Source organism: Chelonia mydas, chromosome 1 (genome assembly GCF_015237465.2).
Source record: "Chelonia mydas isolate rCheMyd1 chromosome 1, rCheMyd1.pri.v2, whole genome shotgun sequence".
NCBI lineage: Eukaryota > Metazoa > Chordata > Testudines > Cheloniidae > Chelonia > Chelonia mydas.
This window is the reverse complement of record NC_057849.1, coordinates 189827214-189929737: the sequence shown is the minus strand read 5'-3', so window position 1 is coordinate 189929737 and position 102524 is coordinate 189827214. Positions and strand designations below refer to the sequence as shown.

At 42.1% G+C, this 102524-nt stretch overlaps 2 protein-coding genes, 1 non-coding gene and 1 gene segment (V, D, J or C); 3 read left to right on the top strand and 1 right to left on the bottom strand.

Moving 5' to 3' along the window:
* The first annotated feature begins 300 nt into the window (after positions 1-300).
* On the top strand, positions 301-21489 carry LOC114018955 (tyrosine-protein phosphatase non-receptor type substrate 1). Of its 3 annotated transcripts, none has more exons than XM_043538526.1 (6): positions 301-850; positions 14870-14954; positions 16151-16513; positions 17073-17384; positions 18471-18566; positions 20531-21489. In XM_043538526.1, the coding sequence occupies exons 2-6, from the start codon at positions 14870-14872 to the stop codon at positions 20659-20661; spliced, it is 987 nt and encodes a 328-aa protein (XP_043394461.1). In that variant the 5' UTR covers positions 301-850; the 3' UTR covers positions 20662-21489. The 3 variants fall into 3 exon arrangements, with proteins under 3 accessions (XP_043394461.1, XP_037763572.1, XP_043394460.1); XM_037907644.2 differs by lacking the exon at positions 301-850 and adding an exon at positions 3444-3811; XM_043538525.1 differs by lacking the exon at positions 301-850 and adding an exon at positions 3567-4074.
* Positions 21490-35346: 13857 nt separating this feature from the next.
* On the top strand, positions 35347-42783 carry LOC119566968. The segment is given in 3 exon segments: positions 35347-36006; positions 41206-41568; positions 42122-42783. Coding segments are annotated over 3 exon segments (915 nt in total).
* Positions 42784-53302: 10519 nt separating this feature from the next.
* Positions 53303-93409, bottom strand: CD47 (CD47 molecule). 4 transcript variants are annotated; one of them, XM_037907610.2, is made up of 11 exons: positions 93139-93305; positions 85321-85671; positions 76242-76331; positions 75153-75251; positions 66623-66715; positions 65985-66083; positions 63200-63292; positions 61120-61148; positions 59393-59417; positions 58692-58719; positions 53303-55350 (listed from the first exon to the last, which is right to left on the bottom strand). In XM_037907610.2, the coding sequence occupies exons 1-10, from the start codon at positions 93182-93184 to the stop codon at positions 58694-58696; spliced, it is 951 nt and encodes a 316-aa protein (XP_037763538.1). In that variant the 5' UTR covers positions 93185-93305; the 3' UTR covers positions 53303-55350; positions 58692-58693. The 4 variants fall into 4 exon arrangements, with proteins under 4 accessions (XP_037763538.1, XP_037763542.1, XP_037763551.1 ...); XM_037907614.2 differs by lacking the exon at positions 58692-58719 and having other exon boundaries at positions 93139-93400; XM_037907623.2 differs by lacking the exons at positions 58692-58719; positions 59393-59417 and having other exon boundaries at positions 93139-93343.
* On the top strand, positions 71598-71670 carry TRNAV-AAC. Its single transcript has one exon. It is a non-coding gene; the product is annotated as a tRNA-Val (tRNA).
* Positions 93410-102524: the final 9115 nt, after the last annotated feature.

The following is a 102524-nucleotide window of genomic DNA, read 5'->3' as shown; positions in this document are numbered from 1 at the left end:
AGAAGAAAGGGAAAGAACAATGGTTCCTTTCAATCCTTCCACAAGAAGTGCTTGGGTAAGCCTCTGGCCTAAACTCTTGAAGGGGTTCAATATTTGGAGAGAACTAGAAAAGACAATATTATGCAACTCCATTTTAGGTGTCATTTTCAGTACTTTTTGTGGCTAGAAGTGTCAAAAGACTTGTAGCTAATTTTCTGAGCTTTACTTGTGGTGAACTATTTTGGACAGTGAGCTCTCTGGAAACTGGTTATTCTGTGGTTGGGTGTGCAATGGGTTTGCGTTCTGCTAAGAGGCTATCACTCCCCATACAAAGGACATGTGCTTTGCTTTGAAATCAACGGCATTTTTTATTGTGCAAAAAACTTAACAAGAACCTTTCACTTAGAAAGATGCCACAGATGTAGTTTGTCTCATTCTTATTTTTACCTGCTGGAAGAAGAGTGAGGCTTAGACTTGTGAATGTTCAGCCCCTCTGAAGTTTTTGTTTCTCTACAGCATCTTTCCCCTGAAAACAGCCTTATGACTTGCAGGGCTCCGAGTCAAAAGCAGCACCCCAATATAATGGAAGAGTTTTGACCTGATCGAGACTATCTCCTGTTTGGCCCTCATGCAGGAATTTGGGAAAAGTCTGGTGGCGAGATGATTCCTTGTGTATTGATCTTGCTGCCACAAGAGGCATAGAGATCAGTTCACTTGCTGCAGAGTTTGCTTGAGATGAAAAAGAACGTGGGGATCTAATAAGTAACTTGCTTGGTATGTAACAAAGGCGGGCCCTGAGTGATGTTTATAATTGTAGCTCTAAAACTTCTTGGACTGAACTAAGCCATCTCCTCCACAGTGAAGAGCTGAGGTAAGTGGTGTCCCTGAAGTATTATTTGGTTTGAAAAATTCTTGAAGAGCCTCCCAGTAGGATTTGTGGTGGCAAACAGCCTAATTAGTTTTAGGATAGAGCTTGATAAATTTATGAATGGGATACTGTGATGGAGGTGAGGTTGGGTTCGGTGGCCCAGGGATTCCCTTTTAGTCCTATGTCTTCTGTTCCTAAATCTCATGCTTCAGGGCTTCAGACAGTCACCTGTAGGGGTCAGGACAGAGTTCTTTTCCCTCCTGATGTATTCAGGATTAATTTTTTTTTGCCCTTCCTCAGAAGCATCAGAGATGGAAACAGCTGGAGATGGGACATAGCACTGGTGGGCCAGTGCTCTGATGTAGTACAAAGAATTCTCTTTCTCAGGTGCTTGGCTGGTGGGTCTTGCTCACATGCTCAGAGTTGAACTGATCAGTGTTTTCAGGATCAGGAAGGAATTTTTCCCCAGGTCAGATTGGCAGGAAATTTGGGGTGCTCATTTTTTCTTTTACCTTCCTCTGCAGGATGGGGTGCATATGGCTTGCTAGGATCATCTGAGTATATCTCACCAAATCAATTCCCTGCCATTGCATGGGCCTCGGGCACTGGCACATCTCGGTCACTCCTTTTCTCTGCAATAGTTTACTGTCTTGGGGGCTGTATTACTTTTGTTTAATCCAGGTTATTGGGCTCAAAGCGGGTAACTGGGCGGCAGAATTTAGAGGCCTGTGATGTGCAGGAGGTCAGTCTAGAAGACTGGTGGTCCCTTCTGGCTTGAAACTCTGTGACTCTAGATGAATGGGAATCAGTGAGTTTCTACCAAATTTCAAACCTTGTTTTACATTGGATCCACTCCTTTCCTATGTTGGGTCTAGCACATTGTTTTTCAAACTGCAGGTCATGACCCAGTACTGGGTCGCAGAATGTAAGGAACTGGGTCACGGCAGCTCTGGTCAGCACTGCCGACCGGGCTGTTAAAAGTCCCACCGGCAGTGCTGTCCGGCTAAGGCAGATTAGTCCCTACCTGTTCTGACACTGCGCTGCACCCCGGAAGTGGCCAGCCGGTCCGGCTCCTACATGGGGGGGCACGGGGCTCCACACGCTGCCAACGGGAGCTGGAGGGGGCGGTGCCTGTGGGCGAGAGCCACGCGGAGCCGCTTGCTCACCTCCGCCTAGAAGCCGGACCTGCTGCTGGCCGCTTCCAGGGCGCAGCGCGGTCCGCGGTGCCAGGACAGGCAGGAAGCCTACCTTAGCCCCCCCGCTGTGCCGCTGACCGGGAGCCGCCCGAGGTAAGCCTGTGCCCCAACCCCGCGCCCCAGTCCCCTGTCCCAGCCATGAGCCCCTCCCGCAACATGGAGCCCATTCTTGCACCCCAAACCCCTCATCTCCGGCCCCAGCCCAGAGCCCTGACCCCCTCCTGCACCCCAACCCTCTTCCCCAGTTCTGAGCCCCTCCCACACCCCAAAGCCCACATTCCCAGCTCCGTTGAGTCATGGGCATTGACAATTTTCTTCAGCTGGGTCACCAGAAAAAAGTTTGAAAACCACTGGTCTAACAGATCCCCAAGAGGGTACAGTTTCATCAGAAATGTGTGCACCAGGTTCCCTAACTTTGTGCCATGTTCCCCTGACCCATATTGATGCTGGCTGCAGCAAAGGCCATTTGGTACTCCGTGACTCCCTTAGGATGTGGAACTGCTAAACAGGTGGCTGGCTACATGTGCAAGTGCAAACATTAGCAGTTAGGGGGCTACCGGGATTTGGGACACCGCTAGAGAGTTTTTCCCCTTATACTGCAACAAAGGTTGTTGCTAGATGTGACAGATGAAATCCTGCTCTCGCTTATTTCAGATGACAGGGCCTGAATCTGCTCCCATTGAAATCAAAGGCAAAATTTCTTTTGAAGGAAGTTTCCCATCTAAAGGGAAACAGTGCCACTTTCCTCAGGCCAGGCTTCTCAGTGGTGTATATTATACAGCAGTATTCTGTGGGCGGACATCACACAACTCATTTTTAGTCACCCCTGAGTGTTAAACTTACAGTCCTTTCTCTTGCTGTGCATAGATCTAGGTATTGTGAGACTCGAATTTGTCATTTAAACTTTCCTTCCACCCCACAGTTGTTCAGCAAGGATATATTCCGGTCTCATTCAATACGAGATAATGTATTCTGTGCACCCAGCGTGTACTTTACACAGTCCGCATTCAGTTGTCTGGAGAATACTTATGAAACTTAATTTGGTCTCTTACAAAACAAACACATAAATGCCAAACATGAGATTCAGATATGGGTTAACTATGGATTGAACATTCAGCTCATATTTCCGAAGTGCAGAACTGTAATTCCTTCTTGGCCAAATCTACCCTGTGAAATCCACATTCAGAGACAGGGAGGATTTGCAAAGTAATGAAATGTATAAATATTCACCCAAATTCAGAAGTGACATGCAAAAGTCTCCTGGCTGGCTGAAGTCCTCATTCAAAATTCTTCAGAGGTATATGAGTAATATTGTGATCTGGGGGGGTTGCATGGAACAGATGAGTAACGCGGCTTGAAATTAAATCTTTGGAATGAAACCATTTGTACAATCATATCTTAAAATATTGAGTTTCTATTATGATTTAGCTGCCTTGAAAACGCTGGTACTGTAAAGATGAAAGCAACAGTACATCTAAATCAGGAAGTTACATATTCAGGATTCAACTTTGCAACAAGGCAAGGCTCATTCTTGTTTAATACAGTCATGCGCTAGCCGCATAGGGCTCATCGGCAGGAGCTCTGCTCCCTACCGCTCTTATTCTTAGGACAATGTCAGGAATTCCAGCTCCTCTATTCCAGGTTCTGCTATATTGTAGATGTCAAAAGGTTCTAAAGGCAGGAGACCTCAAAATGCGCGATGAAAAGCTCACGATCTCAGTCATTAAACCACGGATGAGCTGAAAATAACACCCAGTTGCAAGAAAAGGTAAGTTTGCAGTCACTCATCTGTCTAATGGGGTAATTGACTCCCGGCTTGAACGGGCTGTACTTTACTTGGCTGGTGTGTCAAGTTCATTAGCAAGCCAGTGCAATTTCGACAAGAATGCTCTAGTGACTGAAAATTCATGATGGAGGACAACAGGGAATGAATACGGTGGAAATGGTACGGAGGCGTTTTCTTGCTGTGACTTTGTGCTTGGACGATAACATTAATGCTGAATCTGAATTTGGATGTGAACTATTAAGAGGGTAAGTTAGAAATCTGAATCCTGAAGTCTAACTTTAGCAGCATTTTGATCCACATTTGTTAACTGCCAGGTCCACCCAGCTCTGGTTACAATTAATTTTGGAACAAAGAGAAGTGAATGTTAAAGAGAAAAGGGAAACAAAGAAAAAGCCAAGCAGCAGGAGCAATTAGATGAAGTCCATCTGTGGCTCATAACTGAGTGAGTTAGTTCTTCATTCTCCTTCGGATTATTCATCTAGCCAGCATATTCATCTAAGTGTCACAGGTTTGGAGACAGGCTGGCAGTGACCTGTTCACTTTTCAAATTCACTAACTTCATTTTTCTTCATGTCTATGCCAGTCCATTATAACCAACTGAAAAAGTTATTTGGTTGCTAAAAGGACTGAAGGATAGTCTTTCTGTTAAAGTTTAATACAAACACCCAACATATGTGTCTACAGCCGATGAGACCCGGGGTCTGTGCTTGGGTGGCTAGCCCTTCACATGTGGCTGTACTGTCATTTTAAGTGACCTGGCTCAGGAATGTCTACATACCTCTGACTGCTGTGTAAACATACACCTAGTTACCAGCGTGAAGAAAATTGTATAATGTCTTTGGGCCAGAGCCTCAGGTTGTATAAATCAGCACGGCTCCATTGAGCTCAACGGGACTGCCCTGCTACACAGCCGCTGAGAAGCTGAAACTTTTATTCCCACAAGTTTCAGGTGTGTGGTTTTTGAGAGAGAATATTTTAAAAAGAAATTTCCTGTTGTCTGTGTCAAACTCGATTAACCAAACCAGAGAAGAAAAAGATATGGCAGATAATTTTGAAGCTTTAAATCCATACGCAGTTTGGGTATCCTTTGCTTTACTATTAGTATGAACAGGTATTCCCATTCTTGGAAGTAATAGAATCTCTTACAATGGGGACTACCCACACGTAAGTGTGATACTAATAGTAAAATAGATTTTGTAAAAAACCCGCTAAAGGCTCCCAGAGGATTGTAAAAATGTTCATAGGGTTAAACAAGGTAAGACTCGATCCTGCACATTGTGACTAACTCTCTGAGCGGTCTCATGAACTTCAATTGGATTACTCACAATGCACAAAGTTAAGCAGGTGCTGAAGTCTTCAAAGGATCAGGACCTTAATGCACATTACCATTTGCTGTGGTATTGTGAGATGATAAATGGTGCAATTCAGGGCCACACAAAGACAACTTTAACAATACTAGATTTTAAAATATTAGCTTTGTACCCTGTATGCAGAGCGGTTGTAGCTGTGTTGGTCCCAGGGTATTAGAGAGACAAGGTGGGCAAAGTAATATCTTTTATCAGACACATAGACTTTAAGATCAGATGGGACCACTGTGATCATCTATTCTGACTTCCTGCGCATTGCAGGCCACAGAACCTCACCCATCCACTCCTATAACAGACCAACAACCTTCTGTTGTTGAGCAAGACAAACTAGAGATCACCTCGCCCACATTGTGTCTCTCAGCTTTGTATCTTTACAACAATTGGGAGGGGTCTTCTTCTTAGAATCTTTCTTTACTTAACTTTTATCTGGTTGGTTTACCTCTGTTTGTCACAGTCACAATAGGAGCACAAGACACGCATCCATCAGACCATGCTAGTTCTCAAGGAATAGGAGATAATCTGTATTAAAATTGATTTGCAAAGAAAAAGAAATTGTGGGGAAGATTCCCCCTCTACCTCCCACAAATTTTTCTTACGTTAGAAATTCAGATCTTTCCCACCCTGATTTCCTGGAGCATTCTAAGGATAGCGGTGTAAATGCCAGTCCCTGAGCTTACAAACCAAAGACAAGATGTAACTGGGGGTAGTGAAACAAATGAGTGGGTTGGTTGAGGGTGGGTGCAGACTAGAAGATGGAGTAACAGTCATAGGATGTTTTAGCATAAATGAGAGTTGTGTGCACAATTAATAAGCCAAACAGTAACAGTCATCACAACTTAACACCCACCTAAACTGTGAACTTTAGCAATTTGTATTTCTGAGTAATTGAATCTTATTTACATATGTTTCAATCATTAAAAATTCAGTACCCTACGTGCTTTCAATTAAGGGCAGAGAGAACTCAGTCTTCATCTGAAACCCTAAAATTTGCTAGAGGACTTTTTGTTGAAGATCGATGAGACACCTGATATTTTTCTTATTTTTTTTTAAACCCGCCAGGCATCATGAAGAAGAAAAGATACAACCTCCTTTTTGTTCTTTCTGGCAGGTCACCCTTAAGTTACTACCTAAAGTCTCATGGACAATAAGACATTCATTAAGTTACAATATGCTGTTGCACATAAAATAGTCTTTTCCCCCATTTTACTTTCTCGAAAACTTGGCACACAGGCAACTTGGATACTCATCTTGGGACCAGAAGTGATCAAGCAATGTAATCAAGTCTAGTGTTTTTCAGCATAGGTACAAAATATCCTCCTGGCAGTTAACTAAGTATATGCTAAATTATTTATACAACCAACTGCATTCCAAAGTATATATGTCATTAATTATCAAATTTGGGATCTTGTAGAAAGGTTTGTGTGTTTGATTTACAATCACTTGATTAAGGGTGGTAGTTTAGCATGTAATACTGCAAAGTAACTATCCAAAATGAACTCAAGTTGTGTAAAGATTAATTTTAAGGGCTATGTTGATATAAGTGGCTGAGAAGGTCCCAAAAGTTGTTACCAGGATAACTTGTAGTATACATATTAGGAAGTTGAAAAATAGGGGTGCTAAATTAAACTGTACTGGAGTTGGAATATATAAGGTGGTCAGAGAACTCAAATCTGCTTGTCATATTTCAAGGCAAAAGCCATTCTGTCAGTCTTTTAAAAAGAAATGCATTTTCTACCCTATTGGAGAAACAGTGTTGTGTGTTCTGGAATCAGGAAAGCTTCAGCTAGGAATGAAAAGAGGAACATCAAATTTAGGATGAAGTCCTTTTTTAAAGCATTTTACTTTCATAATTGCTTCCTCCTGCTAAATTGAGAACTATATGCTTCTGCGGCTGAATTATGGATGTGAACACTTCTGTTTTGACTGAGAAAATAAATCAACATTGTCATAAACATACAGCTAAGGGTAGCATAAAATCCCTCCTTTACCTGTAAAGGGTTAAGAAGCTCAGATAACCTGGTTGGCACCTGACCAAGAGGACCAATAAGGGGAGAAGATACTTTCAAATCTGTGGGGGAAGGTTTTTGTGTGTGCTCTCTCTCTCTTTTTTTTTTCTCTCCTGGACAGCGAGGAACCAGGGCAGGGAAAATACATCTCCTAAAGCCATACCTGAACTAAGCATATAAGATTACAAATTGTAAGCAATAGGAAGGAAATGCGTTAGATTATCTTTTGTTTTAGCTTGTGAATTTTCCCTAGGCTAAGAGGGAGGTTTATTCCTGGGTTTTTTTTGTAACTTTAAAGTTTTGCCTAGAGGGGAATCCTCTGTGTTTTGAATCTGATTACCCTGTAAAAGTACCTTCCATCCTGATTTTACAGAGGTGCTGCTTTTACTTTTTCTTTATAATAAAGTTCTGCTTTTAAGAACCTGATTGGTTTTTAGTGTCTAAAAACCCAACGGGCTGGTCTGTGCTCACCTTGTTTACTGTCAAGCCTCCCCAGAAAGGGGGTGAAAGGGCTTGGGGGGATATTTTGGGGAAACAGGAACTCCAAGTGGTTCTTTTCCTAAATCTTTGTCTAACTCACTTGGTGATACTGTTCCAAAGACAAGGAAGAATTTGTGCCTTGGGGAAGTTTTTAACCTAAGCTTGTAGAGATAAGCTTAGGGGGTCTTTCATGTGGGTCCCCACATCTGTACCCTAGAGTTCAAAGTGGGGAGGGAACCCTGACAAACCTCAAAAACTGAAGCAATAGCATTTGTTAACCTTTTGGCCACATTGCAAAACCAATGCTTTTCTGCGGTCATGTAAGGAAAGGGGGGAGCTGAAGAGCTACAGCATTGATGGATTATGGTGGTTGTTATTTTTGTTCCTGAGGGGACTAGCTTTACTGTTGCCTATATGACAGTTATGTGCATGACAAGTCTTTAAATTATTGTGTGAAGTATTGAATTTTTTTGTAAAGCACTTGGAGCCGCAGAAGTGTACCGGGGGAAAAAAGTGTAGTCAGAAGTATTTTCTCTCTGTGTGTTCTATATAAGTCTAGTATCTGCTAATATTAAAGGAGGAAAAAGCATGTGGTCTTCATAGTTCTAAGGTTTGTTTTACAGAGGTAAAATGTGTTTGTGCAGATGTTTAATAAAGGCTTTTTCCTCATACCAAGTAAGTAAACTATCCGTGCTTCCATAACACTGGGTATGTCACTTTACCTCCATTGACACACAGAAATATGAGTTTTGACAGCTTGTCTAAACATGTCATTGTTTAAATTTAAGGCTTAAGCTATATCCATGCATAATATAAAAATAACAGGACCTCCTACTACCATGAGATTACACACACACACACACACACACACACACACACAATTTGATGCTGCACCAAGCACTGCTCCATGCAGCAAAGAACTGTCAGGGAGCTGGGAATTGTTGGTGCCCTGTTTGCTTCAGACAGGCTCCTTCCATGCACCCTCTCCTAGAGCTGGCAATAGGAATTGGTATAGGAGCTGATTAGGCTATCTCTACACCAGCTGAGGACTCTCCACAAAAGAGGAATCGTCATCGGGGAAGATCTATCAAGTTTCCATCCCTTTTGCACCGTCAGAGGACATAGCCCAGGGGAGAGAACCTGTCCCAGTGTATTTTATTGATCAACTAGTGAGGAAAAATACTTTGACAGAGCTTCGCTTTATCAGTGTTACACAATGTTGTTAGTGTGAACCAGTGGAGTTAAGGCCCAGTCTGCACTAAATCTTTTCCAAGGTTGTCAACTAGACTTGGATCCCTGGTGAAGAAGCCTTAATCGAAGGATTAGGGATAGGTTTGTTGCATGAAATCCTGACCCCATCAGAGTCAATGGGGAGTTTTGCCATTAACTTTAATAACACCAGGATTTCACCCATTAACTTTGAGAAAATTTTTCTTTTGCAGAGTCTCTTTTCCTCCAGTCTCGAGCACAGGAGATATTTTCTTCCCGTGACTAAATTAGAGTTTACTTTGATAGATGTCTTGTTTCTCCCTCCCCATCCCCTTAATAACCATGCTCAGATTCAAATGCCCCCTGGTATGTCTCCATGACAGCTGCCAGCTTGGCCACATGCTGTAGACCTCCAGAGCTAAAAGCATGAGCTGCCAGAGCTTGAGCTAAAGAGCCAAGGTTCTTCACTGGGCCTGTAACAACTCATCTCCTCTGTAGAATGGTGCAGATGGCCACCTGGAGCACATGTGCATAAGCAGGAGTCACTTCAGTTTGTTGTTGTTATAATTCTTATTTATTTGTATTGTGCTAGCATCTAGAGGCTCCAGTCGGGCATCATAGCCTTGTTGCCATAATGTCAGTTGGGCATAACAAATTTGGCAAGCATAAAATGGATGCATCAAATTTAGGTACTAATCCTGCAAGCACTCAGTGGGGGTGAGTGACATTACTCTGATGAAGAGTCCTGTTAAAGTCAAAGGGACTATTTATGTGGGTCAAATTACTCATGTATCTGTTTCCTCTTAGAGAAAATTCAGGGTAACATAATCTGCTATTACAGAATTAAATAAGATCTGCAAATGGAAGCCTTCTGGGTGTATTTAATACTATGAGACCTGAAAAGCTTTTGATTTGGTCAATGATATATATTTCATCACTTATCAATGTAGTTACCTCCTTTATTGAACATTAGTACCTTTTTATTCTCTATTGCACCAGCCAACCAAAGTGGTTTGAGGGATTGTCTACACACAGAGTTGCAACAGGTTAACTTAAGAAGTGATTTCAAACTGGTTTAGTTAAACTGGTACAATAGGCTGTACAGACACACTTATTTTGGTTAAACCCATCTTTAGTTTGTTTCAATTATGTCAGTTAGAAACAGGCTTAAGCTAAACTGAAATAAAAAGATTGTGTGTCAGATAGTGCGTCTCAACCTTAACCGCAGCAGAGTTGCTGCTCCATGAGAATAAGCCATTCTGAAACCAAACCAAACACGAGTGGTGTACCTGTCTGTCTAAACCGGTGCAAGTTTGTATGAACACAGCTCCACAGCCTCTCAATGGAAGCTTTCTAACAGCATTCCAGTTATCCCATGGTCTCATAGATCATTAATTATGTTGTCCACAGAAAAACTTACCAGGATTATAATAAAACTTACACCTATCATTTAGATACATGACTCCTTTCAATCAGAGAGATGAACAATATCTGCAATATGCAGAAGCATGCACACTCTGCTCCTTATTAGAGCTATTAACAAAATCTACCATTATCTCATGTCATTTTAATGTATTATATCAGTTTGTTGAGCACTTTTTGGAAATACTTGCTACCCAAACATACGAACTTTTGCTTACTTTCATAAAGTTCATTTTAAAGAAAAATAAGGCAGAATGGGTCACACACAGGCCCAGATCCTGCCATCGGTTTCACACAGGAAGGCCCCTCTCTCTGCACAGAGCTGACACATTTCATCTGAGCTCCACAGGTGTGCAGGAGTTCACCTCAGCAAGCTCACTGCAATACCAGGGCCTTAGTTAAAACAAGCAGTAAGTTCAGTTGAGCTTGTCCAAACCATTAGGACAGCTGCCCCCCACCAGTAGAGGTACTGAGGGAAGCTGTGTCTGACATCTACTGTCAAGCACAGCTGAAAATTGTAATGTAGGGCCCTGCATATAATGTATGCCATCGTATTGTTCGCTCTGCTTGTGTCGTTATAACCCCTTCCTCCACCTGTGCTTATCCTGTCTATTCAGAGTGTAAGCTGTTCAGGGCAGGGACTATCTACTGCTCTGTTTGTGTAGTGCCTAGCACAATAGGCCCCACTTGTGGCTGGCCCTTAGGCACTGCTGTAATAAACACGGTTAATAGTATTGTATAAGCCACTTTTCAGAAGAATTTCTCACTCACTATATGTTATTTGCCTTCCTGTTTTTGAAGTCGTATTTGGGTCACATTTCCAAGGCTTTCTTCATAATCACAAGGGCAAGAAATGGACTTCTTTTAAAACAAAATTTAAATGAAAACAGAGAGTCCCTCGTCCTTGGGAGCTGGGACTTTCAGTAAAAGGTAATAATCTGTCATTTTTCACCACAAACTTCCTCAGCGCTCTAGATGTGGATTCAAATAGAGAAAATGGTGGGATTCACTAAGGTATTTAGGTGGCTGATGCCTAAATACCTTTGTGAATTCCACCCAATGTATTATCATAAAGAGCCCTCGATATATTATCTTATACATAAATGGCTGAATGAGAATTTTTTTATTGAAAAAAATCTTTCAATTATTGAATTTTTCACAGATAGTTTGCATTTTGTTCAAAACTTTCTACTTAAAACAAAACTGAAAAAAAGAATTGCCCGTTGGCTCTGCTATACATGTTTTGTGTGTTTTCACACATGCCCCTACCCAGTTATTGGTTTCTTCATTGCTAATTGTGATTGATTGTATATAACTAACCAGACCAATCTTTTCATTTTTGAAAATTTTCATTTGCTTGAAGATAAATAAGTTTAAGGCTACCCTAGACTGGTGTTTCTCAACCTTTTGGATACCAGGGACTGGCTTGCTGCCTTCCTAAACTGTGTCAGGGAGATCTCCGGGAGCAGCACCAGTCAACAGCCCGGTCATTGAGAAATACTGCTTAGACCGGGGTGGGAAAAATTTTTGGCCTGAGGGCCACATCAGGAAATGGAAATTGTATGGCAGGCCATGAAGACTCACAAAATTGGGGTTGGGGTGCGGGAGGGGGTGAGGGCTCTGGTTAGGGTGTGGACTCTGGGGCGGGGCTGGGGATGAGGCGTTTGGGGTATAGGAGGGTGCTCTGGGCTGGGATCGAGGGGTTTGGAGAGTGGGATCAGGGCTGGGGCAGACATAATGTCTGACATTATGTATGTGAGAAAAATCAAACCAGTTACACCCACCACCCAAATGCTCTTTCCACGGCCTGTCTTAATGAAATCCTCCTCCGTACTGGGCTCTAATTGGTGTTTTAAAGTAGCTAAGACTTTTTTTTAATTTACTTTTGACTGTAGCTAGTGATTGACAAGCACAATTACATTATTTTCCTCCTTGTGAAGGGAGAGGAAGTAAAACAGATGTTTGGGGTGTATAATCGAGGCACTCTCTTTTGAACTATGTCCATCTGTATGAGGAAGAATACTTAAATATCTCCTTAATTTCTTCCTTGCAACCTGACACTCACCTAGGAAAAATTATTACTGAACCAACCATTTCAAAATGGATCCTATGGTTTGGCTTCTATGACCATACCTAGGTGCCTAATGAAGTGGCTGGATTTCCAAAAGTGCTGAGCGTGCCCTGGCTGCTTTGACACCCAGCAGTGTCCATTTAGGCTTTTTGAAAGTCTTGGGGCCTAAAGTAACAGGCAGGAGGAACTAAAAAAACATGCTCAAAACTCTGTGAAAGCATCTCCCAGAGACAAATGCCAAATCCCCCCAAATAAGATTTCCAGATAAGGGTGAATATAAATGAAGTGCAAAATAAGGAGAGCCCCACAAAGCTCACCCAAGCCTGTTCCAAATAAACAGATGTAATCTAGGGCTACCATGTTATGGGGGGAACCCCCAGGGAGAAGAGGAAAAAATCATGGAATAGAGGAGGGTAAAATATGCCCTGTAAGCCCAACGTCATATGGACCAAATGAAAAAGACTGTATTACTTTGTCTTTTGCTCTATATGCAACAAATGTAGTATGAAGGGAGCACATGGGTGTAGTGGGGTCCAGGCTCCAGCAATATTCAGGGCCCGGGGGCCCAGCTCCACCAATGTTCGGGGCTGCGGGTCTCTCCCCCAGGCCTGCCTGCCGCCCCCAAGCATCCCTGCCTGCACTCCACTCTGCCAGCTCCTGGTGTCAACTGCCACCGCAGAGTCCTAGAGCCCCCCAACCACTAATGCCAGGGCAGGCTGACCCTGACTCTGCCCTTCTGCCTCAGATGGAAGGACTCTTCCCTTTTCCAGCGGGACCCTCCACCAGCACAGTGCCCTCCCACCTGCAGTCACCAGTCCTGCTCCACGCTTGGCAAGGGGCAGCCCCATCCCTCACCCCCAGTGAGGGCCAGCACAGCAGCAGGGGAGGAAGCACACATATGATGGCAGCCCCCTGCCTCACCCACCACATGGGAGGCGAGGGGGCTTCCTGGACCTGAGAGGGACCCTAGGAGCACATGCAGTGACAGTGGTGCGAGGTGAGTGTGCTGCTGGGGGGCAGAGAGGCTCCCTCCCCCAGAGCTCGCTGCTGCCGGTGGGGAGAGGGCTGGGGAAGTCCTCCTCTCTTGCCCCAGCCCTGGGGCAGCCTGTCTGCACCCCAAACTTCTCATCCCCGGCCCCACCCCAGAGCCTGTACCCCCAGCCAGAGCCTGCACCCCCCCATATCCCAACCCTCTACCTGAGCCCTGAGCCCACTCCTGCACCATGAACCCCTCATCCCCACCCCAACCCTCTGCCCGAGCCCCTCCCACACCCCTCATCATCAGCCCCACCCCAGAGCACTCACAGTTTTACATTATTTTAAAAAATATGTATCCGTTTACAAGGCAGGTGGGGTGGGGGGTCAGGACTTGGACCTGTTCTGGGCACCACCAAAAATTATACAACCCTGCGGTGGGGTCCAATTAACCATGTTTATTAAACATATGCAACAGGCAAGGCCTAACTACATACACACAGTGCTACTCTGGCAGGGCTCTGGTGGCTTCTGAAGCACAGGGGGCAGAGAGGGCCACTGGAGTGCTCACACATTACATAAAGAGCTATTACTCAATTCCTATACACTAGGCTATATGGCTGCTCAGAGGCTGCCTATCATATTCCTGCTCCTTTGCTAAGTGGCAGCAAATTCCAGGGCTTTATATGTCAGACCAGAAATCAATGATGCAGAGTCAGGTAGTTTCTTAGTGTAATTTGTTTTTGTATAAAGTATACGCAAGTCTCTTCGTTGAACCCATCTGAAGATGACTGCCTTGGTAGTACAAAGCAGCTGTCATGGGCTCCTGTCTCTGTGACGCCCCAGAATCTCAGAACTTAAACACGCTGTTCTCTGTCCCTCCCTTAAGCCCTGGGTCTTCTATCTAGGAAGCTTCCTAATCAGCACTCCTCACCAAGGATCACATGGCCTTGACGAGTAGCCTGGCTTTTGTGCAGCTGGTCTGCAACCCAAAGGGACCTCGGAAGTGGGGAACTTCCCCATCAGAGATACACACAGTCCCCTTAACATCTGTCTGGATTCAGTTGCCTTGTGGCATTTTTAACTCTTTCTGTGGGGAGTGTCATCCTAGGTCCTTGTGTGCCTCAGTGATGCATGATGACAGAACCTCTTGCCATGTCAATATCTGAATATTAGCAGGTGGAGATTGGTGTTTGACCAGTTGTTCTAATATTCATTTCTATGTTAATCATTCCTTTCTAGGGTCTTAATAATGATGGCCTCCTGCTGGCTTGGCTGTGCAAAGATCAGCATGCAAATTGCTCAGCTCCACCAAAATCCTCTACACTTGTTATTCTTTATATTTATTATGTTATTCTTTATATTACCGACTTAACTTTGAAATTTCCTTGGAACTTGCCCTGTGGCCTCTGAAATACTAACATGTCTGAGATCCAAAGAGATGCTTTTAATGATGATAAAGACTAGCACCTTACAGGCAGGCGCTGGTTAACTCAACAGTGTTTTGCAGATGCTGCCCACGGAACTTCAGCTGCCCAGAAGAGAGACTAAATTACTGGTGCTTCTAATATTCATATTTCGTCTTTGGCACTCAGGTAGGCACACAGATTTGTAGTTCTGTTCAATATCCTTGTTCCAAGAGCTGTGTGTGTTCTCCCTGGGATGGTGGTTGGGGTGAGGTAGGGGCATATCTTCTCCTATATTTATTATAAAAATGAAGGGCCAAATAGATCCCTGGATTTATCCCCACTGACTTCAGTGGAGTTTGATTGAGAATGAAATTGGCCATCTAGACAGAACTCTGTTGTCACCTCAATATTTTGAAAACACTCCTGCCTCTTTCCAACCGGCTTATTTTAAAGCACTAAGGATTCCATTATTTTCCTGTGTGGAATTGGTTATGATGTGAACCCTTCAGAAATGTCAGTGCTCTTATTGTTGACTCTATTTCTCTGAAGAGGTGAATCATTGAAAGCTGCTGTTACTCAGTTTCTTCACTGATTAATGCTGAAACCAAACTGTTCTGATTTTCCTTCACCCTTTTCCACTCCATCTACCGAAGCTCAAATAAGGGATAAAAACTCAAAATAAGAGACTTGAAAAAATTATAAATGCAGGAAGTTCCAAGTGAAGGAAAAATAACTTCTTTAATATAGCTTCTGTTTCAGGTATTCTCACTTTTCATACTTTACAGCAATAAAATCAAGATGTAGAGTATGAAATTTGGGCCGAGTTTTGCAGGTAGTTACCTGACTGTAAATACAGAGTAACTCCTCTAAAGTCAGTGGAGTTACTCTGGATTCATTCCAAAAGAACTGAGATCAGAATTTGGTTTTTGTGTGCCTAAAGCAAAACTAAGGGACAGCTGAAAGGTATGTCCCTAACCTCAGATGTCTGCTACCTGATCTTACAGTATAGAGGTATAGAAATAATCCACAGCCACTTACAGTATTCACGAGCAGATTTAAACCCAGGCATGTAAGGGGCTTCTATCCACTTATAAAAGAACAATCATTTGCCTCATAAAGGTGAAGTAGATTTGCCAAAAATGACTCTAATAAATCCAACTTAAGTTGCAAAACTATTTATGAACACTCTTAGTATAATAAAGGGTTAACATTTTCCCCAGATCCGCAGGCATAATCCTAAATGAAGACCTCCATTCCTGTAATGGAGCCCACATGTGGCCTAACCTCCCTCCCCACTCATCTCTATTTACAGAATGTGAAGAAGCTGTCTTATTCTTTAATATACGTGTAACTTACCTGTTCCATTTTCCTTTCCCATTTAGGGTCAATGATCCAAACCACACCCATTGCACTGAGTCCAAAGATGGTCTCAGCATTACAGGGTGAAACAGTGAGAGCAGTCTGTGCACAGAACATTGAAGAAACGGAAGGGTTGGCTATAACTCTGAGAAGACACAGCAGCTCTGCTGAGCTGTGTTACATACAGCTTGGAAATTTCACCATTTGGAGCAGAAATTGCACAGACCGTATAAACCTAGAATATAATAAGCCAACAAAAGAGGGCTATGTTGTTATGGAGAGAGTCTCTGTCAAAGATTCTGGTGTTTACAGCTGCACCTTGGACAAGACAATCCCTCCTCCTGTGAGAACGCTGAGCCAGTCTCACATTTGCCTCACAGTGTCAGGTGAGCCAGGACTTCTCCGTGTTCCACATATCCTAAACGCTGCAGTGCTCTGATATGTGGGTGAAAGGACGGGTTGAAATGCTTGTGTGACGTTCACTGCTGTGGAGTGTGGGCTGCTTTGTGATGACTAAGCTCTGTAGTGACAATCTGAGCCAGTATGGTTACTGGGCTGGCTTTCCATTTATCATAGTCCTTGTGGGCGTGCATCACAGGCTCCCTCAGCTCCTGTTTAACAGGTAACACCTCGTTCCCTGGTGCGCCCCATGAACACAGACACCAGTTCTGTGCACATGACCTATTTCCCCCACCCCTGAGACTGAGCTGCTCTCGCTGGTATGGCAGAGCAGTTCAGGGCTGTTGAGGAGGAAGAGGTGGCAGAGCTCTGACCCTTGAGCCACACCACGGGACCCCAGTTGAATGGCTTCACAGGGGACCCCCTGATTTATGGAACCCAGCCCTGGGCTATCCCGCAATTCACAGTGACCGGTAACACCTATGGGGCATTGTACAGGTAAAGAGTTACAGGGAGCAGTGACTAGCCGCCTTCCCTCTCTTTCAGCTCTTCCAGTGGTTGAGGTTTCTTTGGCCTCTTCTTCACCCATTGACAAGGAGACCACGTTAACTTGCAGTGCTTGGGACTTCTATCCTGGAGACATCCAGCTCTCCTGGAATAAGGACAGCCAGTTGTTCACTAACTCAACAAGGAATGACTCTCTGTTCCACAATAGCAACGGGTCTTATTCCTATAGAAGTAACCTTGTTGTTTCCAAAGACGACTGGAATAAATTTGCCCAGTTTTCCTGCCAAGTGAATCACTCTACACTGAAAATGCCTGTTGTGAAAAACCTCACCCTGACCCAGTCTGGTAAAGGTAAATGTGTACTGTGCATTTTCAGGTTGTTTAGTAGCACTGGCTATTCAAGATGTTCATCAATGTTTGTGTTAGGAAACGTATTAGGATTCGTTTGTACACAGTGAAATAAGCCCTTTATTTTTATTGTTTACTCTGAGTGTGCTGAAGTTGACACTTGTTGGGAGAGCTCACAGAGATGGAGTAATAAGACCAAGGCCCACATATATAAAGATACTTCCACATTATGGTGCTCTGCCTTGCAACAAATAACTGATTTAGGAGCCTAACTCTCAATTTCAAAAGGGATATAGGCATTTAGGAGCCAAGATTCCATTGACAGTCTATGGGATTCACAGCCAAACGCAATTTAAGTTTTAGGACAATACTCTGCCTCTAAATAGCAACATCTTTTAGTTGTTTAAGTTGCTATTATTTGTAAATGAATAGAAGCTGGGTCTCCTGAATCCTACTCCAATGCTTTCTCCAGCAGGCCCTTGTGAAATTAAGGTCCTCAGTGTTTATCATTAGTGATCCGACTTTTTGTAAAGAGTAGCAATGATAACATTTAACTGGGTAATTACTAAATCTGATTGAAAAATTTTAGCTAAAAAGTTTTCTTGATCAAATATGAGATTTTGTCCTAATGAAAATGTGTTTGCAGGAAAATGTCAATTTCAGTAAAATTTTCCAATTTTTTGAAGGGGAAAATTCTAAATCAAATGTTTTAAATTGACTTTTTGCAATGTCAACACTTTCAATGTTTCAAAACAAAATATTCTTGTTTTGATCCAAAATTTCAAAACATTTTGTTTCAACATCATGGAATCTATTTTTTTCTGAACTTTTGTTCCCCTAGAATTTCTGATATTTTGATTTTCATCCCAATTGAGGATGAAAACAAACATCAAATTATCAGAATTTCTCACAGGACAGAAATTTCTTTTCCCTACCAACTCTAGCAAATACATCCTGCCTTCCTAAATTCCCCTTGTAATTTTCTTCAAAAAAGTAGTGTTTGTTTCCTGAGGTGGAACATCGATGTGCACTCTTGAATAGCTTCTGAGCTTCCTATTGTGTAATTTACCTGAGTTTTGTTTTCTAAAGCATCTTCAGATTACAACCTGTACTGGATCCCTGTCCCACTGTTTGGTCTCTTAGCAATATTGGCAGCAATAGTTGTGGCAAAGTCTGTGAAATTAAGTGAGTATTCCGTTGTTTGTTTAGTCTTTTTTATTTACAGTTAATGTGATATACGCTGATTAATTCTAACACCATACAGGTGGCACCGTTGCCTTCTGTTTGAGGGAATCAAAACTACTTTAGTGTTTGTGGTTATGTTGCCTTCTAATGACTTGAGGCCTACCAAGTTGATGTAAGCCTTAATACTGATGCAAAGTCTTGCTTAACTCAAGTGATAGATATCTGTGTATTTAGAGCTGAAGAACTGAAATAGAAAGAAGGTAAAAAATAAATAAAGATAATATCATTTTTTGTTAGAATGGTGGTTATTGGTAGTCCTTGGTGCTCTCCTGCTCTGATGGACTGAATTATCACTTTTTCACTTCAGCAGTCGGCTGCCTGCTAAATACCGGAAATACCATTTCCGCAAACGTCCCCTAAAGGCTTCCAAAGCCAACAGGCTGCTGTAGAGCTTTAAGCTGGGAAAAGCTTGGTTATTATGAAACTAATGATGGTAATACCAAAATTTAAAGAAACATATATAATATACAGGGAATGAGGTGGATAATGGGATATAGAGAACCTTTCACCTCTAGGTCACCAGTCTCAATTCATCCTTGGCCCAAAGTGACCCAGAGTTTTTTCCAACTGGAAGGTGACCTGTGTGAAATGAGTTGTTGGTCTCAGTTCAGTTCCCAGTGGGTAAGTGTTCAGATAATAAAAATGAGAAGTACTTGTGACACCTTAGAGACTAACAAATTTAGTTGGGCATAAGTTTTCGTGGGCTAAAACCCACTTCATCGGATGCATGCAGTGGAAAATACAGTAGGAAGGTATATATACACAGAGTACATGAAACAATGGGTATTGCCATACCAACTCTAACGAGACCAACACTTTAATTGATTGGTCTTGTTACAGTTGGTATGGCAACACCCATTTTTTCATGTTCTCTGTGTATATATACCTTCCTACTGTATTTTCCACTGCATGCATCTGATGAAGTGGGTTTTAGCCCATGAAAACTTTTGCCCAAATAAATTTGTTAGTCTCTAAGGTGCCACAAGTACACCTTGTTTTTTTTTGTTTGTTTGTTTTTGCTGATACAGACTAACATGGCTACCACTCTGAAACCTGTTCAGATAATGAAAATCTTCCCTACAGTTGGTCTAATTGATACCTTTGTTATCAGTCTGAGCAGAGAGGCCAAGGTCTGAGTAAGCATGGAGACTCAATTACCCTTTCCCTGCAAGGTCGGCATGGAGGTTCATTGACAGGCTAGTGTAGAGAAGTTTGCACTGCTGCTGTCCCTGTTGTCTGGCTGAACAAGGGACTTCATGCCTAGGGCTGCCAGCCTTGCACATTTCATCATCGCTAAATTTGGGTGCTGATTTTAAAAGAAAAAATTGACAATGTACCCACGATATGCTATACAATCACAGCACACATCATGTGTTAGTGCAATAGCTTTCCCAGCTGTGTGTCACTTATGCATTATAAAGACATACACGTGCACAGTGGGTGGAATACCAATTGATGTTGAATAAAACAGTCCCCACAAAAGTGCTTGACACAAAAAGACATCTTCTGCTGGGGGCGAAATACGAGCTTTAGTTCCACCTAATAGGGGGACTTAATTGTAGAGTTAAGGTTTTGCTTCGCATTAACATTAGTGAGTGATGAAATTATACAACCTTATAAAAATAAAACTGTGTTCCTATCCCAATAAGAGGATGTGTATTATTCCTCTGTGCAAAAAGCTACTGTATGCATTGTGTTTTATGAAATATACTCTCTCTTGTGAGCAAATATAACCCAACATTAACACAAATGTATCACTGTTCTGGATAAATTAGAATATAATTTGTTAAAATACCAGTGACACTTAGATCAATAATCAGTTCCACATTCCAAAACTGTGTTTTATGTGTATAAAATGTGCTGTCTCTTTTGGAGCTAAGCCCAGTATTATCTACCTGTTTTAGGATTCAAGTCCACATCACAGAGCTCCACAGGAAGGGGATTGCCAGAGACAGCTGAGACACATCCTCCGCAAGAAAGCCAGAGTGATACAACCTATTCATTGCTTACTCATTATCCAGGATCTGCTTTATGAGCTGCTGTCAAGTGTAGGACGTGGGCTCTGAAATATAGAAGAAGACAATATTGCATTCCACTGCAGTCTTCAGTGTTGGATGTGCCTATCGGATTATTACAGACAGGCGCGTCTAGAGAAACAAATAATGACTTGCTCCTGGTAATACTGAAACCTAGAGCTGTTAAAAAAATGGAATAAAAGCAGGGGCAGAGCAGTTTGCTGGACACTTGTTGGAATTCTCAGAGATAAGACAGTATTATGAAACAAGAAGACAGGCATGTAATCTGGCACATAAAGGGAATTAAAACACCCAGAGGATTTTTTAAAAGGTGCCCAATCTGAGTGCCAGGTTACTGTGTGCCTTGGGGAGATGATGCACTTGTCTGGTGGTGGAGCATTATGGGCATGACCATGAGGTTAGGTAATTGTATGCATCCAGCAGGACTTGATACTCTTCCTCTTGAGTCAGTATTGAACCAATATTCCATCAGAACAGTAAGGGGATGTTTTTGTTCAAGGTTCTGCTTTTCAGTTGTCATGTTTAACTTAGGTACCAATCACTTTTGATCATTACTTACCAAATACATCATATGTAAGATAATGAGTGTTCTGGCTATATTCCTGTGTAACAGCAGTCTGTTGAAAATTCCCCATCTAGTTTAATTCAGATACAGCATGATGCATGCTGTCACACATCTGCCATATTCCACCACAGAGGTGGAGGCATTTCAGTAGCTGGCAAAGTGATCCTGCATGCAGTATGTAGTTTGCAAACCGCTTTGTGAGGTGCTTGGGAAGCTTTTTGGATGAAAGAAACGCTAAATAAATGCAACGTTTTATCACTGAGTGAAACAACCCTGCACTGATTGTCTTTACCAATGTTACACAAATCCGTACTCTCACCATATCTGAGTGTATTACTCTTTGCTTCCTCAGCTATAGGCACTTTATGAAAGACACTGATGATCTAAGTTGTTGACTTTCATAGAAAAAACTATCACCATGCAGCAATAAGAATAGCTGTATTTTTTTACTATATTCTTACTAATCCTCAGTTCCCTGTGTTTTTACCCAGGACACTGGAGTATATTAATGCATTGAAATGACAATGTCTGACATTTCTAAACGTGAGATCAAAATGGAGGTGCTATTGGGAAGAAAATGGTGTTGAGGGTGAGGGCTTTCTGTTAAGTGTGCTCGCTTGTCCATAGTTTTGTTCTCATGTGTCAATTGTATACTAGTTTAAAAATCATTAAAGATATTTAACAATGAAAGATAGCTAGAAGGATGGATAGGGAGCCTAGATAGCTGTTTGTGTCAGACCCAATTATTTCAATTTTGTTTTTAGTAGGTTTTCCAAAGACCACTACAGCTGAAGTATTAATTCAGGTATGAGAAAGAAAAAATGGAAAGAGGGTGAAAAGAGCTAATCAAAAGTGAGGGGTTTTTGTAGGCAAATTGTTAGCTGCTCATAAGGTTCTGAATTAACAATAGAGCTGGGTCAAATTTTGAAAGCTTTCTTTTAAACCATAATGGATGGGATTTTAACAGCTGACTTGACATCCACTCCTGTTACTTATAATGGGATTTAGGTATCTATGTCCCTCGGGCAGCTTCAAAAATCTCAGCTTTAATATTGTTTTCAAATGAAAGCTTAGAGCTTGGCCCTGCAAATACTTACCATCAAACATAGTTCTTATCTCTGTGTTTAGTTCCATTGGTGTCAGTTGATTTAACACCAGGGTAACTAAGATCAGAATCGGGTCCCAGAGAAATAACACAAGGAACACTATTGACTGTATTGTTAATTTTCAGCTATAACTCCATTAAAAAACACCCTCCTTTTTTCGACTTATTTGGCACTGTCGCTGAAATTTCAATGTACCACAGAATTCAGAATCAACTGCACTACACAAACCATGGGCCCAAGCACACAGTTTAGATCCAGCAGCGTACATGGTGGGGGGGGCCCTTAATTAAGCATAATTTCATGAAGCCAATGAATTGTCTTAGATGTAGTGACTCTCAAGCAGCCAGGGCTGGATTGGAACCAACCAGCACTCTAGTGGGGAAAGTGTGTTCGTAATAGCAATTTTTTATGCCATCCATTTCCCCTGAGTTTCTCTTTCTTTACAATCAGGAGGCACAGAATACATTCAGTTGGCAAGCTATTCAGTAAAGAAACATTTCTAACTTACTTAGAGATCAAAACTAATTCTAACTGGCCCACTATCCCATGGTACCAGTGCTTTCAAGTTCAGCATTATGTTTCTCAACTTTCTAGAAACAGAAAGCTAACTTTAATGGGAGTCATAGGGATTGGTCAATTAGGAAATACACAAATAAAAAAAACCCCTAATCTATATCCATCTTTGCAGACAACTTCCCTAACAAAAGGATGTCCATATATAAGGCACTGGGGAAAGGACCAGGGTAGACAAATTACCCCCAGAGGAATGGGGTTTGATCTGGAAAACAGAACCATCAACCTCAGTCTATAACCTAAAAAAAGAAAAATTCTTTAAGATTCTGTTTCAATGGTAGCTCACACCAGTCAGGTTAAAAAAAAAAAAAAAAGATTGAATGGGGGGAAATAGTGGAGAAATTGCAGTGAAAAAGGAAATTTTATGCATGTTTGGTGGACGGGTCCAGTCACTAGAGAATACTGGGATACAGTTCATGACCAAATATAATTTATTGGATATTTATTACCAAATGACCCTTTGCTAATCTTCTTGGGGCTTCTTGGTAGAAATGTCACACAAAAGGAGGTGAAGAATTGATCTCTCGGCTGTTAGTAGTTGCTCAGCTAATGACAGCTTTTCATAGGAAAAAGAAAAAATAGTCCAGCCAGAGAGGAATGGTTCTAAAGTATATTGGACGTGGTTGTTACGAAAGGGTTAATGCACCAAATCTGTACTCGGCAAAATACCCAGATGACAAATAGATACTTAGGTATTTGGTTACCATTTATTTAATATTCGGACAAAATACGCTCATCTGTTTAAAACAAAAAATCAACACATCTGTCCAATTTTTTTTATATTAACATGTGATAGACATATCTGGACTGTTTAAATACGGGTAATCAGAGATTTCACTCAATTTAATAAAATCACTAGAAATGACATGTCATTGACATTGTAATGATGCTCATGCTGTAGTAATACCCTGTTAAACAGAGAGATCTGATTACTATATTCCTGTAAAATGTGTCTCTAACCAAAAACTCACTGTTGTAATGACTATCATTTTGTTTCTGATATTTACATGGCAAGGGTTTGTAAGCCTGCCAATACTTCCTAAATATAAAAGTTTAAAAAAAAAAAAAAATCAAGGGGCTCAGAGTTCAGCCTTGGCCAGTCTGCACAAGGACAGTCATCTCTTTCCCTGACAAAGGTGACTTAAAGACAAAACAAGACAGAGTCTTGTGGGGACCACAAGATCTAGTGATGTGTACCTCAATTTCTTGTTTCACATTTGAGAGCAGAGCTCACCCCATGCAGAGGACCATGCACTCCTTAAGTACTTGAGGAGGGAGAAGGACTTTTGGATTGGACCTCAGCACAATGGTAAAATTCATTGCAAAGCGGCAGCAAACAGGTGAGGGGAGGAGTCATTGCTGGAGGTCTCATAAGGCCAGACTGAATATTTATTCCCTGAAAGGTTGAGTGCAAGATTCCATACCAGTAATAAGGGTGACCTGTTATTTCTTAAATATGTTGATCTACCTGCCCCCAAAAGGAACATATTTTTGTGTCTCAAATGGCAGCACTATGTCAGCGAAACCTTACATGACCCTTACATGTCGGAAGCTGTTAACCTGCAACAATGTTCTGTACATGATACTTATAAAACATAAGGTTAAAAAGTGTTGACAATGCCCCTTCGCTTGTAATCTGTGTGATGTACCTGCCCCCGGGTTTCTAGGAGGGCTGGCCAAAAAGATTCTGCTAAAAATATTTATGACAAAACACTGGGTTTTTGGCAACATGAAAATTTTTGTGAAAACCCCAAACTTTTCAGGCAAAAACTCAAACTGTTTTGGGCATTTTCTGATTTGTTCATTTTTTCACAGGGTGTGCAGGGCAATGGGGAATCAGGCCCTCCGTCTTTTTTCAGACTGTATCTGCAAACCTATCTTTTCATGCCTGTCAAGAACTGAAAGGGAAGGACACAGCCCAGTCTGCTTGGAGTGGGTCTTCTGGTTCATGGTTTGTATTAAGAATCATGTTTGTGGTGTTTCCTCAACATAATGTAGCATTGTTTTCTCTCTGTTATTAAAAGGCTTTTGCTTAAAAAAAAAAATCTTTTAATTGCTCTTTCCCTCTGCTATTTATCATATTATTCCTTAGCTCTGTAGGTCTGCTATTTAATTCTGAAGCATACTTTTATTGGCAAGACCATAACCAGTGTTGGGCTCTGATCTTGTAATAGGATCTGTGCGGGTGGTCTCGCACCCCTGCACAAAGTCCCATTGAGATTAATGGGGTGCCTCACAGGCATGACGGGCCACCCATGAGAGTTGGATTGAGGAATCAGAGGCCTTAAATTGTCTTGTAGCCTCACACTGTACATCAAGGAGGTTTATTGTATCATTACTGTCAAGAACAAGATGCATTATGTTACAATCTGTAGAATAAGTGAAGTTCTTGAGCCTAAAAATTACAGTAATTTCACACCGGAAGAATGAATATTGGGCATGGGAAGATCTCGGCTTATGCACAGGGGCTACTCAGATGTTAGAGAGTTGATGTTAACCACAGGTGGTGGTGTTGTGTTGGTATTTTGCAGAGCATTTGCTATTCTCTCTCTCTCTCTCTCTCTCTCTCTCCCTCTCTCTCTCTCTGTCAGATCTATCTCTTTGGTCAATGTCTCGGTCACAGGGCTCACTACATCTCTGTACCTTCTCTGGGCTCTCTGAGCCTACCCCTTGAGGCCTCAAGCCTCATGCTTTACCTTGCCTGGGCTGGAGTCTCACAATTCTCCCGCTCCTTAGAAGAGGCCCTGAGCTACGGCACCAGGCCCAACAGATTTCTGCCACCCGAGGTTCTTCCCTTTGGGAGTCTGTGACCAGTGCTGAATGCAGTAACCAGGCAGCCTTCTCAACCCCAAATATTGTTTAATTTTAAGAGTGGGAACAAAGCTTTTGGAGAAAAAAGATTTAAAAAACAACAGTCAATCTACACATATCTATCTTACCTAAAGGTTTACCATCCCTTGATGGCTATGTAGGCAGATCTACCTTCTTCAGACAGGCTTCAGAGTCTCATTTTGGTTCCCGCAAACAACTCCCCCTCCACTCCCTCGAGAGTGTGTTCCTTTTTAAACCTGCCAGGGTTCTTTTGATCTTCTTTGTTCTCAGGCTTTTTCTCATCCTGGCATTGTTTCTTAACAGCCCTCAAGTGTTTGAGGGGAGGCTTATCTTGAGTCATGTTTTCCTTTTCCGCTTGTTTTTCCTGTCAGCCACCTATTACACTAAACCAATATTTTCATACCACAAACATCCCAGTAACCAGGTCAACGTACACTATCCATAGATATTTCAGCACAGCTCCACAGCCATCACCTTGTGTCAACTCTGCACTCTTTATATTTTTGGAGGTAATCGTTGACAGACGTCTATTTCACAGAAATAACGAGGAGTCCTTGTGGCACCTTAGAGACTAACAAATTTATTTGGGCATAAGCTTTCGTGGGTTAGAATATGCCCAAATAAATTTGTTACTCTCTAAGGTGCCACAAGGACTCCTCGTTTTTTTTGCTGATACAGACTAACATGGCTACCCCTCTGAAACCTGTCTATTTCACAGACACTGCACTTGGAGGACAATGTTATCGGTAAGCATTTCAACTTCCGCCTTTTTACAGCACATTGAAGACCAGCTGGAGACTCCATACTCCTACCCAAGCCAGTATGAATATGCCATGAGGTGATGTGTTTCTTAGGGCTTGTCTATAAAGAAATTGCACTGGTTTAACTAAATGTGGCATGTTAAACTCATGAGACTTTGTGTGTGAATACTCCTATTTTGCTTTAAACCTAGCTTATCAGTTTAGCTTGCGCTTATGGCCTTATCTACATGACCAAGTTGCACAGGTTTAACTAAAGGTGTGATTTTTAAACGGATTTAGTTAAACAGGTGCAAACCCCTGTGTGGACATTCTTATTTTGGTTTAATAATATCTTAGCTTAAATCGATTAGGAATCCCTTTAAATTAAATCACAATAAGTCATTCTTAAACTGAAATCAGTGTCTACACTGGGGTTTATTCTGGTTTAATTAAAATTAGTTGAAAAATTGATTATAGGTTTAACCAGTCACATAGAGTTAGACGAGGCCATAAATTACACGTGCAAGCTAAACCCATGTAAGCCAGGTTTAGTAGCATCTACACAGCAAGTTGCAACAGTTTAACTAAACCAGTTTAATGTCACACCTCTATTAAACTGGTGCAACTTTGTAGACCAAGCCATAGAAAGAGCTAATGGGCCAATTCCTGTCTTCGTACCTCATGACATGCCATTGACTTCAACAAAGTTGCAGCAGACTGAGACCAGTTCTGGAGTTTCATGATAAGAGCTGTATTGTGGCACCTACGTGTGATTCACACATCTCAAATACACAAAGCACTTTAAACCAAAATTGGTGCTATATTGCTCATTTGCTCAAATTATGTGAATTAGGTGGGAACCCTCCCAAGTGTTTGGTGTGGATTTCAGGAAGCTTGCTGTACAGCAGGAGGGGAGGTGCCAACAATTATCTATCAGCAGGAAACCAGGATCCAGTGACAGCTTTCTATGCATAACAAGAAAGCTAAAAGAAAAGGAGTACTTGTGGCACCTCAGAGACTAACAAATATAATTGAGCATAAGCTTTCGTGAGCTACAGCTCACTTCATCGGATGCATGCAGTGGAAAATACAGTGGGGAGATTTTATATACACAGAACATGAAACAATGGGTGTTACCATACACACTGTAACAAGAGTGATCAGGTAAGGTGAGCTATTACCAGCAGGAGAGAAAAAAAAACCTTTTGTAGTGATAATCAAGGTGGGCCATTTCCAGCAGTTGACAAGAATGTGTGAGGAACAGTGGGGGGAAATACATGTGGAAATAGTTTTACTTTGTGTAATGACACATCAACTCCCAGTCTTTATTCAAGCCTAATGTAATGGTGTCCAGTTTGCAAATTAATTCCAATTCAGCAATCTCTTGTTGGAGTCTGTTTTTGAAGTTTTCTTGTTGAAGAATTGCGACTTTTAAGTCTGTAATCGAGTGACCAGAGAGATTGAAGTGTTCGCCGACCGGTTTTTGAATGTTATAATTCTTGACGTCTGTTTTGTTCCATTTATTCTTTTACGCAGAGACTGTCCAGTTTGGCCAATGTACATGGCAGAGGGGCATTGCTGGCACACGATGGCATATATCACATTTGTAGATGTGCAGATGAACGAGCCTCTGATAGTGTGGCTGATGTGATTAGGCCCTATATGGTGTCCCCTGAATAGATATGTGGACACAGTTGGCAACGGGCTTTGTTGCAAGGATAGGTTCCTGGGTTAGTGTTTTTGTTGTGTGGTTGCTGGTGAGTATTTGCTTCAGGTTGGGGGGATGTCTGTAAGCAAGGACTGGCCTGTCTCCCAAGATCTGTGAGAGTGATGGGTCGTCCTTCAGGATAGGTTGTAGATCTCTGATGATGCGCTGGAGAGGTTTTAGTTGGGGGCTGAAGGTGATGGCTAGTGGCGTTCTGTTATTTTCTTTGTTGGGCCTGTCCTGTAGTAGGTAACTTCTGGGTACTCTTCTGGCTCTGTCAATCTGTTTCTTCACTTCAGCAGGTGGGTATTGTAGTTGTAAGAATGCTTGACAGAGATATTGTAGGTGTTTGTCTCTGTCTGAGGGGTTGGAGCAAATGCGGTTGTATCGTAGAGCTTGGCTGTAGACGATGGATCGTGTGGTGTGGTCTGGATGAAAGCTGGAGGCATGTAGGTAAATATAGTGGACAGTAGGTTTCTGGTTTAGGGTGGTGTTTATGTGACCATGTTTATTAGCACTGTAGTGTCTAGGAAGTGGATCTCTTGTGTGGACTGGTCCAGGCTGAGGTTGATGTTGGGATGGAAATTGTTGAACTCATGGTGGAATTCCTCAAGGGCTTCTTTTCCATGGGTCCGGATGATGAAGATGTCATCAATGTAGCGCAAGTAGAGTAGGGGCATTAGGGGACAAGAGCTGAGGAAGCGTTGTTCTAAGTCAGCCATAAAAATGTTGGCATACTGTGGGGCCATGCGGGTACCCATAGCAGTGCCGCTGATCTGAAGGCATACATTGTCCCCAAATGTGAAATAGTTATGGGTGAGGACAAAGTCACAAAGTTCAGCCACCAGGATTGCCATGACATTATTGGGGATACTGTTCCTGACGGCTTGTAGTCCATCTTTGTGTGGAATGTTGGTGTAGAGGGCTTCTACATCCACAGTGGCCAGGATGGTGTTTTCAGGAAGATCACCGATGGATTGTAGTTTCCTCAGGAAGTCAGTGGTGTCTCGAAGATAGCTGGGAGTGCTGGTAGCGTAGGGCCTGAGGAGGGAGTCTACATAGCCAGACAATCCTGCTGTCAGAGTGCCAATGCCTGAGATGATGGGGCGTCCAGGATTTCCAGGTTTATGGATCTTGGGTAGCAGATAGAATACCCCTGCTCAGGGTTCTAGGGGTGTGTCTGTGCAGATTTGTTCTTGTGCTTTTTCAGGGAGTTTCTTGAGCAGATGGTGTCGTTTCTTTTGGTAACCCTCAGTGGAATCAGAGGGGAATGGCTGACAGCATTTCTGCTAGCAGCAGTTAGTTACTGATTTCATGAGAAAAGGTTTCGCTGAAGTTAGCAGCACCATGCTGTTCCCTCTCAAATTCTAAATGCTGCTTTAAAATGGTTGTTTTGTGGCAACCCGCTTTCTGTCCCTGCTAGAAACTATTACTTTGACATGTACATGGGAGCTCCCGCACTGGGAAGAGAGACGGCCGGTTTAGCCCTAACTGCATGATGTCTAATGTGGCTATTGAAACATCTACCCCTTATTTAGGTTGTAAGCTCTTTGGGTCTTTTTTTTCCCTGTGTTTGTACAATGCCTGGTCCATGACTGTGGCTCCTAGGTGCAGAGCCGTCCCTTGGGTTCAGTGAATCAGGGCGACCGCCCCAGGCCCCACGCTTTGGGAGGCCCTGCACTTCGATAAAATCGTGAGGGGGGAGGCGGGTGGGTGAGCAGGGTGAGGAGGCAAATGGGGAGGCAAGCGGAAGGTGGGCAGGGGGATGAGGAGGAGCCCCCCTACCAGAACCTCCCCTCCCCCAAGCACCTCCTGCCCGCTGGCAGGCCCGCCGATGAGCACCTCTCCCTCCCTCTCAGAGCCTACCATGGATCAGATGTTTTGTGGCATCAGGAGGCGCTGGCAGGGAGGGGAGAGGAGCGAGGGAGCAGAACTGGGCTAGGAGGAGGTGTGGCGGGAAGGGGAGGAGTGGGGGTAGGAAGAAGCGGGGTGGGGCCTTGGGGGAAGGGGTGGAGTGGGGGTGGGGCCTAGGCGGAGCCGGAGGGGGAGCCCCCCCCGGCAGATTAGAAACTTGGCGCTTCTGTCCCGGGGCCCCACATCCCCCTAGGGACAGCCCTGCGTAGGTGTTAAGATAATGCAAATTTAAATAATATTACTGACCTCAACGAAAACCAAGGAACTCAGTACTGGAACTTCAGCATAATTCTGATCCAGATGTCAATTTAATGGCTCAGGTTCATTTCTACTAAACACTGATCATTCCATATTTCAGGTTGTTGAAGGGACACAGTGAAAGGTTAGAAAGGCCCCAAATTTGACCAGCTTTGTTATTCCTGTTTTGTTGTTGTGTGATTTTAAATGTATCTTTATTAAAATCATTGAAATAATATCAAAGAAGTTTCTTTCCAAGGACAAATTGCAGGAGTCAAATAATACTTCCAATAAAGAGACATTATATAGAGGGGAATACATGACAATCCCTGCTCAGGAGAGACAACAAAAGAGGTTTATGCTTTGAATTTTATGTGGGAGAGGATGAGGAGTGTTATCACTATTTTGTTTATTAAAAAACGTTTCCATCTGATTTCCTGTTAAGAAAAAGATTCGTATTAATCAGAGACAAGAGACAACCCAGCTCTCAAGAGAAACCCTACAAAAACAAACCTGTATTCAGGCAAGAGGAAAAGAAAAATTTGCGGAGGGAAAAAGTTTGTTTCCAGGCTTTTAAGGGGCTATTCTAAGCAGGCGAGATAATCTACCTCAATATGAGGAGAAATATTTTAAATTAATAACCCTTTTGATACACTGAGATCCTTCCCTGTGGATTCTCAGATAGGATGGGCAGCTTCAATAAAACTGTCATTAAGAGAACAAGGATATAGGAGGGAGAAGATAGTCTTGTGATAGTTGCCTTTTTTAGTTATACAGTCATATTCAAATGCAAAATCCCTCCTTGCTCTCCTTCCTGCAGTTTGCTTTGTTCATATTCATGTGTTAGTATACTGGTCATAACCAGTGGCTCATACTATAAACCACAAACTATGTCATTAACTTAGTCAGGAACCTGGTTCTTCTTCCTGTAGACTCTCTAATGTGCAAATATCTTTAAGGTGCTCACTCTTTGTTGCATTTTGGGAACTTTTTTCTTGTTAAATTTTGTTTTTACAGTTTAAAGGGAAAGAAACCCCAGTTTGTCTATTATTTGTTTGCTGAATTTTTTGACTGATGAATGGATGGAAGGGCAAAATACAATGGAAAATCATCCATGAAATAAAATCTAATTAATAGAATGAAAGCTTGAAACACAAAAAACAGCTGTCACCAGAGAGTCTGGAGGCCGTAGAAGCCAAGACACCAATTATTTGGGGGACCTACTGTGTAAGGAAATTAAATTGTGGTGCTTTTTCTATGCTAAATTTGTAATAGGTGTTGGTCATGATATTGGAAAACCACACAAACTAGAGAGTTTGATGAAGCTTGTATCGTAAATGTTTGCTTTCATCCTGGACCATCAAAGTTTTTGAAGTTATTTTCTTTTAGATGTTCAGGCAGCGAGAGGTTTTAAAAGGCCTCAAAATATAGCCTTGATCCCAAATTGCAATTTGTAATGTGTGGGCCTTTTTCCATCCATGACTCCACTGGGACTCTGCACGAGCACATGGGTTTGCCCTAGTGATCCTGATGAAGGATCAGGGTTCATACGCACATCTGAGCAACCCTATTAATGTCATCAGTCTATTCAGTCCATACACAGCAGATTAAAGGTGAGAATTCTATTAACCCTGTTTTGGTGTAGCCGGTTTTCAATACACTTTCTCTGTTTGAAATCCCCACTCCCCAGTACACATACACAACACACACTTTCTCTCTTCTGGTATAATCACCTTCTAGTTTAAACGCAGCTATGTGCGACCACTTGAAAAGTGACACGCCCGGTTGATGTGAATGGCTTGATGAACTCCTGCGGGAAGAGTTCATTTGGAGAATCTAATAAAAAATGGAACTGGCTGCATTTCTGAGTGTTCCACAGCATCTTGCCTTCTACACTGCAAGACCGTGGGTGGGTGAGCTTTTTCCTAGGTGAATTTATGTAGTTGTAAGTCTCTAGAGCACCGTCCTACAGCCGTGCAAAAGTGCTGAATGTTTTGTATGAAAATGTTCAGGATTTTGATTTTGGTGATTTTTGTGCTCCCCTAAAATGTCATTCTTTTCTTGAAATTCAGGGAAACAACTCTTTTCAAATTGCAAACGATAGCTTTCAGCTTTTTGAAGCAAAGCCGCCTGCTCTTCACCAAAAATCAAATTTCACTCAAAAGGTAAAATTCACAATTGTTGAATTTTTTCATTAAAATAGCACGATTTTCATTGTTGTAATAAATGGGGGGGAACCCTCAAATTCTGTGTGGTTTTCATTTTGTTGCCAATATTTCAGAAAGTTCTAATTACCTTGAGTGAAACTTTAAAAAAAAAAAAAAAAAAAAAGAGCAAGAGCACCTCAGACGAATCTGGTAGCTCATTTCCATCATGTTGAACGGGGCGCTTTAACTTCCCTTCACATTCACCTCATTGATTTTGTGTTAGACACAAGCTATTGGTGATACAGCAAATGGCATGTTTACTGCTGAGGTCTAGCCTATATTAGAAAGGGTTTGCCAGTATAGCTCTACCTCCTAATGAAAGCACAGCTTATACTAGCAAAAGTGCTTTTGCCTGAGTAGTTAAAACCCCTTTCCCAAACAAAATAAGCTACACCATCAAAAGGACTTTTTGCTGGTATAACAGCATCTACAATTAGGGCTTCTGCCAGCATATCTGGTCAGAGTTATGTGATTTTTTTCCTATTCCTAACAAACATAACTATGCTTTGAAACATTTTAAGTGTAGATTCAGCCTTAGTCAGCACTGAACCAACGCCCATGTCACATCAGCAGTAGCTTTGCTCAGATAAGCCTGGTCTACAGTTAAAAGCTCTATTGGTAAAAGCAGTGACTTGCTGGTGTCTCAACTATACCAGCAAATCCTTTCTAGGGTAGACAAGACCTAAGAACCATTGAGTTTGGCCTGATGTTAACACAATGTTAAAGCTGAGATCTGAATTGACAGGACAGTCAAAGCTATCACTCCTACAGGAATTGTAACACAGCCACATTGCACATACACGTTGAAAAAGAAGAGTTATTACCTCAAGCACTCTGTAGCCAGCTCTACCCTGGGAGATGTCTGCGTTTACAAGGAGCCCTACTGAAGATTCACTTTGTTGTTCAAGCATGTGAAACAATGCATAAATCAGTGGGGCTCCCCCCCAGTGCAGGCCTGATTGCAGAATGAGACCCAGAGACAGTAGCAGAAAGTGCAACGTATGTGCAGAGGGAATGGAAATCAGAACTTTAAATTTCATACATTTGTGTAGGTCTAAAACTCAGTCATGAATTTCTATTAAACATGATCTGCAAAGGGGAAAATAGATTTCTGACTTTTTCTTTATGAAGTAGAAAGAAGGCCTAACAAGGTGTTTTGGGGGTTGTACTGGGGATTTTATTTTTTTTGTTTTTCTTGTAGGGGAGTTTCTACTTGTTTGGGGTTTTTTAACCTTAGAGAAATAGCAGGAATATCAAGTCTTTTCTTTTCCTGTTTTGCTGGAGGTTTCCCTTAAAGGTCTCAGAGAAGTGAATTAGGATTTTTCTGAGACCTAGTCTACACTAAAAATGTAGGTCGACCTAGCTATCGCACTCCAGGGTGAGAAGTTCACCCTCCCACCCCCGCGCATTGCAGCTGTGCAACCTAACTCCCCGTGTAGGTGTGGCTAGGTTGATGCAAGAATGCTTCAGTCACCATAACTAGTGCCACTCAGGGTGGTACATTGCACACATGATGGAAAAAATCCTTCTTTTGCTATAGGTGCTACAGCGGCATAGCTATGGCCTCAGCCTTTAATTGAAGGTACTGTAGTGTTGAATTATTAATAAGAACTTTTATGTTAATTGTTAGACATCCATGTTAAGTAGCTGTTAGCACAAAATAAAGGGCCTGATTCTTCACTACATTACTGCAGTTTTACACTGGTTTAACGCCCCTGAAGCTTTGTCTACACATACAATTTGTATCACTTTAACTATCATACCCACATAAAGTGGTACAATCTTTTGTGGGCATTATAGTGTGCCACCTCTAAATGTACTTATACCAGTACAGTATATATCTGTGCACAAAGTGGAACAAACGATACCTGTATAAAGCACCTTTATACCAGTGTAACTGCATTCACACTAGGAGTTGTGCAATATAATTATACTGGTAAAAAAAAACACCCCAGACCCTGAAGAGACTACTTATACTTACTGGTACACACACTCAGAGGTGAATCAGGCCCAAAGAGTTTTAATAATTGACTAAAGATAACTTTCTTTCTCATTTAACTAGGTTTCACTTGCTTGGTGTCTGTGATGTCATAACCCTACCAGTTCTCCAGTCATCCAGAGAGTTCCATGAAAAACAGGGTAGCCAGCACCTGAATTTCTAATGTAAAAAAAGGCAAGAAAAAATTAAAACAAAACAAGAGCTTGTGGCTGGAATTTTTCACAGCACACTAAGGGAGTTAGGCAACTGACTCTCAATGAGATTCAGCAGTCACTGAGCTCTGAACTCGCTTAGGTACCTTTGGAAATCTCAGTATGCAACCCTAAACTACCAGTGAAATTAATTTCATTTAATACATTGAAATAACATTTTAATTTAAAGTGAAACTACCTCTTCCAAATTTTAATGAAAATTATAATTGAAATAAAGGCTAAATTTCTGCTTAAATAGATGGTCCAAGTGGTTAGTGCTCTTGGGAGGCCCCTGGGTTCAAGTCCCTGCTCTGTCACAGATTTCCTGTGTGGCCTTGGGCAAGTCACTTAGTGTCTCTGGGCCAAATATGCAAAGGTCTTTAGACTCTCAAAGATGCAGCTAGGCACTTACTGGGATTTTAAAAAGTACCAAGGGACTTAACTCTCATTGCCTAAGCACTTTTGGAAATGCCTGTTGATACCTATCTTCCTCTTCAGGTGACTAAATGCCTTTAAAAATCTGGACTTCTGTGCCTCAGTTTCCCAGCTGTAAAATGGGGATGATAATAAATGAAAACTCCACAGGAGTGTTGAGAGGCTAAATACATTTAAGATGGTGAGGCACTCAGATGCTATGGGGATGGGGGGGGCATATAAGTACCTACGATACCTACTTAGGACATCAGCTAAAGTGTTATTTTTACACAAGCAAAGATCTGTGGAATCACAGAAAGGCCTTGTCCTCATTAGGGAGCTGTAACAAAAAATCTCAACCAAATCAGCTATAGGTACAATTAGTATGGTGATAAACATGCTGGAAGCCACCAGAGCCCAGCTTACTAATGCTATCACTGGTGCAACTGAATCAGTGGGAGTGTCCGTGGAAATTGCAGACAAGGCCACTTGGCAAATTCTGCTCTGAGTTACACTGGTGTGACTTCAGCTGAGTTACACTGAATTTACACCAATGTAACTGGCAGCAGAGTTTGTCCCCAGAAGAATGGTTCTAATGCTTGGTATTGTCATAGCCAATAACCCACATTCCCCTCAAGCTCAATCTTGACTAGACAGTGATGTTTGTGCTTTTTCTTTCTGTGTCACTACTCGGACTGTCAAGTATTTGTGAAAATGAAGAGTTGGGAAGAGGGTTTATGGAAGGAGATTATCAAGCACCGTAAAATGCTACTTTGTGTCTGTTTTACAGAAGCAGGCCCTGGCAATGCAGTTTCACAACAAAGATGATATTATGCTTCATGTACTTGCTTTGGATATCAGGTAAATATGCAGGGTTTATTCCAGTTCATTTCTCCTCAGTGTACAGAAATGGAATTTCTTCAGCTTAATTAATGAATTTCATCTTAATAAAAAGTATTGGAGTATTGGTTGATCATAGGATGACTATGAGCCGCCAATGTGATACGGCCGTGAAAAAAGCTAATACGGTCTTGAGATGCATCAGGAGAGGTATTTCCAGTAGGGATAAGGAGGTTTTAGTACCGTTATACAAGGCACTGGTGAGACCTCACCTGGAATACTGTGTGCAGTTCTGGTCTCCCATGTTTAAGAAGGATGAATTCAAACTGGAACAGGTACAGAGAAGGGCTACTAGGATGATCCGAGGAATGGAAAACTTGTCTTATGAAAGGAGACTCAAGGAGCTTGGCTTGTTTAGCCTAACTAAAAGAAGGTTGAGGGGAGCTATGATTGCTCTCTATAAATATATCAGAGGGATAAATACCGGAGAGGGAGAGGAATTATTTAAGCTCAGTACCAATGTGGACACAAGAACAAATGGATATACACTGGCCGCCAGGAAATTTAGACTAGAAATTAGATGAAGGTTTCTAACCATCAGAGGAGTGAAGTTTTGGAATAGCCTTCCAAGAGAAGCAGTGGGGGCAAAAGATCTATCTGGCTTTAAGATTAAACTCAATAAGTTTATGGAGAAGATGGTATGATGGGATAACATGGTTTTGGTAATTAAATATTCATGGTAAATAGGCCCAATGGCCTGTGATGGGATATTAGATGGGGTGGGATCTGAGTTACCCAGGAAAGCATTTTCTGTAGTATCTGGCTGATGAATCTTGCCCATATGCTCAGGGTTTAGCTGATCGCCATATTTGGGGTCAGGAAGGAATTTTCCTCCAAGGCAGATTGGAAGAGGCCCTGGAGGTTTTTTGCCTTCCTCTGTAGCATGGGGCACGGGTCACTTGCTGGAGGATTCTCTGCTCCTTGAAGTCTTTAAATTAGGATTTGAGGACTTCAATAGCACAGATATAGGTGTGAGGTTTTTTGCAGGAGTGGTGGGTGAAATTCTGTGGCCTGCATTGTGCAGGAGGTCAGACTAGATGATCATAATGGTCCCTTCTGACCTAAATATCTATGAATCTATAATAAAAATACATCCATCCACTGCACTAGGTGCATGTACTCCTAACGCCCTAACCTATAGTCTGATTAGCAGTTTTGCTTATATAGGGCAGCGTCCCTTGAAATAGTCTGTGAGCCCTCTAGTGGTACTCACTGTGTTATACGTTCTAGCAGCCACCAGAAATCAGTCATAGCAGCAGTATGTAGGTAACTGGTCCTTTCATGTGTGCGTGTAGTTCTTAAGCATGGTTATTTATCACCCAGCTGTGCCTGTGTGGTTTCTTCATATTAATTTTTTTGTGTGTAGAACAAAAACCACAACAACTGTGAATTCAAGAAAGGTAGAAATGTGTGTCTGGAAAGGGAATAAGAGTCAAATGGAAGGAGATTTGGGGGGTATTCAAAGGTTCTTGAGTTTTTGTTGGAACAGCCTATCTTAAACTGTTATTTTAAGCAAGTTGGATTAAAAAGACACAGCAATTTTGAAGCAAATTTTTTTTGAGTATCTTCTTGAAAGCAATTGACTCAAACGTACTGCTCTATTTACCATGGTGTGGTGGTTTTTGTTGTTGGTTTTTTTTGAGGAAATGGTAGCATAAGAGCAAAGTGCTTCCGTTCAAGTGACTCATTCTAAATGACGACAGGTTTCAGAGTAGCAGCCGTGTTAGTCTGTATTCGCAAAAAGAAAAGGAGTACTTGTGGCACCTTAGAGACTAGCCAATTTATTTGTTAGTCTCTAAGGTGCCACAAGTCCTCCTTTTCTTCATTCTAAATACACTTCCATAGTAATTCGTGGAAACAAAGCATAGCTAAACTAACTGAGAGGTAATTAACCACAAAGAAAAGCAAGGGACCCTAGTATGAACAACATTGAAATACATTCTATATTGCTCTTTTATGAGCTTATCTGCTTTAGTACTGATAAGCAGATACAATCCATGTGCATGACTTGGAGGGCTGGGAAACTGTCCACTTGTTTCAGCTCATTCAAGAAAATTGTCTCCTCAAGGAAGAGAGGTTCTCACTCTTATAAGACTATGGCCAAGATTAATTGAATTGTAATTTGCACCAGCCTGCTCCTCAGGGCAGCATGACCCTGTATTCCTGGAAATGGGAAATTTCCTTGTTTTTAGGGCCAATGTCCATATCAGTTTTACAAAGGGAGTGTTTTGTCTCTGTTTTTGTGAGCCCCGCAGATAGGGACCATGTGTTTGCTGAGCTGTTACAAAACCCAAAAGACTGACCTAGGCACAGGTATGTCCTTGGGAAACACCACTCATTGGGCCATCACAGGTTGGCACCCTACCTGCCCCAACCCTATCAGACTTCCTAGTGAGCTCTTCCCCCCTCCCCATCCCATCTGCATGAGTACTCAAGTCAGTCTTCCTACACACAGTCAAATCCACATGGAGGGAGAAGGACAGGCAGGCAACCATTTTTTTCCCCCTCTTTCATGAACCTCAGCTGCCAAAGCCTTACTGTGTCTCACCTCTCTGACCCCTACCAAAATGGTCTTCCTCTCCGGTCTTAGCGTGACAGAAAGTTTTGCTTGCAGCATGAGGCCCAAAAATTACAAAACACTTCCTCAAAATTTGACAAGCATCTTTTTTGCAGATCTCTTCAAATGTCTTCTAGGTAGAGATGAGCAATGAGGCTGTATTTTGGCTTTGCCAAAAAAAAACCTCAGACCAGCGGAGACTTGGATCCATATTCTTCATCATCCAAAGCCTCAGGAGAGCTCAGGTGAAAAGTTCTTGTCGTGGCCTATCTCTACTTAGTTGCCATTTACTCTGTTGGGCAACTAAGTCTATGAACACACTAACGTGACATCCAAACGTTTTTCCTTTATGATCTCATTCCCACTTTCATGAGTCAGGCCCCCACCCAAAATCATGAGATTTTAAAAATAACATTTCTATCTTTTTATTTGTCTTCTGCCATTAGCCAGCCTACTGGCTTTTAGGGGTCATATTTTCAAGTGTTTCTCCACAACCCTATGGGAAGAAACTTTGTTTTTTAATAAAAACCAAGAATCTCACATAATCGCGTGACTCCAGGAGCTGGGGCTTTAGGAAAATATATCAAATACTATGAAACTTCTGAGAAAATTGTGAGAGTTGACAACGCTGCAGTTCCAGCACTTTTTATTTTTCTCAGACCAGCAACCACCAGTTTCTTACACTCTGCTTTACATTCCTTGGGAATGAGGGCAAGCAATAGCCTTTCTCTGAAGAGAGAGGAAAGCACATTTAATGTTTCACAATACGAGTACATGCATCTAGATAAGGTCAGATTTGACAGTGGATAAACAGACAAATAAAAGTTTAAATAGTACATTACACCACAGCTTGTCTTGATAAACAGAAGTAAGTTAGCACTGCATTCCGCAGGCAAGAAAAGACAAGACATGATATAGAGGAAGTGATTTTGCCTATTAAAATCATGACCAAACTGTAATTTCTCACTATTGCCAACCTCAAGCTTTCAAACATCACAGGTCAGACACCAAACAGTCATGGGATTATTTTAAAAATACAGGATTTTTTTAAAAAACAATACATTTGGGGGTGGGGGGTTGTTTGTCTTTTGGGGGGGTTGCCTTCTGGTTTCTGAGCCATTAAGCTGCACTGTGGCTATTAGGCTGCACTTTTTCAAGCTTTTCTCCACAACCATGAGGGCTAGAACTCATTTTTTTTAAAAAAAAATGAAAGCCGAAAGTCTCAAGAAATCTCTTGCTTCCAGCCATTAGTGTTTTTTTTTTTTTTCTTTTTAAAGCCCCTAATATCAGGAGAGTTGACAACATTGAATTCGCTCTTCTGTAGTGCTTTGCAGCTCTATTCTTGCTTTTCTTAACAATTTAACTGACGGTTCAATCCATTTTATAGTCTTAAAATTTGCCGATCTTTTCATTTGACTTATCATTATATATTATTTGATGGTGATTACAGGTATGCTCGGAACTACACAGAAAACACAAAGACCAAATCTTGGTGCTGTTCTGCCAGGAAACAGGAGGAGATAATGCTGAGGGCCCAAACCCAGCAAAGGGCCCCTATGCAAATGGCCCTGGCCTCCCTTATCCCTGATTTGGGGGCCAGCGTGAGAGAGAGAGAGAGAGAGCAACCCCCACTTCCCAACAGCAAAACTGGATTTCACTGCATGAGAAAATTTAATTAAGAAATTCTTCACCCACTTGGAGATTTCCTTTCTGCTTGTTTTCTCACAGAAGTGGGTGGTCAGGCCCGCAAGTCATCACAGCATCTGTGTCATTTGTAGCAATTCAAACAAAGTAGAGTGGTCAATCCTGAGACAGGAGTACCTCTTCCTCATTAGTGCTTGTGCTTCTTCATGGAATAGTTTTCTCATGTGCTTTCTCTCTTCTGTGCATTAGACTTAATGAGACTTCATCAGAGGACTGGTCATGCAAACAACCTTTGACCTAGGCTCACATAGCTTTTAGGTAACATTTGAATGTAAGAACTAAGCTCTGCCAGGATAATGCCACTGTAATCTTACCTCTCCTGACCCACGGAGATCCCAGAGCAGAGATAGGCGTCTTCCTACTTCTCCCTCCACGGGCGTGTTGGTGACTGGGCGGAGCTACCATCAAGACTAGCAGAATGGCTTTCAGTAACTAATACACCATTGGACTGGTTCCTCCTTTCCTCCTCCCCTCCAGCACACGCATACCTAACTATTTTTGTGAGGTGGGTAGGGTGGAAGAGAGACATTTGGTCCATACTGGTGGAGATTGTTGGCTGAGGAACCTAGACAGAGGGATGGAGTAGAGGACTATTTCAGAGAACTATATAGCAAATGTAACTAACAAGATATGTACCTTGTGCATGTTGTTTCTCTGTTGTCTGTCTTTCATATGTCTGTGTCCTCTACTTGGAGTGTAAGATCTATTTAGACTGTAAGCTGTTTGGGGCAGACAGTCTCGTTTTTTACATGTTTGTACAGCATTTACCACAACAGGGTCCTGATATTGACTGAAGACTCTAGGTGCTAGTACGATACAAATAATGAATAACAGTAATGATGATGATAAAAAACAACAATCGTGTAAATCATCTGTTCTGTTTTCCTTTTCCCATTTAGTGCCAGTGATCCAAACCACACCCATTGCACTGAGTCCAAAGATGGTCTCAGTGTTACAGGATAAAACAGTGAGAGCAGTCTGTGTGCAGAACATCGAAGAAACAGAAGGGTTGGCTATAACTCTGAGAAGACACAGCAGCTCTGCTGAGCTGTGTAACATACAGCTTGGAAATTTCACCATTTGGCGCAGAAATTGCACAAACCATATAAACCTAGACTACAATAAGCCGACAACAGGGGTTTGTGGTGTTATGGAGAGAGTCTCTGTCAAAGGTTCTGGTGTTTACAGCTGCACCTTGGACAAGACAATCCCTCCTCCTGTGAGAACGCTGAGCCAGTCTCACATTTGCCTCACAGTGTCAGGTGAGCCAGGACTTCTCGGTGTTCCACATATCCTAAACGCTGCAGTGCTCTGATATGTGGGTGAAAGGACGGGTTGAAATGCTTGTGTGACGTTCACTGCTGTGGAGTGTGGGCTGCTTTGTGATGACTAAGCTCTGTAGTGACAATCTGAGCCAGTATGGTTACTGGGCTGGCTTTCCATTTATCATAGTCCTTGTGGGCGTGCATCACAGGCTCCCTCAGCTCCTGTTTAACAGGTAACACCTCGTTCCCTGGTGCTCCCCATGAACTCAGACACCAGTTCTGTGCACGTGACCTATTTCCCCTGAGACTGAGCTGCTCTCGCTGGTATGGCAGAGCAGTTCAGGGCTGTTGAGGAGGAAGAGGTGGCAGAGCTCTGACCCTTGAGCCACACCACTGGACCCCAGTTGAATGGCTTCACAGGGGACCCCCTGATTTATGGAACCCAGCCCTGGGCTATCCCGCAATTCACAGTGACCGGTAACACCTATGGGGCATTGTACTGGTAAAGAGTTACAGCGAGCAGTGACTAGCCGCCTTCCCTCTCTTTCAGCTCTTCCAGTGGTTGAGGTTTCTTTGGCCTCTTCTTCACCCATTGACAAGGAGACCACGTTAACTTGCAGTGCTTGGGACTTCTATCCTGGAGACATCCAGCTCTCCTGGAATAAGGACAGCCAGTTGTTCACTAACTCAACAAGGAATGACTCTCTGTTCCACAATAGCAACGGGTCTTATTCCTATAGAAGTAACCTTGTTGTTTCCAAAGATGACTGGAATGAATTTGCCCAGTTTTCCTGCCAAGTGAATCACTCTACACTGAAAATGCCTGTTGTGAAAAAGCTCACCCTGACCCAGTCTGGTAAAGGTAAATGTGTATTGTGCATTATGACCTTCTTAGGTGGTACAATCTACTCACTACGGTCACCTGTATCCAACAGAAAATATGGGTGTAAGATAAAAAACATGATATCAAAATGTTCAGCTTGTTTTCTATTTTGGCTTCAGTACCTTGTTTTAAAGACTCGTACAGATCACCATTGGGTCTTTTCTTGTGGGAATCCTGACTGAGAATATGAAGCAGTACACAGTGCAGAATAGCTCAGAGATACAGAAAGGTTATTGTTGAACTGATCAATGAAATTGTTTTTAATTGTTCACTTTATTAATATAACTTCATAATCAAAGTTTTATGAATGAAACAACATTCATTCATAAAACCGGTTACCTCAATAACTGGCTAATTAAGTTTCACTTTCAATCCAATTGCTGCTTAAATCCCTGAAATTTACACTGTTTCAACATTGTAACTTCTGCTCACTGTTTGTCATTCATTATACTTGTCTGTATTGTAACTCAAACTCCATTTTAACTTGTCCCAAACTCCATTTTAAAATGCTCACTTCATTTTGTAAAAGCTTGCTGCAACCTTCATTTTTGCAAAACCCTGCTGTAATCGTAGTTTACTTTAGTTCAGATGTGTGAATGAGGTATGTATGGATGATGGAATCAACCTCCAGCCCCAGCCTGTCCTGGTGAAATAAAGCGTAAACACCCAAGGGCTGAAGATGCAGACAACAGCCCTTACAAAGTAAGAGGAGTCCACCCTCAAAAGAAAAAGAACAAAAGTACAACTGAAGAAACATCAAAGCCAGGTCCTGGGCTGAAAGTCATGTCTGCAATCGACGGGTGATCAATCACACTGGACCCAGAGGCAGCGTGACACAGCCAGACCTATAGACTCTGGATTCAAACTAAAGCCTACAAAAAGGATGGGTGAGATAGAAGACTTTGGAGGGTAACATTCTGCTGCCAACATGGAAGGGCATCGGTGCATGCCCAACAGAAACCCAGCTCTTTCCTTGCGCCCAGCTTTCCTGGCCAGTTAGCCGCCACAAGCTACGAACTCAAGCCATGAACTCAAGCTACATTCGGGACTGCTAACTATACAGCAGCTGCAGAACCTGTGTGTGTGTGTATATGAATGAACGTGTGAATGAACGTGAAACTGAGTGGAATGTTATAGCTATAACTGACCGCCTACTATGATTCTTTTTGTATTCACAATAAATGTGACATTTTGTCTTATCCTCTTTAATAAGATCCTGCTGGTTTTTCTTTTACTGGTATAACATTATTACGTCTTATTATTTATTCTTAAGACAGTGTAATAGGTATTGTACAGCCATAGAACCAGACAGGACTCTGCTCCAAGAACATACTATGTTAGGGAAGATTTTGAAAGTCAGTGGGAGCTGGGTGCCTCTTGTGCTTTGTAAATCTTCCCCAAAATAGACATTGCAAAGGGAAAGAGTTATAAATTAATGCTTTGTACTGCTCTATAGCAGCATATTCCATGCAGGACTCATTTCCCACTCAGCACCGGTGTCTTTTTTTTGAAATGCGAAGTGAAATTGTAGAACGGTCCTCTAGTATCATTGAGTTCAATATGTAAAGTTACTTGAATTCATGAAGGTTTGAAGGACTGGAGTCATGGCTGTGAGCACTGATCTCCCTAATGAGCTGAAGATTTCTTACCTTGGGAGATTTCAATAATCTACTAAAACAAAAAGAAATGCAAGGACAGTTCTTATTTGGGGCTTATATAGTTACTGAAATGTTGATTGATTAGAGGTAAAAGTGGCTCAGCTTTATGGAATGGAGCATAGATACTCAGCATTTGTTAATCAGGAGAAGTTAATGTGGAAAAATAAGGAACATTAAAATTCATAAATTTAATTGTTTATAGTTTGGTTAAAGGAAAGTAAATGTGCCACTTGTCTGCATGTACTCCTCTTCTGTATTCACAAGAGAAGTTTTTCTTTTTAAAAAAATAGTAACTTTGCTGTTTTAAAATAACGCTTTACTAAAATAATATTTTCTATCACAGCAAATTCTGAAATGTCAAGGCCATACCTATGGGCTTTTATCATACCTAGTATGATGCTGATGCTAATATCATATGTTGTTCTGAAGAAGTATACGAAGCCATGTAAGTTCATCAATTTTACTTTATTATTCCAGTGTTTGTATAGCATCTTGCACTAAATATTTGATGCTCAGTTTTCATTGGTAAATTTGTGATTTCTCTTTGCAGATGGTTGTGTAATTTCAGGTGACAATTTGTTCATCCAGTGCAGTTCTAGGACTCAGTCCTGCAATGTGCTGAGCACTCTGGTTCTGATCCCTCAAAGCCTTCATGCTTAACTTTAAAGATGTGATAATCCCAGTGAAGTCAATTAAACTATTCACATGCCTAGTGTTAGGTGCATAATTAAGTACATGAGTCTATTGGGGCCTAGTTGAGGGAGATGAAGATGCTGGGCAAGCCCCAGGAGATGTGCAGCACCTCACACGATCAGACCCTAACTCTTCAAAACCAGCGAAAAAACCTATTTAGAGGAAATGAACATCATACAGGACCATCTGTCCTATTTTCCATTGTCACTTTAGCTCCTTAAGTTCAAGGAGATCTTCTTATCTTTGCTCCCTTACCCATTTGTTTGTGCTTATGTACCCATTAAGCAGACACCTTTCCACTTGTGCTATGCAGATCTTCGCATGTGTTCCATCTCCTATGGCATGTCCCTGTATGGCTCTCTTTGTCTCCTTGGGGGCTCTCTCATGGCTAAAGATTTCTTTTTTAAAAAAGTTGGTCACTCTTCCAAGGCTTCCCGTGCTGCCTTTTCACTTTCAGAAACTCCATTCTTCTGATTTCAAACATATGTATTTGAAGGCAATGAACGACTCAGAAGGAACCCTATCTATGTCAAGTGGCCCAGGTCAACTTACTCATTAACATCTCCTAAACCTTTCCCATATACTGACTTTTATCTTTTGGACACTTGGATTGAAGAACATTTCTGTACATAGTCTGCATTCTTTATTCATTGCTTACTTCTGTGTCCTACCAGTGGGCTTATATGCTTAACTTGTATTCCAAAAATGCTGATGGATGCTGAAATGCCTAATACAAACAATGTTTGTGTTTGTATAGACAGTGTCTTTGCTGATTCCATAAGCCTATTCATGCACCTGCTACAAATGTTACTGAAAGGGAAATGCATGTGATTAAATCAAAAGCACTGAAATTTATGATGATTGTGCACGGCTGTAATAATTTGAGATGCATTAATCAATATTTCAGAAGCAAGCTGTACTTCCCAGCTTGGCAAGGTAATGAGTAGTGGAAAAGTGCCAGTGGGGAACATCAGAACACTCAGCAAATAGTCAGCTGAAGACTACAAAACCAAGGCTGTAGAGGAGTTATTTAGGGCGGTGTGTGAGGGTATAAGTAGGAATAATGGAGCAAAGTTAAGAAAGGGAAAATGTAGACTAAACAGCAAGGCTTCCTGACAGAGATGCATTAGGCTGTGACACAGTCTCCAAGTGAAGTGGTAGAAACCCTATCACTTCAGACATTTTGAAGTAGACTGGGTAAAACACTGGAAAATACATTGTAAGAACATTCCTAGACTATCAGGGATATGGACTGGATATCTTTAATAGGTCTTTTGCATCTCTAGCTTCTATGATTCTTGAGACTGACTCCAACCAGACGTCATTCCAGGTCTTTTCAGGTAATCCCTTGGAACAGCTCCTCACCATCAGCATGATGTAGTGGAAATAGATTTCAAAGAGTTAAGTTTTCTTTTAAGTGTATCTTTGGTGACCTTTGAAAATCTAATAAAGCTACATTTCTAGGGATGATGGTAGTTACCACAAAGTGCGGTGAGAGCACGTGAAAATTATCATGGTGCCGTGAGGTATGCAGTCTGTCGTTGTTGCACGCAATTGCTGTGCTCCTACCTTATGTTACGCTGGCCACTACCGTACTACTTTAGAAGAATGGGTTTAAGTGAATTTCTAGAGAGCTCAATGTAGTGTTTATGGAAGACATGATGACGTTGGGGACCAGAGTCTTTGGTACATTCCAGCTATTTTGTGCTGCTTCAGTGATATAACACAGCCTTTACCCATCTTAACTAGCTGGTTAAGCCAGTTTTATTATTGCTTTTGGCCACTCAAGCATCACAAAATAGCCAGAGTACACTGGTGAGTCTGGTTCTGTTTTTTTAAGAGACTTCTGTAGTGTCACATTAGAAGATTTACCTCTAAAAGACCAGAGGCAAGAATTCATAGGCCAGATTTTTAAACGTATTTAGGTACCTAAAAATGCCCTAGATGCTTTTGAAAATCACACTAATCTGTGTCTTTAGGTGCCTTTGAAAATCTGGGCCAACAAACTGAGAGCTTGTCAACATGAACATTTAGTTCATAATGTGCTTTGATCTAATCCCATTTCAAAGAGGACTAGAACAAAGCACTCTAACAAACTTGTGAACATCAGCAAGGTCAACGAGGACAGTTGGTGTGCAGAGGTGATATAGTACAGGGTGAATTCACATCCCAGTCTGCCACGACACTCAGTGTTCGAGTAGACAAGCTCTAATTCTCCTCTCACTTCAGTGGAGTTGCTCTTCTCTTCAGCTGACTTTTACTAGCATGAGTTCAGAATCAAACTCTGATTCACCACTTGTGTACAGCAAACTATCTGTTCTTATAATGAACAGTTAAAGAAATGCTCATAACTGCATGCCACATACATCTGTGGCATAAAAACCCAGCCATAGATTAACTGGCACAGAAGAGAGTAAGTAAATATTTAGTAACACTAGGAACATGTTGCTGCTTCTTTAGTTCATTCATACATCATTAAAGAGCAATAATTTCTAGAACAAAATATCAAAAATTCTTCTTGGGATCAGGCAACACCCAAGTGAAGGGCTGCCAGGTCTGCTAATTATTATATGACTATTATTCAACTTTCATATTTTGCAATTTTGGGGTGTAATTCACCTCTGTGCATAGGTTTATTTACCACTTAAATCCTCAGTATAGGACTACAGTGGGATTCAACTGACGCCCAGACCTTGTGTTCACCCTCTGCATAGGGCTGACTTTCACCCCCAGTATATTGCTCTACTAAATCAAAAACACCAAAGTGATTTAGAAGCACTAGTTCCACAAAGTGAATGAGATTTGTGCTCCTAAATCACATAGGGTTTCCGAAAAGCCCACCCCTAGTCCGTAGTTGGAAGGGATAGGCCCTTCTTAAGGGTAAGAATGATCATTTTATGGTGAAATTGTGGTTCTCAAGGACAAAGCTTTAATGTAAATGAAGATTAAGGTTTTTCTCACTGTAACTAAGAGGCTTGAGTCACCACTGTTTTATGCTGCTGTATCTTCAGTGAAATAAATGGAATTATACCAGTGTAAAACTGGAACAATGAAGTGATGAATGAGGCCCATAGTCTGTGAATGGTGAAATACATCACCCCTTAACAGCTGTCTCAAACGCACATGGAAAATCCATCTTTGCCCAGAGAATATGCATTCTAGGAAAATTTCAGTTCCCGTGACTCTTTCTGGGGCTTTCCAGCAAAACACTGTGAGATTCTGTTTTTTGTCCAATGTCTTCTCTTCGCTACACGCCTGGCGCCAGATTCTGCTGTTCCACTGGTGAATAGCTTGTCACATCATTCACAAGCTTCAGTGGATTTACTCTGGATGTAGACCAGTAGAACCAAGAGCAGAATTTAGTCTTTGATTAATTGGCTCAAGTATGTGGGGCTGGAAAAGTGTCTTATTTTTTCAGGTAAATAGCAGAGGTGTGTCTTGTGTCTCAAACTTTATTACAGTGAGTTGATTGACCTACATTTTTATTCTTTACAATTTTCCTCCTGCCTTTTTCACTTGCATCATTAACTCCTGGAGGCCGTCCAGCAGTCATCATCTTATACCCATGTGATAACATTTAACTGCATCACAAATGCTCCTAGTTAGGATAGACAGAAAGCACCTTCAGGGTAGGGACCATTTCCCCTCTGTTCAGTACCATGATGGGCACAATGATGGCCCATAATAGTTCTTCAACCATAATTTGCTTACTGTTGCTATGGTTAGTTTCTTTCACACTCAGTGTGTTATTAAAAGCTATTCACTTCCTGATGTAGAGTACCAGCCTTTCATTGTTGTGCCAAGATTAGTAGCCCAGAACTCAGGGTGAGCTGTTTATTCCCTTTTTGCTGATTATCACTCAGTTTTTCTTAATATTCTCTCAAAAGTCTGCTAGGAACATTAGAGATTGTGTAGGAACCAGGACAGCACAGAATCTAGGTAGTTAAGGGTGGAGGAAGTGGTCAGGCACGGGGAGAAGAGTAAATAGATTGGGAAATTAGACTGGTGAAGAGGACAAGGGCCAGGAAATGCTCATAGGTGACTTTGGTAACAGTAGTTTTAGTTGCACGTAGATGGCTGATGCCAGACTGGAGAGGATGAGGGGAGATACAGGGAAAGAAGGCGCGTAGGTGAAGGGGCCACAAACACGAATATTTTGGGTAAAATTGCAATGCACCTAAGTCACTCTGGTCCAGATCCTCATCAGGATTTAGTCACCTAACACCTATTGATGGGCCAACCTGTTATTAAAAACAAGGATGGATCAGTGGAATCTCTCCACAGCTACTCTATCCCCTTTAGAAATCCTGTTGTAACCACAGCACCAACTAATTCACTCCATACCCGACTATTCCCAGCTTTGGGAACTGGTGGGAAGAAAGGGAAAATGGGGCTGTGGAAAACATCTATATTCAAAAAGATGCCTGTGAAATTTCTGGCCTTGCACCAAATTCCAAGATACATTTTAGGACAACACTAAGGTTCTCATTGCGACTGTGAAACCTGAAAGCATTTGATGCAAACTTTCCATTTTATTAATACCAATAACTTGTTCTAGCCTGAAGAAAGCCTCTAAGGTGTTCATTGTTGTACTGACCATGGGTGGCGGGTATCAAAGGCCAGGCTATGGCCCTGCCCATTTTCTACCCCAAGGCCTCTCTCCCTTGAAGCCGGCGGGGGCTCAGGCCTGCCAGTGGCCAGGGGCTTGGGCAGCTCGGGCCAGCCTGGGAGGGGTTGGGCCAGCAGCCTGAGGTGGTGCTTGGCCCATGGCCAGTGGCTCGGCGCTGGGGCTAGGCCGGCCAGAGTCCCTCCAGCTGAGGGGTTAGGGAGGGCTCAGGGCTCTTATGGGCAGGGCCTCAGGTAGAATGTTTAGGGCCGGCGGGCTAGCCTCCCCAAAGAGGGGGGTTCACCTACTGTCCACGGTACTGACACAGCACTTGCATCTATTGCTAGTTGTACTTTAATGCTTAAATTTTCCATGTTTTGGAAGGATTTAATTGACCCTTTGGCAAACAAATCCATCAAACCCCATTCTCAAACAATAAGGGTTCAGCTTCCATTGACTGCAGCAGGAGCTGTGTGCGCTTAGCCAACGGCAGACTTGAGCCAACTGTGATTATACCCTCATTTGCCATTCATGCCGGGCAGAACCCATTTTTATATTCTCATTAACCCACAGTGGTAGAAGCATAAACCTGGCAGTAAACGTTTGAAAGGAGTTCACGATTTATTTTTGATAGTCTTTTAAATGGCTGAATTCTCTCCTTTCTGCGCAGCTCAAGAAATCATGGAGGAGGAATGGCATCTTTAGTTTTGAGTCAACTCCACTCACCCTGTTGTGCTCAACCTTGTACTGGCACCCTGACGAGATAAAGGAAACACCTTAATAGGTCTCTTTGAACAGCTGATCTTTTTTGTCTGGGGACACGATGAATTACCAGAGTGTACTTCTGCTGCTGCTTTGTTCTTGAGTAAATTTAACCAACAACAAACAGAGAGAAAAATTGGGCTTCCCTCTACATTAAAAGCTGCTGTTGGTAAAGGCCAAATTATGCCATTGGTTCTGTAACTCCCAATGCCTTCAAGGCGGGTCACGTGCATGTAACTGAAGGGTGAATTTAGCCTTGAGACTTTGTTCATGCTAAACTGAGATCAGTTAAACTGACCATATATAACTGCTTGTTTTCTTAGCTGCATTTTTTTTTATTACTTACAAGGGTGGCCAGAAACCTGAAAGAACAGTCAATTTTTTCCAGACTAAGACATGAACTCAAAACCTTACAGTGGGATTCAGTGCAGGTAAGGAGTATACACCAGATAGACCTTCTAAATTGAGATGTTTTACCATCTCATTCTACAAGATTCCTAAAAGGGAAACGAGACCTTTTCCAGATTAGACCATTGTACTGATCCCCTCTAACCAGTCAAATGGGAATAGATACAGCCATTTCTGAAAGTACTAAATTTGCCTAGTCCAGCACCAACAAGGATGATTGAACTTTGCTTCTCCTGACCTTGGGTTATACAATTCAGCGAGCAGGTGGAACAGTGCATGAACCAAGACCCAGTCCTGCTGTAGATATGGTCTTTATGCCCATGGAACAGAGGTGGGCAAACTATGGCCTGCAGGCCACATCCAGCCTACGGGACCATCCTGCCCAGCCCTTGTTTGGGGAGGCACAGCCTTTCCTATCCGGCCCTTCATACAGTTTCGCAACCCTGATGTGGCCCTCGGGCCAAAAAGTTTGCCCACCCCTGCCATGGAATGTAACACTTCACAATTCAAAAAAAATTCCAATTTTATCCTCTCAGATGTCCTGTGAGGTCAGGAAGGGTTGTTACCCACCCTGGAGATGAAGAATCTCCTCAGAAAGATTACCCCAGACAGCACAGGAATCACATGGCAGACAGGGTAACTCCCAAATCCCACTTTACTTAATACTTTAATCACAGGAGAAGACTTTCCTTCCTCTGATATAAAAACTGCCATGCCAGCATAGACCAATTGTTTATCTAGGTTGGTATCCTGGGTTTAGGGTGTTTCAGAGGAAAGTTACAAGGAAAAACAGGCAGTTTGGATTGAATCAAGTCAGAAGCACGGAGGATGGGAGGGAGCAAGAGAGAAATTTGAAATAGCCAGGAAAGCTTGAGAAAAGACGTTTGAGTAATGACACCAAGTTTAAAAATTAAATGAAACTAAAGTCCTCAGAGCTGACTGCCATCATGTTAAAGCCTCAGAAGATTCAGCTAAGAGCTTTCTGTCCTGGATAAATTTCAGTTATAATTTACCGACCTAAAATTTTCACTGCATACAGGTATTAGCCATAGTCTTCCATGATGAACTGGCCTGTTAATTGCAGGATGCTCTTAAATTACTGCTATTTTCCATACCACTGGGCTGTTTCTCTGGTGAGTGAAGAGATTTCCAGATCTATTTTATGAAGATAGTGAAATCTTTGCAAGAAAAGTGCTATAGCAATGTCTATTGCCATTATTAATGCTTGAATAACTGTCCTTATGAAGAGATGAAATAACCCTTTTCTATCAGTTAATGAAAATTTAAAGAGTACCTGTTTTTTAAAAAAAGGGGTTAAGCAGCTTGCAGGCAAAATGACCCAGATTCAACCTTTAGAATGGCCCTGATTACCATTTACATACTTTTCTAACATGTCTCTATGCTAGAAAAGTACGAACTTTGAAATGTAAACAGGTATTGTTAAAGAACTGAAAGAAGACAGTGATTGTAGTAGTTTGTTTACCTATAGCTTGTTAGAGGTTAACAGTATAACCAAACAGTTCCTGTCAATTCAGAGATCAAAAGGAAATATTAACATTTAGATGAAACTTGTGTGTAATAATTTCAATGTCTATATGTCTCTTTAAAGTTAAATTACCTTATATTAAGCCATATAGTTAATGTTTGAGAAACAGGTTATTTCCAAGGACTCTGTGCTGAACTGTATAAAGGACTCTTGGGACCTGATCCTTTCATCTCGTATTTGCTTGAACTTTATTCAGGGGAAGTTGGAGATATCAGTCTTACGACTCAAATTTAATGTGGATCACCCTGGTATAGAACATTGAACTGAACCTATTGACTAATTCTAAGAACTCTTTGCAACTCCAAAGCTCACTGTCTCTATTATGACACTGATTCAGAACTGTACTCATGTCTGTACGCATAATCTTTTAACCAATACTCTCTCTTTTCTAATAAATTTTAGTTTAGTTAATAAGAATTGGCTGTAGCATGTATTTGGGTAAGATTTGGAATATTCATTAACCTGGGTGGTAATGTGTCTGATACTTTGGGACTGGTAGAACTTTCATATTTGACTTGACCGTCTAGGAGGGAACCTAAAGGCTGGGTTGCAGCTTCTGTGTAACCAGTAAGATATGGTGGAAGCAGCTTTGGGAATTGTCTGCCACATTCTTTGCAGTTTCCCTAATTGTATAACCTCAGTGTGGCCCCCCTGCAACTCCAGTCACAGGTTGTTTTGAGAAACGTGTACCTTTGGCTCTAATCAGGATGATCGGGGAGTGGCCCAATAATGTCCAAATGATTTCACTCACCTCTCAATTTCAATATTGTATGCAGCATAGTATGACTTTAATGATAGTTATGAGCACTCAGCACCAGGTACTTTCAGGTTGTGAAAGCTTTGTCAGTGCAGAGGGCAGGACAGTTTACACTGTGAATTCTGCAGCAGAAGTCTTTGTAGCTACAAGATAAGCCATGCCTGGGTAAGCAATTTAATTAAGACTTTAAAGGGCACGAGACTGTGGTATCAAAAGTGCTACTAACTTTTCCTGTTATGATTTCAATATAAAATAGGTTTTGTTAGGGTATACTGGAATTACTTACTTCATTCAACAGTGTTTTTCACAATTTACATAGCCGCTGTTATGGAAAAAGCAGGCCAACATTCCCTGAAATTATGTCTTTAAAGAGCAGTTACACCAGTAGTTAATTGTGGCAGGAATAAAGACTCACAGAAACAGTTTAACATAGTTTTATTTTAAGTATAATAGCGCACTATTTACAAAGTTATGTTAATAAATAACACTTGGGTAAAGATTGCAGAAATCCAAAATGCCAAATCATGAAAATTTGGTTTATATATATACACACACACATACAAATCAGTAATTTAAACAACTTTGGTTTTTACTGGAGGGAAGGTAGTATTAAGTGACTTTAAGAAATTAACTAACCCACTTTTAACTGGTGCCCAAGAGAAACCCAAAGCAGAGCCTTTGCATACAGCAGTATGATTAACAGACAAGTACTGGGTACTGAATTTTTTGGGTAATATTTTATTAAAGGAATTTGACTTCACAACAGTGGCTGCTAAATTCCAGTTTGCTGACAATTGATTATAAAGCTATATTAAGAGTAAGGCAAAACAGAATTTCAAAGCCTGCTACTTCGTGGAGCTGCTATAAACTACTAGAGGGTATCAGTAACTAGAGGTGTGTAGATGAGAAGCCCCATGCATAAATGCTAGGGAAGTTCTGGATTGCCTCTTATTACTGATTCATAATATCTCCCACACCTTACTTGGGCTATTTTGATTAGTCCTTTGGTTAAGCCTCCCCCATTAATCTATATGGATTTCAACTCTCTAGGAATACCCTTGTTGAGATACCACATTCCAAAACCATACACCTTTAAAAAATTAAAGCAATACTAATTAGGTCCTTACAAAGCAGATACAAACTTATGGTCCTTAACATTTACACATGTGAATATCCCATTGCCTTCTGTAAGAGGGCAGCTTGGGTTAGCTGAGGCGTTCAATCCTGCAGTCCTCACATGGGGCCTAATCATGTGAGTGTAGGCTGTAGGCTCAGACCCTTCCCCCTCCCCGAAGTTAATTCCGAGGTTCCTATATCAACCTGCATCATGGCCCTGGCTGTCTAAAGGAGACCACTGCTTTCTTACTAGTTACAGTGGGTGAACCCTCAAAGTACAGCTGTTAAAAGCGCAGGCAAGGCCTCACAGACTACACAAGCATGAAGAAATTATTCTAATTAGATTTTAATAAATTTTTATATGTAAAACTTTAATACGCTCAGCACCTGCATTTACTCATTCCCTGTTTGAAAGAGCCTGAGATTGGTTTCAGTATGACAGACTGAATTTGGCTGAGGGGTAAGTAATTTTTAATCAAGACTACTGATATTTTAGTCTGGGTTTTTTGCCTCTTTGTAATCAAAGCACACCACACAACTACCATATATACAAGGAGCCTATTTAGTATGGGGGGGGGGGGGGGGGGTTGGGACGGGCCATGGGTACCCATTAAAAAAAGCATGAGAATCAAGGTTTTGTTTATGCAGTTTTTTTCAGTGTGGTAAGTGCCTCTGTTTTCGATAATACATACATTGAAAGTGGAAAGAGGAACATTTGTACAACATCCACTTCCTTTTCATACCATTTAGACATTAACATATTTTGCCCATGCAAACACAAAACCCCACCAATCTAAATGTAATTACAACCTATATCATATTAAACTTCATAGTAGTGACAGTGAATTTTTTTTAATATTTGAGGGGAGAGAGGGTGAGTCAAGAGAGAACAGTGTGGCATGTTTCATGCAATACCAATTTGTTTAAGTTATCACAAAGGTCTGTTCCAGTAGCATAGTGCTAGTATCATTTGGTCACGGACCTAGCCCAGTTTCAAAGCGATGACTGATGTTTTTTGAAAAGGGTACCACTAATAGTGACACTATAAAGAAATTGTGTGGTCGATAAACAGTGCTGTTTTATGCTCTCACCCTCCCCCACTCACCACCACACACACACACTCCAGGAAAAACCTCTCTTTCTTGAATGGAACTACCGCAGCTGTGACTATAAAATTACATGTAAATCATTTTAGCATTTTTTTTTCCAAACGTGCAAAACAGCTAAGTTCCTGATTTTCTTCTCTTTGACTAGCGCACCATCAAAGGCCACGGTGTATAAACAAATGTATTTCTTTTCACATATCACCATCTCTGTAGCAGATTCTATCACTCTCACCAGTTAGTTACCCTGGAAAATTACAAAACAAAAGTATTATTCAAGAATGTTTTGATTAACATCACCCACATCCACCTACACTTTGTGCTGCAAAACTACATTCAAACTTTACAATTTTTTTAAAATGTAGACAAATTCTCTCATAAAAGCAAGAGTGGCTAGTATTGGCTTGAGCCAGGTACAGTAAAAACAACTGTTGTATAATTTCTCTACACAGCTTTGGCACCATATCTCAGTTTTGATGTTAAAACCTGTTACTCTAGGAGGTGATTTTTAGAAGGTACAAATAGCAGGTGCCTAACTGACCTATGTGTTTTTAAAAGTCTTCACACAGTATCTGTACAAATACAGATAGGGTGTGAAGAATTTTGATAAAACAGGGCCCAGGAAAACACTGAATAATTCATTTAAAATTGTCAAAGCAGAATTCACCTTCAGAAGTGAAAGGTTGTTGCAATGACTCCATTTTGCTGTCTGACTTTATTGACATTTAAAAAAATGTAGATGACACAGTACAATGATCTGCTTGTGTTAATCATTGCTGAGGGAAAAAGAGTTTTGATTTCCAAAGTAGAAGCTATAGACACTTCCTCTGAAAGAGCCTTCCCCCACAGTCTTTATTTCAGTTATACCGAATGACTAACATATTTTATCACTCTGGATGCTGGTAAAGTTATTCACTGTATCATATGAGCACATACATTCCTATTGGTTTAGAAAGCAGTCCTTATCTGTACTCAGATGAATCACAACAGCTTAACCATGAGTTACATAAATTCGGCAGTACACTGTACTTACTTACAAACTGGAATATTAAATTATCAATAAATTAGCATCAGCCAATAATCTACTGGCTGCCTCTAGTTCCAGTTGTGCTCTCCACAAGTGGCACAAGATAAAATTGGTTGGAACACCCCCGACCCTCTAAAAATTTAGAGTTCTCAGGGTCTGGCAGTTTCCTTGAACTGGCATTCTCAGTCTCCAGGGGCAGTGAAAGTAGAGTTAGTGTCTTCAAGCACTTATGTGGATGGCATGTGAGAACAGGAAATATGACATACTAGCGGGAAGGAGAAATACAAGGAGAAAAATAGGTAGGCTACATGTAAGATTAGAACACAGACCATTAAAACAATAACTGGAAAGGGTGACAAACCCAAGGAAATTCTCTACTGGACGAAGTCAAACAGTGCAGAGACACTATGGAATGTCTGGTTTGCTATTACAAGTTTCTACAACAATGGGTGAGCATACATATTCAGGGTAGTATTTAATTGTGGAGCTCCTCCTCTAGTAGGGGTGTGTATTTCTTTCTTAAAGTGTTTGGTGGCTGCCTTAGCTCAAAATTTCTTTGCTAAAATGTGCACCTCATAAAACGAAACCAAAAAAAAAAAGCTATTACCTGTATTAAAGCAATTTTGTCATTCTACAAGCAAGTTCACATTGTAACACAGCTATTCTCAAATTGCTACCATGACCACGCTGGGTAAAGTTGCTAGATTCACCAGTGTGTAGTCATTAAGATATCCGTGTGCAACTAATGTATTGGGAGAACTGTAGCAATACCAGTCAAAGCAGATAAAATATACAGCCACCAGACTAGCTTAGTATTTAAAGTTAAATACTGTAACTATTTCAAAGCTAGTTTTTCAAATATATATATCAGTGAACAGAAAACTAAATGCACCATTAAATATTAATGTGAAATATTTTTTTTAAAAATTATAATTGGTCAAAAGGCAGACATGAATATATTTTTTTAGTTTGACAAATTTAGTTTGATTATTACAATTATTACAATTGCTAGAGATTTTAAAATGACTTTAATTTTTTATTTAACTTCTTGGACATCATGCTGTTTGGATAGTCCATAGTAACCTTTCTGGATCTAATATACTATTAAAAGTGATTGTTTTCATTTTAAGCATTCTCCTGTTTTGCTGGAAACCCAAAGTAGTTTTTCATTTCACTTTGTATATTCTTGAAAAAATATTTTGTTTTTAAAAAAGAAAAATCTTCAAAGCCTAAAAGTTGGGCCCACACTACTTGACAATGTCCCTTCAAATATAATCAGCAAAAGAGAGGAAAATCTGTGTGTGTGTGTGTGTGTCTGTCTGTGTCTTCTTTTTGGTGCATTATAGTCCATAAAGGAGACTGAAAGGTCTACACACACGCTTTCCCTCACAACCAGGGGAAAAAAGTAAGAAGTCTGCTTGTTTTTTACATTATAAATGCTGTTCTTGGTTACCCTCTTTTTACTGGAAGACTCCATAGATGATAGGAGTGTTAGGAAGCTTATGACATCACAAAGTGGTAACAAAAAACACTTTCCCTTTCACAGTAACAGCCGTGTTAGTCTGTATTCGCAAAAAGAAAAGGAGTACTTGTGGCACCTTAGAGACTAACCAATTTATTTGAGCATAAGCTTTCGTGAGCTACAGCTCACTTCATCGATGAAGTGAGCTGTAGCTCAAGAAAGCTTATGCTCAAATAAATTGGTTAGTCTCTAAGGTGCCACAAGTACTCCTTTTCTTTTTCCCTTTCAGTTAATCAGGTAACACCTATTTAATTCACACACCTACCAACTGGTGGGGGGTCAGGGGAGCTCTTTTTTGTTCATGATTCAATACCTCTAGCCCTTTTGGTAAGAGATAAGAGGGGTTCCAGTTTGCATCTCTGATTGTTACAAAGGAAACCTACAACTGAACAAAGATGATAATACTTGACATTTCTGCTTTTTCCAAAATAAAAAATAGTAGAAATAATCCAATATTTAAAAAGAAAAGGAGTACTTGTGGCACCTTAGAGACTAACCAGTTTATTTGAGCATGAGCTTTCGTGAGCTACAGCTCACTTCATCGGATGCATAGCATATCGTGGAAACTGCAGAAGACATTATATACACACAGAGATGGTCTCTGTGTGTATATAATGTCTTCTGCAGTTTCCACGATATGCTATGCATCCGATGAAGTGAGCTGTAGCTCACGAAAGCTCATGCTCAAATAAACTGGTTAGTCTCTAAGGTGCCACAAGTACTCCTTTTCTTTTTACGAATATAGACTAACACGGCTGTTACTCTGAAACCTGCCAATATTTAAACAATCCTACACACCTTTCACAGTCCTCCTTTCTATCATAAAAAAAGGATACAAACACATCTGTCTTCAGGTCACCTCTAACATTCCAGTACAATGCAATATAACTTAAAGATTGCACCTTCCATGCAATCTGTATCCTATGCTGTATCATATATTAGCAGCATCCTCGGTACAGGTGATTTTTAATTTCAAAATCCCAGAGTAAATGTTAATTAATTGATCAAAATCTACAGCGGCAGGTAACATTCGACTCACCATCATTCTAACATCACTCCTTTTGCATCTTTAAAAGTCAAGCAGAGGATTAGTAATTAACCAAGCAAATAATTAGAAATGTTACAAGATTAGCATTCTGATTAGTTTTAAAATAGGTGTTGAGACATCACTACTTCCCAGTATGCCAACTAGTGAATTTCTGAACAGCCTAAGGAAGACAGGTTTCAGGGCCACCCTTCTTCCACTGTAAAAATCCCCCACACCAGGCATTAACAGTGTTTCCTTCCCATATAGTTTTACACCACCACCATGGGTCTTCCCAAACCCAAGAGACCACAGAAAAGAGGAGTGAGATTTTGCCTTATCCCACTTAAATGCACCGCATAAAGAAGACTGGCTCAACAACAGCCTTACAGAGGAGCGCCCCTTTTCCTCAATAAGAGGTGTATTTTTGAAAAGCAGACAGGAATATTGTTCCAACTGTGAAGCTACTTTTGTTCTAAAGCAGTCAGCAATCAATGGCTAGCAGGTGTAGACAGTACACAACACTCCCTTATGCCCATAGTTGCAGGCATCAAACATCGGTGATACATCAAACTTTTAGTGGCTTAGGGAGCTGGATAATTTGAGACACCTTACCCAAAGCAACAGCACTCAGTGCTAAGCTAAATTTTGACCCATCTCTAAAAGGCTTTGTATAATCCCTTAAGTAAAAACGTAAGATTTTGATTACCACCTACCATTAAGTGGTTCTTCTACAGCTTTCTGTAAAATATTTAAAAATATTTATATACATATATATGTATATATTAAAAAATCCTTCATGTCTATTTTTGGCTCCCCACAGTTAAATTACTCTAATTGACATATACAGTAAGTAGTGATTCTACAAAAATGAAAGAAGCTGAAGATTAGTAACTACGGCTATGAAAAACAAATCCATCAATAATTGCACTCTCTTCATGTTATCTCCAACCGCATCAGGAATCTAATTTTCCTAGTGAAATGTGTAGAGGTGGAAAGAGATACACAAGACACACTACTTGTAAGTGAAGCAGCAACGGCTTTTCTCCGCAATCTGATCACTGGTGCAGGAAGCAAACAGCACCAAGATTAAAAAGCACGAGTTAATAGCTCTACAGAAGACATCCCAAATATTTATGCATTTTATCTGGTAGGGAACTAAGCAGAGGCAGAGTAATATGGACAAACAAGAAACTTGATAGATTTTAAAAGGAAATTGATTAATGTTGACAGTCTCAAATACACGCCCTTTTCCCCTGGGCCTCAAGAAAGTGTCAAGAGTTATTTTAGAAATATGCCCCTAATAAAAATAAATCACAGGTCTCTGAGTGCAAGGTTACCATAGCCCTTCGGTTATAAAGAATTAAAAAAAACCTTTTAATTTTAAAGGGAACTGTACATCTTTTTATAAACCCCTTTAACCCACAGCAATATGTGTTGAATTTCTCTTGATGGAGGCAGGCAACCCTAAACCTGATTTTCAGACCAGAATTTCATTGGGCCTCTAGACTCCTGTGTACTTTACTGCACCCACAAAACAATCTGTCTCTCTCTCTCTTTGGAATCATCCAGTGGGCCAAATGCTGGGGTACCTAGCCACAAGTCCATCCAGTAATTAGACATCCAAAATTATAGGGATTCTGATTGCAGTTGTAAAAAGGGCCAGTTTGCATTTGATTACCCTTTGGAAAACAGGGTAACCACAATTTTAGGAAGCAATTGCACCTAGTATATTTTTTTAAAAAAAGGGCAGGCTGCAAAGCCAGGATTACCTTCCTTAGAAAGATTAAAAAAACATACACTTATTCTGCATGACCTAAAGATAACAGCCACTCTGCTTTCAGATGGCCTCTTCAATATTAGGGGCATTGTAAAGAAAATTATAAAGGGTACAACATTTGTGTACCTGGAAACCCAAAAAAGTGTTAGACCTTCACTATGAAAGAGACTGACAAAGAAAAAAAATTTGGGTGTGTGTGTGGGGGAATAATTTATTAAAGACGGACTGAAATCTTGTTTATTAAATGTTTACACATCTATTAGTGCCAACAAAGGGTGCACTGTCAACTGAAGGTATCCATTCGGCCACACAAAATATGCAGCATGGTCAGTAGAACAGCAAGCTTCCTTACACAGCCTGACCACCCAATGGCCCTTCCAACTCGAGTTGGATAGGGTAGCTCTGTTTCCATGTCCATTCAAATCCTTGGCCTGTCAGAAAAGTTAGCCAGCAAGGGGACCAATTACAGAGATCTGGAAGTACATAATCAGGAACTGGACTAAGGTCACCAATTCAATTAACACAGACTACTGGACAGCTACCATATAGCAGTGACTTTTGCTTGCTACCAACCTGGTCTGAATTCAAACTAGTGGTGAAAGGCTCAGTATCTCATTACCATTCCTCATCTAATCACCCCAAATTTATTATTTTTAAGCTTACCCTTGGAAGTTGATCTTTCTTGCAGGAACCTAAAAATATTACAGAACATAAAAATGAGCACATTATTAGCTATACAAAAGAATTCAACTTTTAACTGAAGAAAAAGACAAAAGTTGGAGGAAAGCAACAACAGTCAGAAGGAATCACATCCTTGGTTATTTATCCCAAACTACTTTGTGCAATCTATAAATTCTAGGAGACTGCATCACACTTCTGTAGAGGGGATAAATGTTCCAAGCACAAGTGCTCCATGTATTAATTCAGCTAAAGCACTTCCAGATCTATGAATGAAAAACATTACACAAGAGCATTATTATTGTTACTATGGCACTCTTGTGTTGGGTGGGTTGGGAGCTATTGTTTCAACAAGGATACATTTGCTAGGCCAGCTCACCGCATAAAAATCTACCACATGAATACTGATCTTGTAATGGGATTTCACTGTAATAACATCTACTTCCTATCTCCCAAAATCATATCTAATAAGACTGTAGCAGCATAATCTCATAATATAAAAACCACAAAAGTGAAGCTAAATAGTTTAAATCATTAGCATGTTGTACCAAAACCAAACTCTGCCCTGAGGTACGCACAGTGCCCATCAAAATCAATGGAAGTCGTGTTCGCGTTACTCTGTTGCCTATTCTGGTCTCTCTTAGTTCACCCCCTCAGGTGTCAAGCTCCATGCCTTTACACCTCCTGGGATGGAATTCTCTGATTCTCCTATTATTAGGCCAGGTCCAGAGTAGTATGAACCATGATAATATGGATTTTGATACAGGTGACCAGATCAAACCATTGTTTAATCTTAGCAGCACAGTATACTGTAAGAGTCAAAGAATTTTAACACAACAAAGGGGCTACATGTATTTCTGTTTTACCCTAATCCCCACCACCCTATGTTAATAGGCCAGGCATGTTTGCTTCTTCAGACCATCATGCAGAATGTCTGTCTCAGTCAGTCTTCTCTCAGCAAACAGCTGCCTGGCAACTGCCTCCCCCTCTAGAGAATAACTTTTTACAGTTTAGTGTCCTTTTGAACCATTCTGGCTTCTAGCCTGAGCAAATTTGTAACTTTGGCTGGAGCCTTGAAGTAGTATCTTCCTAGTTCACAGCTCAGGCAATGTCACTTAATAACCTCCACCTTGCTTATGGGGAAGTGGTTTATCTAGAGTCAAACTGTGTTGCCTTCCTTCTAGTTTCCTAACAGCCTTGCTATTAAACTAAATCACCATCTGAATACAATAAACAGTTCAATAATCACATATAGCCATACAGTATCTATCCCAATAACCAAGTCACATACAAAATAAAGAACATATTACAGATCAGCCCCACAACTTCCAGTCTGCACATATCCAGAAGCAGAATTTGTCCCATAACAACATCTGATACATAGGAATAAAAACTTTTTCTCCCAAACTAATCCCTCGCACCTACCTCAATTCTCCTCTGCATTTAAGTTTCCCTCCTGTCTGGGTCATGCTACCTACTCACTTTTTGGTCGCCCCCTTGGGTCCACTTCCTAAAGTAGTTTGTTTTTTACATGTAATTTATTGTATATTCCAAAAGCACATCATTAGATTTTATACTTTTCTGATTACTTTATTCTGATGCCAGTACTGAATGAGGAGACCAGTTCATGCAATGAGACTGAAATACAAATCAGGCTATGTTAAGAAGACCCATTCTAGAGTTATCTTGCTGGCCAGAGACCTTCCCGGAACTTTGGCTTTGAAAAAGCGTAAGTGGGCCACATTGTTCACTCCAGGAGTTCCCCTCACAAAATATCTACCAGATGTTCTACCCACTCATCATTTAAAAGGGTTTTTGGGGACAAGAGTTCACATGAGGGAGGGGAATATATCATAGATCAGTGAAGAAAAGGAAACTGGTGTCTGGAGTTAAGAGACCTGTATTTTTTTTAAAAAAAACAACAACATAAGTTATCAGATCACATGCTATTTTAAAATACAATTATATTCACCTCCAAAAAAAATGAATTCAGGGAACAGTTCTTCTGAACATTCAGATTAAAACACCAGAAAAAATGTAATAAAAAATATTAGGTGCTACTTACCCAAAGCAATCATATAAATTAGGCCAACAACTGCCATAAGAGCCATAATGGCTAACCCAGCAATCACGACAGCACCATTTTTCGGAGGGCATGCTGTTGAAAACAAATTAAACATTTATATTATTTTAAGCAGGTAAAGGAACATATAAAATGTATTTCAGAGTAGCAGCCATGTTAGTCTGTATCCGCAAAAAGAAAAGGAGTACTTGTGGCACCTTAGAGACTAACAAATTTATTTGAGCATAAGCTTTCATGAGCTACAGCTCACTTCATCGGATGCATCCGATGAAGTGAGGTGTAGCTCACGAAAGTTTATGCTCAAATAAATTTGTTAGTCTCTAAGGTGTCACAAGTACTCCTTTTCTTTATATAAGATGTAATTTCTCATTGAAATTTTTCTGTTCATAGCATGAGCGTTCATTTTCAGCTAGTAAGGGACAATAGCCTAATTTATCTGTTTTAACAATATACAGAAAAAAAATCCTTGCAATTTTTGAAATGTCATTTAACATATAAAATTATAGTAATCTGTTGCATTCTAAGGGCATTTTTAATTATTCAGTGTTTTTCTCCTTTAGAGTAGAACTTCTACTCCCTACTCCTTTACAATATTGCGCAAATTTAATAAAAAATAATTTTGGTGAGAGTAATTTAACATTTACTATGTACTTAAGAAATAACATTGGTGAGAGTAATAAACATTTACTATGTACTTAAGATATACTTAAGTACATAGTAAATGTTTTGGGCCAAATTCTGCTCTCCATTACATAAGTCTAAATCTGGAGTGGCTCCAAAATATCCCCCAGATTCTCCAAATATACATCGATAGAGCTGAGAAGAGAAGTTGGCTGTTAAAATCTAACCCAGTCCCCCACCAAAATGCCCACTCACCCTGGCCCCAATAAGAAAAGAACTTTAGTTTAACTTCCGTAGGGGCTACTCTAATCTGCTCAGAGTTAGGCATAGGCTTAGACTCAAGGCCTCTAATTTCTACTGAAATATTTAAATGTTGAATTTTTAAAAGATGTTGAACATAACATTCGGAAATATACACAAAGTCTGTCTTGTGCTGTAAATGGGTACTGTGAAAGGGACACAGTTTGGGAAAATATCACTTCTGTTTGAAAATGTTGCACCTACTATAATAAAAACATCACCTAAAACTACGATAAATGAAAAAGATTAGCAAAAAAGTTATCAGGTTATTTAACTGTTGCATGACAGCATTTAGGCCATGATCCTGCAAACACTTACTTAAACGCTTAACTTCATGTATTTGTGTAAGTGTTGGAAAGATCAGGATCATAGTGTAGTCAGATTGACTCTTTCACCTCTATAGTCCGTTTTTCCTTTGCTAAAAGACCCTTTGAAAAACAGAGCAACAGAACACCCTTATTTTTCCTCAAAGGAGTTTTTTGTTTGTGATATTTTTAAAATCAAGACTGTATTTAAAGGATGCTCTATCAGAAGCAGGATTTTTTTAAAATTAGGCAATTAAAAAATCCAAGTTAACATAGCTTTAAGAACCTGTTTTCAAAAATTATTTGTAAACAGTTTTTGAGGCCAGTGCAAAGACAGTATTTTTTTCCTTTTTAAAGAAGATCAGTTATTGAAAACTCTCCATAACGTTTCTTTCCAACCCCCAAACACCATTTAAAAATAGTTACACCCTGTTCACACTGGCCAAAACAGCAAAGCTACTTGACACCATTTTCAAGATAAGTTTTTGAAAACATGGTGCATTTAGTAGAACAGAGACATAATTCTCTCAAGTCAAATTCACATTTATGCTTTCTAGGATAAGTCACTTCAAGACATCTACAAGAGAAAGTATTCTGTATGAACACAGTTCAGTGTTCTACCATTATTAGAGTCCTGCGTGGATACAAAATTTGTATCTGCATCTGATCCAGGAGCTGCAAAAATGGTCCACTGATAAAAAGCAGGTATCTGCGGATTTGCAGGGCTCTAACCATTATTCGCAAACACACTGCCAAGCTTGGCCAGCCCTAAATTTGTCCTCACTTTCTTCTGAGATTACTTTGCTCTGTGTTTTACTCTTGAAGAAAAAAAGCTTCCTTTTTTTGCCTGCCACGAGAAAATAAAAACCAAATTTTAACCAGTACTGTATCAGAACACTGCAGGCATTCTTCCAAGTTTACTATTTAATGCATTCGCATTCTTGCTGAAGCTCTTGTGATTCATTTGCCTCAACGATACTGTTAAAACATACACAACAAAAGCAAAGGTTTGACAATACACTCTACTGATTTATTCATTTAAACATCAGAAATGGATTCTGCCTCTGTGCATGTGTTCTTTTTAAGATTGTTGAACACAATCAAAACAACACCCTAATGAGGGTCAATGCTGGTTGTAGGTGACTCTTTAGGGTATGCAGTACTGCAAAATAAGTAGTAAATTAAAGCAATCCTTTTTTTAGGCAACTGCTTGCAGGATGCAGCCATGCTGGATAGTCATACAAATGAAACTATAATATGTAACATAATGCCTTAAGGCTATTTTTCCTTCACCAGATACAACAGTAGTAACACAGCAGTCCTAGAATATATTTATAGCAACTCTATTGCTAAATCATGAAGCAGAAAAGTTATTTTACAAAATATTCCAGTGTTAATGTGCAAATAAACTGGTCCCACTAGGTACAGACAAAGGTAAAAAGAACAGATACAAAAAAGTATTTTGTGCAAAAGATTCTCATTATTAAACCAAATTGCTAAAATTAAGTATATTTTCTTTTAAAAGAAGGTATATTGCTTACCTGTGATGCACAGGGCAAAGCCGATGACAGCAATCAAATAACCAAGTAATTCCAGAACTACCACAAGAATTGCGAACGGTGGTAGATCATTCTTAAAAACTGGAGGGAAAAAGCCAAATATTTTACTGTAGCTTTTGAAAGGACAACAAAAGAAAACATGTGAGGTTTGTGATCCAAACTGGACTAGGAACCAGAATCTTCTGAATACTAGTCCTGGCCAGCTTGTGTGATGACTAAAGAAATCCTGAGACAAACAGCTAGGCCTTTCCCTTAAAGGACAAGGGACACAATAAAAGCAAACAACATAAGTGGAAAAGTAAACAAAAAATCCCTGCAGGTTGTGATTTAATCCAATCCTATGACCCTGGATGAGGAGTCTGAGCTACCCAAAGACATTCTACCCCCAACTCCATCTCCCAAGCAGACAATTCACAGTTCTTTTCTTGATCACCTAAGCCAGGTGATCTCAGGTTATTCCCTTGTTCACAGGACATTAGGAAGACCAGGACCGCAGCACACTGTCATAGTGCCTATTTATGAATGACAAACATGTAGGTTATGAGTAAAAAAAAAAAAATTGTGTTTCTAATATTAGACTGAGAAGCTTTTAATGAGACAGTAAATAAATGAATCCTCACCTATCTTAAGCAGAAAGTACTGAAGTGGCACTAAAATCACAGCAGGGAGTACAATTAAGCCAAGTCCAGCTTGATTCTTTGGCTCAAACCCATCTGCAAACAGTTGTACAAATTAGTAAAACAGAAAATCACGGCTGGCATTAAGCACATGCAAAGCAAGTAACCTCTTGGGATCCTCACACTTTTAGGGGTCTGGAAATCCCAAGCAAGCTCTGCAACTCACTTCCTGACCTTTGATCTCTTCAAGCAGTAGGACAGGAGGAAGAAATCAGTTTTTGGCCTAATTCTCCCCTTCCGCAGTTTGGAGCTCTACAAATCACAAGGCTGCCCTGGAGCAAATCCAAATGGAGTAATACATTTTAAATAAACACCCAGTAATTATATAACCCATTGAACCCTGGTGAAGATTTTGTACTCTTTTCTTTCACCTGGCCATGTTCAACCTGGAGGTTTGGACTTCTGCTGGGACTGTAAATGTTTGTTCTGTACATAAGGGAGTCTTTGCCCGAACTTGTTTAAATACCAGGTTCTGGAGAAAATAACATTCCGGGATGGGATATTCCGAGCCCAAGGTATAGGAGTTTTGTTTAATATACTGTGTTGTTTACAGTGATAAGGTTTGGTTCAGTTCTTTTCTCAGTCCTGTTCATTCCTCCTTAAAGAAAGTTTTCATTGCCTATATCTTGTATATTTAATACTATCTTGTCTCCCGATCCTTCCTTCTGTGATAGTGGATTCTCTTGGTAGTGAGATACACTAAGGTTTCGGAGTACTCCACACTCAGATCCTATTGAACTTCACTTAGATTAAAGACATTCTTCTATTCTGGTAAAGTTTGTGGCCTGACCCGGCCCAGTCAAGTACTGGACCAGACCAGTTATGGGTTAGTCTCATAAGAGGAGGAGAGAGAATCTCTTCTAAGCTCCACATATATTACCACATATGGGGCCAGATCCTCAGCTTCATCAATTTACAACAGCTCAGGATCTGATCCATTGTGTTGGATACTGATATTAATATGTTTTGATATTGCTTTGTGCAGATTTGCATGTTGAACAGAGGTCTTCAGAAGGATACCTTGTGAATTTCATTGCAAATATGGACAAAGATTAAACTACTTTTTGAGCCCCAGCTTATAAAAACTGAACTCCAGATATGAAATTTAAGCAAGCACCCCTTATGAGCTCAGAATTACCCATTAGGAAATCAAAATAGAAAGAGTACACATTTGAAATGGCATAATTACCAAGAATCAATAACCCCAAACTAAGTGTTGCTTTTATGTTTACTAGATTTGTTACTTAAAAAAAAAATATATCCAGTAAATAATAATACATTAACACTATACAATCTATACCATGTCAACACATTTTAACAGATTTTTACATGTCTTTGGACTCAATCCTGCAGCTGCTCTGCATTCAGAAGTCCCACTGACATCAATTGGAATTCTTGGTGAGCGTGGAACAGGAGTTAAAAAGCCCTTTAATTAAGTCTTTTAATCTGCATATGAAATCGATTCTCTTTCTTTTTGCAGTTTAAAAATAAAAAGATTATTTTAAACAGAGGCAAGCCTCTACAGTATGTTTAAAGAATTAGAAATACTCTTATCCAATATTTCATATTTTCTTTTTATTTTATGGAAGCTGAGCTGATTCTACCTGATTATACAGCTAAGGACTCAATCCAGAAACCACTTATCCATAATGTGTAACTTTAATCAGACAAGTAGTCTTATGTGACAATCACCCTTGACTTTAATGAATAACTTTATTCACATGCATCAGTGTTTGCAAAATCCAGGCTTCAGTCAGCACTTTGTAGCTGTGGAAGTTATACAAGCAATTTTTTCCTCCAGGATCTACATGGTCGCACTCAAATTTGGCATTCTTCTCTCATGAGACATATGGAGTTTGCTTTTACATTAATGGGAAAGACACACTAATAGCCTGAATTTACACAACTAAAGTCAATAGGAGGGCTATCATTGACTTTAATGGGAGTTCTGATTGGCTCAGTTCTTAAATTATGAATATTTTGACTGCACCCTCCAAGGAAACTTACTCTGCAGCTGATGGAATAACACTGCTCTACCCTGATCAGCCCTTGCTTCTGGATAGCACCGGGCACGTCAAGTAAATTGCCTTGCTCTGTCTCCCTGCATGTGTGCACAGACAGCGATACAAAAACAGAAATCCATTAATTTCTCAACTGCCTTTCTCTCTAACCAAATTGAATACTGCAGTGCAAACATATATGGGTTACACAAGCAGAAGTCTTGGATTGTTGTTAGTTCTTTTGTTTTTGGGGGGAATTCTGTAACAAGGGAAAAAGAGCAGAGCGTGCAACCAGAAAGGACGACACTGTGGGAAGAACAGAGAACATTCTTCAGAGTGCAGCCTCTACTGCTGATTTCAACACCTGGTAACTGGAGCAAAAACTGCCATGCACGCAGGTCGTAAAAAATGCACTACTTGGGAATATTTTCACGAAATTCCTGTACCTCTGGATTAAAAAAAAAAAAAATGAACACATGCCAAATGCAAACAATACAACAAAAAGATGTAAAGCCTGGTTGCCAGAATGAAACATTATGAAAAATAATCCTCAGAAAGCAAAGACTTTGAAGATGATGATGTAAACATGTCTGAACCATCAGCATCAAATGGTTAATAAACTTATTTTTCCACCATTCTATGGACTGCCTATGATATTTTACTATGCTAGTGAACGATAACTTAAATTATTGTCATAAATTTGTGTTTTGGGTGGATTACTTATGAATTTCAAAATGTTTATGTTTAAAATATAATTAATGTTAGTTTTGGGAGTATTTATCAATTAAATTTTTACTGTTACCGCTGCACTTTTGAAATATTTTTTTATTGCTCAAAATAATCAAATATACTAGGCGACGATTTTCTGTTTAAAAGTAGTTTTATCAGGCATTTATTAATTTTAACATTTAATTTTTTTTTCAAGCTGTTTGGTATTTTTGAGATAAGCATTTAAATAGATACAGATAATCCTTATAACTTATTTTTACTATACAACTGCGTTTAGAATAAATTGTATCATTTAAACAGTGGTACAAACAGCAGCAGTAGGAGAAATCTTTCATTTACAATCTTCTTCTATTTTTTAAGCAGGGCCCTGAATAACAGGGAGTGAGAGTGACTTGTTTTTTTTACCATTTTATTTCAGGATCCAACCTATACATAAGGGGTTAAAGAACATCCATCATCTGAATGTCTACAACTTCACAGCCATCTGCTGGTAGCACCAGCAGTGCTGCAACTAAACATACATCAGACTATAAATTACCTATATTAAAAAAAAAAAAAAACACAAAAAAACGCCTTCTCTTCATCATCCAGTAAACATCATGGATGAGTTTGTAATCAGGACCAGCTAGTTCCATCAAGACTTCATCGATGAAAAGACTGCTCAGTTCATTTTTGCAACAAATTCTCCCTTTTGTCTTGTTAAGAATAACCATTTCAATGACATGGTTCGATGATTATGATGAGGTTCCACTCAGCAGAGCAGACATTACTAAAGGGTTGCTGGATACAGTATATGAGAATGAAACTGAACAGTGTGCAAAAACATGGACAAGAAATTTTTTAATCTGGGTCTTGATAGAGAAAGCAATGTATACACTGATCCAATAATATGTGCTTGTGCGGCAACAAAAGATGGGGATGTCTACCTTATAGAAACAACTGGTACCGCCGAGTACTTAAAAGTAGCAGCAGCAAAAGCTATAACAAACTGATCAAAAATTCAAGTGTCAAGTGCATAGCTTTTCATAGACAATGCTGCAAATGTAGCACAAATGAGAAGAAATCTAGAAGAAGATAATGAAGGGAACATGAAACTTATAATGTATGGGTGCATTGCTCAGTTGATGCATCTTCTATCTAGCCAAAGACTTAAGGACAATTCCAGCATAAAGGAAAATGTTGCTGAAATTGCAAAATACTTCCATAACAAGCACGTCACTTCAGCTTCACTGAAGAGAGAAAGAGAGCCAAACTAATTCTCCCCCAAGACGTATAACAGAATTCACTGGTTGACTTTTTTGAGCTATTTATCAAGAACTGGCCTATTCTGATGACAATTTATGAAGAAAATCATGACAAAATAGATGGAACTATCACAGTCAAAGAAAAATGTAGAAGATATGCTAGTTCTGTAGCCTTGGACAAACTGCAGAAAGATAGCTGCTGTATTGCTAATGCTGTTGAAATCTGGAAAGTCAAGAGACATGGTAGAAAGAAATACTCAGCAACAAAGTTAAATTTCATGCAGCAAAGAAACAGATGGATCAAGCACTTACTCCACCTCATTTTCTTACCAATATTCTCAATTCAAAAATGAGGAGGGAGTGTTCTAAAAGTTTGAAGGACAGTCGCAGTAACTTAGCCCTGGTCTACACTACGAGTTTAGGTCGAATTTAGCAGCGTTCGATCAATCTAACCCTGCACCCGTCCACATGACGAAGCCATTTTTGTCAACTTAAAGGGCTCTTAAAATCAATTTCTGTACTCCTCCCTGAAAAGGGGACTAGCACTAAAATCGACATCGCCGCGTCGAATTTGGGGTAGTGTAGATGCAATTGGACAGTATTGGCCTCCGGGAGCTATCCCAGAGTGTTCTATTGTGACCGCTCTGGACAGCACTTTGAACTCAGATGCACTAGCGATCCTGCCCGAGCCAGGTCGCTGTGTCACATGCACTCTGTGCTGTGTCAGCCTTGGGCGGGGGCATGACTGCTTTGTGAGCAGGAAGGCCATAGATATAGACATTGCATTAGGTAGCTTCTGTAGCTAGAGAAAACATTCCTGTGCATTCGGCAAAGTCTGTGGCAAAAAAAACAGAAGACCCGTGACACATCAAACTATTAATAATACACAACCACACGTTACAATAAAGTATAACAGGGACCACGCGAAGGATACATTCAAGTTGGGTTTCTGTAGTGTAGTGGTTATCATGTTCACCTAACACATGAAAGGTCCCCGGTTTGAAACCGGGCAGAAACAGGTCACTGTTCCTTTTTCTGACTCCCCTCCTGCATTTTTAGCCTTAGAACAGACCGTGCTGTGAAATTTTACTTTGAATTATATCAATTATGAGTTAAATAATATGGAAGCTCTAAGTTATAGTCCCGGGTTCCTTTCCCTTTCAGCTGCTCTGATAAATTAACATTTTTGTTGGGGGCGGGGGAAAATTTTCATGAAGCCCTTTATAGGGACTAAATGCTATCTAGGACTCTGAAATAATCTTAATGTGGCCCACAGAGTGCAATTCTTTGTTCTGGATTTGTCATTCCACAAATTGAACTGCTCCTTATTACTGTCCAGGCTTCACGAGTCATGGGGCAGGCTGGGGTAGCTGTGACCGCGCCGTGCTGCTGGCTGGGAGAGCAGCCTGAGGCAGAAGCCTCCAGCTCGCATGATATTCCAGGCCTGAATCTCCATGAGACGAAACTTAAAGAAGAGAATGACCTGGAGTCACTCCTATTAGGTGCTCTAAGAGGAGGATAGCCATGTCTGTCCAGGCACCCCTGATAGACCTCACAGAGGTCTGCCAGGAGCACCCAGGAGACGTACAACGGCTATCACTCCTACTGCACCGTCTGCCGTGAAGGCAAGGAGCTGCTGTTGTGTAGCAATGCAGTACAGCATTTGTCAGCAGAACCCAGGAGTCGTATGGTGATGGTGAGCTGAGTGAGCTCCATGCTTGCCTTGGTATGGCAAGCATGGCAGCCGGCTGAGTGGGAGTCGGCGGCCGGGACCCCGGCTGGCAGGAGCTGGCGGACGGAGCCCCAGACCGGCAGCGGGCTGAGCAGCTCAGCCCGCTGCTGGTCTGGGGCTCCATCCGCCAGCCCCACTCAGCCCCCTGCCTGCTTGGGGTTCCGATCATCCAGGATGGCAGTGGGCTGAGCGGGGCCGGGACCCCGGAAAAAAGGCGCAAAACGATTGTCTGCCCTTGCTTTCATGGAAGGAGGGGGGCCTCACGACATGCACCCAAAACCACCTGCGACAAAGTTTTTGTCCCCTCAGGCATTGGGAGCTTAACCCAGAATTCCAATGGGCAGTGGAGACTGTGGGAACTGTGGGATAGCTACCCACAGTGCACTGCTCTGTAAGTCGATGCTAGCCACAGTACTGAGGATGCACTCCGCCAACTTAATGCGCTTAGTGTGGACATACGCAATCGACTGTATAAAATCGAATTCTAAAAATCGACTTCTATAAAATCGACCTAATTTCGTAGTGTAGACATATAAGGAAACTACTGTCTCATTTTCATGAGACTTAGCCAAGTAGGAACTTAAGCTTCACTCACTTGGGCATATTTGAACATTTTTCCAGGCTGACCTGAAATAATCAGTTTAATTTACCAATTACAGTTTATCTCTTTGTTCCTTTAATAATTCATTTAGTTGTAAGTGTGAAACATGTTTGGATAAAAGATGTTTATGTATCCAAAACATTTAAGGTTGCTTTGTTAAATAAAAGTAATTTTATATGCTCTTTTTTGTTTAATTAAATTCCAGTTACCATCCTAATGCAGCTTGTCACAAATCATGAACAAAAAGTTAATTTATCTAGTAAATAAGCAATATATCATTCACCATTTTCTAACATACTCAAAATGTATAATTAATAAAGAATCTGAAAATAGTAAGCTATATAACTGCTTAAATCAATGTATATTGGTATAGCATACCCTAGGCAGCAAAAAGAAGAACCAAATCTAGTGTAAATGCTCTATTTAGTTGTAAATCAACATGTTTAATGGTTATATGAACTAATGGGAATGCACCTTTCTTTAGAGAATAACTGAAGTACAAATGGAAAAACTGATTAAAATCAATTATTTAAATTGAGACTTTCCATTTGGTGATTAAATTGTCTTGATTTAAATCAATCCACCCTGAATCAAAGAGTAATTATCAATGTTTCACTGTGAAACTGGGGGTATATATCTAGTGGGTCCTCACAGGGGTCTGTCCTGGGTCCAGTACTATTTTATATTTTCATTAATGACATGGGTAGTGGAGTGGAGAGTATGCTTGTAAAATTTGTGGAGGATACCAAGCTAGGAGGGGTTGCTAGTACTTTGGAGGACAGTATTAGAATTAGACCTTGATGAATTGGAGAATTGGTCTGAAATCAACAAGATGAAATTCAATAAAAACAAGTGCAAAGTACTACATTTAGGAAGAAAAAATTACACGGACAACTAAAAAATGGGCAATAACTGGCTAGGCAGTAGTACTGCTGAAAAGGAATTGGGGGGGTTATCGTGGATCACAAATTAAACATGAGCTAACAATGTGATGCAGTTGCAAAAAGGATAATATCATTCTGGGCTGTGTTAACAGGAGTACTGTATGTACGATACGGGAGGGGCAATTGCCCAGCTCTATTCGTCACTGGTGATGCCTTAGCTGAAGTATTGTATCCAGTTCTGGGGTGGCACACTTTAACAAAGATATGGACAAACTGAAGAGAGTCCAGAGGAGGGCAACAAAAATTATAAAAGATTTAGATAGCCTGACCTATGAGGAGAGATTAAAAGAACTGGGCAATTTCTGTCTTGAGAAAAGATGACTGAAGGGGGGCCCAATACCAGTCTTCAAATATGTTAAGGGCTGTTATAAAGAGGACAGTGATCAATTGTTCTCCATGTCCACTGAAGGTAGGACAAGAACTAATCACTTTAATCTGCAGCAAGGGAGATGTGGATTGGACATTAGGAAAAGCTTTCTAACTATAAGGATAGTTAAGAACTGGATTAGGACTTCCAAGGGAGGCTGTGGAATCCCCATCATTGGAGGTTTTTAAGAACAGGTCAGGGATATCATCTGTCACTATCACTATCACCTGTCAGGGATAGTCTAGGTTTACTTGGTCCTGCCTCAATGCATTGAACTGGACTAGATGACCTAAATTTCTATGGTTCTATAAGACACTTGAAAGATAAGCAGACTGGTTTTTTTACTGAGAAAATTTAAACATAACAAACTTTGAAATAGAAGGTAAAGAGGCTCCTTTGTGGTATACAACTTTAATTTATGATCCTCTATTTCAAGTAATTTTAGCTGTACTGGCAAAGGAAAATAGGTAAAACATTGTTGAGCAAGTGATCTCTCTTTCAGTTCACCGACTCCATATGAAATTCCTAGGGGAATGTCTCTAGTGAGTTCCACCTTTTCACAGCTATTGTTATGGCTCCTTTACCAATCAACCTAAGAAACCTTGAAACATTGATTCTATCAAGAAATTTCAACTCCTCCTACCTTCCCATCACAAATTACCCATCTTCCCTTTAACCATTTTTACTGATGGTGCACAGAAATTCAGCATTATACCAACTAAAACACAGAAGAGTAAACTTCTGGCCTGATTTTCAGAGGTGCTGACAACACGCATTTCTCAATGAAATCAACCTTCCGTATGCTTATCACTTCCGGCCACTAATATGTTAGACGACAAATAATTATTACACTTACCTAGAACTAAAAGGATAAAACCAACAACAGCAACAACTGTGATGATGATTCCTGCAATAATTAAGCCAATCTTCTCCTGAAATGTAGTTCCCTTTGATACTAAAGGAAAATGAAAGTAAGAGAGATAATTTGTTTAGCAATGAAGTATCATTTACAAGAATACACATCTTTTAAATTATGACCATGGTCAGAAAAAGGATCCCTTCAAGAATGGCATCTTGATGTTGTACATCTTTCCAGTTGTCCTTACAGTACTGACAGCAATAAAACTTGAGATCAGTATCCTAGATAAATTCCTAATCACAAATTAATTTACATCCTGCCTACCACAGGACACAAGTCAACTTCCACAGATTTCACTGCAAGCTGGATCAGTTCCATAAAACCCTTTTGCCATTTCAATTAGATATGCTTAGTCTTCATTTATTTTCTTTTTTTCAGTGCATTATGAACTGTTTGTTCAGGTGATTAGGATGCTAGCCAAGGACATGGAAAACCTGCATTCGATTCTCTGTTCAGCCACAGACTTCCCGTGTGATCTAGGACATCTGACAGATTCATAAATTCCAAGGCCAGAAGGGACCACTGTGATCATCTATAGTCTGACCTCTTGTATAAAACAGGTCTTAGAACTTCCCCAACATAATTCCTAGAGCAGATCTTTCAGAAAAACATTCAATCTTGATTTAAAAATTGGCAGTGATGGAAAGTCCACCATGACCGTTGGTAAATTGTTCCTTTGATTAATTACTCTCACTGTTTAAAATGTACACCTTATTTCAACTCTCCATTTGTCTAGCTTCAACTTCCAACCATTGGATTGTGTTATACCTTTCCCCACTAGACTGAAGAGCCCACTATTAAATATTTATTCCCCATAGAGGTACTTCTAGACTATAATCAAGTCACCCTTTAACCTTCTTCTTCTAAAAGGTTTACACAAACTGGCTTCTACTTTCCACCTGATTTTTTAAAACACTAGATTCCATTTTCTGTTACTCCATTTTACCTTGCTGCTTCATTTATGAAAATGATATTCGCACTAACATTCAGCATTTGTAAAGAATTTAAACAAAATTTAATACTTACCAGTAACGCCTAACTGAATCCAATAAAACAAAATAGCGCAGACCAGGAAGAGTATGATGAAAACAGATTCTACTTGTGGGAACCACGGCTCTGAATTGACACACAAAAAGAGGGAAAGGGAACAGTGGGGGACATAAAATTTGAAGTTATTGGGTTTATAATATAAGTGCTCATTTTAGCCTAGTCTGTAGGCTGCTTAACACTCTCTCTGCTACCAATTTTAAAACCTATAACTACAACCTTTGATCTTCTGATGTAATTGGGTAAAATATGACAGGCTGTTCCCTGCTCATTCAAGATTCCAATTACTGTAACTCCCAATTCCAGAAATGTATTTTTCACCCCATGTTCCTTAACCACATCTAGACTAAGGAGGGCATTAGAAAGGCTTTTGTTCTTGTTTCACGCATTTTACCACCACTACACATACTGGTATCTCTGCATTGATTTCTACTCATCAGTACACTCTGATTTCACCTGTCTCTTGGTTACCTTTCTCTCACTAATCTCTCATACCAGGTTACCAGCCCTTCCTCAACGGCTCTGGATGGGATCAGAGCCAACTGAAAGTTACATTACTTTTGTCAAGTGCATGCTGCTGTTCATGGGCACAACATGCAAAACAGCAAGGAACAGAAGCAGAAGAGATTATATCCAGGTAAAGTCATATGACTTTATATGACATCTTCTGGCATGCATGCATGCCAAGGGTTGCTCCCAGTTACAGGACACAGCAATTTCCAAAATACCACTACTTTGCTAAAAGGCATGCATAAATTCTGGCATTTCTGCACTTGGCCTTCTTGGTTTAAATTCATTCACCAAAGACCAAAGTCTACCTTTTCTATATTGCCCCTGACACTTGTTCCTCTATTCCCGCCTCTCCACTCAATGGAATTTTGCACTTTCAGCTACTACTGCTAAAAAAAAGTTCACACCTTCAGCTAGATTTACACTGCTCACACACATCCCTGACAACACAACTCAACAGCCAGATTCCCAGCCCCAGAAGCGAAGTGTTAAGTACAACTACACCAGCATTTTGTGGTGGGACAAGCTGCCACACTCTTAACACCATGCATTGGATTCCTCATGGTTAGCACGATGCTCAACACTTCACATGTATGCCAGTTTGGAGTTGCTAGAACCATTGCTGCACGGAAATAGCATAGTAGCAGGCTTGGTGCCTGATGTTCCCTGGAGGTACGGGGAGGGATGCTAGGAGAAGGGCCAGGATGAGGAAATCACAAAAGGGTTGAAGGACTTGAGAAGAGAGTGTGTGGGGATCAGGGGAGGTATATCAACTTCCCTATCACAACAAGAGGCCTGATATAGTAGGTGGTTTTATTGATGGCCCTTTGTTTGATCAATGACCATACGGCAGTGGGACAATCACAAGTGATACACCTTGGGATTTTTGTGGAGAGCAGTACAGTAGGGAGCGTGATGAAATACAAGGGTAATGTATTGTTCCACACGATCTCTCTGCCAAGAAATATTGGACAGTGTCTTTTCCATGTAGCCAAGCACACAGGCTAGTGGATCTCAGAAGCCATTCCAATTTATCTGCCTTCCCATTTTGCCCCACAAATGCACACCGGGGGCTGCCCATTAAAATGTCTATCAGGAACAGGGCTACTAAGTCCTTCAAAAAAAATCATAGCCAAAAAAACTTTTTTGTCAGTGAATATAACTGGGCACCAGACTCAGGTATCCACAAACATTTCCAGACACATAAAACATATCAACAAACCCATGTACCGGGATTTATTCATTCGGTCATTCTATCTGTACTGCATGAGAGAGTATTACACTATTCTATCAAGGAAGTGTGGCCCAAAGATCAGGAGTCAGGACACCCTGGCTCTGTCACTGACTTCCTGTGTGACCCTGGGGAAGTCACTTCATCTCTCTGTTTAACAATTTCCATCACTGTAAAATGAGGATAAGTACACTTTTCTATATAAAGTGTTTTGAGATCTACCAACTGAGAGCACTATATGTAGAGATCTGAAGACAGAAGGGCCTGATCATAGTCTTCAAATGTGTTATGAAGAGGAAAGTGATCAATTGTTCTCCATGTACACTGAAGGTAGACAAAAAGTAATCTGTTTAATCTACAGGAAGGGTGATTTAGGTTAGATATTAGGAAAAACTTTCTAATGGTAAGGATATTTAAGTACTGGATTAGCTTTCAAGAGTCGTCGTCGAATCCCAGTCACTGGAAATTTTAAAGAACAGCTTAGATAAACACTTGTCAGGGATGGTCTAGAGCAGTGGTCTCCAACCTTTTTAAGCACAAGATCGCCTTTTGAATTTAAATACAACCCAGGATCCACCTCAAAGAAAATGTAGAAACAACAGTTTATTATGTTACATAAAGCTGAGATCAATTGCTTAATATACATAATTATACATTTTCCCTGCTTACTAAGTCTGACACTTGTGACTGCACATTACCAACCAGTGTCTTGAAATTCGGGTTGTAATTTGAAATAGCTAGTCGGAGGCAGTCCTGCAGATGTGCATCGGTGATGTGGATGCGATACTTGGACTTGATAATCTTCATTTGTTAGAACGCCATCTCACACAGATAGGTGGAACCAAAGTAAGCTTTCACTTTTAAAGCACAGGACAACAGAAGGGGATACTTTTCTCGGTTTACGAGTCCCCAAAAATCGCTGTCCCTTGATCTGGCTTTCAGCTCAATGTTATTTTGCATGATAATTAGCTCCATATAAACTCCATTACTTTGTAAATCAAACACCTGATGGAATGTCAGGGCCAACCCACCAATGTCTGCTGGAAGGAACGGATTTGAGATCTACATGATGATTGGCTCCATCATGTCTAATTCTTCAAATCGCCTCTTGAATTCCTCTGCTAATTTGGTCAGCTGTGCACAGAACTTTTCAGGGTGGAACCATTTTTCTTTGTCTTCAATTTTTTCTAGTATTTTCTCCATACTGGGAAGTGCTGCAGCATTTTATCCTTTAACTGGAAGGATTACAGACTCAGTTTCAATTTGAATGCATTCACCGCTCTGATTGTATGTGGTAAGTTTCTGCCCTTTCCCTGCAGTTCACAGTTCAGCTCATTCAATGTGGACGTTATATCAGTAAGTCCAGCAGCCATACATTATCTGAGAGCTCACTGCACACTTCATTCCTTGGCATTAGATCCAAAAATCTTTGCAGGACTTTCTCCCCGCTTAACCACCTCACATCTGCATGGAGGAGCAGCTCACCGTAAGTAGCATCCACTTCGTCAAGCAAAGATTTAAACAGGCAGTGCTGGAGGGCTCTTGCTCAAATTGAGTTTACAATTCTGACAACGATTTTCATTACATGTGAGAAGTCCATAACTTTATTTGCTAGTGCTTGCTGGTGGATTATACAGTGGTAATTCACAAATGAAGGAAAATCTGGATCATTTCTGCAAAATGAAACAAAGTCTGCATGTGCGCCAAGCATGCCGGATGCACCATCCGTTGAGACTGAAACAAGTTTCTTGATTAGAATGATTTTCTCAAGAATGTACTTTTTGAATTCATTATAGATATCTTCACCTCTTGTTCTCTCTTTAAGGGACAAAACAGTCAGAAGGTCCTCTTTAGTTGTGTCATCCTTAAAAACCATTTGAACAAAAACAACTACCTGGGCTGTGTCGGTCATGTTGATCAATTCATCAAATTGCAGTGAAAAGCATTCGCAGTCATTCAAATCCTGCTGTAGTTGCTGAAAGATGTTGTCGGACAAAGATTCCACCCATCTTGCTACTGTGGAAGCACCAACTTATATGCTCTGGATTGCTGTCATCATTTCTTCTTTGTTTTTAAAGTCTTTAAATAAGGAGTCTGCAGCCACAATCACTGCCTCTTTAAATACTTCTCCATCCGTAAGTGATTTATTGTGTTTTGCCAGCAGATGGCAAACACTAAACGATGCTTCAGTAGAGGCCTTCCCTTTTGCTGCTGGTTAGTAAAACATGACTGTTGAGCTTTCAAAACAGCCTTTAATTCATTAACTTTCTTTGTACATAATGGGCTATTCAAGGGGAAACTGTTCTTGAATTTGCTATGCATTGTTTTGTGGTGCTTTTCTAAATTCCCCTTTTTACTTATTTAAATACTTGTGTGACACAGAAGACACACGCACTTATCTTTCACTGTCGCGAGCAGAAATTTATTTTCCCATTCCGAATAAAAGTTGTAGGTTTTCGGTTTCTTTTTAGATGGCCCAGGTTTGTCACTCATTATTAATGCTAGCTAGCTAGGTATGTATTTTTTAGTATAAAAAGAGAAAAGAGGAGAGCACTAGCTACAACTGTAGTCTAACACTTCTGAGTGGTAGACATGCGCGCCACGCATGATAAGCTTTTTTTCTTTTCTTTTTTTCCAATTCTGCACTTGCAACCAAAGGTGCCAAGAGTTATGGCGCCTCCTGGTTATTAGAAAAGAAGAAGAGAGCACCCCGTACTTTGTGGGGATAAGACTGGTCATGCTGGAGCCTGTCTCTACCCCTGGCTCATGTGCAAAGAAGAAATAAAGTTTCAGTAAATTTAACAGAGAACTAAAACCCAACGACCTTCAATGAAAGGGCCCTCGAGCTTGGCTGTTTCTTTGCATTCATCTGTCAGGTCCAAGTGCTCAGATCTGACCAGCGCTGCGTGCAGGCTGCCCAACTCCAGAGGGAGAAAGAAGTCAGCGCTCTTTGCTTCCCCCATGACCGCCTTCCTTCCTGAGCAAGCACCCAGGTCAAGGAGAAACCCCCTGCAGGGCTTGTGGGAAGCAGGGCTTTGCATTTTCCCCCTCAGCTCCCTCTAGCATGTAGGACAGCTGTCCCATGGGCTGGAGGCCCGGGGAAAAGCCTGTGTGGGTGGGTGTGCCATGGGGCTTGGTGGAGGTTGTTTGCTTGACCACAAGCCCCTGTAACACGGGGTGGTCTGGGCTGTCGCCTAACTCCGTCTCTGCTCCTAGCCGAGGAAGCACTTTCTCCTCAAGGCTTGCAGGCACGAGCCCCAACTTCCCATGGCAGCTGGTGAGCTGATTGTTTTAATCCTCCACCAGGGAGCTCCCTGCTGAATGCACATGGGCAATCAATGCCAGCAGCCTCGTCTCCCCTCCTGAGTCTGGGGGGATGGGGGGGGCGGAAGGGGGAGGCCGTACTCAGAGAAATACCTTCTTGTGGGCTAGATCCACCACTTTCCACAGCAGCTGGACCAACTCTTTCTCATGGAATCCCAGCTTAGCCCCCTGAGCACCAGCAGTCTTCCCGAACAAGATCACCAGGTAGTCAGGAGGAGAGGAGGCAGCAACGGTCAGGGGTAGCAGCAGGCGAATTGATGGCAGGGGCAGCAAAGAGTGGGAGGAAGCAACAACAAAAGGATGAAAGGACAGAGGTAGGTTGGATAAGAGGCGGGAATACCAAACTGGGGTTGACGCAGCTGCAGGAAGGAGGAAAAGTAGAGGGGTTCCAGAAGGGGTAGCAAAAACTGGGGATAAGTGGGTGAGAGGCAGCAGGAGACAGAGGAGCCAATAGCAGAGGGAAGGGGAAGCTGTAACCCAAAGGTAACGGGGCAGGAGGAGAAGCCACTTCCTAGCAAATGACAAAGTTGCCTATGATATCAACATATCCTCTAGAGCCCAAAGGAGCTCAGCTGAGACCTGGCTGTTCAGCCCCTCACTTGCTCTGCATGGTTATTGCAACGGCCCTTCTCCCTGCTGGTGACGTGTAAAACCAAAGAAATGTGAATAGCTATGACACCGCTTCATGATCACTAGAGTCCCAGTGCCATTCTCTCCTGGAGCTCCATGAAAGAAGGGAGGGTGCCCTGGTTTGTAGTGCAGGGAGAGGTTCAGGGGACATCGCGTCCACTGCCTATCCACCCTACTGCAGGAAGAAGAAACTCCATCATGCGCCACATTTTAAAGAAGCTCAAATCAACTCCACAGGAAAACCGGCTCTGCTGAAGCTTTGAATGTGGGGGAGGTTAGATGGGGAGTAGGGTCCGAGACGGGAAGGTGGACTGGCGGGGGGGGGGTTGTGGAGCCAGGCTCCTAGGGAAGAGGAAGGAGATGATGAAGAGCAGGTGAGGTGTCTTCTCTGCTGGGAATGGAAGGAAAGCGGCGATCATGTGGAGCAGAGGGATAGGCTTGGGGCTGGGAGTGGAAGGGAGGCAAATGTGGGGTTTGCGAGTATAGCTTATTTTGCTCGGAGGTGCTGGATAAGATACTGATAAAAGCGCAGTTTGGCTGGGATAAGCTAGTTTGGCTAAGAACGCTCTGCCATACAGTATAGCAGTGCTCTAGCTTCTAGCTAAGTGCTCCAATTATAGGTCTGGCCTCCGTTCCTTACACACCCACCTCTCCTGGCCAGTCATGCACCCTGCACGTGTACACAGCGCGCAAACCCCAGTCCATTAGCACCAACAGGTATCCCAGATACACTAGCACCGATATGCTGGTTGTGACAGTCCCACAGACAGCTCACCATGGTACAAACACACGCACACAGCTGTCCACGTAATAACAATCCCAGTCACATGCTCTCCTTGCTCAAGGCCCCAGGTAGTGACTGGATTTTCTTCTGGAAGCAGAGGCACTGTCCCTCCTGCCTGAGGTTAGTGCAGCCTCTTCCCTGCCAGTCCCGCCAGTCCCTTCCCCCCCTTCCTTCTCCTTATTCAGCATTAATGTCACCCCCAACAGCTCATTCATCCTCCCAAATTAGCCAAATGAATTGTGTTGTTATTCCAGTTACGACACTGAATGACCTGACATCAAAAACCATTCTGTATTCGCAGCGAGAAGGCAATCTATTATTTCGTTCCCCTGCCTGGCTGGGAGCACCAGGTTTTGGGCTGGAAACAGGCTCTGCTTCCATTAATGGTATTTCAAAGCCCCAGTCAGGAGACTAGAGTATTTCATTTCATGCCATGGCAATTACCAAGGTGGCTGTTGTTGTTAACCCCCTGCAGCCTCTGATAGGCTAAGGCTGCTCTTTTGTTTGGGATGGGGTTGGTATACGCCTTGCATGTGTATGGTTTAATCTGTGTGGGGCTGCTTGTTTAATCAGGGCTGTTCTCAAGCTGGGGCTTCCTTTGACTGGCAACACTGATTTCCTGCTCCTGCCCCCCCCGCCACTATTGAGTGGCTGGGGATTCCCTCTCTGCTGGTTTCCCCCAGATGTAGTGTCTTCTGGCTGGGTGTGGCAAGGGAGCACCCATCGGCAGTTGCTGGAACTTGTTCTGTGCAGAAGCAGAAGCAGCAGCGCTGCGTTTCTGCCCAGGTTAGGAAGTGGGTGAGGGGCAGTTTTCTGCTGATGCCTTTTCAGGATCAGAGGAGAGAGCCTAGCAGCAATTCAAGGCAGTAAGCCCAGCCCTCTCAACACCTCCCTGTCCCTTTAAGCATGTTTCAAGGGTAAGAAGAAGGCAACACCACCCGCTGAGAATGCATCCACCAAATCAGCGCTGCAGCCACGCCAGCAGCATTGCAGCCTGTGGTTCGGGCAGAGAGCTGCATTTCAGCTGTACTGTGAGTTCAGCGGGCGCATCTGGCATCTGGGCTGCCCTGTTCCTGCAGCGTGCGCTTTGTTAAAGTGCCATCTGCTACTGGAAAACCACCACCTCTTTGGCAGAGAGTGCGATTGGGTGGGTTGCACTCCCCTAGTTGGCTGCGATGCTGAAGGAGGTGGCGGGACAAGATGGAGGACTGAGACCGGGATCGATGCTCAAAGGCTCCAGGATCGACCAGTTGGTGACCACTGGTCTAGACCAGTGGTTTTCAAACTGTGGGTCGCAACTGGAATGTAAGGCACTGGGTCAGGGCGGCTCTGGTCAGCACCGCCGTCCGGGCCGTTAAGAAGTCCCATTGACGGTGCTGCCCGGCTAAGGCAGGCTAGTCCCTACCTGTTCCGACACTGCACTGCGCCCTGGAAGCGGCCAGTAGCAGGTCCAGCTCCTAGGCAGGGTGGCCACATGGCTCTGCACGCTACCCTACCCCAAGCACTGGAGCTGGAGGGGAGGCAGTGCCTGTGGGCAAGAGCCGCTTGCACACCTCTGCCAAGGAGCCGGACCTGCTGCTGGCGGCTTCCAAGATTCAGTGCAGGCCGCAGTGCCAGGACAGACAGGAAGCCTGCCTTAGCACCTCCGCTGCGCCGCTGACCGGGAGCCGCCCGAGGTAAGCCTGTGCCCCAACCCCACGCCCCAATCCCCTGCCCCACCTATGAGCCCCGCAAATCCAGAGCCCGTTCCTGCACCCCAAACCCCTCATCCCTGGCCCCACTCCAGAGTCTGCACCCCCAGTCCAGAGCCCTGACCCCCTCCTGCACTCCAATTCTCTGCCCCAGCCCTGAGCCCCCTCAAACCACGAGCCCCCTCCTGCACCCCCAACCCCTCATGCCCAGCCCCACCCCAGAGCCTGCACCCCCAGCCCAGAGCCCTGACCCTCTCCCATACCCCAACCTCCTGACCTACTCCAGAGCCCTCCACACACCCTGAACCCCTCATTCTCAGCCCCACCCCGCAGCCCTTACCCCTGCACCCCAAACCTCTGGTTCGGTCCTGAGCCCCTCATCCCCAGCTCCGTTGGGTCGTGGGCATTAACAATTTTCTTCAACTGGGTCGCCAGAAAAAATGTTTGAAAACCACTGATATATATTTGGTCCTGCCTCAGCTCAGGGGCTCAAGGAGGATGTGTGGACCACACGATCTCTCGAGTTCCCTTCCAGCCCTGTATTTCTATGATCTAGCAAATGGATCAGAATATACATAAACTCAAATGAGTGTGGCACAAATACCATATAGTCTGTAAAATCTAAATCAGGTGAAAAAGCCTCAGCATCCCTAAAAGTTAACAGAGACAATGCCAGCCGGCAGGCCCAACTCTTACTCATAGAAATATTCCCCTGGACTTTGATATAACTATGCTCACAAGGACTGCTCAGGTGAGTAAAGACTGGACTTTATGTTCTAGGTATTTTTAATGGTTCATTTTCACATTTGTTATTTTGTGTCCTTTCCCTCAAGACCTGGTTTGTTTCATTTCATAGCAGGCTTACAAAATCACATGACATCAACTTACCTATACGGTATATAAGTTCAATTACAGTTTCTCCTTCCCTATTCGATTCTGTCACTTCACAACTGTAGTTTCCTGGAACTGCTTGTGTTTTTGAAATTGACAAGGAGGCACTGCCCAGACTTAAATTTTGTACAGATTCTAACACAGCAGATGAAAAATTCTTGTTTCTGGCGGTCTTTCCTTTAGATCCGTCAAAACTGAAAAATTCGTTTTTTTCTAGTTTCCATTTAACAAACATGACTTCAATATTCTTCTGTGCTAGATTAGTCACTATGCAAGGTAGGATGACTGTTTCATTACAAATGGTTTGTTCAACAGACTTGATTGCATTGAACTGCAACTGGGCAGAACCTGGAAGAAAAAAAAAGTTTGATTAGACAGTCTTCCACAATTAATTTACCCAACACCTGAGCAACAAGAAAGCTACTGAAATATTGAAAAGTTTAATGGATGGCCAGACATGATCACACACTTGAAACAAGCACAGATTAATGTTCTTTATTAGGGACAACAAGAGGGAAAACAAGAGATAAGAAGAAGAAAAACTTTGAGAAAGAGAGGAAGGATGGATGGATTTAAAAAAAATATTCCCCAAGAAGGCTATGCTTGGAAAGAGAGAGGAAGAGGCAAGAGGAGATTACAGCCCTTTTTTAGACATATTTACTGCTTCTTGATTCTTACATGATGTTTGGGAACCACCACAACTGGTGTCTTAGAAGTACCTAACATATATAAGTAAACATTAATACAACATTCTCAGTGCTGCATCTAACCAGACAATTCTTCTCGGATATTTTCTGGGTCTAGGGCCACATGGAGAAAACATCTGCACTAAGGCCCAATTTCAGCAAAGCACATGTTTAACTAAGTATATGAGCAGCCCCACTAAAGTTCGACTTTGATTTAAGGCAGATATGCATTTGCCTGTACCATCAGTTACTGTTGAGGGAATTCTGTGTGCAGAATTTTTAATTTTTTGGCACAATATTTTAAAATTCTGCAAATTTTATTTGTTAATAAATGTGGAGGCTCCAGCATGGCAGTGGGGAACACAGGCCACTTGGAGGTGGGAGATCACCATGCAGCTCCCCTCCCCTGGGACAGCGACTTGGCGGTGAAGCTTCACCTGACCCTAACACACTGAAAGGGCCGGGTCTGAGCCAGAAACACCCCGGGGCCCTGCCCCACTGTGCCAGGCACATCAGGTGTGGGCAGGCCGGCTCAACCCAGCAGGATCCAAGTGCAGAGGACCTTAGTAGGGGGGATCCAGGTGTAGGGCAAGCTGATGCAGATGGCTCAGTAGGGGATCTCGATGCAGGGGGGCTCCAAGTGCAGGGGCAATAGGACTCTGCAGGGGGGTCGGGCTCAGCAGGGGGAAGTTGCGGTGCTCAGCAGGGGGATCCGGCTGCAGCTGGCTGGGGCTCGTTGGGGTGAGGGTCTGGGTGCAGCTGGTTGGGGTTGAATGGGGTGAGGGTCTGGGGGGCACATCGGGATGGTCCAGGTGCAGGGGAGATGGGGCCAGTTGGGGTGGGGGTTTGATGGGCCTTCTTAACAAGGGAGCCCCAGCGGCAGCTGCTGCCAAGGGGACACCAGATGCTGGGCTCCTGCTTCCTCTATGCCCTTCTCTTCCCCATCCCATCCCATCCCCATTCCCTAATGCCTCTTGCCCCATCCCCTCCCCATTCCTCTCCCCACTGTCCCCTCTCTCTATCCCCCTCACACCCACATCCACCTCCCCCACCCTGTCCCACCCCCTTCCTTCCCCACTGCCTCTTCCCCCCAACCCACCCGCCTTTCCCATTTACCCCCGTCACCATTCCTGCCTTCCCCGACCGCAGGCACTCACTGTTGTACAGAAAACAGGATGGTTCCTAGTACACAGAAGGGGAACACGACAAGCACTAGGACTCAGGAGGCGGTGTTCGAACAGCACCCTCCTTCAGCAAGGCAGCTTTGCGCTTGCAGAAATGGGGGGGGGGGATAGAGAATGGCTGTGGCAGGTGACCCGTGTGGCTCCCACCTCGCCTCTGTTTGGAGGGACAATGCCCTCCCAAACTATGTCCATGGGCATCCCCAGCCCCTCCCCAGGTGGCTTCCCTGTCACTTTCTGCAGGGAAGCAAAGAAATCTGCGCAGGGGGAGAGGGGGGACGACGACGACATGTTTTCCATATACACGCATTGGCACAGAATTCCCCCGGGAGTAATGAGTAAGGGACAAGCTCTTCTTCTGTGGAATTTTTCTTTGCAGCTGAAAGGGGGCTTAGGAGGGAAACAAACACCACTGTTGTTTCTGCTTCCATGCTCCCTAGAGAAGCATGGAAAGAATGAGTGATGGTCTGTACAAAAGTTATGTTTGTTATTTGTACCTCCTGTACTCTGAAGGTGGAGCCAAATCCCCTGAGGGTTAGAACTTACTTTGCAAATTATGTCTTATTTTTGTATAGAGGGGTTGCTCACCCAAAAATATGTAGATCAAATAAGAGCATATCTTCTCATTTATTTAGCTGTATCTGGTCAGTAGGTCAGATAATTCAGAAATTTCAGGTGGTATTTTCCTACACTATGAACCAAAATTTATCAGAATTTTTAAAAACAGAAGGCTAAATTCTCTCCACATATCCATCTAAAGGTTATCTTATAGCATTTATTGCCATAGTATCTAGACGCTTCCCAGGTAAATGAGATCTGCATGGCAATGATGCCATTGGGAGGCAGGGCCAGGAGTGGGGCCACAGTCAGGGCTGGGGCCGCAGCTGGGCAATGGGTGGAGCCGGGGCCACAGCTGGGAGTGGGGCCATGGTCAGGGCCTGGAGATGCGGCTGGAGCTGCAGCCAGGCCGGGCCAAAAGCCAGGGGCTGAGGCCGCAGCCGGGGGCAAATCTGTGGCTTGGAGCAGAGCCATGGCCAGGGACTGAGGCCACCAGCAGTGGGAGCCATGGCTGGGCCTGCAGCCCAGGCCCAGCTGGGGGTGGGGCCTGGAGTGGGCTCCAGAGCCGTAGCCAGAGCAGAGCTCGGTGGTGCTCCTACCCTACCCCCCATGGGGGAATGCCTGACCCCATTGTCCCCCCCAAACATTCCTCTATGCCCTGCTAGGGGCAGCACCCACAGTTTGGGGACCATTGATCTAAAAGCTTGGGGTGCAAGTTTTCTAATAGCATAAAACATTCCTTTTCAACCCTAAGTTCTCATGAATATTGGGTGCTATAATGTCAGAAGTTTAAGTCAAATAGGGTGCCAGGAGAAGCAAGATGATAATCAAAATAATCTGATTTTACAGCACGAGTGTCTATGTTCAGTATTTTTGTTAGTTATCTACAGCTCAACAACTATAGTGGGTTTTTTTTTGTTTTTTTTTTTAAAAAAGATTCACAATATCCACTTGCCTTAATGCCCAGAAGCCTCAAACTGGATCAAGAACCTCAATGTGCTAGACACCATATCTAGACCCGCAAATCCTGCGAACACTTGTGCGTAAAGTTAACCGTGTACATGAGTTACTGGGCAATATGCACCAAAAAAATAAAAAATTCTGTGCCAAAAAAAAAATTCTGCATACAATACTTTAAAATTCTGCAAATTTTATTTGTCAAAATAACACTACATAATCACACCAGTTTCAATTATTTTGATAAATTATTTCAAAATACCTGTCAGCAAGTAAGTCTGTAACAATACAGACAGACACACACAAATTCTCCCAGGAATAGAGATAAAGAAACCCCTATGACAACCCAGATTTCTGTTTCTCTGCCTCCTTCCCCCCAGGAGCCCAGCCAGAGGCCAGAAACATACAACCCCCCACCTCCTGAGCCAGCCACGGTTGCCCCCCCAGCCAACCTGTCCTCTGAGATACCCAACCCCACCTCTGAGCCCAGCCACGGGGCCTCACCGGCCCAGATACCCACACCATCTCCTCCATGAGCCCAGCCGCGGCCGTCCCCCTTGCCCAGATACCTGCATCCCCTACCCCCAGAGCCCGACACCTGTCTCCCTTTCCCCCAAAGCTCAACCATGGCCCCCTCCCAGCCCAGACAGACACCCCCAGCCCAGGGATCCAGGGGGAGAAACAGCCTGATGTTTGGCCCCAGGCTTGCATGGAGTTTCTTGCATGCCACCGTCTCCCTCTCTCAGGGTGTGCTGCGAACTGCAGCAGCTAGGAACCCTCTAGATCACTCCTCCTCTCCCCAGCAGTATCTTCTGTGTGCAAGCTGGGCTCTGCCGGGTCCAGTGGCCCCTAGTTGCAGCCAGCAGCACTGCAGCCCATCTCTGTGGGGGAAAGGAAATTCTGCATTGCGTAGTGGTGCAGAATTTCCCCAGGAGTAAGAGTAGTTCCAATTCCACTGACTTCAATTAGATTACTAACATGTGTAAGTGCCTGCAGAATCATGGCATGTATCTGACAACCACCCATAGCTCGTAAAGCTTTTTTTCCAACTGGTACAGCTATTTGTAGTTCCAGTAAGCTTTTCAAAGCACTGGCCCTTGATCAATGATCACCTCCACCCCAAAAGCAGCTGATCCTTGAACTGTATTACTGTAACACACTGCCACTAATCACTGGGTTGGCCATTAATATAACAAGCATAAACAAACAAACTTTATATATACTACAGTATTAGTTGGCACCTTGTAATGAAAACGCACACACACACACATATTGCTTTGGTCAAATAAAACAATCACTTAGCTTACTCATTGAACTTTCTTGACTATACCCTGAGAAAACCAAAACATAGTAAAACTGTACATAGAGCTATACGCTATCAGATTGTATAAACTTTATTTTAAGAAGTCTAAGTTTATATTAAGCAAATACACACCATTAAAAATGACATTGGTGCCCTGATAAAGTGAACAAATGACTCTCATAACTAAAATTTGTAATATTTCAGCTTAAGATTCAGATTTTTTTTTTTAAAAAGGTTCAACAGAGTTCACTGCACAAGGACAAGTTACAGCTTATGGGATGAGTTTGGGAAAAACATTATATGGGAAAAGTTAAACTCATACCAAAGAATGTAAACATTTTCCATTCTGACTTTAAAACTACAGTATAGGAAAGTAGGCTATTTACCAAGACTCATGAAACACACAAAATCATCTAAACCACTCAAAACAAAAAGTACAGTAGAACCTCAGAGTTACGAACACCTTGGGAAAGGAGATTGTTTGTAACTCTGAAATGTTCGCAACTCTGAACAAAATGTTATGGTTGTTCTTTCAAAACTTTAGAACCGAACATTGACTTAATACAGCTTTGAAACTTTACAATGTAGAAGAAAAAAGCTGCTTTTAAGCACCTTAATTTAAATGAAACAAATACAAAAACAGTTTCCTTACCTTATCAAATCTTTTTTTATCTATTTTTTTTTTTTAGTAGTTTATGTTTAACACAGTACTGTACTGTATTTGCTCTTTTATTGGTCTCTGTTGCTGCCTGATCTCATACTTCTGGTTCCAAATGAGGCATGTGGTTGACTGGTCAGTTCGTAACTCTGAGGTTATACTGTATTAACTTAAATGTTCCTTTAAATTAACTAACATAAAACTCGAGAGTTATCACTTTGTCCCAAATTCAGCACGGTATTCCAGCACAAGACAGTCCTATTAAGCTAAAAGGACTACTCATATGCTTAGATTTAGGCACGTTACTGAACTGGTCCCGTCTGTTGACTTCACATAGCTGATTCTTGGTTTCAGCTTTGAGATTTCTTTTCGTGATCCAAGGAAGATATACATAGAATCATAGAACTGGAAGGGACCTCAAGAGGTCATCTAGTCCAGTCCCCTGCATCAAGGCAGGACTAAGTATTATCTAGACCCTCCCTGACAGGTGTTTGTCTAACCTGCTCTTAAAAATCTCCAATGATGGAGATTCCACAACCTCCCTAGGCAATTTATTCCAGTACTCAACCACCCTGACAGTTAGGAAGTTTTTCCTAATGTCCAACCTAAACCGCCCTTGCTGCAATTTAAGCCCATTGCTTCTTGTCCTATCCTCAGAGGTTAAGAAAAAAAATTTCTCCCTCCTCCTTGTAACCACCTTTTACATACTTGAAAACTGTTATCATGTCCTCTCTGTCTTCTCTTTTCCAGACTAAACAAGCCCAATTTTTTCAATCTTCCTTTGTAAGTCATGTTTTCTAAACCTTTAATCATTTTTGTTACTCTTCTCTGGACTCTCTCCAATTTGTCCACATCCTTCCTGAAATGTGGTGCCCAGAACTGGACACAATACTCCAGTTGAGGCCTAATCAGCATGGAGTAGAGCAGAAGAATTACTTCTCATGTCTAGTTTACGACACTCTTGCTAATACATCCCAGAAAAATGTTTGCTTTTTTGGCAACAGCGTTACACGGTTGACTCATATTTAGCCTGTGGTCCACTATGACCCCCAGGTCCCTTCCTGCAGTCATTTCTCTTTTGGTATGTGTGCAATGCATTGTTCCTTCCTAAATGGACTACTTTGCATTTGTCCTGATTAAATTTCATTCTATTTACTTCAGACCATTTCTCCAGTTTGTCCAGATCATTTTGAATTTTAATCCTATCCTCCAAAGCACTTGCAACCCCTCCCAGCCTGGTACCGTCCGCAAACTTTTTAAGTGGACTCTCTATGCCTTTATAGAAATCACTGATGAAGCTATTGAATAGAACTGGACCCAGAACTGTTCCCTGCGGGACCCCACTCATTACGCCCTTCCAGCATGACTGTGAACCACTGATAACTACTCTCTGGGAATGGTTTTCCAACCAGTTTTGCAACCACCTTATAGTGGCTCCATTTAGTTTGCATTTCCCGAGTTTGTTTATGAGAAGGTCATGCGAGACAGTATCAAAAGCTTTACTAAAGTCAAGATATACCACATCTAAGGCTTCCTCCCTATCCACAAGGCTTATTACCCTGTCAAAGAAAGCTATCAGTTTGGCCTGACATGATTTGTTTTTGACAAATCCATGCTGACTGCCACTTATCACCTTATTATCTTCAAGTTGTTTGCAAATCAATTGCATAATTATTTGCTCTTCTGTCTTTCCAGGTACAGAAGTTAAGATGACTGGTCTGTAATTCTCCAGATTGTTCTTATTTCCCTTTTTACAGACTGATATGACAAGAGAATGTATTTATTTACACAATTATATAATTACGTAGCAGGGGCCTCTGTGCATACACACCTCTAATAACCTACAAAGGGCTAGAACATGCCCCAAAACATTAAACACCGACGCTAAAAGCTAGCTGGATGTCTAACCGCCAGTGGCCTGCTCTTTGGGGGTCCCGAGCACCTGCCTCTCCCACGGCCTGCAAGAGAACCTGTGGGTGCTCAGCACTGGCCGGCCGGACCCCCTCCCATGCAGGAGCCTAACACACAGGTGGCGACATTTAACTCTGCACCCACAGAGGCTTGGGAAGATGGCTTACACTGCGCCTAAAGCAGAGCCTGGCACTGGGCTCGGAAGGAGCAGGCCCCACCCGGCTTGGTTCCCAAGACACAGACCCACACACAGACACACCCCCCCAGACCCCCGCCCCCGGACTTTCCCAGGGACCTTTGCTGGGACCGGCGCCTTCAGCACAGCCCCGGGCCCCAGCCCCACCCAGCCACGCGCCCCAGCCCCACCCAGCCACGCGGCGCCCGGGTGCGAGGAGCCACCCCGGGCTGGCGGAGGGGCCCGGAGCCCCGCACCCGGTCCCGCGGCTCCTGCCGCTCAGTGACAGCGCCAGGCCCCGCCCTTCCCGCCCAGGTGCCGCTGCCAGCGCCGGGGCTGCCGGACGCGCCGGGCCGGGGGCTCCAGCCCCGGGGGGGGAGACTCACCCGCGCACACGGCGCCCAGCAGCACCCAGGCCCCCAGCGCCCACATAGTCCCCGTCCGCAAGGCGCCACTCGGCCCGGGAAGCCGCGCTGCCTCCGCCTCCCTGCGAACCGCGCCGGCCAGAGACCCGCCCGAACTGACGCGCTTCCGCCGCCAGCAGGGCGGGGCCGGCGGGTTTCGCTTTCGGTTACCCCGGCCGGGGGGGGGGAATCGCGGCGCGCGCGCGCGGACGTGCGCGGGGCGGGGGCGGGATCCCGGCGCGGGGGCGCGCAGGTGGGCGGCGGCGGGCGGGAGAATCCCAGTGCGAGGAGGGGGGGGCGAGGGCGCGTCGGGGCGAGTGCTGCGCAGTTCCGTGTTTTGTAGGGTCCTGGGCTCTGTTCGGGGTCCTGGACCCTGTGGGGGAGGCGCTATCAAACTTGCAAGACACTGTATTGCCAGCCCCAAGCGTTAAACCCATGAATCAGCCCCTTCCCCCTCCAAAGAGAATGGGCTTAAAATCACAAGTAAAAATTCACTTGGGGGATCTTTTTATTTGGCATCTGGTGTTTGAGGCCTTCGGCTGAACGCGGGGCACGTTTTCTAGCTTTTCTCCACCCACCGAGAGACCTGAAGTCTTCCTTTTCGTGGGATTCTCCTCTAATAACATGCCCCAACAAACAAGCATACTCTGCTCAGGCTATGTCTACGCTGCCCACCTTTTAGCGACACAGCTGTCCCCACGACAGCCCCGCCACTAAAAGGTGCGCCGTGGGGCCGCTCTTTGTTGGCGGGACGGAGCTCTCCTGCCAACCAAAAAACTCCACCCCCAACGAGAGGCAGCAGCAGCTTTGTCGGCGGGAGAGCTCTCCCGCTGACAAAGCACTCTTCGCACCGGCGCTGTTCGTCAGGGGTGTGTGTTATCCTTGCTCCTTATCCTATTCCTTCATCCTCTGAATGCCCTCTCCTCCACCTCGCCTCAGCCCTGCAAAGCCTGTAAGACATCCCCTGTAGCTTGCAAGCTCTGCAGGGGCTCTTGTCATGGAGTCGTTCACCAATGTTTTAAAACTAGAGGGTCACCCGCTTTGTTGCTCATGCAGGCCGATTTGTGGATGTGTTATCCAACTTTTTAAGTGCAAAATGGAGGCCTGGCTGGGGAGGAACTTGTCAGAGCGAGTGGTGAGGGGCCCGGTTGGAGGCCGGCCTGAATGACTGTCAGGAGCCCAGCGAGGGTGCAGGAGAGAGGAGGCAAGGACCCTGTTGGTAAGGGAGGGAGCTGGCTGCAGTGGGATGGGAGGAGCAAGAGACCCAACCGGGTGTACAGCTCACCTCACATAAGCAGTGAAGTACATGGCCCTCTAATAAGTGAATAGGCTGCAGCAGAGAGCAACAGGGAACTTTCTCTGCCTGCAGCACTCTGTAAGCCAGATAGTGGAAATCGGGCTTTTCCTGTTTTCTGATTATTACCAGAATCAATAGGCTTCTGCCCATTCATACCTAGAACATTCCCTGATATGCTGGAATTGATTAGCTGCAGTTTTCAAAAGTAATTATGCTACATACATACAAATGCCACAGAGTTGAGAGTAGGGCCTCACTTCACTCCGCCCACTAATTAAATACCTTAAGTGGTAAACTTTATTAAATTGGAGTTAAGGTTGTAAATAGGGAGTGTAAGTTAATTGCAAGTTCACAGTTATTTTAAGGGGGGAAAAAACCTTTATACTGTCATTTTTTTTTAAAACAAAACCTGGAACTTAGCCCGGAAAATCATTCTGCAAAAAGAGTTAGGAAGTATGGAATGGCAGAGCTGAATTCATCCAAGCAGCCTTAACTCTGTCCCTGTGTCACCTCCCACAAAACAATTAAAAAACAGGAGAGAAAAAATGTGATCTTCAAACATCACTCAGCATCATAACCAGTCCTACCTGCTTTAGGATAATACACAGCTGTCAGTAAAACAAATGCTCTGCCACGGGCCTGCTAGGTGACCTTGGGCAAGTCACTTCACTGCCCTGTGCCTCAGTTTCTCCCATCTGTAAAAGGGGGATGATGATAGTAACGTTCTTTGTAAAGCACTTTGAGATCTACTAATGAAATGTGTTATTGAAGAGCTAGATATTATTTTTATTAATTATTATTATTTTATTTTTATTATTGTTGGTGTTGTTTATTTGATGTCTCTTCACCAAAAGTGACCATATCCCGGACTATTTTTCAAGACAATTCCCTCCAAAAGTATATGCCATTTCCAGTCTAAACATGTTCTATCCTGGGCACAGAGAGCTGCAGACTGGTGTTCTGGGACAATATCAGATTTGTGTACCGTTATATAGTATGCTGCCAGTGAGAGAAAACTGTGTGCGCATTCCCTTTCTGCTGCAGAGTCCAGAGGGGTACAGCTGCAACACACCCACTCATCCCTATTGCCAAGGCAGCATATATAGCACACCCACACCCTGCTGCAAAGCCAGTGTATATAGTACACCCAAAACCCTGCTGCCAATGCACCATATAGAGCACACACTCTTCCAACTGCCAGGAGGCCTGTTATTGCCTGTGGGAGTGATCCATGCTCTTAGTGTCGGATGTTTATCTGTAAACTACAATAGTAGTCTGTGTTGCTGAATCCCAAGGATGATGCTGTGTGTACAGCTTCACTGTGCCATTAAGCTGGGTGTGGATCTGCAACATGCACTACTGCCAGTCTGTACCAGAAGTCTGCAGTACTCCTCCTCCCTTCTAAGTTCTTGGGGCTTGGTATACAGCACCCTCCTTTTCTGGTGCCGGTGCTTGTGGTTCCTACCACTGAAATGATCTACTGTTGTGCTGTCACTCCCTGCTGCAGGGCTGTCAAGCACACTGCTTGTTACCAACAAGGCTGTGTGCCTGTTACCAAGTCCTCTTCCATCATCAGGGCACTGGATGCTAGTGTGACCACTCTCCACCCCGTTGTCATGGGATACCATGTGCTTATGCTCAATTGGTTCCTGAGGCCTGTGGGGCACACGCAGCAGCAGTTCTCAAATGTGGAGACAGAACTGCACTGTGTATGATTTACATATTTAATGCACGGTTCTATAATAATGGATTAACATACCCATGTATGGTTGTAAAAGTGTACCTTACGTACACCCTGCCTAGGAGGCACAATAACTTTCAATAGGCTATCTAATCTAGTCTTGAGTATAGCTACCAGTAGGTACTAATCTGCAATTTCAGATTCTCATTCCCTATAGTGAAGCTGACCATTATATGTGGTCACATTGGAAATGGGTGGAGATAAGTGTCACAGACACAGAGAACTGTCAAGGAGGCAGCTGACTGCTGTAGCTGGTAGGAAAATTCAGAAGAGTAGCATAAATAGGCCTGCATGCCTGAAGCCTCTTCAAAGGCTACCCGCAATAACAATTTGTCAGACTGACAGGGTACGAGTGCCATTTCATTCAGCGACAAGAGAGCAGCCAGACCTCCATCTGTACACTTGGCATCTCCACAATACATTAACCATAAACACTGTCAATTAGTAGAACACTCACATTAAAAGCGCCATGTCCAGAAGCCATGGCACAGCATTATAATAATAAATAACACTTTGCACTCATCTGTAAATCTCATTGTCCTTTACAAAAGTGGATATCGTTAGCTCCATTTTATTGATTGGGAATCAGAGGCACAGAGAAGTTAAATAATTTGAACAAAGATACATAATGAGCCAATAGCAGAACTAGGAACAGAACCCAGCTCTCCTGATTTTCAGTCTTCTGAGCTAACCACTGTCCAAGACCTGGGGCTATAGCCTAGCTATGTGAGTATGCATCACAGCTCTATAGACTATGACTATAGTCTATAGAAATCTGATGAGGTTCAACAAGGACAAGTGCAGAGTCCTGCACTTAGGACGGAAGAATCCCAGGCACCTCTACAGACTAGGGACCAAATGGCTCGGCAGCAGTTCTGCAGAAAAGGACCTAGGGGTTACAGCGGACGAGAAGCTGGATATGAGTCAACAGTGTGCCCTTGTCGCCAAGAAGGCCAATGGCATTTTGGGATGAATAAGTAGGGGCATTGCCAGCAGATCGAGGGACGTGATCGTTCCCCTCTATTTGACATTGGTGAGGCCTCATGTGGAGTACTGTGTCCAGTTTTCGGCCCCATACAAGAAGGATGTGGAAAAATTGGAAAGCGTCCACTGGAGGGCAACAAAAATGATTAGGGGACTGAAACACATGACTTATGAGGAGAGGCTGAGGGAACTGGGATTGTTTAGTCTGCGGAAGAGAAGAATGAGGGGGGATTTGATAGCTGCTTTCAACTACCTGAAAGGGGGTTCCAAAGAGGATGGATCTAGACTCTTCTCAATGGTAGCTGATGACAGAACAAGGAGTAATGGTCTCCAGTTGCAGTGGAGGAGATTTAGGTTGGATATTAGGAAAAACTTTTTCACTAGGAGGGTGGTGAAATGGACTGGACTGGAATGCATTACCTAGGGAGGTGGTGGAATCTCCTTTCTTTGCGGTTTTTAAGGTCAGGCTTGACAAAGCCCTGGCTGGGATGATTTAGTTGGGGATTGGTCCTGCTTTGAGCAGGGGGTTGGACTAGATGACCTCCTGAGGTCCCTTTTAACCCTGATATTCTATGATTCTATTATTTTGTTTAGTGGAAAACTCAACCCCGCACCCTTATTATTGCTCTCAAACAAAGTTTGAGAACAGACAATTTTTTCTTACTCCTGCTATAAGTGATTATAAGACGGGTCGTGTCTTGAGCAAGAGGTGGGTAAATAGGATCAAGGTCAAGACAGAGTATTCATAAATAATTACAGTCACACCATGATTTCCAAAAGAGAAACATTGCGGAGTAGGCAATGCTAACCAGAGATACAGGTTCTGCTTGGGCTTGGACTTGGCCTCTCCTGGTGAGCCCCTCTGTCTGCTAGCCTTGAGAGAGGACAAAGGGATACATCTATTTCAGTTTCATTTGACATATTTCATTAAGTTACTGACATCTGTAAATATGCGTGCAACTCTGAGCACCAACATATAAAAGGTTCCATGAGCAGGTCAAGCCAGGTTCAAAATCCAACAACATTTCTAGAAGAACAGGTCAAAAATAGAAAAACAATTTAGCAGAAAAAATATTCACTTTCAAAATTGTTTCTGTTTCACAGGGATTGAAATGGAATAATGTTGGGTTTTTTTCCAGACTTTTTTGGAAAATATTTGTTGAATAGTGTCCAGTTTTTTAATTCCACTTTTTTATTATTATTTTTCTTTCAGATACTCCTCTCGGGGTTTGTCAAACATCTTTTTCCTTCAGTGGCTTCAGAGCCCACGGCAAACCTATAAAATTAAAAGTCACCCATGTTCATAGGGCCACTGAATTCAATGAGAATTTTGCTATTGAGTTCATTGGATGCCTAATCAGATCCTTAATTAACTACTTATTTTTACATTGCAGAGCACGTGGGGGGGTTGATTGAGGCTCAGCTTAAATAAAAAAAGACCTTTATGTCTGCCAGGGGGAGTCTGACATCTTCTTTTTGGGTATCACTTAATCCCTGATCCAGCACGAGAGCTTTGGAATTATGGCACTGACAAAGGGCTCAGCCAAGCAACAATAGACTAGTCTTGACAAGCAGTTGTGGGCTGATGGAGATAGGCCAACATTCCTGAATCTTACTTGGGACTGGCCTCCCCTTATACACAATTCCTATGGAATTTAATAGAGATGAAACATATAGGGTTCTATAAAAATTACCATATTATTATGGAAGTTTGCAATAGAAGATGATTGCCTCTCTATAGATGTTTTGAACCATTCTATAGAATTCTGTAGCATGGAAACAACTTTGTGTTCAGTTCTATAGCATGGTTAAAAAAAAAAAAACCAAGGAAGAAAAGGAAAGTTAGAATTTTCTATTAAATTCACTCCAGCCAGAGAGGCAGTTTAAAATGAAGCACTGGCTGCTGTCTGAGCATACCTACAGCATTCACTGCCTGCTGCAGTGTGTTCGCCACGCAGCATTCACTAGTCACGCACATACTTATGCATGTTGTTACAGTTTGGAGCATACTCTCTGCACATCTTGCACTTAGCAAGTCAGCCCTCCCTAGAGGCCCTTAGCAAGCCAGCCTATTCTGCCACTACAGGTTTTACAACCTGTCTATACAAGCCCTGGGCAATGCAGTGCCGTTGCCTCCTGTGTACTAATGAAATACGTAAAATGAAACAGAAAAGGAAATTTCTCTCTCTCCTACATCATGGCCAGCTGACTGAAGGGCTCTCAGGAGAGCCATGGTATAGCAGTAGCAGAAATAATGCCTCTCCTAGGTTAGAATCTCCTGTTCAGAAATTCAGAGTAGCAGCCGTGTTAGTCCATATCCTTAAAAAGAAAAGGAGTACTTGTGGCACCTTAGAGACTAACAAATTTATTTGAGCATAAGCTTTTGTGAGCTACAGCTTATGCTCTAATAAATTTGTTAGTCTCTAAGGTGCCACAAGTACTCCTTTTCTGTTCAGAAATGTTATCTTTTGGGAAGCCCAGTGTTCTACTAGGATTTCTCACAGGACAGGTACTCAAAATATGCAGGAAGGACAATCTGACCTCATGAGATTGTCTTAAAAGTCTTGAGTTTTTAAAAAAAATTAAAAATTGGGGTTTTTTCCTTTGCTTTCTGGTTTGAGCCTTTATGGTTCACATTTTCAAGCTTTTTTCCCATACCACGAGGGCGAGAAATAATGTACTCATTTTTTCTTAATGGGAGCTGAGACCTTCATGTAATCACACTACTCATGGCACTCAGGTTTTAACATAAACACCAAATATCGCAAGAGTGGATGACATTGGATCTCTGCTCTGAGGTACTCACAAGGTAAGGCAAGAGAACCTGAAAACTCCTTCCTGAGGGGTTGTGAAAGCAACACCATTCATATGAGCAAAAGAATGTTACACACTAGGTATAAATATGATGTGGATAACAAATGAAATCAAAAGCAGTCCCTTGAGGAACGACAGGAATAACGATCACATTTGGCATCTGTAGCACCCCCTTCATCTGAGGAACTCACAGGCAGGGGAGTATTATTATTACCACTTTCCAGAGGTAGAAATTGAGCCACAAAGAGGTTAAGTAACTTTCCCAAAGTCACGCAAGGCTAGACTGTGACTTGGACTACAGGACTGCAGAAGGGAGTAAGACTCTTCCTTAGTCCTTAAGCATATACCTACGCCACAGCAGCCTTGAGGGTGCTTCTCAGCATGGGTAGAAGATAGACATGCATTAGCTCTGCTTGAGCTAGCCCGCTAAAAATAAGAGTGCAAAGTCAAGAGCGGCAGCCTGAGCTAGTTTCCAAACTACAATCCCTCCTGACCCCCTGGGTGTGTACTCTGGTGGCTAGCCTTAGCCGCTGCCATGGCGCTGCAGCCACACTGCTATTTTTAGCGCCCTAACTTTTGCATGTGTCTAGCTACTCAGACTGGGACGTACCCTCTCAAACTGCTCTGTAGACAGACAGTGTATGGGCTACCCAGATCAGGGGTCCAGAGTAGCTGAGCCAGAGCGGGGTCAGTAGTAGTGTGTTCCTGTTATAGGTCATAAATTACTATCCCCCAGGAGTAAGCAGGAGGGTAGGAATTTTGACTCAAACATGTGTCTCTGAGCCACAATGCCTACTCCTTCCATGGTACAATTTACACAATCTAGCTCACAGAAAGTAGCTGAGTCACGAATTCAATTCCATAGCCTTTTACTCCCAGTCTCGTGCGCTAACCAATAGACCATGCTGTCCATGTGCTATGAGTTAATTGTCTGTTAAATAGGATTACGATGAAAACCCATTATCAGAACACATTTAATCTGAAATGCCCTTTTAGCTAAATATAGCTAAATATATTCCCCCCGTGTGAATTACTCATTTACTTCTCCTGTTGTCTGAACATGTCACTTCTGCATCCAAATGTTTTTGATACCCCCTTTTGAATGAATTGAGTCTACCAGTATGTGTACTCGGAAAATCACTAAAGACTTCAAGCTTTTAAATAATAAATACGAAGCCAGACACATAAAGAGAAACAAAGAGGTGCAGGTGGGATAGCTGTTCCTTTTCTCCTAAAGTAGTTACTGATTAAATGTTGTATGGTACTAAGTTAAGGAAGGAATGGTAGCCTCAGGTTCATGGCATCCATGGAATGTGCATAAAAATAAAGGCAAATATTGCAGACGTGATCACTGGTAGATGGGGGGAAGAAAAGAGTTTAGAGATGTCAGGGAAAGCACTGCAAAAAATATTTCCCAATTATCTAGCTTTAAGGATTGCACACAGTTTCATAAACCATGCACGTATAGCTCCACAGTAACACGGCTGCTTCAGGGATGAAGTGTAACAACCAAACCAACAGAACAGTGTGGTGAAAAGAGAAAAATTTGGCCAAGAAGCCCATAGCAAGTCCCCTACTCTTAAGAAAAGTGTCAAGAGATGTTTTACATCCATGCAGAGGAAAGGTTTTGAAGTGGGGGTATACATATACAATGTTATTCAAACATACACAACTTTTAACAAGCCTGCAACACTAACCTAAATGCTCTGAAGCAAAGACAATAGGTGTAGCTGCATTGATTTCAACTAACTCCATTAGTAAATTTGGCCCAGTGCATTAGTTTAGTTGGCCGCCTGTTTTGATCTTTGAATGAGATTTTGGCTTATTCCAGCTTGATTTTTTTAAGGAATGTCTTTCTTGGCTCCAAAGAGCTTTTACTGGTTAAGATTCCCCCTCTGGTTAAAAAAAGAAACTAGACTGATCTCTTTTGGCAGCTGTGAAAAGGTTGCATATTGTGTGTGTTTTGCTGGTTAGCTTGCTTGAAAGTGATTTTATTTCCCTTCCAGCTACTTTTAGAACCATGTCCACACACAAGTATGTATCTCATTCTTACACGTCTGTGCAGTGGTGTTCATACCATTTTGTACATAATTTTCAATAATAATTATAGCTGGTTGAACAGTAAAGTTGATTGAAGAATATATTCACAACTAAAGGCATAATGCTTTACTATGATTTTCATTAGTTATGAGTATTCATGGTCTCTCTCTTATCCCGTCCAGTGTGTTGAAAACTGTATTGAAATTGTGAGCTTTCACTTTAAATACTCAGAAGGGTTTCCTAGTCCTGCTTACAGGCTAGGGGGCTTTGCAGGGATGTGTGCAATCTGGGCCTAACACTGCAGCAGTAGTCAGTCTGCAGCCAGCAAGTTTAGAATAAGGTGGCATGAGTTGTGACTCTCTGTTTTTTAGGGAGCAGCCTGTTTTCTCTCTTTCTCTCTCTCTCTGTTTTGGGTTCTTTTGTATTACTATTCTGAAGTCTAAGAATTAGTGTTATATTGCAACATTCTAGTAAGAGTATGTTTTAATCTAA

Bases quoted from the DNA above. Each gene is read 5' to 3' on its own strand.
- LOC114018955 (XM_043538526.1), top strand. From the start codon at position 14,870: ATGCTGCCCACGGAACTTCAGCTGCCCAGAAGAGAGACTAAATTACTG. The intron at 16,514-17,072 runs GTGAGCCAGGAC...CCTCTCTTTCAG, and splicing joins CATTTGCCTCACAGTGTCAG to CTCTTCCAGTGGTTGAGGTT. The intron at 17,385-18,470 runs GTAAATGTGTAC...TGTTTTCTAAAG, and splicing joins CCTGACCCAGTCTGGTAAAG to CATCTTCAGATTACAACCTG.
- CD47 (XM_037907610.2), bottom strand. From the start codon at position 93,184: ATGTGGGCGCTGGGGGCCTGGGTGCTGCTGGGCGCCGTGTGCGCGG. The intron at 85,672-93,138 runs GTGAGTCTCCCC...TTTTTCTTCCAG, and splicing joins GCTGGGCGCCGTGTGCGCGG to GTTCTGCCCAGTTGCAGTTC. The intron at 61,149-63,199 runs GTAAGTAGCACC...TAATATTTTTAG, and splicing joins AATTTATATGATTGCTTTGG to GTTCCTGCAAGAAAGATCAA.